Source organism: Homalodisca vitripennis, chromosome 1 (genome assembly GCF_021130785.1).
Source record: "Homalodisca vitripennis isolate AUS2020 chromosome 1, UT_GWSS_2.1, whole genome shotgun sequence".
Lineage (NCBI taxonomy): Eukaryota > Metazoa > Arthropoda > Insecta > Hemiptera > Cicadellidae > Homalodisca > Homalodisca vitripennis.
The window spans coordinates 54,328,986-54,473,164 of NC_060207.1; the positions used below are offsets into that span (position 1 = coordinate 54,328,986).

Sequence of the window (144,179 nt, forward strand, 5' to 3'; positions counted from 1 at the left end):
GCAGTCCATGGTATTCGCGATCAGATCTGGAATTTTTTTAATGTTACTTGATAGATACTATCTCGAGAAATGTCTAGTTTGTCAACATCAGTGAGGCAGATTTGGTCAAACCAAATATAGTCAAATGCTTAATCCATTGAAGATTGTAATTTAAAATGTATAAACCTAGAAAGAGCCATTCCATGCTGTTTGTACGATGATTCTTCACAAAATATATGAAAACAGGGAAATACCTTTCCGCTAAAAACAAAAAGACAAGTCTCTTATCTTTATTTTATAATATTTTTAAACGAATATTAAACCGGAGTTAATATTTACCATTAAAATGTATGTTTAATTGGTTAATAATTGCATATATTGTATGATTTAATTATTTACACTATTAGCGTTTTAAGGGAATTGAGTAATGTTTTATATTATATAAAAGTTTAATAATTATGAAACTGTAACTAAGGAAATTGGCATTCAACCAAGATATGGCATTCAAGATCTCGGGCATGACCGTTGTCATAACTATCATACATTTTCCCAGTTTACACCACATGTAAAGATAGATAACACAAATTAAATATATCAAAAATTGAATTGAATGAGTAATGATTCAACGCTGTGTAAAATGAAAAAAAATTATGGTTGCCTGTAAAGTCGGTTTTACGGGCGAAGATTTTACGTGACAACGTCTTTTTCTCGGTAGAATATTTATATGAATATTATTAAATTGCACAATAGGAACAAGGAATTGAATGAAAATAAGAATTGCACAAATATTAACTACTAGCTGTTTCCCGCGGCTTCGCACGCGTCTCTTAAGCTTTGACCGTATATTTCTTTGCCTTCAAATAGTGTTTGGATATTTTAATATACGTAACTACTGTGTTGTAATTGCAGTTTATAATGTGCAGGCGCTTTGATAACTTTTATATCTTGCAGTACAGCCTGGTGGTTAGTTACATCAATGGGCATTGCGTATAAACCTTCTACATAGAAAAATACAAATTTTCATAGTGATCGGTCCAATAGTTTCTGAGTCTATAAAGGACAAACACACAAACATTCATTTTTATATATTATGATTGCAGAAACAGTTTAAACAAAATTTGTCGTTTCTCTTAAGCTTACTCTATGCTTTAAAACTATAAGTGTAAAGAAATTGTATATATAAATATATTTTTTGTCGCATTATATATGTTTACAAAGAACAGCTGATTAAAAATTTGAAAAGACTCTTTCACTTAATAACATATGTTTGCTGCAATGCAATGCATTTCTTACGGGTATTTCTGTAACCAGTGGGGCGGAATCCTGAATCGGGAAAGGGATAAAAAGTATCCTATAACCTTCTACAGATCAAGACGAACAAATTAAAAAAAAAATTAGGCGAATCCGTCCAGCCGTTTGTGAGTGATGCTGTTACACACGAACAGTTTCATTTTTATATATATAGATAGAAATATATTTTGTTTACTAAAACATTGTACATAATTTGAAATTAATTAAAATTTGTTATTGTAAATGGTAAAGTTGAATAAAACATTTACTAAAATTGGAATTTGAAATTCTTGCTAAACACAGTTAAATTCTAACTCCGCGCGTGGTGATTGGTCGGTTTAGTTCGTTTGTTTGTTTGTCTCACTGTTATGACAGGTTAGAGGTTATAATTTGTTATTTTAAATGTTTGACTAGCAATACGCGCTGTTTCTTCTCAATCGACTGAATTACGATTGATTGCAGAGTGATTTAAACTAATAATTTACTTAACACTATCAACATTTGTCAATAGTATGACATAACCTATAAACTCAGTTTCTCAACTTTTGTGTCAATCTAACAATTAATCAATCAATCATAGTTTACGATAATGAAATATCAGTGTACAATTATTTACCTTTATTGTTGTAGTTGTTGTAAATGACGAATCTAAGCACTCCACATTTTCACGAATAAACATAGTTATCTGCTTTATCCCGTGCGGCGGACCCACAGTTATCTGCTTTATCCCGTGCGGCGGACGTACGGACGGGCATCGTAACGTTACCGGGCGTTACACTTTTTCATGAGTGACTCCGAGCCGCAACCTAATTTAAGACGTTGCCACGTCAAAAATTTAATTGATAAACGTTAGCATAAAATATTTAATTGAATTTATAAGTATCTGAAGTTTATTGTTATCGACAAAGCTTAAAACATAACGATTACGACAAACTGATCCCAACGTGCAGTAAAAAAAAAAAAAAAAAAAAAAAAAAAAAACACACACACTTGAGCTTAACTGAGTTGAGCACTGAAGCTTTATACTCTGATACGTATTGCGGCAATAATCACCAGCTGTTCGATGTGTCAACCATGTGTTACTCTGCAATTGGTACATACGCAAAGGACTAATTTGGTGGCACTGATATAGCCTTTAATTGAGGAGATCGAGGTAACTTCTCTTCTCTCGCGTCATAATAGATTCCAAAAATAGTATTGCACTACTGTATTGCATGTGAATTTAAAGGTGTGTAAATTACGCATAGCATAAAAAGTTACTTGTAGTGAAATTAACAATTGATTCTTTAGTGCCAACATCCGTTAACCGGACATTTTAAGAACGTTCAATAAATACCAAATACCGGACATTTTGATAAACACCTGGTCGAATGTCGATTTATAAACAAAAATAACCTCTTGAAATACCAACTCGCCTTCGTATTATATGTTTTTTCTTTTTTCTTGTGATTTAAAATATTCAAAAGTCTAGAATATTATCCTGTATATCTTGTATTGTACATAGTCAAGGGAAATTATCACTTTTTTCTGTTATAATTATTTACTACAACTGGCTTGAGGTCAGCATAAATGTGTGGCTGAGATAACAGCTCAAGCTCCTATGGTACTGTCCAAGTATCAACTGTCAACAGATAGTTTTTGGAATCGTGAACCACACAGGACCATGACCTTTGGCATGACTAACTAAGTTAGCAGCAGTTCTCAATCATAAGAAAAATAGCGTTCGTAAATGACACATAATTATGGCAACCGGCTCAGTACTGATACCTAATAGCCTCCCATTTGTTTTGCATGTTCTCATAGCGAGACAATAATATAATGAAACAAGAACAAACTGAACTCTGTAGTGTGGAAAAAGACCTTGGCAAACTCTGTAGTGTGGAAAAAGACCTTGGCATATCTTTTGATATCCGCAGCCACCACCGAACCGAAGTGTGAACATGCCAATCAAAAATCTCTAATATAGCCAGGGATTATATTTTTATAAGAGGAAGAAAGGAGAAATAAGTTAAAATCTTTGAAAAAATCTATTGTGCAACTTTAGCACATAATCTATTAATTTTGAACCTTGTATCTCTAGACCCTTTCAACCCTATCCACCGACGCCCACAGTGATGAAATATGGAATATAATGGCTTAGATTATAACTCTACCTAACCAGCCTTCTGTGTGCCCGGTACTCCCTCTAGTCGAACAGAAAATTTGCACCCTCGGTCACAAAAGAGGAAGAATAAGCATAGAAGTAAAAAGAAAATTGCAACCAGAAATGTATCTTCAGTTGTTTGTATGAACACTTACATCTATCTGTAAGACTGAATGGGATTTTAAGATATAGCTTAACCTCTTATTACTGTGGTTGGAGTCTGTACGTGGTGTCGATGCTCGTGCTGCGCTTGGCGGTACATTTATGAATATGAGGAATGCATTGTGTTTCTATTCTAATTTGCATTTCATTAGTGAGAATTTACATAAATGTTTTAAGTATTAAAAACGTTTAACTGATTTAAATAAATTTTGATAAATGTGTTTATCTCTGTTTTATGCTCGTATTGAAGTGGAATTTTTGTATTAGAAACTCGTTTTACAGCTCTACTGCTCACTTTCTTTCGTTCGAGGTATATTTCATTGTTTATTTGAGATCTTTAGGATGGTTATATAATTACGTATAATACAGTTACGCCCTAAAAATTAAGATAAAGTTCTGTTAAAATCTTAACTTAAAACGTAAGGTCAATTAGCGGCCATTTTCACAACTTACAGTAAGCGGTTCCGTATCGGTAACTCAAGAGGTTAATCAGTTAAAACTAAGTAAATTCAGATGTGCAATCGGATTTAGGTTGGAATTATTATTAGCTTAAATTTTGGTAACAGCCATTATTTAAAATACGTCTAAAGGCTGAAAATAGAAAAAAGTATTATTTTATCAAGGAGTGGTACGAATTTATAGCACAATTACGGTACATTTTAATCATGGCCAATCAAAAACTGTTGAAGAAAATATAAAAAACTTGTTTATGTTTTCAGTAGCATGTGTACATAAAAGTTGACTGGTGTAAATAACATGTTTTTATTTATACAAAAATTTTATTTCCTTGAAGACTATATTTTATTTTGTTGCAATTATATTACATTGAAATACGACTTACTTAAATCATAAATGAATAAAAACATGTCAAATGAATCATGAAGATACTGTAAAATGTTCACATTATAGGTAGAATTCATAGAAATATGGCTATTCCAATCGCCCTTGTGATGGAATTTACAGGAGATTTTAAATCTTTTATGATTATGACTCCCAGGTTGTGTTAGAGAGGGCTTCTTAGCCCTAACTTCACCTGGTAAAATAGGCCTTTACTTTTACTTTACTTTGCTTTACCGCCAGAATCGAAAACTATCATAATCCAAATATCTATTACAAACGCGCGCGCGCTTTTACAATATAACGCGAGCTTTTGAACACGAAACTGGCGTAGTTGTTAAAATATCCAGACTTAACTAAGTACAAAGGCAGTACATGCACATAGCTTGGATGAGTTAGTTAGCCAGTCTAACCCAATATTATATTTAAGATGTCAGTCATTCGCATTCAAGGAAATAGTGTAACTCAACTAATCTTTATATACATATTTCTTGAGTGCGTGTGTATGTCATAAACGGCTGGACCGATTTAAATGACATTTTTGTGTGCCCTCAGGTGAATTCAAGAATGGTAGATTGACAAATTACATTTAGAAGATAAAATTTTTCAAAGTTGCCTTCAAATACTGTTTGGCTATTTGTTATTCCTAACTGTCTCGTAATTGCTGTTTATAATGAGCAGGCGCTTTGAAAACTTTGATCTTTTATCTTCTAAATTTAATTTGTGTTTGCTTAAATTTTTAAATCTAAACCACACACACACACACACATATATTTCTTGTGTGTGTGTGCCACTGAACTCCTCCTAACAGGTGGACCGATTTTAATGTAACTTTTTGTGTGCCTTCAGGTGGATTCGAGAATGGTTTGTATTTACAAATTTAAGCAGTTACAAAGTTAGAATATAAAAAATAAAAGTTTTGAAAGCGTATACATGTAATAAATAGCCAAATAGTATTTGAAGTCACTAATTTGTTATGTATATTTGTCTTTGAAATAAATTTCTTGTTGAACTTAAAGCTTGGGTGTTAGACCACTTTATAATAAAGTACATGTATGGACCTTAGTTGGACATGCAGTGTCCTTAATTATGTGTAATTTTGTTATGGTTCGCAGGAAAACTAAGCCTTCAAAATATTTTAAATATCCATAATTCAATTTGTAAATATGAGCAGTACTGACCATCATGAAGTAGTTTTCATTTTATTAAACGTTACTTGAATTATTGTGCCTTGAATTTTTTGTCATGCCTTACATATTACAACTGTTGGGACAGATGATTATATTTTCAATGCAATTATTCAAAACTGTATCTACAAATCCCAATCCTAATAATATTACAAATGCGAAAGTGCCTTTGTTTGTTTAGCTTTTACGCATAAATTATTCAGCCAATTGCACTGAAATTTTACATTGATGTCCTAGGGTCCATGAGATGAATTTAGAAAATCCCTCCCGTCTACACTCAACTGGTCTTTAAAGTAGCAAACAAAATCCCACATTTGTCTCTGAAGTAGTGAAATATTAATTAAAAGAGCATTTCTAACAGTCATCTGTTCTGTGTAAACATTATTTATTATTTTCAATTTGTTTAAATTTATAGTGAGTACAAATATTTTAACACCGTTTTAGATTTCAGTGATTAGGTGAGTACTCATCTACCTTACAAAATGCCCCAACACTTAAAATGGTCAGAATTTAACACCGAAGACTCCCTTTAAAGCAGTAGGCAAGAATTTTTCTAGATGAAAGTAATGTTGGCTGGACTGTGCTTTTGAACGAATGTACTAATTTCAGCTCTAAATGTTCTAGAATACTGACAATATTTTTTGTTTTATAAAGAAGCAATTTCGTAGTGTAATTGTTAATGTACTTTTAGCTGTACATTTTTTTAAATCAAATATTAAGTATTACAACAAAGCTGTCAGGAGAATGGGTGTGATTATGGTTTATAGTCGCTCCATGGCCTTATCGTGCATGGGTTACCAATCTAGTCCTGCATGATGTCTTTATCGCTGCCATCACACATTTTGCCTCATCTATGCTTAGTAGCTCTTGTAAATCTAAATTCACTTCTTGGAATTAGACTCTAGGGTAGTTGTGCAAAACACAAGTTGGATCAGGTCTTCAGACTTCAAAAACGAGCCATGAGAGTGACTTTGAGTTTGAGTGCCAGAGAGTCATGCAGGGATGCTTTTAGGGAGCTGGGATTACTGATCTTGCCCTGTCTCTACATTCATGAGTTGATCCTTTACTCGAGATCAAAGTGCACTTTTGTTCAAGGCTGTACTGAATCTGGTGTACTGAATGTACACCATCATGGAAGTGGAAGGCAGGGACAACTTTCGAGTCAGACAAACAGAACAAATTCTCTCAGAAATTTGCCTTTTCAAGCTGATATCAGACTAATCAGCAGTCTCCCTTAAGGAATAAAAAACAAATCTAAGTTTAGTTTAAAACTATTTTGGTGTAAAAGGAATTTTACTCTGTTGACGATTTTATGAACTGCCGGGATAATTAAGAGCACAAACATTTACAAAATTGTTTGTTCACGGACCTGTGAACTGTATAAGAGAAGAGTCATGTATGTTTGGGTGGGTCATTGTCAGTGAAAATGGCTAGGTTAGATGTAGGATGATTGTGATACAATTTTATATTGTCTTTCCACAATAAACAATATTATTACTTACTGTAAGCATAAAATAGTAGTGATTTAAATAATATTTAGCATTTTTTCATAGCAAATAACTTTTTCTGGTAGATTCCATATTATGTTTTTTATACAACTGTTCTTTTTTTCATCAATATATTTAAAAATTAAATCCTTTACTCGTATAAAAACAAAAATTCTATGCAATAAAAAATTTGGCTGTTCATCAGCTACCATTATTTTTCAAAATTATTATAACATTGCAAATTTTTTTTAACTCTTTACGATCAAATTCATATGATTGTGCTCTCATACCGCCTGGTCCCAACAGTGGCTATGGGATATTCTCTGCTTCAGGTCGTTGATTTATGACCAAGTCTTGTACCTCAGCTCACCAGGCCCACTATATTGCCCAGTTATTAATATTAAATTCAATCCTTATCCAGTTGTGGCTGGAAAGTGCTGCAACCTCTCGGCCAAATAAAGAACTAAATTAATATTTCTCTGTTTGCAGCACATACCATATATATTATTCATTCAGAATTATTTTGAATCCGATTGTCAGTCACTGTAGCCTATGTATATCCTATCTACTTATTAAAATATTAGTGCATTTGGTGGAGACGAAACTATAGTATGGAAACGAGATAATATTATGTTAATACTGCCCCCATAAGTTAAAAGGCCCTAACTCCAAAATTTTTTAAATTGGCTTTTTTTGTTTGTTTTCGATTTACTGGGATAAAATACGTCTTTTTATGACATAAAAAGGCCCTAAATTCAACTCCATGGTTACTATTACTACAATTTATATTGGCCCTAACTCCGAAATGTCGTGGTTTTTGACATAGGATGGCCCTATGTAACAATTAAATGTTTAAAACACACCCTAAGTGCATAGGCAGTTGCAATTAGGGGCCTTTAGACTTATGGTTCAATAGTCCACCCAAGAGCATCAAGGAACTTGGGGCCTTCTCTCATAAGACTAAGTAGGAGATTTCCTGGAATTAGGGCCTTCTTTCATCAAACATAACAGCATGACTAGGCTAGAGTTTTTGTTGTTGCAGCTGTTCTCACTTAGTAACTCAACAAACCTATCAAGTTAATGTGTCATGAACGTGTGTTTTGGTTATAATTAGTTATTCGGTTACAGTGTTTTTAAATTATATTGTGTCAGATATATCCTGATTTTTTTTGTACTGCACTTCAGGTAATTTATTTTTTAAGTTGTAATTGTTGATTTGCAAAAATGGAACATGAAACACAGTGGAAAGGTCTATGATTTCCAGGACTTTGTTAAATGTGTTTGAAAAAGCTAATTTAGGAAAGGTAGACATCAAAGAACTTGGTGAAAGTGACTTGTATGAATGAAAAGACTGTTCTTCTAAACAAAAGCTTAAGTGTCGAGAAAATGTACCATATTTCAAAGATGTTGTGAAAGTATCTGCTGACAGAGGTAAAAACTACGCTTTTGTACTCTACGAAATATGAAGAATTTTCCATCAAAAGAGTTGAACTTTATTCAATCCAAGTATATCAAGAAGTTTCCTATGCCAGAAAAAATAAATAAAGTTCGGGGTTTTCAATAAAACCTAAAAAGAAAAACATTATTGAAAAACTGTGTCCCCTTATGCCATCCAACCGTCGGGGTTTTGGACAAGTCTTCCAGAGTCAGGAGAACGAGACTTGATTGACTGTGATGAGTAAAAACTAATTTCCAAAAGTTAAAGTAGATAGTGAATCAATTATATAAATGACAGAAGTGTTTTTGTTTTTCAGTTAATCTTATTATTATTACTGTTTAAAGTTAAGGTAAGTGGGGACTTATTTATCACCAGCATCTCTTAACTGTGTAATAGGTCTACAAGTTAAACTATTCTAATGACTTTGTGCCAGAACAAACTTTGTTTGTGCATAGATTACTTCTAATTCTTTTTATTTAAGTCATGTCTAAAACACAACTATGTATATTTAGTTTTTTCTAGTAGTAGGCAGCCTACAATTTAACACTTTTTCTCATTTTAAGTAACTTATTTTTACAAGTTTGTAAATTGTTGAAATATTTGTATGTACTTGTTAACTTTACTGTTTTTAAATTTATCAATGTCAACAAATATAACGAGATAGGTTTTCTTATTTCTAGTAATAAGCTTACAAATTAAAATTGATCCTTGATTAAAGGAATATATTGTTTTTTACAAGCTTTTAAATTTAAAAATAAACTTTTACTTGATAAATATTTTGTGTGTACTTGTTCAATTGTTTTTATTTGAGTAAAATCTAATAAAATAACATTACATGTTGGTTTTGTTTTCTTAAACTGAACTGCAGTTTTAAAACACTAAGGAACATTTAAAAATATATGATTATGCCAATTAGGTGTAGCAACTAAACAAGTCCATTTTGACGATGAAAAGCCCTAACTCCCATAGAAGGAGTTTAGGGCTTTTCAACGGTGCGCTTCAGGCCAAACAAACTGTGACATAAAATGCCCTAAACTCCCACTTTTTCTATTAAAAAAAATTAATCAATGAAATTTCACATCAACATAAATATTTTGTAGGTCTATCAATAACATTTTAGCATAAACCTTTTTTAAAAGTGCTAAAATGTTAATGCAGGTAAAAAAATTAGTAATCCTCATTTCCTGAACAGTTTTGTTTCTTGGAGTTAGGGTTTTTATTCTTATGGGGCAGAATACTAGAGACCTAATTGAGATTTCAGTAATTTAAAAAGCAGGTCAAATACTGCCATGTAATTTCAAGTAAAAGTGAAATGCAAGCGCTGCATGATGACTCAGAACACAGCTGGCCACTATAAGTGGCCCTGACAAGCTAAGTGGACAACCACCTGAGATAAAATTCACGCTAAGCGAGGAATAAGTTTAGGCCACATTTGGGGCCTCCTGATCGCAAAGGGTAAAATTATCATATATATATATATATATATACATACATCATTTCTCACATAAAATGATCAAAGATATTAGTCCAATTCCAAATAGACAACTATGGTACAACCATATAGTAACAACCAGCAAAGGTTTCTACTTGTTATTCATGCTATAGAGTTGTACTTAAAATACTATAATTATTTTACCACTTATTTTGTTTGAATTAATTAAATTAAGCTACCCTTTGATCTTTTTTAAATGAGTATAATCCATGCAAACATGTAAAAGAAGAAAACAGGATATTGAGGGTTATTTTATATTGTAGAGTGCAGTTGATTAGAAGGTTCAATTTATTCTGTACAAAAGTGCTAAATATTTTTACAATCTATACATCTGCACACTATCCTGAAGATCGCCGCCTGTTGTCATCCATGTAAGAGCGAAGAACTCTTAGCTCTTCTTCAAGCTGTCTTATCTAAAACATAAATGAAAACAATAAATTAAAGCACCACAGATAAAGGATTTATGACTCATTTTCTTTCTACACAGCAATACAGTTTTCTCACAGTAATGCGTATTCATCAAACTTTCATAAGTCTACTCTTCTACGTAAATGGTTACAAAACAACACAAAAACTTGCATATTAATGATATTCTCAATCATATCATTAAGCGAAATAACATCTCAAAATCTATACAGAGTTCACAAAAAACTAAGTAAATTTAATCAGATCTAAATTCCATTTCAAGATTTAAGTTTTTGCATTTTACACAATAAAGTATTAAAAAAATCTCTCTAAACAAAACTTACTAGACATGTGAAAAGATCACTTTACTAAAGTACTTTATCACTAATTTTTAAGTTGACGTGTCTTTGTATCCTCCTTATGTTAAATCCATCTCATAAGTAATACGAAGTCTGTCCAATAAGTATCCGACCGCCGACCAGTAGGCGACCGACTCGAACCGGTTATTAGACGGGAGGGGTGAGCCTACTCCTTCCCATATTAGGCATTGATACGATCCGGTCACTCAGTGAGTCACAGCGCTCTGTTCCGTACAGTACTGCCATGTGTGTGCGTCGCATTTCAATATGACTGAACATGTTGAGCGGCGCATTTGCATTAAATTTAGCCAAAAACTTGGCCATTCAGCATCAGAGACGATTACTATGATATGGAAAGTTTATCGTGACGTGTCTATGGGCGATACACAAATAAAAGGGTGGTATAGGCGGTTTAAAAATGGCCACATATCAGTGGAGAGTGATGACCGATCTGGCAGGCCTTCAACGGCCAGAAACGCTGAAAATGTTGAACGTGTTCGTGCAGCAATTAATGAAAACCGTCGATTGACTGTCCAAGAGCTGGAAGAAGATTTAGGAATACCAAAATCGTCAGTTTGTAACATTTTACACAAAGATTTAAAAATGAACCGTGTTTCGGCAAAATTTGTTCCTCGGCTGCTGACAGAAGATCAAAAGAACTGTCGACTTGAAATCGCACAGGACAATCTGGATTTGATAAAAAGTGACCCAGGGCTATTTAAAAAAGTTATTACTGGTGATGAGTCATGGGTTTATGGCTACGACCCTGAAACAAAGGCTCAATCTTCACACTGGAAAACTCACGAAGAGCAACGGCCGAAAACAGCAAGACAAAGTCAAAGCAATGTCAAGACAATGCTGACAGTTTTTTTTTACCAGGACGGCGTTGTTCATCACGAATATACTCGAAAAGGCCAGACAGTGAATAATGAGTATTATCTTGAGATCCTAAGGCGGCTACGAGATGCAGTGCGAAGGAAACGACCTGAACTGTGGACAAGCTGTGACTGGATCCTGCACCACGACAACGGGCCGTGTGCTCATTCATCAAATCTTATTCAGCGTTTTTTGGTCAAACACAACATTAATCAACTACGACAGTCTCCCTACAGTCCTGACATAGCTCTTTGTGACTTCTGGCTATTTCCGAAATTAAAAGTTCCTTTGAAAGGAAAAAGATTTGACGATGTTGAACAAATAAAACAAAATGCGATGAAGGAAGTACCTGTTGGCCATTCCGCAAAATGAATTTATAAGGAGTGTTTCCGGAAGTGGGAGGAGCGTTGGAATAAGGTAGTGGCTTGTGGAGGGAAGTACTTTGAAGGGGACCAGATTGCTGTTGCCGCCGAGTAACATCAGTTCATGCCGAACGTCAAGGTTGGATACTTTTTGGACACATCTCATATATTATACCTTATTAAAGTATGTAAAATTTATCAATGGAAGCCCATTATATATTTACTACTGTGTTATTGGTTGTATTATAAAATGATCATAATACATCTATAACCTTAAACTAGTTTCCATTGATCTTTAAAAGTACATGCGCTGTTTAATTTTCATTTCACAAAAATGTCATTATCTGATGCAATTTTTATAATAATAATAAACTAAATTAGTACATATCATCCCAAAAATTGTAGCTTACCATTTCAGAATGCCTGAGCTGAGTTTCCTTATCCACTTTCCTCTCATACCCTTTCTTTGTTGTTCTTTCAATCATCTTATCAAGGGTTTTTTTAATCTTTGTCTCTTTCTTTGTCAGCGTTCCTATATATTCGTCATACTGCTCTTGGCTTATATCCTAGAATAAAAACACATGGAACATGAATACGGATAGATACTAAAAAGGCATTTTTGTAAAATTACAATTTAAAGGAATCTTAGGAGTGGCACCTGTCACTAAAAGCAAATGTAGAGATACAGGCATGGGTAGGAAAGGTGGCTTGGTTGACTGGTCTGGTTAACCCTCTCTTGATTATAACATATTCTGTTCATTGTGATGTATAGACATCTTATATAACTCAATCATAGTATCAACAGTTATTCAATGATAATAGTGTTTGCAGAAGTGAACTGGCAACCTCGCTTCCCAAAATGACTGCAACACAAAGTAGACTGATTATTAGCATGCTCTGTACTGATTGATAAAGATTGCCGTGCAATACAACATTTCTGAATATGTTTTTAAACCCTAGATCTATACAAAGTTACATTTTCAAAATGGTCACCTCATTTTCAGCACTTTGCAAGCTTTTTATTAATCACCACATGTATAAGATTTGCTACAATTAATTATTAGACAAAAATTACTATATATAGATTCATCTTTCTAGTTAGCTCAGTTCATAAATGTTTTGAAGAATATCCAAAATGTACAAAACTTTCCCAATTTCATATAAAATATAGAGATATAAATAGTTTTGTAAATATGTGGAAGAAACTTTCCCTATGAATTATGCAAAGCGATACAATTTTAATGTGAAAAAACATTTCTTTGTTTTATTTTATTAACTACGAATATAATATTGCATCCAGACAAATGAAATCTCAGTATGTTATGTTATGAAATGTCCTTTTTCGATTAGTACCAAAATAAATGGACTTTCCATTCAGAAAATTGATAATACTTTCATCTTCCGCTATATATTTAGTAATTTTTTATTCTCTGAACTATATCTTACATTCTTGCGTTCTACACCACCTGCACACACTACAACAAATTAACTGGTTCAAATGGCTGTTTTTATTCTACCAATCAGATGTTGTTGTTTCTTATGTACAAGAATTACAAGCAGTATATTTTGGTGGAGTTATGAATGTGTTTTTGGCGAACTATTACAGTTTGTTATAACAATGAAATGTAACTTTTACAATCGAGCTATTACAGTTTATGACAATGGATTGTAACTTTCACGATCATTTTAGTGATATTCAAGAATACGAATGGTAAAGATCGTAATAGTGTCACTGTACAGAACTCCTGATGGAGACCTAAAAGTATTTTTTGGCAGCTTGGAGACTCTCTTATTGTTTTTAAGTAAGTGCTCCTTTAAAGTTTTGCTTTGTGGAGGCTTAAATATTGATACATTGAATAATAATGCTAGCACTGTGAAACTAAATAATTATCATCCTTTATGAGATAATTGCCAGCAAAATTAATTTAATTGGGTCCTTTTTAAGTAACAGAAGTCAGAGGGTTTCTGTTAATGGGGTTTTCTCAAGTGACACTGAAGTGGTTTATGGTGTTCCACAGGGATCGGTCCTTGGTCCATTTCTGTTTCTTGTCATAATCAATGATTTAAGTGGCTTTTAACTTTATTACGTTTGCTGATGATGTGTCTTTTTATTCAACTGACAGTTCCTTAGTTAATTTGACGAATGTCCTTAGTTCATGAGTAATGTTCTTGACAAATCAACTAGTTGGTATAATATTAATAAGTTTTTACTCAATACAGACAAGATTCAAATTATCAGCTTTACTCTCAAAACAGATATGGATTATTCTGTAGACAACGTCAAACTTTTAGGTATCACATTGGATAGTAAGTTAACGTGGTTACCCCATATTGACAACCTTTGTAATAAGTTAGCTCGTACTGTATATTTAACCCTTTTACTGCCTGACAATTTTGTTACTACATGCGCCTAACCTGCCAGGCTGTTTATCATGGGCATGTACCCAAACTGCCACGCCAATTTTGGACTTTTTGCAATGTATAAAATGCATAAAAATTCATAACTTTGCTATTTATAGTCATAGAAAGCTAAAATTTCTTTTTTTGTTTTTTCTCTTAAGAAATGTAGTATTTAATATAATACCAAAATGTACAATTCAGGAACTTATAACATTTTTGAAACAAAATATGTACTTACCTTTTATATAAAAATGTTTTTTTTTACTTTGACTTGAAATTCAAAATTATAAACTTCACTCAATATAAATTAAAGTGTTTTATTTTGAAATACAATACTATTGTAAGCAAATTAAAAAAGAAATTATGTAAATATCTTTGAAAGTATTGGTTTTATGAATGTTTTTATGACTTATTACAAACTCACAATATTTACAGCCAATCTGAAAAACTACACTGTAACAACTGCTTCACCAAGTTATTGTCTTATTCAACTATTCTAAACTGTTTTATTATTATTTTAAACTTAAAAAGAGTTCATAGAATATATTCATAGGCTATTTACAATTATTCTTGTCATATTTACAAAAGAATCCACGTTGGCAAATTTATATTTTTTCGGTCATCCTGGTACTGGTTCAGCATCTGGTCTGCACCATCAACTCCTCCCATATATGAGTTATATGCTCTTATAATGGAAGGATTTGTAGAAATATGTACTTTGTTACCTCTTCTCTTGGATGTTGTTACGGACTCAGCTTTGCCACTGGTTGATATTAGTAAAACCTGCTTTTTTTGGCTCTTTTTTGACGGTAACCCAGTAGAATCAGAGGATTTCTCCTCATGTACATAGTTTCTTTCGTGAGAGTGTCTACAACTGAAAACCCCAAATCTTTCCTGCTTATCAAACTCTTGTATTCACCTTCAGCTCTCTGGTAAACAAATAATGTAAAACAGTAGTGTGATGCTGCTTCGCACAGCATCCACAACTGCACACCCCAGTGATGGTGTTTCTTGGGCATGTATCGTAAAAGTTGTGAATGGGATTTTGTAGCAATCATACTCTCATCCACTGATATGTTTTGACTAGGTGTGAAGTGAAGTTTTGAAACATTATTCATGTGATTGACTAAAGGTTTGAACCTAGTACAGGGATCACATCCGTTTTCTTTGGTTTTGGCAGGTTTCTTGTGTCAACAAGGTGAAAAAATTGCAAAATTGCCTGAAAGCAGTTTCTGGTGAACATATGGGAGAACCAGGGAATTATTTGACTCTGAGAGGACCACCAATAGAACTCAATACTAGGCATGTTTTTAATTCCCATACTTATCAAAACGATAATAAATGCATATATTTCTGACGGAGTGACTGATCTCCAGACTGTGCCTTTTTAGCTTGTCACGGTTAGCTTCAATAAATTCTTTGGCATACTTATTAGTGTACTGAACTATTATGTCAATTAGAGAAGCCGTGAAAAACAGTTTGAAATAAGAGCATGGGGGTGTCTTTTTCAGGGCAATGTTTTGGGCCAGGAAGTTCATGAAAACTAAACATTTGGTCTGGCCTATGCAAATGATCATTAGCTTCCGTAACCTCAATTCATTCCATTTCATTCTCTGATTCACTAGAAGTGCTTACTTCTTCATTAGGGGGCATTTCTGACTCATTTAGGCCAATAGGATGAGCGGGTGGCTTAGGCCTAGATTGCATACGTTGCCTACTTCTAATTGGGACGTCATTGTCACTGCCATCAGAATCGGAATCAGAAATATACCAATTGAAATGATGGGTTAGCCCTAGTCCACAATTACCTGACGATGTTCCAGCTTCATTGGGATCGAAATCAGGGTCTACATCCGTATCATCAACATCAGAACTGCTGTCTGAAGAATGGCCGAGGTTGAAAATTTCACTGACAAAACTGTCACTCAAATCGTTTTCTTCAATAATATTTCTGATAGTTCCCTCACTCACGGGAGATCGAGACCTCTTAATATTCAATATATTATCACATACACTCGTAAACAACAAATAAACCACATTATTTCCTGTGATTCGAATGTAAACAAACACGATAACCAAAGCTTGCTTGGTGACCATGCGGTTTGGACTCAGTGCTACTAGCGGCACAAATGCCAACTACACCAGCTGACGTAAATCATCTGTTCATAGAATATTACTTTACAACATGTTGTACATATTCTGTGCTTCATTCTGAACACAGTAAACACAAGTAAAAAACAATCACGTGAACTTTTATATTTTTAATTAATTATTTTACGAACGTCCGGAAAAACGGATGCTGGCAGTTTAGGCGTAGATAACCGACGTCCAGTTTTATGGTCATTAGCAGTTTAGGTATAATTTTACAACGTCCGTAAAACAGGACGTTGGCAGTGAAAGGGTTAATTTGGGAGTACCAATGGCTGAGCGGTCTAAGTCGTTGGACTTTGGGTGTGAGTTAGAGATATCGCAGGATCAAATCCTGTCTGTAACAGTTGCACTTTTTATTAGTACCATCAACCTCGTGCTATATCGACTCTCCCCCTTATTCTGTTTGATAAGATCCTCGCACAAGCCAGTGGCCCACGAGGACGGACAGAATAAGGCTTAAAAGGGGATCGGCCTCTCCATTTAGTTAAAAAAAATTAGACATTTGAGATATTGTGTCCCTGCCAAGTACTTAAAAAAATGTGTACTATGCTTTTTTCCATAGTAACTTGTCTTATGGACTACTCTTTTGGGCCAATGCTCAGGGAATAGTTTTGTTACTGCAAAAAAAGTTATTAGAATCTTATCATTCTCAGCTTTAAATGACCATTGTAAGGCTTTGTTTAGAAAATTAAGAATCTTAACCCTCGAGCTGGTATGAAACGAATTTTCGTCGCCAAAGGCCCGTCCGATTTGGCAACGACGAATATTCGTCGCCAAAGTAGACATGTAAAGTTATTGAAATTTTAGGCAATTAAGGTCATATAAATTATTTTTATTTGATATATTCTGGAACAGCATTAACTATAGTACCGATTTACTGTTCTTACTTCGGTTATTGTCTTCTTTGTTTACCGTAAAACAGGGCTGCCCAACCTACGGCCCGTGGGCCGTATCCGGCCCGCGAGTTGGTTTTATATGGCCCGCCTAGTTACCAAAACAACCAAATTTGTTTACAAGCATTTGAAATATTAAATAAATACAAATTTTGAGAACCAAGCTGTCCAGCCGATTTCACGTAGAACGAGCCGTATTCATTTGGTGGAGTATGAGTGTTGAAAGAAGTAAAGTAGTTGCAGACAGATTTCACTGACTACGGTGGTGGCTGCCGGCTGGCGAATAGAGCGCGCGTAATGCACGGCACAGCGCGCGGTGCGGCGACGTAACCCTACCTAACTCAAGGTCACCACTCGCCACGTAATTTGTATGTCCTAGTATCCTAGTAGGATTAATTAAAATCAATGTATTCAATTTATTGGTGACTTTTTTATTGTTCCCTCAGAATTAGAGCATCCAAAAGTCTGGGTTTATATTTATTTCTACTAAAAGAACCTAAAAACATAATATATTATAAACCTTTACCTAACACCTAATAAATAATAAGAAATTACAATAATCAGGAAACAAGGGCCAAATAACCTTAAAACTCATATTTTGCACAAGATTTCTGGAACAAACCCCGGGCAATACGTTTTGTTTGGAGTTCCAAATCCCCTGGGATGTTGGCCCGCCTGGCCATAAAGGCTTTACAATGTGGCCCTTGGGTAAAAAAGGTTGGGCACCCCTGCCGTAAAACATCGTTCTCTATGGACAGCTGACATGAACGTAGTATGGGTCAACCACATTGTTGTGAAACTGTAAACAATTGCCGGGTTTTGTGTTTCAGGTTACGAATCCAATAGTATTTTTGGAAATTGTATTTTATAGTGTTTTAGTGTTGTTATTATTGTTTTTTTAGCTTTCTTAGGTTAGGTTTTTAGTTCTTTAGTTTTAGTATGGGTGAAAACTTTAGAGACCGATAAATCTAGTGACGCTAAGTGAAAAATGAAACTTTGTATATATTGTACATATTATGTAAATAAGGTAAGATTAAAATTTATTATTTTATTTTATTTTTGTTTTATCTGTCATACTTATATAAGTAAAATTTCAGTCATGAGATTATGTTTACCCATGAAAAATAATATTTATATAGAAATCTACGCATTTTTGAAAATAAGTAAATACACGTGATTTTTCATACAAAGCCCTGTAACACATACGTTTTGAGGTAAAAGTTACAATAAATATATATTTTTGGAATCAGGACAACATTTTGAATAAGTTATACATTTACAGTTTTGATGTAAAGCTTATTGCTAAACAGTTACACAATAGAATATTTACAAAAATAATGTCCAAAAAAATATTTTCTTACATTTAGTAAAAAAAACAAAAAATATGTTTTCATGGAAACAATAAGATATTATTATTATAATGCTCTCCATATAGTTGTGAATACATTGACATAATAATAGTTTATATTTGGACTAACAGTTATGAAATGTGATACATTATAAGAAACGTCTGCGAGGCTGTTAAAATAGAGCCGCCAGTACAGAGTGACACCATTGCCAGTTCTAGGGTTAACTATTGTAAACCAATATATGTATATATATATATATATATATATATATATATATATATATATATATATATATATTAAGTTATTAACTCCACTTATAGGGTTAGCTATATATATTAATGTAATGAAAGTAACTAAAACCCTTTAAAATAAAACTTTTTATTACATACACGTGTTTCGGTTTTTAACCATCATCAGTGTACATTAACCTCTAAATAAATAATAAACAATTAGATATACACATGTGGACCTTTTAAACATATGTTAAATTTAAATGACACAGTTGTAATTTTCTTATTAGTAATCTGTATTTAATATTTTAATTTTTTCAAAAATTGGATTTGTCTTATTTTTCAGATTACTATTTAAAATGTTATGAGGATCTTTATTATAATTTAGATAAATATGTAATTCTTTTTTTGTGTTCTTTTGTCTTATTTTTCAGATTACTATTTAAAATGTTATGAGGATCTTTATTATAATTTAGATAAATATGTAATTCTTTTTTTGTGTTTAATTTCTCTCCTTTCCTTTCAATATCTAAAATTTCCATGTACTTTTCAATATTTGTGTAGTTATGGTCAGTCTCCAATAAGTGTTCAGCAAAATTTGATTTTATTGTAGACATGTTATTTGTTTTTAAAGCTTGTATGTGTTCTTTAAACCTTTTATTAAAATTTCTTCCAGTTTGCCCAATATAATAGCTTTCACAGTCACTACAGTTAATTTTGTATACTCCAGATTGTTTGTATAATTCCTGTTTGTCATAATTTTGGTTCACTTTGTTTTCAATAAGTTTAAATGTATTATTTCTTGTTTGGTGACTGATGGAGAATTTTGAATTTTGAAAGGTTACAATACTAGAAATTCTCACTCAGTCTACCTAGAGTATAGTAGACTTAGCCAACCCTGCCCTCTTTTGAACATACTGGAATAACTTTATTTAATAAATTGCCTCTACAGGCTCATGAAGTAGACTATGATAGGATCAAAAAGGCACTTTATTTGTGGTTGACTAATAATCATTTCTATAACTTAAAAGAATTTTATCATAGCAACATTGGTAGCATTAAGTTTTAGCTATTGGCCATTGTGACGTACATAATTTTTATTTAATTATTTATTGTACTTACTGTAATCTGCTTATCTTGTTAGTTGTTTTAATGTCTTTGACATGATATATTGCCTGTTGAATGTGCTTAATGATTAAATAAATTTGAATTTGTAAAAAATTGAACTTATTTTTGTAGTAATATTTATGTTGTACTATAACTATAAGCTAAAAGTGAATTTTTTAATTGTTAGAAAACAGAATAATGAAAAGCAAACATTTTACATTTTTGGCAAACTGTGATTTGGACAATCTGTACTTATGTTTTTCTTTTATTTTACCATAATATGTAAAACCTATTTTAAACCTTTTATTCTTTTTGTTTTACCCCAAAATTAAATGCCTCATCTTTTATATATTTTGTGGTGACTATATTTAAAACACAAATATACTTACTATTTATATAAAAAGTGTTTTTTAATCATTCCTTGATAAAATGGTATTAATATAATACCTGCTGCTGTCATGATCAGTGGAATCGCACCGATTCATGTACATAAACACAAAACTTCAAGCAAATTATTCTTTATGAAACTACGATGATTTGTTAATTATATTATAAACAAAAACAAATTTTAGCAGTAATCAGTGATTTTTGTACTGCCGAACAGCTGTTGTCCGTGAAAATATGTATAGCAACTGGCAGCATTGTACAAATTCAAATTATAGAAAAAACTAACTGCGAGCAAAATATTATTTACAAAAGCATGTTATTAATCAATTAGGTATCTAGTTAAGGTTTTTAAAACACAATGTACGGTAATTTGTATACAGCAGATCAGCTGATAATTTATGACACAATGGTCCTCTTCAAATTGGATTGTTGAATCCGGCCAATTGATTCTCAAATCCATTCTTTCCTCTAGGATTCAGTGGATTCGAGATTTGGGATTCAGGTTCGACACATTACTAAGACTATCAAAATATTTATATTTCTTCTGCATGACTCATAATTTGTAGCTGATTAACATTTCTCTCATATTTTTTCTCACCGTTTCCAACATCTTTATTTAAATGGGTCACAATAATCTGTTCATCAGTAAGTGTGCTTAAACCTCAACCATTGGCTATTTCCAATTAATTCTAAATGTCATTAACACCAACAGGATAACACAGACAATACAGTCCGTGACATTAGTACACAAGAACGTAACTAGGCTATTTTTCCTCCGGGGCAAGAAATTGCTCTGGCGCTCTTCTCTCCTCTATCCCAAAAAAAGACACAACACAAAAAGAACTATATCATTACGGTTTTAAAATTGTATATATCTGAGATACTTATAAAAAACTACATATGTATTTGAATGGAATACAAATTTGACTAGCAACTTGTACACTGTACATTCCACAATGCTGTTACCTCCAAACTGATGTGTACCAGTGAGTGGTCACCCACAGTGTCAGTCAGTGTCTGCTTCCTTGCCAGTCCAGTTTTGTCGCTGACATGTACAGTACAGTTGGCCAGCAGCTCTATCACACCCATCATAGCTAACACTGGCTCTTTTCTAGCCGTCTCCACTTCCACTGTATACAGACAACACAGGTTTATTGTAAGACTATTGTTACTAAACTTGTGAACTGATATTGAAAACACCTTGTAATACATTACCTGGCACATGTTTCTTGTAGAAGCCATGGACACCTTTGAGGGTCCTGATGGCAGAGAGAATCTCTATCCCTGACTGTACTGTGGAGTTTATCTCAGGGTCTTGCCATTTCTGAAAAGACATAGAAGATAACATTTTACTTTGATGGTGTGATTTTCATAAGTATGTCTACAGAATCAAACTAATGGCTGAATCTAATAAATATAAATAAACTTATTTCTCAAACTCAACACTAAAAGGTAATAAAACTAAAATGTTATCAAAACAATTAATAAACTTAAAAAAGGCTAAAGCGATACAACAGAAATTTTTTGTATTTTTACAATTTTATAAAATGGTAATGTTTTTTACATTGGAAATTTACATTTATTTCTCCGGAAGAGGGGAATAAACAAGAATTACTCATTGCCATCCATAAAAATGTACAAGAAATAACTTATCCCATGACTGTATTTCTGACACACACAAAAAATAAAGAGCAAAGTATGAAAAGATAAGAAGACTGTTACAAGAATATAAAATGACGTTCCAAGGATTGAGATCTACCCCCTACCTCAGGGTCACAGAAACCCTAAAACACAAGGTTAAAAAATACACTAAAAACTGTGCCTTGGTTTTTTTGTAGTGATATTGATTGGGTTCACTTACCAGTCTGGTCTTATACACTTACTTTATTGATGTACAATATATTGTTGTCAAATTTTAGACTGTAGCATAATTAAACTTGAAAGTAATGTATTCAAAATAGTACGGATTGGTCATTTCCGATATTTGATACTTCGATACTTATCGGCGGTATCAAGATGTTGATGATTCTAGATATGGCCACTCTTTTCATTTGATTCCAATACCAATATTTTAAAGTTATTTTATTACAAAATAATGAATAAAATCAACAGAGGTACTTCAAATCTGCTTCGAAACTAACAATTTCACAATATCACAACCAGTGATGTGTAGAAGCTGAATTTTGAATCTACCAAATCTTCAAATAAGTCTATCTTGTAATTTGAGGTATTTGTTTTAAAATGTTTTCTATAAGAATATATTTATGTTTATATCTTAAAATCTCTTATCAGTGTCCGGGGAGGTCTGAAATTGTTGGCTGGCTGCTCCTACTGACCAGGATTGCAAAACATGGTAACAAAACAAAACCATTTAGAGTATTATATTCTTAGTTACAAATAATACAGGAATCATTGAATTCTGAATTGAGAATCAATAGTACAATTTAGGTATCAGAATGGGGATTACATATTTTTATATTGGCCCATTCCTACAAAGAAAGGGTTTATTTAGTGGCTTTCAATGTGTTTATGAGTGTATAAACTACGTTTTAGTAAGAAGTATTATTTCGGATCATTATATTAGACTGTACAAAATTTCAGAAAATTAATTTTCAATATTGCAAAGAAATAAATTTTAAGATAATTCAATGTTAATATCAAATTAAATAGTAAAATCAACATCAGAGATGAATTTCTTAATTCTATGTTACCACAATTTTGGATCACAGTAGAAAGTAACTGTGATTTCCCCAACAAATCTAAATAATGAATTAATATACCAACCGTAGCGTCTACAAGTGGTATACCTGAACATCAACAGCTGGAAACTGAGCCAACATGGTACTCTTGCCATGATTCCCTGGGGGACAATATAGCTGCTATAATAACTGTAATTAGCCAACCATAGCGTGTACTAGTATACCTGTACATCAGCAGCTGGGAACTGAGACAGCATGGCACTCTTGCCATGATTCCCTGGGAGATAATATAGCTGCGATAATAACTGTAATTAGCCAACCATAACATGTACGAGTATACCTGTACATCAGCAGCTGGGAACTGAGACAGCATGGCACTCTTGCCATGATTCCCTGGGAGATGTTTGTACAGCTGCTCGCTGATGAACGGCATGATGGGGGAAGCCAGACGCAGACTCACATCCAGACAGTACAGGAGAGTCTGGCAGGCATTGGCAGCCTCATCATCACTGCCATCTCGCAGAACAGGTTTGGTAGTCTCCTATGATAGTATTCAAAAGAATATTCATCAATACAAGGAAAGTTCTGGCATACAGCAAATCCTCATGTTATGACCTAGAGCAGCTCTCAACTTACTCGTCCTGTCAAGCATAATATATACCTTTGTAGCTTATACTGGTCAATAAAATTAATCATTTATTTATATAAATAATATATAAACATGTTACAACATTATGGGAGAAAAAAAGAAATGTAATGGTATATAAGGGATTACGTGATAACATACAATTTGGTAGATATTCAAATTGGTATATCATACTTTTTGGGTATTCTAATTCAAAAATTTGATATTTTGGAGCAAAAGACTGATATAAAACATTTTAATATTTACCCATCATAGTCTTGTCTTGTAGTTTGAGCTACAAATTAATTGTAGTTAAAGCTACAAATTAAAGACACTTCTATATAAATTTGAAAATTACCTTAACTTAAAAAAATGTAAATAGATGACAACCAGAGTATAAATATGCAACACTATTCTCAATATTTGTATAAAACTGAGATGTTTTTAATCATATTTAATGGGATATCAAATTAAAAATAGTTTTATGAGTGAAAAGTGAAAAATTTATTATTAAAGTAACTAAATTGATGATAAAAACAGACTACGATAACATGTATTTTAAACACAACAAATATTTATGTTCAAGTTGATAAATGCTCCAAATATTTAAAAAGAAACGTTGTAGATAACAGTGTCTAAAATGTAAAATATATTCCACAGTTCATTTTTTAATGTATACATTTTATTTGTAATTGAATCAGAGTCCTTCACTTTCTTTGCTTGAAGTTTGTTTTAGATAATAGAAGTAATGTGAAGAAAATTGAATTTTTCCAGACATTTGTCATCGTTTAATGATAAAATACAATCAGTAACACTACGTTTTTAGATCTGCAATTTGATCTCTTCTTCAGGCAAATGACTAAACTAATGCATGACTACAATCTAGGTTAAAGTGAACACAAAATACCAGAGCGTTGTGACACGCATAAGTCAGGAATCACAACAGCCATGTTGTGTGTCTATTCCAAGCACACCAACTCTAGAACGTGCACTTAATAAAAACTAAACAACAGAATACAGGTCACAATAGGTCTGCACTCACCGCCCAACCAAATAGACCTGACCAGAGGCCAATAGTAAATGACGATCGTCAGGGCAGAAACAAGATGGCAGAAAAAAAGGAGGGACGGGAATGGGCCATTTTTATTACTGGTTCATGCTAGATGAACTGTTCGAAAAACAACAAAACACAAACCTTATAAACAATTATTTTGAAACATTGCATGAATTTAATAAGTATTACTCCCTTATACAGGAAATAATATGGATTTTTACTAAGACCGTAATAAGCTTCTCAGTCCTCCCTATGTATGTGTATTTTCTGCATTGGGACAGCAAAAAATACTCAATATGGCACCGGAAATATCTCAGACCTTCTAGATATCTAGAAATATGTAGATATGAGAAGGGCTTGAAGTAAATTCTTTTTTGACCAAAATAGGTATCTGATACCTATGTATTTGTGTTTTCTTGATTGGAGCAACAAGGCAAACTCAGCTGTGGCATCAGAAATATAATTTATTACATGAACCAGAAATGCTCCTACACATGCAAATATGGTATAAGAGTCAGGTTAATCTGATCCTCTTAACTATTAACACTGCAATAATATGTTCCTGATGTACATGTATGTATATACCTACATACGTTTAAAACGTTTCATGACTCCATCAGACATAGGAACAGTAATAGAGACTTCAATTGTGAACATTGCGTGCAAAACCGTAGATAACATCTAGTTAGTTATAAATGTCAATTAGCCTACCACATAGACATCGCAGAACTTGGCATAGAGAAAATCCTTGAGGGCGGTGGTGGCCAAGCACAGGTCAGCAGATTGCAGTCCAGTAGTGACAGTGGTGGTGGCTTCCCCTAGCTGACTGAGCACCCAACGATCCATCAGTCCAGGACAAGGTGGTGGACCACATGTGGACACTCCTAATGCAGCAGACCAGTATAGGGCGAAGCGGCTAGCCTGCCACACCTTGTTACAGAAGTGGTGATTTGTTTCACACTCTCTTACATCGAAACTGATAAAGTGACCTGTAAAAAAACATAATAGCATCATAAATTATAATATTGTCTTAGCATAAGCTAATATGTTATGTGGTTTAATCATACGCTTTGAATTTTTTTTTTCATTTATAAGAAAAAGAATATACCATAAATAATCCTGACACATTATATCTGTAAGTTAATTACTGCACTGTCAATTAAACGTGATTACTTATTGAATTTTATTACAGTAAACTTACGTTAATCTGGCATAATCAGGATTTGAGGCATGCCAAATTATCAAATATACTAGATTATTATTGATATCAGAGAAATAATTTAGACATCATAAATAAACAAACAATCACAGTAAAACACATTTTTATTATTCAAATATAACCTTTAGGTAGTCCTCGTTATATGTGGATCTATGACAACCATTTTTTAAACAGTCTATTTACAGTGCATAGCCAACACATTACAATTGGGTAGAACACAGTCAAGGTCAAGTCGGGCACGTTCATCCCAGTAAATGATAGCCCTGGTTACTCAAGCTTCTTCACTACTATGTCAAGATTTTGTGTAAAAGTAAAAGGCAAGTGTTTTTTTTTTTTTTTAACATTAGGATCCATGTCACTAGTTAATTGCAATCCCATTACTCACAACCTTTTACAGCATTGTAACTTTACTGCAAAAGTTTATTAAAAAGTTATTACTAAAACTAAATAGCAGACTAAGTGCAAACGTATAACAAGACGACACAACGGCAACTGGTTACACAGGCTGACAACCGACGGCCATGGTTAGTTACACGACCCGAGTCTAATCTATATTACCCAAAGTCGGCCAAATATAACGCCTAGTCTCTTCTCCACACCTGCACAATGTCCACCACGAATGGAAAAAATCATTGTTGTGTATAATATATGATTGAAGTTTTGCGTTGTTCAGGAAAATACAGATATTCTGTATGAACTTTTCAATTAACGTTGTCATCGAGATATACGCAATTTTGTAAAATTAGGAAGATCTTTACTTTTTTGTTTATCAGTATTTATAACTGAAAATGTAATTACTTGAGTTTTAGTGACATTCAATTTTAACCCATTGGCAGTAAACCAAGCCTCCATTTCATTTATAACAACTGGCAGTTTTTCCAACCAATCTATTGCTGTTTTTTATTTTACAACTGTTGTATCATTGGCAAATAGAATAAGTTCATACCAATGGCTACTAGAATATCATTAATATATATTAAGAACAAGGGTGTTCCCAATATGGTCCTTGTGGTACGCCAAGTTTGTGTTTCTCCAACTAGAGACATGTTTGATATTATCAGTAATTATTACTGTTCTCTTTGCCTTCTAGAATAAAGGTATGATTCAATTAAACACAGGTACCTCTGAAACCATAATCAAACATCTTTAACAGTAATAGTGAGTGGTCCACGCAATCATAAGCCTTAGACAAGTCACAGAACACACCTGCAATAGCCTGCAACCTATTCAAGGCTTTAGTAATTTTATTTATAGACTGTATTAAGGAAGAAACTGTGTTTTTATTTTTAATCCATATTGTTTATTGTAAAAAAGGTAATGTCCTTCAACGTATTAATGTAACCTATAATTTATATTTCTTTCAAATATCTTTGAAAAATTACACAACACTGCCACTGGATGGTAGTAGTTTACATCTGTCTTCACACATTTTTAGAAAACTGATGAGATTTGAGAGTATTTAAGTTTGCCCGGGAAGAAAGTGTCTTTAAGACACTGATTGATTATAAGTGATAGAGATTCAGTAATCACAGTTTCAGCAGCATTAATATGGGATATTGGCACCTCATCCCAACCAACCGATGTTTTATTTTTTAAGGAAAGAATCACTTTAGACACTTCCCCGCACCTGTGGGCTCAAAGCTGGACAATGAGACACCTTTGTCTTGAGAAAATTTTTTAAATGAACAATGTACACCATTCACAGTACCCTTTGGTATACCAAGATTAATAACCGTACCAATAAAAAAATCATTAAAAGACTTTGCAACAGATTGAGGATCTTTTTTTGTATCATTGATTTCCAAAACAGGTCCCCCTCGACTTAAAGACTTTCTAATACCTAGTTCTTTATTTACCGTTTGCTAAGCAGCTTTGGATTTATTCTCAGCGTTGACCACCAGACTCCACTGTGTCCCCTCTGAAGTGTTTTCTTCTAGATACTTATTTTCACTATTACTTACTGGGAAAATTATAATATCTTTAGTTGATAGTTAATGAATGTCTTGAATAAGGCTAAAGTCATCTAAATACCTTACAGCGTGACATACAGATGGGTCCATATAACAAATTTTGCTGTTTCCAACCACATTTTTACTTGATAAAAATTGTGAATCATCAGTTAACCAAATTTTGTACAATATTCACTAAATGTTCAGCTTTTGCTAGCTTATTTTTAAACATTTTTACATCTTCAGAAAGTGTATTGTAATGTTTTACTTTATTTAAAGCTTCAGTAAGTTCTAGTTTCAGTTTGTAATTTTCCACTAATACACTATTATGGAGTTTTGTTTTGTCATTATAGTTTGTGCTACATGTTTTGTAGTTTTTGATGCTATCAGAAATTTAACATTTTTTATCAGATAGTTTAGAAGTGGTAGTTTTCTTTTGGCCTGTTGAGCTAATTTATTATTATTTTTCTTTACAATTTGTGATCCAGTCTTAACCCCAGGAGAGGAAGTTTGCTGCTGATGTTTAATAGGGGTTTCTTTGCTTTCAACCATATTTTAATATTAATTTTCAAATTTAAACATAACAGATGACAGGCGAAAAACTAGTCAAGACTATAAGCTGATTAGCAGACATCTATAATGTTTATATATAAATAAAACCTTTGTACAGTACGCGCGCTGAAGGTTCGGCCCTGTCGTTGCCCCTAACCAAATGAAAACATTATACTCTCCAATGACTTTCACGGACGGCAATGTTTAATTCTCGCTCGACAATCAATCAACTTATGGTTAGACCAACTTCCTGTACAAATAAAATTCTGAAACTTCGCAGATCTATTTTCCTGTGTATGCCAATGTTAATGGATGTATTAAGTTTCAATGTTTTATTACTTTTCTTCAATAAAATATATTTTAAAATTAACTGTGCCAAAATTGTGATACAAAAAAGTTTGTATGTGAGGATTTTTTTTATTATTTGGTCAGGAAACTTTCACCAGCGGGAAAGTTTTTCTGAATGAACTAAATTTAATTTTAGATTTAACTTTTTTCAGATACATAGTTTAGGTTAGCCGTAACTTAGTCTGAAGTGGAATGTATCACCGACACCGCTGCCCTACAGTTTACGGCCCATTCACGTAAATGCAACACGGCAATACCATTTGAAAGTTTAACATTGAATCACTTTGCAATAGTTTATTTCTGAAAAAAAAAAAAAAAACACTTTAGGCCATAGTGGTGATCTGTGATAAACTAAAAGTTTAAACTTTAATGAAATTATGTTGAATTTCATTGTATTATATTCGAATAGAAAGTGTTTTGGGGTGTATTGTTGTTTATACACTAATTTTATGACAGATGAATGAATACGAAACACTGATGTATAAAGAATCCTGAGAACAGGGACAATAAATATTCAGACTGCAGTGGGCCAAACATTGGCGGATGTCTGCAGAACAGTTGTTATATCGGGCAATCCACCCGTCCCCCGCCATAGTCTGCTCGGTTGACTCAGAGCCGAACCTTCAGCGCGTGTACTGTACTGAGCTATAAACTAGAGTTGCAATTAGACAATTCATTGCCAAATGATGACCTTTCATGTACCAGTTTGAAAGTATTATACAGTAGTACAAACTTTTACTAGAAAGTAATGTATATAGGCTATCTAAACCCTAACCAGTCAAAGGGTAACTTATCAGTTAGGCTTCAAGTCCTGAAAATAATAATATATCAACATTTTACCTGAAAACTTTCTCAGTTTTTTAACAACTGTCAATAAACTGTCACTTAACTTGAAGTTAGAATTATATAACTTCAAAGTTTGTAATTAGCTGTATAACTACATATAACAATTAAAACAGAATACTCATTTAAAACTAAATTATAACTGCAAAGCTTGAAGAACTCGTTACTGCTTTTTCATGTTTAACACATAGCTATCTTCATGAATAATTCATCATAACAAATTCACCAGTATTCCCAATATGGTAAAAACAGCCATCAACTCTGTATACAGATCTGATTGTGAGTATGCAGTAGGACTACAAAATCTTAAAAGAGAATTGATTAATAATAGTTACTTTTAGTGTTATGAGAGAGTAGTGTAAACCGGAGAGCATCAGTGCCACACTCAGGTATGCCAGAGGGAAACATCTTCTGTTGACCGTCCAATGCCAACTCCATCTCCTTGTAGGACAACAACCCGGTCTTGTGACTGTCTACCACTTGCTGCTGCAAATCCTGCAAATTTCATCATTTGGAACTTAACTCTTGAGTGGCATAGTTACTTTACTATATTACCCCCTTAACCCTTTGGCTGTTTGCCATTTTTTTAAATCTTGACATACAACTGTTAGGTTTTTAGCATGAGTCATACCCAGAACTGTTCAGCTCAAAATGGACTTTTTGCAGAGATTTTCTTAAAAATGTGTAACTTCTTTAAAAATCAAGATATTTGCTTGAAACTTGTTGTGTTCTGTAGAACATAAGGCCGTGCTTTAGAAAAAATACCCCATGTCAATTAAATTCAATAAATTTTTTAAAATATATATTATTTTTTTATTTATTTTGTTATTTTATTTTTAGTTTGGAACTATAAAACATATATTTGTTTTAAGGAGGGTGAATTGACAGTATAATATCCTAAAAGTACATTTAATTATGAATAAACCATGCAAATTTTAAGTAATTTGGATAAAAACTGTTCAAGTTGTAGTAAAAACAAGTAAATAGTTACTTACGTGAGTTTGATGTAATTTTCACCAGCTACTTATAAAGTCTCTTTGTCAATAATAAATAAAGTACATTACTGCAAGTGTACAAAAGCTCATTATATTTATAGAAAGCAAATTTTTAAAAGGACAAACAAATGTTTCACACTATTTACATTATTTACACTTCTTTACTTCTTAGTAAAAAAATAAGGCGGCCTTGGCCGCCCGCCAAGGCCACTCTAATCGCGGCAATGGTCTTGGATTCATTACAGCGGATATATGTAAAAAGAGCATAAACATTTATTTTATAGTATAGCATGTATTACTCTACTGATTGATATATAGTTACGCTAGTTTATTTAAAAAAATTACATTAAAACAAATTGATTGCGAAACAACAATATATCGTTCTGAAACAGTTTTCAGAAAAACTACCAACAACGATATATCGTTGTGAAACAGTTTTGGGTAAAACTACCAACAACGATATAACGTTGTAAAACAGTCAAAGGGTTAAATTGCCAGCCTGATTTTTGAATATGTACAAGCTTTTCATAAATATAATTGTTCAGTAACCATTTGACAGATTTTTATAATTATAATGGCCAAAAATGTAAATATGATACATATTTTCTCTGTTAATAATAAAGTACAATGTATCAACTTTTGAGTTTCATTTAAAATTGTCTATTTGTATTAATGTTTTAGATTTTTTGTTGTACCATGTGAAAGACCATGAAATTATAAACACAATTCATGTATAATACTATATTTTTATACAGTAAATTAATGTCAACAATAAATCATCAAAATATTATGCACTTGGCAGCAATACTGGAAACAATAAAACAAACAAAAGCTTGTTGCTATGGAAACATACAAGTATCAATATTGATATTACTACACTAATAAATGTAAATTTAATTGTACACTACTTTATGATTTGTCTTTACTTCAAACCAAAATGACAGAACAAAGAAAACAGTGTTACTAGCCAAACACATAATTCACATCTGAGAAGTCAACAGGATAAATCATTTCAACAAAGATTAAAATGTTAATCAATCAATGCCTATGTTAACTTTTTTGTACCAATCTAAACTTTCAATTTATTTCTGTTATTCATTTTCTTATCTGTTAACTTTATGAAAATGTTTACAATAATTTGTTATTTTCTAAAATTTACTTTTAAGTAAATGTATTTATGTATGCTACTTAGCTTTTTATTATTTTTCAAATTTATGTAAAACAAAAGATATATTTTATACCAACGTTTTTGGGGATGTTATACAAATTATTTGCTCCTCACAAAGTAAGATATATGTATTTTATCTCAAGGGCAACTAAGTAAATATTATTTTAGTTTCTCTATTAGCTTAGAAGAACAGTTCCCCTCCCCCCATAAACTTTTACAATGTTGAGTCATACATAAGACAGTCTTTTAGGTAAGGAAATCATGAAAACCTACCATCCAGAAAGATTCAAACTGTATATTTTTATTTTCAATTGTATCTACTAATATACTTTTACAATTGAAAACAGATCCTATCTGTATAACAGTCAAGGTAGACTGTAACAATATAGACATTATAGACTGTAACAATAACTCACATACAAAGAATATGAGATTATTTTAATTAATTTACAATAACATTTTGAGGATCAAAATAAACAGCTACACTAGTATACAAAGACTCACTTTTAGTGTTATTCCACAGATAACATCCTCAGGATTTATGACATTGCCTAAGCTCTTAGACATCTTCCTCCCATGAGCATCACAGATTATACCATGAAGAGATATTTTCTGAAAAAAGACATTTATTATATATTGAATAAAAGAAATGAATGATAATGGATTAATTTCATACATACTGAGTTCACATCTCATTTTTAGTGATAAAAGATTTGAATCATTTTCAGGTGCCATACTTCATTATTACGTACCAGAGTGAACTCTCAATTACATGGAAGCAGTTGAAACAGTGCTTAATATTGACATAAAAATATAAACAGAGGTAAAACTACTGAGAGTTATATAAAAAAGCACAGGCTTTTTAAAATAACGAACCATTATGGGTAAATTGTTAACTTTTCATTTTTACCCATCTCTCCTCAACTTACATAATTGCTAGCATGTTTATATTTTGTTTCAAACATAACATGTTTCTGTGTTTATTGTGAAAAATAACGTATAATATGATTAATTTGGAACATTGGTTGTAGTTGAAACTTAAGAACAATACATTAACGGGTGTCCTAAAACACTGTGTTACTACAATAAGTTTGCATACTACTTCTATGGTTAAAGTAAATGAACTCTTTTAGTGCAAACATCCATATATATATATATATATATATATATATATATATATATATATATATATATATATATATATGTTAGTTTAATAATTGTTGCGCTTGTGACAACCGAGAAAGCAATAATACACACCACGGATATGTTTGGTTATGGCTCTGTAGGAGACGCAGAAGTGACAAGCAGTTGGTCTGCCATTCTAATATATCCATCTACAGTGTGGGAAGGTTTAACAGTATCTAGGAAAAATCTATGTCTTTCTTTGAAAGAGTATTATTGTGTGCTCTCTGGCACTAAATGGTCATTTTTTTTAACAAAAATGTTTTTTGCATACCAATTAAATAAAAGTTTTTGGTTTATACCTTATTTATTTGGATAATACATTGAATAAAATAACCTAAACTTAGAGTGTTATACAAGAAAATAGCTCTATTTAATATTTAACCTATAGGTTACAACATCTGAAGGTTTACAGCAGTCATTTGTGCGATATTTGTGAGTAACACTATCTTCAAATCAACCATGGTTTGTGTCATTCATTATCATCATTTCTTTAACCCATTGGGGAGCTTGCCCGAGCGTCACTCGTAGCAGCCAAGTGGAACTGAATAATCTTGCCCGAGCAGCACTTGTGCTCTTTCTAGACGCTTTCACGTATTTGTTTGTTTTTTCCGCTAGATCACAGTTTTGTGCCTTTGTGCATTCTTATAAGCAATTATTCTGTTTCGATTTGTTATGCTTGCACACTGGAATCACAACTAATATCTTGTTTTGTTATTGTTTACATTTTGCCATATGCTCAATTTTGGTCTCTTCAATGTTTTACTTACATTCTATGTATCGTATTTTCAATATTTAGTGTTTAACTGTTCATAGTTGTTGAATGAGTTTTTTTTCTTCTGCTACTCCATGAAACAAGACAATATTTGCATATTTCAGAAGTAGACACATACTTGGACAGTGATAATGAAATATCAAAGATACTCAAAGGTTGACACAAAAGTGAATTATAAAAAGTAATTAATGGTCATTGTATTGTAATGTAAATAGTTTATTTTAATTGTCATTTTAATAATAAAACTGAATGTAACAAACAGTTTTATCTCATCTCCCAGACAACTAATTCAGAAGCTTGTCATAAAATTATAAAAAATGAAAAGATGTAAGCAAATTTTGATTGTTTTTTTTTAAATTATGCTTTGTAATTAAGTAATCCAATAAAAAATGGTTTGCCATGTAAAAATCATGTGCTGTTTTGAATAAAATATTATTAAAACAATAAACAAAAAAGTAATAAAATATTTACAGCTTTTTTGATTTTTTGTTTTTTTACTTAAAATATTTGTAAATGTATAGTAAAAAAATAATTTGGAGAAAGCAACAAACACTATTGTAGAGGAACCAAATAGATTTAAATGTCCTGAAAAATTGATTAATTTATCTGTATTCAAACTCATTCTATTAATATTTTAGTACACACATGCATTTTTTAGTACTTGCATTGCTTCCTTAAATGGGTTAAAATCAGATCACTGGAAAGTGAGTATAATAAGAAAGTAGATCTTCATAGCATGAAAACTCACCTTGAAAGGTAACTTTCCGGTAAGTTCTTCTCCCAGCATGACCATTCGAGCCACCCAGAAGAACAGAATATCATGTCCTGTCTCCATCAAATCCAAAGGGTAGTAATGTTGCATGTCATCTGTCTAGACACATAGCTTGTGAACAATGAAAACTATTGATTTTGATTACGAAATGAGTAAAACCATATATAATATGTGTTTAAATGATATTTCCATAACATGTACCTTATTAGGCCAGCCAAGAGCAGAAAGAGGATAGAGTGCAGATGAGAACCAGGTGTCAAGCACATCAGGGTCTTGACTAATAGAGTCAGGCTCAGAGCCGAGGAGGGAGGAAGCCTCTTTGATAGCCTGAGGTAGAGATGCAGCAGCAACCCAGATGGAGGAATTGTTCTTGGTGGCAAAGTACAGAGGTATTCGATGGCCCCACCATAGCTGTCGAGATATACACCAGTCCCTATAACAAGTTAGTTGTCCATATTTACCCATAAACTGCTGTGAGTTTATCACTTCCACTGCTGGAGTTTTGTGTAATACAGTTTCCACCATACTTAGAAAGGAAAGCCTCAGCTGATTTATAATACTTTACCTTCAATGAAGACCTACATGTGAATGAATACAAGCTCACTATAGCTCACTAATGGACAAGGTCTCAAAACATTTCACGGTGCAGTAATTTCGGTTTAGTTACAAATGACTAGAGTTGATGATTGATTATTCCTTTTGTCTCTCCAAAATACTTAAATGTTTTAGTATTATTAATTAGGTAATCTATAAAAGGAATAATCAATCATCAACTCTAGTCATTTGTAACTAAACCGAAATTACTGCACCGTGAAATGTTTTGAGACCTTGTCCATTAGTGAGCTATAGTGAGCTTGTATTCATTCACATGTATATATATATATATATATATATATATATATACATGTATATATATATATATATGTATATATATATACATGTGTGTATATATATATATATATATATATATATATATATATATATATATATATAAATGAATGTTTGTCTGTATATCTTATATAGAATCGTAAACTATGTGACCGATCATTGTGAAAATTTGTGTGTATATGTATTTTTCTACGGAGAAGGTTTATATGCTATGCCCATAGATGTAAGTTGCCACCAGGTGGCAATGCAAAAGATAAAGGTTTTTAATGCGCCTGCACATTATAAATTGCAATTACGAGACAGTTACATACATTAAATAGCCAGATACTATTTGAATGCACTAAGATAATGTATATTTGTCTTCAAAATAAGTTTCTGATTGATCTTAAAGCTTGAGTGTTAGAACATTTTATAATAAAGTACATGTTTCAGTACAATACACTTTTGACAGATTTTCTTGATTGTGACATCAAGGCAAACTCTACATCAGCGTTGGAAATATAATTCACTTGAACCAGAAGTGCTCATACATGGGCAAAGCTTATGAAAAGCGTGCGAACCTGCGAGAAACAGCTAGTTAGTATAATATACCTATTACTCACACAACACAAAGTACAAGAACAATGTAAGGCAATTACATCATCTTATGTTTAAGATATTCATTTTACTCAAAGATTGTGCCAGTGACGAATTAAAATCATCTAATGCATTAAATACTGTTTAAATACTGTTATAAAACTAACCTTAACCCTTTCAGTGCCAGACATTCTCCCTAGTGCGCGTAGAAGAAGAGCCAGGCTATAATTGCCAATTTTTCAGCAGTTTGCAAAAACTGTCACAGTTTTGTTATTTATTTATGAAAATTGTTACTTTTTGTTTTATTTTGCTCTAAACAATGTGCTTTAAATTAATACTGGAAAATAAATTTACTACAACGTGCATTAAAAATATAAAACTAGAAAAACTTTTACTTACATAAAATTTTATGATGAATTTTTCAGTTTGGTGTAAATATAAGGCCAGTAAAAAAATCCTTGCTCACTAAATTGAGTATGTATTTGAACCTCCACATACTTTTGAACACATACACAAAAAAGTTTTACATCTATCTTCAAAAATAAAGGTTTTATCATTGTTTTTAAAAAATAACGCGTATTTGGATTTTTCGCACATCTTGCGGTACTTTGGGATTATACCGTCCACACCAGTATGAAGAACACAAAAATAAAAATTTTAAGAAATAAACATTATAGAACGAAAAAACAACTCTTTAATTACAAAATTACAAACTTACAACGATTATCAATTGTTAATGGGGTCAGATTCCGTTATATGCCCCCAAAGCTTAAACGTTTTTCAATGAACTTATAAAACGATGTAATTAAGTAACAGAACTAATATTCCATTTATCAACAAGCATTTCCAGGTATTGTGATCGGTATTATTGTCGCTGTTATTTTATCTTTCTCAAGAATCCCGATTACGGCAGGTCGCTTATCTTTCTCGAGAATCCCGATTACGGCACGTTATCTACTAGACCGCTCGACTTTGACCCTGTCTGAGGATGGGGAGGGGTTTGCGATAAGACAATTCCTGTTTTATATTGACGAAATATTGTTCTAAGCTAATCTAGTAATCAGTAGAATCAAAATGTCAAATAACGATTCATGTTTGGGTGTGGTCGGTATAATCCCAAAGTACCCATCTTGCTAAACATTCTCCGTTTCACTATCACTCACAGCAACATTACTATCGTCTTCTAACACTCTCCGTACAGTGTTTTCACTAAGAGGTGATGCAATACGCTTCATTTTGTAAAAATGTTACAACAATAAACGAAACAACAAGTTAGCTCGGCGCAATCGGCGAAACTGCGTAGTTGGTTAGTAAACAACAGACGACAGCTGACTCAGACTAGCGACGTTCACAGCCACTTGATTTTGTTTTATTTATAACACTAATGTAATGGAAATACATTCAACTGAATGTTTTCTATTAGTTTATATCTTTATAAATACAATTATAACAACATTTGGATTGTTTAGATATTTTTTTGTATTTTTTACGAATATTTTAAAACACATCCGTGTAGTCGGACGCTGGCTCTTCTTGCACATTTTATGTACGTCCGTGTAGTCGGACGTTGGCACTGAAAGGGTTAATGAACAAAGTTATAAATGTTTTCACATAAGTTACTTTAAACTGGTGGGCTTGACATTATGATATTACATTTTAACAATGGCTAATGGAAAAACAGAGAAATGAATACTAACATGCCTCAACGATTCATTCTTTCCCTGGATACAGTCCAAAAAACAAATGTAAGGCAAAACTTTAATAACGATTATTTTGGAAAGTTGCAAAACCTTAACAAAAATTTCCCTCTTATACCGAAAGTACATAGTAAGTAGGTAGGACTCTCCCCTAGGTCGTAATAGGCTTTTCAGTCCTACTTATGTGTGTACTTTCTTCATCAGGACAAAGTAAACTCAACTATGTCAACACGATTTTGACCAAAGTAGATTTCCGAGAACTAGATAATCGAACGTATATCAAATTTGATCGAGGCAATATGGCAAGCTAAACTATGACATAGTAGATAAGTGAATTTAAATGATCTTAAGTAGGCACTATTTAACCGAAGTAGACATCTCGGTCCTACGTAAGTATGTATATATATATATATATATATATATATATCTTCTTCATCAGAACAACAAGGCAAACTCTACTATAGTACTGGAAAAATCTTAGACCTGAAATATATGACAAGGACTGGAAATATACGCTTTTTGGCCGAAGTAAGTTTCCGAGACATGTGTGATCTGAGATTTGTGTTTTCTTGATCGGGATGACAAGGCAGATTCAGCTGTGACGTTATGTATATAATTAATTAGAACCAGAAATGCTCCTACACATGCCAAACATGATATAATAATTAAGTTAAACTCTGATACTATTTACCACGAACTTAAATAATATCTAACTGATGTATGCCTACTTACGTTTTAAAATTTTTATAGGACTCACATCATAATTGCATTTACTAAGTAATATAAGGACTTCAGTTCTAAAGATCGCATGTGAAGCCGCGGGTAGCAGCTAGTATTTTAATACAAAGTAAATGCTTTCCCTTATTAGATCTCTTATTGGATTGAGCTGTTATGAAGTACACAAATAATAAGCCAATAGGAGAGCAGAATAACAACACTGTGACTTGACTCGCCTTATATTTTCTAACCAGTTGAACCAAGTACTGTGGAAACTGGTAGGCTCAATCTGTAGTCTGCCCTCCCTCACTGCGTCAGCCGCTCTCTCAGCCATCTTCTTACAGGAGATAAACCTGCCACAACAGTCAGTCTATCAGAGGATATACTGAAATTAATTTAAAACTGCAGTATTTTCATTTTAAACCTTTAGTTTTGTCTAATTATTAGAATTATAATAAGGATACCTCTGACAGTAAAATAGATCAATTTGTAGTACTCAAATTTACATATACAACAAATTTAAATCAAATTCACAATGCAAGAATCAAACTGTAGTAGCATTGGAACTCAATATTATATTTTCTATTTAAAATTAATTTTATTTTGACTAATTTTAAATTATTTTAAATTGTAATATACACTTTTATAGTTCATTTAAGAAATCCAAATAGAATCTGGATCCTCCATTTAAAATAGAAACCTTGATTGTTTCTTAAAACTTTCAACAAGAACAATTTAAAATCTAGTTCTTCCACTTTATTTCCATCTATGCAACATTCATTAGTTACAATAATAATTTAATAATAATATTACACTCTTATTATTATTCATTGTTACAAGCCACACAGCTAAACTCTGAGCTATAATGCCACACAGAGTTATGTAACAATATGATATCTAAACTATTGCCACATGTAATCAACATTAGGTTTATTCATATATTACTGATTTCCTGTCATGAGTAATTTTTAAACCTTACTGTAGGTTGTCAATAATTTAATATATTATATAATTAATTAATTATAATATATTAATTTGATCAACATCAGAGAAAATGTTGATTTAACAATTCCTCGCGCCTATCGTAAGAAACCTTGTGTTTACTTTATGAATCTGATAGTATTTGTTATACAACCGATAACAGACTAAAACTGTAGAATGTTAATTATTTCAATTCTATGACTGACCATTAAAATGTAATGAGAAGACATAATTAGCACCAACATTTTATTACTGTACTAGGAACTTTTTATTAACCAGCAATCAAAATCCCGGCATTCTTTTTCAGAGACCCTTGTATACACTATTAGTTTATAATGATCAGACTTATCTTGGCTTTTGTAAAGTTCCGGAAAGGAAAAAATGCCTACCATTTTCAAACATTTTTGTAGTGAGAGAACAAAGATCTTTAAAAAGTAATTTACAGATAGCCAAGTGAACACAGACAATTGTGGTGAATCATACACAAGGAAGAGATTGAATCTTGAACTGAGAATAAATCTAGTAAAGGTTTAGACTAAATACACATAACAGGAAAGTAAAAAACTTACCAGTCTAAAAGAAGGCTTAACACAAAAATTACAAAACTGGAAGATATAATACACACTTGGTTAAAAAAAATATTTCAAGAGGAAGTGTGCTCTTTTACCTTCCATTTCTGTAACTTCCTACTATTTGATCAAAAGACCCATAGAAAACAGTGATTCAGTGTGATTATAGAGCTGGGTTTGTTGGCTACAATTCATTATACTGGTTACCAATGGGTATGAAAACCAATCCAAGTCTGTAAATGCGTTTAAAAGAATGATAGTATAATTTTTACAATCTTGTAAAATTTGAATGGACTTTTTTATTATTTTTTAATATTTGTTTATTCTTAGAGGACATTGATTTATTATTTATTACATGGCTATGTTTGATGAAATAAATATTCAATTATATTAGTATATAATCCCAAATGTATCCCCTCATCATCATTAGGGGAGGGGGAGTATCTTTCTTTTTTAATATCTTATGACATAAAATTTTAAATATTTGCATAGTTTTGAACTGATAGCAAAAAGTCTTTTAAAGTTTTGGTTGTATTTTTGTTTACTACTGAGTGCTTTATACTTTTAACATTCACATACTTAAATAATCTCAAACAAATCCCTGTATTGGTTTGAATGAATGTTTTACACATTTGGTGAAATACTTATGCTACTAATCAAATACTTCAAGAATCTCATAATTCATCAATTTTATTACCAAATGAAAAAAGTGCCTGTAATTCTTGCATTACATTCTTACATACTTGTTTGGAAAAACTGGGGCTTCAGTTAAACGTGTTCCTGATCTTTCATGCAAAAGTAAAATGTATTTATTTATTTATTCAACTTCCCTCCCTTTTAAAATAGATATACACTTTCTACTTTAATCATCAAAGCATTCATGATCTTTAAGACTCAATACTGAGTTACAAATTACACTTAATCCACAACATAATCTTCAAAATCTAGCTAAATTTTATTCAAACTGTTCAATTTGCAGGAAGAGTTGATTAAAATAATTTGCGATAGATTATTAACTCTCTCCCGATTGAATTACTACAACACACTTCTGGCCCTACCAGGTTGAACAGATTCAGCTGCTCCGTCACAAGAGCATGCACTTGTGTTTTATTATTTAAGGAACTATATTCAAACAAAACCATTACATATTATACATTATTGTACATGTTATTAAATTATATATAGAATGGTGGTATTTGAAAAATTAATAAGCTTATAAACTAAATTTAAATTAATACTTATTTGTATATGAACTGTTTGTATTGTTATATTAAAATAAGACTACATGTCTTGTATAAAGAACTGTAAAAACAACGTAATATATCAATAAACAGTAGCTCCAGGAAGTTTTACAAATAGGTCTAATAATTCTATAACATAGCGAAAGAAGGAGGAACTTTAATAAAAATGTCTAAATCACTGTCAATGAAGAGATCCATGAAACATTTCACATATTACTACTAGATAGCATCACTAGACATAAAAACATGCAATGAATGAGGACAAAAGCACTGTCAATAGATATTTCCATTAGCATTTCTAAATGTATCTGTATGATGGCAGCACAAAGCAGAGAGCGATTGGAGACAAATTCCTAGGAGAGGTTACTCTTAAATATTTGACTCTCATTAAAGTGTTCAAACAGAATACAGGTAGTACACAAAATTATTAATACATGTACAGGACATACTGACCACTGATCCTTGAGCAGGTGTTCTACAATATCACCAGACCGACTGCACACTGGAACTTGCATAGAGTGTGGTTGAACGCCTTGCAGTAGCCCCAAGTTGGCTAGCTCATGTCTGACTGCATTCCTTGCTTCAAACCTCTTCATACCCTGAGAATAGCACAAACTCTGTGTACAGTTACTGTATTCTGATTTTACTGTGGATTCTCACTTTTTTATGTGTCACGTTATTATAAATAACAATATAATATTATGTCTTAACCTTATAAAACATTAAATACGATAAAAACTGGATGTCAAAAATTAAATTTATATCCACTTATTAGTGTTTTATAAAATCTTGAATGGACATGTTCTGATATGTTTTATATTTTTAATGTTCTATAATTTGAAGAGGAGTACTTAAATATATATAAATATATACTTAAATGACAGTTCAATGCATTTTTACAAACCTAATTCTTCAAGCTCTATTGTTTCCACAAAATATATAGCCCTGTCCATAAAAGTGTGCCAACTGCACAGTCATGATGCAATATACCTGTAAGATTAATGAACCACTTGTGAGTTTCTATTTAGAGTTAGGGATTGGCTTTTTTTAATGGTCAGTGTGGATGATTTATTTGGCATTATTATTATGTAATTTAGCAATTGACTAATTTATGTATTTCTGGCATATAAATATTTCTATTAATTTTATATCCTAAAATAATAAAATGCATTGTACCTCAATAATACAATGTGTATTCAAAAAATAAGTACTGTTTCACTGTACACCATGCAGCACTGTGGTTGGCATTCTGCACATGTGTACTAGTCTTCCATGTTCACTAGCTCTCAACTGACACCATTTCGGTGCTCTACAGTTGTGTATTCAGTTCACTATCCACATTTAAAAGGTTTAAGACAATTACTTATCCTGTCAAGTGTTAAATTTATGCTGTATTTCAATTTTTGAACAAATAATGTGAAACAGGCTAAATCTCTTTATCTAAGGAACAAGTCTATGACCCTAGACTTAGTCCAAAAAGAACCTTTAAATGTCCCTTACTTATATCTAACCCTCAAATCTAAGGCTTCTGCAAAGACCATTTAGATTTGCGAGCTCCTGTTCTATAATGTCCCTTGGACTGAAATTTATCACTTTAATTTACTATTAGTTAAAGATGTTTATGGTGAAAAATAATAAGAAAGTGAATGAAGGTCGAACAAATATCCACAATAGCTCAAAGTGGTTGGCCATCTGTTGTCAAAGATAATCTGTCAGTAAAGATTGAAAAAATCCATGAGAACAGATGATTTACAATGATGATCCTTTCAGGCAAATGTTCATAAGTTTCAAGTACAGTTTTGTACAAAGCTTATTACCTATTTCCTAAACATTAATTTTACAATACGCCTCATAAATATGAAGATATGACACCATACAAGTATAACCTATAAGAGTACCTAATTTGACAACCCAAATTGATAGTCAGGAAACATTTGTTATTACCTGAAACTTGCCAAACTGATGGTGAGGTATGATGCACCCTGATTCATCAATAACAGACACTAATGGCAGATTGTGACGCTGAGCCACCTCCCAGTCTACATGACTATGTCCAGGAGTTATTTTTACAGCACCTAGAACACATATTTTACTTCAATATAAAAACATTCATAGCTGTGACATATTACTATGTGTTACTGGCTTCTATAAACAATTGTAAAAGCTTGAGCTATTTCAACTGCTGCTGATGATGATAATTAACTTACAGACGCAAGACGCATCTAACTACACAGATATCTCCAGTCACATTTACAGAAGTACGTCTAAGATCTAGTAGTTTTACTAACTTAAACACCGTCCTTATGGTACTAAAACAATATGATTAACTATGCTAACCCAGATAGATTCAAAGTGACATGAGCCTGGTGACGTGGAAGCAATTCTGTGACAGAGTGGTGAAATAAGGTTGGAACAAAGCATGCGTGATGTGTTCAGTGGCAGTGACAGTCTCAGACTGCACAATGTGGCAACATTGGAATGCAACTTCAGCTACTCCCCTCCTGCTCAACCCAAGCCGTCCTCCCCTTCGGGTTTGCTCTGATTTTAATTCAACTATAGTAACTTAGATCCTTGACACAAGGCCACCTTTAATATGTCAACATGATCTGGAGTAAAAATTGCTGTTAGACAGGTGTAGCTTTTAAGTATCCTGTATAAACTGGAATGTTCCACACAGCTGATTAGAGCAGAGTTGCAAAAGGTTCTTTGTCTTCTTGCTCTTTCAGCTTGTCACACTGGGTCAGACTTGTTTCTCTATAAGAGTTCTGTATGGTCATCTTGAATAACCAGAAAATATAATCAGAGGATTGGTGATCTTTACAGGTAAAAATGTACCAACTAAAAAATGTTTAAATTTTAAATTTTTAGCACAAAGCATTTTTAGGAATAAGTGCTATGAGGGGTTTTTTCATATTCTTGTTCTAAGATACTCTATTTAATATCCGGGAATGTAAACCAATTAAAATTATCTCTAGTCCATTTTAATCCTAGTTAATAGTAAAAGCTGCCTAATTTCAAGAAATGAGTGGGTTTGTAATAATTTTTTCCTGGCAATTTTACTAACCAACAAAGTTAACTGGCCCTTAGGATGAATTATTACTTCATTATTTTAGTGTAATAGAATAAATGTGTAATAAGGTCTTTTTTAATTTCTTCTAGTGATGTTCTGAAAGGTCATCATTTCTGCTGATTTATGTATTGGCATTCCCAAAAATCATTACAACTTTATATTTTTATATTCTTCAAAGTCTATAATTTTGTAAGAAAAGCTCTAGTGTTTGTAAAAACCTGTGCCAAACTGCATGTCGACCATGGCATCACAGATGACAGGGATGGAAGTCTGGCGGAAGGGGTGCCACAGATATGTGTTGTGGAGGTGAGTATATCGTGCATCACTGGGATGGACTGCCACAGCCACATCGCCCAACATTGTCTCTGGTCTTGTTGTAGACACTACCAACTTCTCATCTGTAAAGTCAACATTACGAGTTTTTGTTTATGACACTCGTAAACAAAATAGAATTTTGGAGAGTGAGGTACTAACCACCACTGCCATGACAGGTGCAGACAATATTGCAACACTATCTTCTTGCAGGTTTTACAGACAAAACATTGAATATTTTTCAGATTTTTTTGTTATGAATTCCATTTAAATGTATGTATCTTATAAATAGAGATGAGATTAAGCCAGAAGACATTTGTAAAAGTTTAAGCACATAAGTATTACTGTACTATAGTTTAAAATGTCATTAGGTAATTATTTGTGAAATTCTCTTCTCTGTAGAATTTGAATAACATTTGTTTAAATTTAAAAATAGGTTTAAAAATCATTAAAATCCACACGGAAATAGAATAAAAATAAATATTTCCCAACAATTTTGAAATAGTATTGAAAAGCACATAAAAAATTTAAATGTCTCCTAATTTGTTTAAAAAAACTCGTAAACTGTAAAATATAGTTTTAATATTAAAAGTTTATAGGGACAATATTTTTCACTGATTTCAGTTGTAAAAAAAAAATAATTGTGAAAACTTCGAAATGAATCATGTTAACTTAGGTACATCAAATCAATAGCAGCCTTTATGTCCTTTGTTTAAATTGTATTACTGACAATAAATAAATCAAAAAGATAACAGGATTACGGTTATCATTTGATCACCAAATTATGTTGCCAAATACTGTGTCAGTATTACTTGCAGATCTACTAATAGTATTACTGTACTGACAGATCTATCAGAAAACTACATGATTTCTTTAGTTTTAGTACACAATTTTTAAGAAATCAAACATAAATACAGTTTAATGAGTATAACAACTTTTGTTCTAATGAGTATAACAACAAATTCTGTCAAAAACCTAGTAATTCTCCTTAATTAAAAAAAACATTATTGAACTGTATCGATTTTTCAATACTATAATTACTTAAAATACTGTGTGACAAATTTCAAAAATTAATTAATAAATTGTACTGAATACCTGATTTAGTGAACACAAGACAAAATACCTGAGTCGCACACTCTGTAGGCAAAGTTCGTAAGCTCCCCAAACACAACAGGTCCATCATAGCCAGGAACTGTAAGCTCAGTCGGACCTGACAACTCTAATCGGTCTACTTCAATATCCGAGATGGCTGAAGACAACTCACAGGACCAGTTTATCAGAGATTTTCTCCTGTAGACAAGTCCTGTGTTCCACAATCTAACCATTGCCTCCATCACAGCATCATTATGCCTCTAACACAGAACATTTATCAATAAACAACTGACTGACTTCCCTCTATTTAGATTTAAATCGACACCTACTGATAAACATCTTTCATTGATGTGAGTGTGAAGTGATTATAAAAGAACAGGAGGATATAGTAGTCACTATAACAATATCCTGAACAAAAGAAACAGCAAATTGACTTTTCATTAAAAACAGACAATTTTTAATCAAATTATATTTAGAACTGCTGTCTTGGTAATTTTATTGTAATTAATGAAAAGTGTATTAAGTTATTTAAATGACGGTTCAATCACTAAAACTATGAAATAATATATACATTATGAAGATAGAAATAAAGAAATTCCAACAAAACAAAGCAAAAACTATTTAAACAAATTTGAAGGTTATTTTAATTGTATGACTATTCGGGTTAACAATAGTTTTATTACTGCTTATTTTGTTATCTTTACCAATTAATTTGGAAAAGTTTTATATTTTTAACAAATTTAGTTTTTTTTAGATAAGTAAGTAGTTCACATTGTGCGCCAATATTTTTTTAACACATTTGCTCGGGTGACGACAATTGTCATGCAATACTGGCATGCCATGCAGATGACAACAATAGCAGACATCTGCTCACTTGGCCGCCATTGCCCGTAGCAGTTGCCATGGAACGTTGTGCCGTTTGCCACATGTGCCTGTTTCATACATTGTTTATTCGCAATCCGTTCGTGGTTCACTGGCTGTGCTGTATTGTTTATTGTGTGTAGTGTATGGTATAAGGTGACTGTGTATGTGTGTTTATTATTGTATGTCAATTTTTTGTTTATTGTGTGTAGTGTATGGTGTAAGGTGACTGTGCATGTGTGTTTATTATTGTATGTCAATTTTTTACACAAAACAATTTTTCAATATTTGTGCAGACAATGTTTTCTGTGAGTGACAGTGCCATTCGAGAGTAATAGACCCAGTGTCCTGCGGTACTGACTAAGCGGGAACCGGTGCCAGGTGCAGCTGACAACAATTGTTGTCACAGTTACGTATAATGTCACCAAATCTGGCAGTGAGGTTACCTGGAAAACCTTGTACAACCTTTTTGGCTGCTCTGACTTTATTTTGGGCAAGTTAAAAAAAATATATTTTCCCGCATTTACCATGACCTGTCAAATTTGTTGAACAGCGAATGTGTTAGAAATCTTGTTAATTGAGTAAAAAGAAATAAAGCTACAAAAACCTTATAAAGAGTAAGAAGCACATGCATAAACTGTACTATCTGTAACAGAATTTTAAAATTTGTTGACATCTTACTTACAGAATCCATTGTGAATATTTCCCTTGACCAATCTAGTGAAGCACCAAATCTTTTTAGTTGCTGTTTTATGATAATGCCTTTTTCATTCTTCCAATTAAGTACCTCCTCCAAAAACTGTTCTCTGCCGATTTCGTGTCGGGTTACATTCTTCTTTTGTCTCAACCAACGCTCAACTACTGTCTGAGTGGCAATCCCAGCATGGTCCAGCCCTGGGACCCACAGAACATCTCTTCCTTCCATCCTGTGCCTTAATTTAGTGTTAAAAAACAGATATAAGAATTTTTATGAATAAGATGATCCTGCATACACTATATTAACCTAAATGCCTAGGTTTAAGAATCTCCCAACAACTAAAAAGGGGTTTTTAATTATTTTTAGAAACCCACTATTTAATATGAACAGCAAACTATTTAACAAATACAGTTTGTTAATATTAAAACTTTATTGTACTGACTGAACTGGAATGATATTAAAAGTTTTCATCCTAGTGCAATATTGTATACGCCATTAAAAGAGAATTTCCCAATACAATTAACTATTCTGTCTCTTTCTAAAGTTAAATAATTTATTTAACAATATTAAGAAATTTTTAAACTCTCTGATTCTTCTATTCTGAAATTTTGGGTAATTATGTAAAGTTTCACTACCACAAACTTTTCAAAAGTTTCACTTTATGTACTGTACTATTTATGTTCATTGCAATCAGCCAGTTTTACACTGCATATTATATTGAGGTATTGTCATGTATTTTAACCCTCCAAGTGGTAATTAAATCACTTTAAAGTGCTGGGCTGTTTTGAAGCAAAAAACATAGTTTCTTAAAAGTCACTTTTTAAATACAAATATACATTCAAAGATGATGTGTTATATATCATTCTTTTCAGAAAAACATGCTTTAGGAAATAAAGATAATTCAAAACAATTACTACTTAGAAAAGTAGTAATTGTTGTAATGTGTAAAGTAGTACTTTTAGAGAACTAAAAAAAGTTTTGATGAATAGTAAATAATTTTTTTCTTTTTGTTTTTTTAGATGGTGAGGTTGTAAATGCGTTTTAAAACATGGTTATAAATATCTCAAAATATACAAAGTGTTTCAAATTTCATTGTGAACAATAAAGATGTCACTTCAAAGCCTTTTGAACAAAAACTACACACACAAAATATAAAAACTAAAAAAATTTTCCACACACCAAAATTTGCACAATGGACACATTCAAAGTAAACAATTCTCAAAAATATTGGTTTTGATGTACATATAACCTCACAAAAGCTAAATGTATGTTAGGCCTATAATAATTATGAATAGTAAAAAAATCTTATTATGGTCCTTTTGTTTATATACATATTTACATTTGACTAAAGAAACTTAGTCAGAGTCAGATTCTGAATAATAATATCTCCAATATCTGAATAATAATATCTGACAAAATCAGCTGACTGTTATTTTTCATTCTATTCAAAGGCTTACAAAATAGAGCCAGTGTGTAGAGAAATCTCTCCTACGTTGTACTATGAAAATTACGGAATAATCAAATAAACCGTTTTACGGTAATTTAACAAAAACAAATATATCGCACAGTGTGATAGTAGTGCTTGGAGGGTTAAATGTTCTTTGGATAACAGGATTTAAATATTAAGTATTTCAGGTTAATGTGTATTTACTAAATTTAATTAAAGTGTTGACAACACTTTAAAATTAGTTACTTTTTCTACATGAATCACTAACCCTTACCAACGAACTAAAGCATCTTGTATGGCAGCTGTTAGAGCATGGCCAAGATGTAATGTTCCAGTTACATTCGGTGGAGGTAAAACCAAAGAAAACTTAGGCTCTATATTCTTGGCTGAGAAGTAACCGTTTTCCTCCCAGTACTCGTAAACACCTCTCTCAACAGCAGCTGGCTTGTAGGCTTTCGGAAACACATTGTCCAGAGCAGTAAAAAATTCTCCTGTAGACATTTTTAAATTGCTAAGTTAAACAAATGTAAGGAATATAATACCTAGCAATTCAATTAAAAATAATTAATGTTTACCACTTTATTCAATAAGTTATATTAAAGCATATATATTGAAATATTTCTTTAACAGTTTCATTTTTATTGTATTTTGTAAGTAATTATCAGTAGAGCTGTATTACAACAAATTGTACATTAATTATCATCTTGTTATTATAATCTAATTCATTGAGTAAGTAAAGCTTTTAGAACACGCAATAAGAGAACTAGCATTATTAATAAATCATAAAATCGATTGAAATTCGACTGTAGTTGAAAGAAATCCCTGTAAGAAGAACACTGTCTATTTTTCAAGAAAAGTCATTCAGCCCAAACTTTAATATGTCATTTGTTCTAATCCAAAATACTCAAATTTTTTAGAAAGGTTTATTGAGGCTGAATCTCTGTAGTCACTGTGCTTAGATTGCATGAGCTTGATAGTTATTTCCTGTTACTTTCTACTATCTAGTGATATCTCTCATTAACTTTTCAGGTTTGTTTTGGTAAAATAATATGTCTTTCTCTATACCGTGTTCCGGCTCAAGACTTTTGCAATAGTTATAACATGGTGGAATCTCTACTTGTTTGATGCTGCCATATAGTTCTAGTATTATAATGAATAGAAATGTTTCTTTTAACTGCTCCTTCAGTTGACTCACCATGTTAGCAAGTAAATTGATTTGTTAATCAAAACTGCACATGCTAAACCTTGGCTGGATGAGTAATAAAAAATGTAATGATTTGAAATAAAAAAATTACTTCATTAAGATGTGAATATAGGACTACATAGTTCTAGTAGAGTAAGAATACAAACAGTTCAACAGCAAAAGTCATATTGAGTTTGTCTGCTTATATATAACATTTTACTTTTTTATTGTCCATTTTACTAATTTTGCTGACAGCTGACCTGCTTGCAGATCATCTCTGTATTTGTACAGAAGAGAAGTACGGTTTTCTAGAGAGCACGGCCGCCCACGGGGGGGAGCAATGGCGCAAGTTGCGCCATTGAAACAAAAATTGGGGGGGAATGAAAATTTTGGGGGGGAACTTTGAAAAGCGGGTTTCGGATACGTTATTTAAAAGTTAAAAAAATGTACAAGTTTGCAGTAGTTTTAACAAATTAAAGCCGTGAGAGGCAAAAAAAATAAATAAAAGCAAATTAAACTTCGCAATTCAAACGAGGCGAATGCAGTAGTTCTATTTTTAGACCAACAGACCCCCGCCCCCGCCTTGCCAAGGTCGTTGTCAAGGGGAAGTCCACACACCTCATCCCTTCCGCGCCGCCCAGTGCTCAGTCAGTCACGCATTGTCTTCAAGTGTAGTGTGTAGTGTGTAAACATAACCTCAACACAACACAATAATTAGTGTCTTTACGAACGTAGTGACCACTTGAATGTCGTGTGTGCGTTTCTGTTTCGTTTTGTTATACGAGTTTAGTATTAAGTAGCTACTGTATTTCTGTGCTGACTATAACTTTTTGTTTTATAGAATTAAATAATGCCTCGTAAATTAAAAAAGGCATTCAAATATAAGTGTTTGGAACTAATGTGCAATACGGTGCACCGCCATTACAAGTGGCTAGAACACTGTAAAAAGAAACACCTCTATAAGTTCAAAAACAATATTGATATAAAATATAAAATAACAGAGGAGAAAGAAGGTGATGGACCTTGGATACCCTACATGGGACGTGGAGAACGTTCTACTTTAACTATGGACGACGAACCTCAACCATCAACTTCTGCGCAATCATCGGCTATTGAAAGGTACCGCAATATTACAGTAACAAAATGTCCATATTTTAGTTTGTTCAATTTTATAAGCAGGGAGTAAACACATATAGGCTATGCTCTATTAATGACTCACTCCCAAAGCTTTCAAAACATTAAAACCTTTCTAAGTACCAATTAATTAAGGCATTGAAGGCCATAGAAAAGGACAAAGCTTATAAAAGAAGACTAACAAATGATAAAAAAACTTCAAAATGCAAGTAAATATTATACTGTATTAAAGAGATGAAGCCTGCCTAAAATGGTGAAAAGCTAAATATATGTAAATATTAGCATTTTACATTTACAAACATACTATCAGCCAAATATTAAAGTAGTATTGGTCCAATACGTTACAAGCAAAAGCATCTAATGAAATAAAAATTCAAATACAATTTAGTTTAATAATGTATAAGCCTATTGGTCCATAGAGTTTTTGTAATTAAAATATCAAGATCGTTTTTCTTGTTATTGTTACAGCTTACAGCTTTTGCTTTGTCCCTTCAAACCTATTAACACTCTTTGTATGTAGAAAGGAGTTGCTATCTTTAAAAAAAACATTTTGTCATAATATATTTTACCACTTTAGTATGATATTACCATTTTGAGGTGCCCTGAGACAAATGAGGTTTCTCTAAAAATATATGGCTTTATGTGTGTTCGTTTATCTCCTGTTCAGTGTAGCAGAATGTGGCATATTATTGATAATAAACTCAAAAACAGTTCTAATTAATCTGTACTTGAAAAAGGGTTAATAGATTTTACTAAATTTTGACTAGCAGATTATTGATATAAAAGTTTACAGTGAAGGCATTTGTCTATATTTAGATTGGTGATGCCTGGGCTAGAAGACAATCCACATTCTGGAACATCAGCTGTCCAAGACCGCAAAGACGAAGAACTTGAGCTGCAGTGTCACCAAAGAGGAGATGGATCTAAATATACGCCTCTAGTACTTGTTCATGATAAAGAAATTAAACTTCCAACGTCCTCCATGGAAACTAGCCTGCCAATGTCAACACCAGAAGAAGAAGACGAAGTTTTAGAAAATATAGAGGACAACATACCCACAGAGAAGATACCTGAACCTATTACTTTGACCGAACTTCAATTCTCTACAATCGATCCTACAGATCCAGCATTTTATGCAAACAAAAGACTCTCTGCTGAACTAATTAACGAAGCACTAAAGCTGGAATCACAAGACCTAAGTATAATAGATTTTCCTTCCTCATCCGGTAGAAAATTCAACCCAAAAGTTAAAAAAAGTCTTTTACCTAATGGAACAACCAAAGATAGGAAGTGGCTTGTTTACAGTAGACATTCTGATGCTGTATTTTGTTTGCATTGTTTGATATTTGCTTTGCCATCAGAAAGAACAATTTGGGGTACCACAGGTTATAGGGGTTGGACGGATCATAGAGGAGATCGAGATATTGAACTTCATGAAAAATCAAAACTCCATATTTCTTCTCAAATTGGTAGATTGCAATGGATATCCAAAAAAAGAGTTGATACTGATTTGACTGAGCTAAATGATAAATTAGTCAGTCATCACCGTGAGGTTCTATCGGTCGTTATAGACTGCTGTCGGTATCTGACCGAGGAGATGTTGGCTTTTCGAAATAAAGAGTCTCTAAACGGAAAACTAGTAAATTTATTTCGATTGCTTGCTAAGTATAACCCAGACGCAAGAGTTTATTTGGAGAAGCTTGATAAGTCAAAAGAAAATAAAACTAAACTTGGTTCTAATTTTCTGAGTTACAGAAACATTTATGATTTAATAAATCTCATGAATAGAATTGTTGTTTCAAGAATTGTGGATCATGTTAATGAAACTAATACGTATTCTATAATTCTTGACTCCACACAAGATGTTAGCAAGAAGGAATGCACAACAGTGCTAATTCGATATGTCGATCACAGAGATACATTCGGAGAAATCAAAGAGAATGTGAAGCCAGAAGAGCGGCTTGTTAACGTTTTTACAAGCGGAGACACAACTGGCAAAAACTTATCAATTGAGCTATTAAAAACTCTCCAGGAAATTGGATTTAATAAGAATGGTATGATTGGGCAGAGCATGGATGGTGCGGGAAACATGCGTGGTCCATTTAGTGGGGTCAAATCATTTGTCCTCAAGGAATGCCCTAAAGCATTCTACATTTGGTGTTGTTCGCATAGATTTGCCTTAGTTGTCTAAAAATCAATGGAATTGTGCCCACAAATAAGGGACATGTTCTCAACTCTGCAAGAACTGTACAATTTCATGTCTGGACATAAAAGACATCATATTTTCGTAGAGAAGTTAGAAAAAGGTCCATGTCAGGCTAGAAAAAAGCGTTTGAAAAGAGTCAATACGACAAGGTGGTCAAGCAAAAACGATGCCGTAAAAACCGTTATAACTTGCTATGATGTCCTAAGAGAAACCCTGGAAGACATATCTGATAACACTCAATCTGAAACGGACTCAAGAACATCAGCAAAAGGACTTCTGAAAGCACTATTTGATTATGAATCTGCTGCAGTTATGATCATTGCTGCCGAACTATTCAAAATTCTGTCACCAGTGATTGTTTGTTTACAGTCTAAAATTATTGACTATGGAATGATTCCGACAGTGGTGTCTGAAACTATTTCTAAACTCCAATCTATGAGAACCGACGAGGGATGGGACAAAATGGTGGGCAGTATTAGTCATTTTGCTCAAGAACACAATCTCCAGAAAACTTCAAACAAACGAATCCGAAAGAGAAAAAGATTCATGGACGAACTTGCCATTGATGAAATAATATTAGATCCTATGGCAAAACTGAGGACAGAAGTCTTCTTTAAAGTGCTTGATTCCGTGATCACACAACTACATGATCGTTTTCCTGAAAGGTCATTAAATTTTGTGCAGCAAATGACTCATTTTTCTCACGAAAAGCTTCTAAACACTGGGGACGACACCCTAAACCCAGACATTGTCAGTGACCTGTGTGGTTACTATGGATTGGATACCGAGAAACTTTGTGAGGAGTTTGATGTTTTCAGCCAGTTATACAAAGGCAGCTATCAAAATATTGACCTGTCAGATGTCCTTTCTTCAAAAGATGATAAATACAAAAATGCAAGACTAACCAATGAAGAAGTTGAAGTTGAAACCCAAGATTCTTCTGATGAAACATTGGATTGTACAAGTACAATTGCAAAGCAACGATATCTTGATCAATGGATCAAGAAGGGCTTTATAAGACCCTATCGCTGTTTATTGAACATATCTGGGTTTCCATATTTGACATCATTGTATCAGATAATTCTCGCCCTGCCAGCAACAAGTTGCTCAGCTGAAAGAGCAATGAGCAAACTTAAAATCGTTAAAAATAGATTGAGAAGCAGTATGGGTGATACCTGGTTGTCTGATATGTTGGTTTTGGCATCCGAAAAGGATATTTTACAATCAATTCCAAACAGTGAGATCATAGACAAATTTGGCATTTCAAGTGAGAACAGGAAAAAACTGCTGCTTTACAAAGGCCATCAAGGGTAATCAAGGGTTAAGTTCATCAAGTTAGTTACCTTTTTGAAACACTTCTAGCCATTTTGACTTTTAATTATAGTACTGTACATTGATTTATTATTTTGTATGGCATATGTGTTGTTTATACATTTTATTAAAAAAATTTGACAATAATTATACTGTATAATTTATACACCCCCATGAATGGTAAATGTTTTGGGGGGGAATGCGCCATAGCCTTTGGGGGGGATGGGCACCCCTGCTAGAGAGGATGTTTTCAATAACTTCTTAAGAGTGGTTAATTATTGCTACCAAGGAGAAAACATATAAATAGTTAGCATATTACGTATTTTTTATTATATTGTTATCATTTAGTTATTATTTATGACTTTTCCTATGTCCAGTTTTAATTAATCGTTTAATCATTGTAGCGGTAATTCTGAGCAATTACTTGGTCAACCTCCAACTTTTTCATATTTTACTATGGTCATAAGGATGTTCTCAGAAAGCAAGAAACATATAATTCAAGCCCCGCAAGACTGTCCTACAAGTTACCGAGCGATAATAAGGTTCAAAGTCCATGCGATAACAGTGGCTTGCGGGAGACACGCGGAAGGCCAGTTGTGACAGTACCGTTATGGCTAGTGGTTCCTCCGACTCCGATAATCCTTTTTAATGTGACGGGTGTGAGAACACGTTACTTAGTTTCACGGTTTCAAGTGAAGACCAGGAAAAGTTACAACTTTTTTTGTACGAACACGGCGTTTTGCAACGCACCAGAGTTTGTCCAACATGTGGCGGGTCGATGGCGTTAAATGAAGAAAAACACTCGTGTTGGAATACAATCAAGTCAGTGAATAATAATAAAAAAAGGTCAAAATTCAGTGTAAAAAGTACGTGTCGCAGTATAAAAATACGTGGTTTGATAATCATAATTTGTCACAGCAAACTATTTGTCGTTTTGTTGCCATCTGGGCTTTGTTGAAACCTCAACGTCATGAACTGTTATTAAATGAACTAAATTGTCAGATCATACTGTTGTTTACTGGAGCAACTCTCTCAGGGGAGTGTGTGTTGTTGCTCATGAGAGGGAGTCTGAAGTGTTAGGTGGTCCAGGTAAAATTGTTGAAATTGACGAGGCAAAATTTGGGAAGCGTAAATACAATTGTGGTCGTATTATTCAAGGTAACTGTGTGTTTGGGGGATTCGAACAAGATTCCAGGAAGTGTTTTTTAATACCTGTAGCAAGTAATACATGGTCACGCAGAATTGTTACCTATTATTAAGCGGTATTTGCTTCCCGGAACTACTTTAGTAAGTGACTGTTGGCCTATAACTGTTTACAGTTTGAAGGTTTTACACATTTGACTGTCAACCACACATACAATTTTGTTGACCCAGACATGGGAGCACACACTCAACATATTGAGCTTTGTGGAGAGAAGTGCAAGGAAACGTTTCGAGGTTTGGCAACACAAAACACCATTTTATTGGCCACCTTGCTGAGTTCATGTTCAAACGGAAACATAATGATTAAAAACAAAGACTACACCATTTGTTTCGGGCTATCGGTGAAGTTTACAACGGGGAACCATCGCAACAGAACACTGATCCAGTTGCCGCTGACTCGGATGAGGACGTCGAACCCAGCGATTACTGAGGTAATTCCTATTTGTATACAGCATATATTAACTTTCCGGGGCCTAAATTATGTTTTTTTAATTTCACATACATCTCTAGATTATCGTAGTAAAATATGAAAAAGTTTGGGGTTGACCAAGTAATTGCTCAGAATTACCGTTATACCTCTTTTATTATTTATGATATTGTCACTATGTATAGCCTATTATATTATTTATTTTCATTTCAAATATGATTCTTATTGTGAATATAAATATGTTGAGATATGATTAATAGATTCTATTCGATATATTAATATTAAGTATCGTTGATTATACTAATCGATATAAAAACCGGGCCCTCTTATTATACTCTATTCTTATTAAGAAACAATTTCCTGTAATTAAGCATACCATTTGTTAACATGGATAAAAACTAGGTCCCCTAAACATTCTCTAGCCAAAATGAATGCAGAATATAAATTCTTTATTTAGAAAACAAATTAGCCTAAATAGTTTGAAAAAATATTGACGGCTGCAGTATAGTGAAAATCCACTACTGCAATCATATCAGGGTACCAAATTATCAATTAGAAATAGTTAAACTATCAAATACAAAAACACTTTAATAACAGTTATTTATAATTAATGTTTATCAGCTTTTTTCAATATATTAAATAACAATATTGTTCCAAATTAATTCAAAGTAGACAAATACCTTTAGACACATACGGTATTTGAGTAAAGGCCGCTAGTATATATGTGTTGTGTCACTAGTTGTCACACACATTTATCCTTAAAAACAGTAAAAAGTAACTAAATGTTAAACTGTTTTGTTTTGTTACATTTTATAGACACACATAGTAGATAGTTTTTTATTCATCAATAAATTATTAATATTTTAGATTAAAAACAGAAAAATTATATTATTATAATTTAAAGTATCTACAACGTAATTTGTGTCAACATTTTTGACGTGACAACGTCTTAAATTAGGTTGCGGCTCGGAGTCACTCATGAAAAAGTGTAACGCCCGGTAACGTTACGATGCCCGTCCAGTGGGTCCGCCGCACGGGATCCGCACGGGATAAAGCAGATAACTGTCGGTCCGCCGCACGGGATAAAGCAGATAACTATGTTTATTCGTGAAAATGTGGAGTGCTTAGATTCGTCATTTACAACAACTACAACAATAAAGGTAAATAATTGTACACTGATATTTCATTATCGTAAACTATGATTGATTGATTAATTGTTAGATTGACACAAAAGTTGAGAAACTGAGTTTATAGGTTATGTCATACTATTGACAAATGTTGATAGTGTTAAGTAAATTATTAGTTTAAATCACTCTGCAATCAATCGTAATTCAGTCGATTGAGAAGAAACAGCGCGTATTGCTAGTCAAACATTTAAAATAACAAATTATAACCTCTAACCTGTCATAACAGTGCGACCAAACAAACGAACTAAACCGACCAATCACCACGCGCGGAGTTAGAATTTAACTGTGTTTAGCAAGAATTTCAAATTCCAATTTTAGTAAATGTTTTATTCAACTTTACCATTTACAATAACAAATTTTAATTAATTTCAAATTATGTACAATGTTTTAGTAAACAAAATATATTTCTATAGTTAAAATTTGTGCAATTCTTATTTTCATTCAATTCCTTGTTCCTATTGTGCAATTTAATAATATTCATATCAATAAATATTCTACCGAGAAAAAGACGTTGTCACGTAAAATCTTCGCCCGTAAAACCGACTTTACAGACAACCATAATTTTTTGTTTCTATAGTTAGATAATCATAAATATGATTCTATTGTGGTGTATTTTTCACTTGCCTTTTATTCTTCTGCTACACGATACATGTGTAGGGAAGTTTTTTACACACCTCAAATATTTAGTTAATTTCATCTTACAATAATATCAGTTCATTTGATAAATATTCAGTTTTTCTACTCAATGTTCTTGATTATGAGTAGAAACCCAGATGCGAACATTTTTAAATATAGTAACATCCTTTACCCATGATTTTTATGATACTGTAACCATAAATCACACAATAATAATGGAATATTATAACGTAATATCATATAAATTATATATAACTACATTTTATTTAACGGGCTTCAATAACTGAAACAGTTACGTTATCAGTAAAGCAGACAGTAAACGAAAATATTGGTTATGTTTACACCAAACAGGATTGTCGCCTGTATCAAACGTAAAATTCCCCTTAGCTGAGCTTAAACTACCCGCAAGGCGCAAACTATCCATTTCCATATTTTATTATAAAATATGACCAATAAAATAAAGCAATAAAAGTACTGCATTCAAACCAAAATTATTATTACGTTGAACAATTCATATGTTGTCTCAGTAAAGAGTAATATTTTAACAACAAACTTTCATTATTTCGAATACGAAATAAATAAAAGTTATACTAACCAATTTTGGTCATTTAGAATATGTATGGATTCTCAGTACCAATCATTCTTTTACCAGCAACGAAACACCATTAGTATTACAGGAACTATGCTACCTTTACTTTCCTTAATAATGGAATTCCTTTCCTTTCATCCACATGGGGATTGTGAGGCAGATACTTTGTTCGGTAAATCTAGTTCTGCTCTTTAAAACATAAACAGCGCTGCTATTCTAAATTTTGGTATAAATCTATTAACTATTGACACGGGTTTTTTGCATTTTCTGTAATTATAGTTCTCTGATTGTTTTGTTAAGTAGTATAAATTTATTTTTGTGAAAACTTTGTACTTATTATAAGTAGTATAATGATACGCATTGTAATATCTTGGTACCTTGATTTATGTAGCCAATTATTATAAACAACCTTGATTTTATTTATTACTTCTTGTGATCGTAATCCTGTACTATTTTTGCACATTGTAAAAGTCGATTTTCTGTTTGAGTACAATAAAAATATTATACTTGTCTTTAACATGACGGCTACATTCTCTAGAATCGTCCCTTTCCAATACGAATAAAAAAAACGCTCAAATAAGAAGTAACATTACAGACAAAAATTAAACATTATAGCATACATATTACTACACATTATTGTTAAACTAATGCTATTATAAAATAAAACTATAGACCTAACGTTGCATGTTTTTCTGTTCATAGAATGGTGTTAGCAAGTTGTTTCCAAAACCAATAATCGGTGTATCAACTACAAGTCAGTGCACAATGAGGTTGTATGATTGTAGTAATTAAACCTGCCCAGTAATTGGAAAAGTATTTTGTTTTGCTCCTTGCAGTTTTTGAATAACCTAACGAACCTCTTTGTACTTGTAGGTTATGTGTTTATAAGTATTCATTGTGAGATAATAAACTAGTAGGGTAGGGTATTTTATGGTAGGGTTAAAACTTTAGTGTCTGAAGTGAACGTTACTAGATATTAAATCCTGATTTTATTAGATAATACTGAATAAAAATATGTGTAACTTTCTAACAGGGTAGGATTGACATACACGGTTCAAAATCAGTCTGAGCTTATTTACAATACGATAGATAATACTTCTAATCGTTTGTACAGGATTGTCTGTAGAAAATGTCACTAGCAGAAGCATTGAAAATTCCAAAACATGGATCAAAACACCTTTCAATGATAGTAAATGCTGAAGGCAAAGTTGTGCAGGTAATGATTTCTCTTTACAGCATTCTTTACCCTCCAACTTTTATGTCCTGTGCCAATTACTGTTTCAGTCTAGTTGTAAAACATCGAAACTTCAGTAAACTTCATTACATAGACTAGTAAAACCAAGGTAGACTTACTAATTCTGGGCAGACTTTAATAAGCGGCCTACACTCTTTATTGGGTTTGTTTTTATCAAATGGTTCGATATTTTTTCTGAAGGAATAATTCGATATTACAATTTATTTAACTTAGCATTCTATGATTTCAACTTATTAGTTATATTAATTTTAATGTAGTCAATAAACAGCAAGAAGTAACTGGAAAATAGCGATGAATATGAGGAAAATATATGACATTTCTCACAAGTGATTTTAATAGTAAAATAATTGAAGTTGATATATCACGTAATACAAATAGTAGATGGGTGTAGAGATTTAAATTGTTTGCTTCATTTGATCTTTCCAACACCCGTTTTTGTCTCAAATGTAATTAAAAAAATGTTTACTTTGTAATATATTTCAATAGTAATAAAATTGAAGTTGATACAGTAGATTGGATAGAATTACCTTTTTTTCTGCCTGGAGTCCAGGGTGGTATCAAAGGCCAGATTAATAATCAGGGGCATTTGTGATTGGTACTGTCCCGGGCCAAATCATTCAATGTGATCTGAAGGAGAAACAACCAATCACAAATTCTGCTCGGTAACATCAGCGATGGCTTACCAATACTTATTTTGCATGTTTCTTACTTACCAAAGACTACCTACTACTAAAATATTAAACGAAATTGAAGCTAACCCAATAATTTCTGAGAACTACCCTCATGTAAACAAACAAAACTACCTGTAAATAAAATTAATTTTTATTGCTGTGTTAGATGTAGTCATTAAAAATGAACATTTGAAGCATTATTCTTTGAATAATGATTGCATTGTAATGTTCATTTTTTAAATCTATTATTTTTTATGTGGCATGAATTGCACTGAAACACTACTTATTACTCTTTGTCAATATTTATAAATGTCCATTTGTTCGTTGCCCATATCCTTGCTCTCAGATCAAAAAGTTTACCCCGGATACCCCGAGTTTGAAAGTTAACCACAACTAACCAGTAGAGGTACAATAATGTGATTTACATTAAAATTTGCCTTCTTTATTTCTGCATTTAGACCTATAAAGTGAATAATTTCTAATTTTATGTTGATAACAAAAAACCAGGTACCATATTTTGGCAATTACGACTGAATTGCAATTTGAAAATTCATGATTCAGAAACTTGTAATCCAATTTATGAGACCAAAATGTTGTACAAGAAGATTTAAGTTACAGGTGTACTGCTTTTTTTTGTATGTAATTTTAGAATTGTACAGGGTGATTACCGGGAAACGCATGTTTTTGACTTGTGTAGTATACAAGGAATATCGGTTGGCTACGGCCGGAAGTTGTTGTGCTGTGAAGGGGGGAGCATGCGATTTCAGTTGTAGCCGAGATGTGGAACCTTGAGCATCGTACGTTTGTCATGCGACGTTTTTACGCAAATGGTGAATTAGTCACTCAGACTCAGCGAGACTTTCGTGCACATTTTAACATTGCACGGCATGGAGCTATCCCTGATCGTAACACGATATTGCGTTGGATACATAATGTTAACACAACTGGATCTTTGCTTAAGAAGAAACCTCCTGGACCGGCAACGACAATTAGTACCCCTGAGACAGTTGAATGAGTGCGCCTTGCAACAGTTCAGAGTCCTAGCCGCTCAATTCGGAAGCGGGCATCTTCTCTCGGACTTCGCCCATCCACAGTGAGGAAGATTTTGGTCACATTTCTTAAATTTCATCCTTTCAAGCTGGCAGTATGTCATAAATTGAGTCAAGCAGATAAGAAACAACGTGTACATTTTTGTAACACAATGAGTGAAATTTTGGAAGAAAATGACGAAGCAGTTATCCGTATGAGTGATGAAGCGCATTTCCACTTGGATGGAGCAGTCAATAAACAGAATTTACGATTTTAGTATGCAGAAAATCCTCACAACGTAGCTGAGAGACCTATTCATAGTTTACGTGTGATTGTGTGGTGTGCGGTTAGTGAAAAGGGGATCATTGGTCCTTATTTTTTTTAAGACAATGATGGCAGGGCAGTGACAGTGAATGCACAATGGTACCTGGAAATGTTGGAAGAATATCTCTTGCCAGAACTGCGCCGTCAACGTATAGAGATACGTAATGTTTGGTTCCAACAAGATGGGGCAACAGCCCATACGGCTCGCATTAGTATGGAATTCCTTCGGCGAACATTCCCTACAAGAGTGATGTCACGTTTTGGTGATGTCACTTGGCCATCTCGCTTACCGGATCTTACAATTCCAGATTTCTTTCTGTGGGGATTTTTGAAATCTAGAGTTTACATAAACAAACCACAAACAATAGAGGAACTTAAAGAAGCTATTCGCCAGGAAATCAACGCCATTCCTAGAGATATGTTAGCAAAATCCGTAGCAAGTTTTAAAGAACGCATTCAACAATTCAACACTGTATCCAAGAAGAAGGCGGCCACCTTAGAGATGTAATTTTTAAACGCTAAATTGTAAGTAATTTTATTCTGAAATTGCATATTGTGTACACTGTTTTTCCACTCATAAATACATTTTTTGCTTTGAATTGCCTGAGTACTCATTATTTGAAAAACATGCGTTTCTCGGTAATCATCCTGTATGTAAACAAAGTTGTCACTAAATTACCATCTTAACTTTTATTTTTATTTGGTCATATATCAAATTATTATACATTTGTATTTTAGGATATAAAAAGTTAAAGATTCATTATACTACATTGTGAGATTTTTCGGTTAGCACTTGTTTTTTACAACTGAGACCATGCATAATCAGTAATTCCCAACACCCAAAAGCCAGGTACCTATCAGTGTTGAGTTTTTTTTAACATTTTTATTTAGTATCTGCAGTGAATTACATGTTACAAAATGATTAAAAATAACAATGTTAGAAAGAATAAATTACACAGTCAACAACCCTTCCTTGTTGCATCTGATATATTGCACTGAACCATGGAAATGTTTGCTTGTTCCCTCAATTGACACGGTTTGCCAGCTCACTGACATTTGAAATATAATTGCATTTGTCATGTGTTTTACAGTAAATGATTGTATTTCACAAGACTACAAAGTTAACATTACTTGATGTTGGACCTTTTCCTTTTTAGTTTAAATTATTTCTATTCCAAGTGTTAGGCTAATAAAAGTTCATTTTAAACACTGCATGAGCCACCAAGAGTAGATATTAACCCTTTTTTATTTTAAACTTGTAATAAAGAGATTATTGACTGTTGGATCCACATAGTGTTCTACTAGCTAAGTTAAGAAAAATTAGTCTCCCATATTGTATGTACTTGCTCCACCAGAACCCGGACAGCAAGTGAGATGTCCGAGAATTAATATAACTAGTAACAAATAGATTTGATCACATCTGGTCTTTTAAAGTCCTGATTTTAATTTTAGGTGTTAAAACTGCAGTTTTATAAATATATATATATATATATATATATATATATATATATCTTTAAAAAGTAAATAAATTGATAATAAATAAGTTTTTAGTGAATGTTTGTGAGTATAAAAGAATTCCATTTTTCAGGCTGAAAAACGAGAAGATGAAGAACAAGCTATTAAACAACAAGAAATTATTGATCTTCTTTTTGCAGCTGGATACTTTAGAGCAAGAATTAAAGGGCTTTCAGCGTTTGATAAGGTAACATTTGGAGGATTGAAGAAATTGATTGAAGTAGTTGAAGTGGATATAGGTCATACGGTTTTACACCTTTGGTGTTTGACCCATGGAGTATAAAATAGCATGGTATATTCTGTGGTTTAACTCTTTTCACTACCCTACCTACATTGTTACCAAGCAAATGAATTTTTCTGCTATATTATTAAGTTATGACCATTTAACTATTGTTGTTCTTATACTACATTGTGATAACACTAAAATAGGTGTAAAATTTGTTACAACAATTACACTATTTTTACTCAATCATGAAGTATGGATTTACATTGTGGGGCTGTGTAGAACTAGCAGAAAATTCTTTTTAAAAGGTTATACGAACAATGACATATTCAACCAGAAGAAGTTCTTGTAAAGAAAAATTAAAGAAATTGAAGGTCCGTACTGCCTATTTTGTGTTCATGTATGTATGAACTACTGAGTCAAGTTCATCACAATTTGAGCTGGTTTTCTTAAGAAAAAACAATACCAGAAATACTAATTTGTTAATATGATATTACATTATTTTAAAAATTGTTTATTATTTGGGCATTAAACTTTACAATAAATTACCTAGCAATATCGAACAAATGCCACAGGTCGAATTATTAGATAGAATAAAAAGTCTATTAGTCGAAAAGGCCTACTACAAGATTTCCGAATTTGTAATGATAAAAATGTAATATTCTAGTTATATAGATCAAGTGTTTTCTATTAAGAAATTTAATTTAATATAATAAGAAAATCAATGGTTAATCTCCATTTTGTTATTTAAATTTTGTTTATTGTTATTAATTTTATTGTTTTATTTGTTGATTGATTTAATTAATGATTATTATTATGGTATGGTGCAGTACACTTTTAACATTGTCTGACTCAGTAATGTTTAACAAAATAAATGTTTAATATAAGGAATTTTAATACTGTTACTTAGTTTATAGTTAATTTATTCACAGCTGAAGATTTTAAAATTGTTTATATTAGAGTTTATTTATTTGTTAGTAAATCATTTTGATTGGAACCTTGTTATTGTTAAATTGATTGATAGTAATATTATTACTAGTAACAATGGAAATGGAATTGTTTGACGGATATATTTTGTATTTATTTTGACAATATTAATAATGATACCAAGGTTTGACAACTTTCAGTTAGTGTTCAGCATATTAATGTCTGACATCTTCATATAGCTTTTATGTGCATCTTATTAACAGTGTTTAATTTTTAATATCACATAATATTAGGTTATATTACGTAGCAGTGACAATACTTATTATTGTTCTATTTCTGACTGTGTCATCTGTCTTACCAGTATAGTGTCTTGTAAGATGTAATATGACAATAAACATTCATTCATTGATAAAATAAAACAAAAACTGAAGAATCATAATAATTAAACTACTATAATGGAACCTGTATTACTGGGAAATTGTTCAATCAAAACTAATGATTGTAGTTTATATACAACCTGAATATAAAATAACCAAGTTAACGTATAATTTACAATAAGGCGCCAATTTTAATTCTGACTTGTGACAAACAGTTGCACACTGATATTCCACTAAACTGGCTCCTAGGCCAGTACAATGTTGAGACACATTTATTCTGGCTTCTGATAAAAAATGTCCTTACTTGTCTTTACTTGTTCACAACCAGCCTGATAAATGTTCTTTTATCTTGCTTCTAAGGTGCCTCAAAACTGATTTAACCATTGATAAGTGGCTTTGAATCAAAATATGACATAATTCAGGTACTTTTGGGAATTTGAAATATTGAGCTGTTTTTGTATGTTATTTATTTTCGTAATTATTATTATATTTTACTGGTAGATGTTTGTTAGGTTTTTTTAACACATTACATTGCAGTTGCAGCATAATCATACAGTCATATAGACATTTAGTGTCATTTTACTATCGCTGTATCACTATTGGCATGTAATGCCAAATATTGAAACTTACATGTAGGCACAAAGGCACATGGTTTGTATTCAGTACTGGTGTCTGGGTATTGGAAAAGCATTGCCAGGTGAAGACTGCACTGTGTTGGTCATAGTGTTTGTGGGTCAGGGGAGAGGATTGGTGTGTGTTTTGTGATCAAAAGCTGTATAATGATTAATTAATGAGTAGACTGTAAATAAGCAGTGTAAACAACTTCCTCATGTTTATGTAAAAAGGGATGGATGTAGGTACCTAAAGTTTTGTACAAATTATACTTTCACTTATTCTATTTGGCTGGAACACAGATGTTGCATTACTTTTCATCTGATCTCTTTATTTTCAGCATCTTCCTTCTCAGTTCAGTAGATAAAGCTCTCTTCTAAGTAAATAGAGCCCTACCATTAGATTTGTATTTTTAAATATTGCTTGGAGTAAACTAATGTGAAGTTGAATTATAGAGTTGATATCATTTTATTATAATAGATTCTTACTTTTCAGATTGTGGGAGGAATGACATGGTGTATTGATTCTTGTGATGTGGACATTGATGTTGATTTGCTTTTTCAAGAAAATCTTACTATTGGTCAGAGAATGTAAGTTATTTTTAGTTCATTTGTTGAAATACCTGTCAATATTTCTTTGTACCGTTGACAATGGTTGAGCTCAAGAAACAAGATTTCAGACATTTGCCTTTGTCGATTTATAAAAGAATAAAAGACTATGTTTCAAGGATTGGAATATATCCTGTTCTTTAGGTGTAAAAGATTTAATACATAGGGTTAAGCAAGCATAAATCAATATATGGTAATGAATTCGCCAATTGGCCAAGTCAAGACGATTTACATTAGTACAAATTGTGCATCAAGAATGTTCTGGCATGTGTCTTAGGTTCATAGCTGTATGGACTAGCAAAAACATGGATAGCACAATACAGATAACATGCTATCTGCACCACATAAGCTGAGATACTAACGGAAAAAAGTAGTTTTATTTTATATTAATTTTAATGTTGTTAATATTACGTAGTTAATACCTTATAAAATTTAAGTACAGTTCTGTTGAAAAATGCATTATCATAGTTTAATTAGAGATTACCATTAATTTGTTCATATGCAATCTGCTAGTATTCTAATACAGTTTGAAACAAAATATCCTACTGCTAGGATATCTGTTTTTCTCCTCAACTAATATATTCCAGTCACTGGACTCGACTCTTTATTATTATTGTGTATATTTCAATATGTCAATACTTTTTTATATTTGTTGTGGTTTTTTATCAAGTTTTAGTAATTTATCAATGCAGTATTTAATTATTGTAGATTATATTTAGACTTGGCATGTTTATATGTAAAATGCTTTGTTTTGACTTTGTCAGTGACTGTAAAATATGATTAATCTAAATACATTTTAGAGATGAGTTTTTGAATTCCTTTGCTAAACAAATCCTCCTTCATGTGCTACAGCTAAGTTTTAAGAATGTCCTCCACTTTGTCCTTGTTAGATGATGACTTTCCATTCAAATCCAGTTTCAGTTTGAGGAATGGTAATCACTATATCTTAAAATCAGGATTTGGAACTGGAGTCCAAAAACTAATAACCCTTTTTCTCAAAATGACAATTAGGGAACTTTTATTTGAAACTTTTATTCAATATTGAGCCATTAGTTTCAACAGAAATGTTCATTGTTATGACTTTCAGCTAACTAAAATGAAGCACACCCATTCCTAGGCTATTTTCCTTCCAGGCCAACTTTGGTTTTCAAAAATTTTGTTTCCTTACTTTCTGAACATTTTTTTATACTAAAACTATTTTGACGTTAATTTACACTAATGTTTTATTGAAGCAAAGACTTTATTTTTTTACAGAGCATTAACGGAAAAGATAGTGGCAGTTCTACCTAAAATGAAATGTCCCCATGGAATTGAACCTCATCAAATCCAAGGCTTGGATTTCATACACATTTATCCAGTAATACAGGTAGTGTTTACACACTGTAATTGGACCAATTTTAGAGGGTACAATGTTTTAAATTAGAAACAGTTTGTGTTGTGTTTTGCTAATTTTTTAAGCAGCTATAATTTAGTCAATACTAAGCTGTTTTGGATGTACACAGAAAAGGCTATTATAGTTAACCAAGATTATATCTTATAAATCACATGAACTGTTTTATTATTATTAGTTTATGTGCTTTTTAGTTATTGTATTGTTATTATTCCATCCTAACATTTTGTTAATAAAAAATAATGTGGAAATAGTAAATTTTACATTTGGCCAATCAGTCTTGAAAGAATTTGATGCAATTTCTTTTATTTTGGTTTAATTTAGAATTGTGAGGAACCAGTACTGGATATTCTGACACCATGATACTACTAATTTTTGTTTATAAATAGCAATTTCTTCTCCATTTATCTAACCATGGACATTTAATAATTTACCAAAAGTAAATACACATAAAATTATCTACATTTTCATTTCTTTGTCATTGCATTTTCATTGCATAGTCTTTTTTCACGGACTGAAAAAACTTGTACCAGGACAAACATGAACTTCAAAAGTAAAATCAAATATTCAACAGTACAGATAATCTTGGCTTATCATAAGTACAAAGGAAATAATGAAAACAGAATGAGAACTGAGAGAGAGAGTGAAGAAGGCAGAAACCAACCTAATACTTTGTTAACCCATTGACCACTTATCATGGTACCGTCTCGTGACAGCCAACGTGGTACCAAAACACAGATCACGAGACGGTACTGTGATGACGACATACGTTATTGAATATTTGTTTAAACAATAGTATGGGCTCAAATAATAAAGTTTATATATATATATATATATATATATATTAAAATTAAACTAAAGAACATGTACTATACTTATAAATATATATTAATTCCATAAAAATATCACAGTGATCGGCATTTGGTACCGCGTCTGCCGTTACGAAACAGTACCGTAATGACGACATATGTTATTAAATATTTGTTTCAGCAATAGTATGGGCTCAAATAATAAAGTTTATATATTAAAATGAAATTAAAGAACGTATAATACACATATAAATATATATTAACCCCAGAAAAAGCATGTGAATCAAGGTATAATACTATACCCTTGCGCTTTTTTCGTGTTTGCTAGGATTTGTGTAAGAACAAAAATATCGCATCTTACTAAAATCTATGTAAAATTTGAAAAAATTAAGATTATTCAATGAAGTACAATGTTCCACGTAAAGAATTAAATTTCCTATATAATTACACCAAACATCATAGATTATAACTGTATTTTGTACTAAAAAAAATGTCTTGCTTTCAAAATTTACAAAAAAAATAAAATATTTCAAAAGTATTCTTGAAATTAAAAAAAATCTTATATACTTTAGTGTTTATAAATTACAGTATATTATAGCCTGTTTCATTAGCTAAAAAACAATGGCTTAGTCAACCAAATAGCAATAAAATTTAATGTTTTGTGAGAGTTTTACTAAACCCTTGCATTTTTTGTATATTTAATAGGTATCATGTTATTGGCATCATAATATTGGTATCTATTGGTATCATGTTATTATGGCTTCCAGGTTTAAAAAAGAATTACCAAAATATCTACAATTAAAATTGAAGACTTTTACCAATACAATTCTAACACAAATGAAGACCTTGATATTAACAAGACATAAGATTTAAAATTAAGGCCGAAGGTGTCCATCTACTTTCCACTCTCTCAATCCTGTCTTGTGTATTAACAGCTCTCATTCTGTACTGCCAAACTGGATACACTTACAAGTCAGTCAGGTCTGAGACATTGTTGAATAAACAAGTGGGTGGAATTGAAGTGAAAAATATTGTATTTAGATCTGAAAAAATTGAATCCACATTGTCCTTTTTTTATACTTACATTTTATTACTTGCTATGCATTATATTATGTTTTTGTTTTATTCTTATTAAAACATAATTTAGTAAAACGTAATTTAATATTGCTTTATTTATAACAAGAAAGTTGGAGATATGTGTACTTTAATTAAAAGCACAAATTACAGTAGAAGTAAATATAATGAAAATTAATATGAGGAAGCTAAGTGGAAACAGAATACAAAGTAAAATTATAGAGTTATGGATCCTGAAAAGTCTTAAAAAAGAAATTAACTAATGTACAATTTGGCAAAGAAACAAGATTAGCTTTCCCTCTCTTTAGCACAGAAAGTGAATTGGACGATTTTGATGGTTATTCTCACCCCTATAAATCAAATAACATGTTAAAGAAACTTGTAACTTTATTTTCTAACTGTCATGATATTCAAGGTATAGTGGAGATCCTGAGAGTTGTCAGTCCTGTATCTGTTGTATAGAATTACATTCCAGATGCCATATTAAATGTTATCACCTAGATGTAAGTAATGAATTCTGTAAATTGTGATGTAGTAAATCGTATACTTTAATGTATCTTTCTATAATGTATCGTATCTTTTGGTATGTTGCTAAATAAAATACTTGTATTTTAAATATGAATAACTAGACTATTCTTTGTTATAGTGGTTGGTAAAACATTCAATGGAGAAACGCAAAGAAATGGATGAATATTTCCGAGCCTACGCAGTAAAGCAGTTTGACAAAATGCATCCCTTACCAGAGATAGAAGCTGCTGCTGTTTTCCGTCAGAGAGCTGGGGCCAATATCAGAAATGTTCAGGTTAGTTATAAATTCTAAAGCCACAAAAGCAGTCAACTCATATAAAAGAGCTTATGACCACAGATAACAAAAACTATTATTTATTTTCTAATAAAAATGCTTATAATATGTGTTACAAACTACCTATATAAATCAATACAGAATTCAGACCTATTTTTTATAATAATACAAGAGCTACTGTTTCTTGGTTTGAGAATTTGAGTATTTTACTCATATACGAGACAGATTGTTTGTCATTGTCACTGCTAGTGATCAATTCTGCATTAGGACCTGTTAGTGATGAGGAGGTACTTCTCTTGGATCATAAGTATAGAAAGTTTCACGTTAACCAAAAACTAAATAGTAAAGCTACAATAACAGGTTACATTAAAATGTAACTTACTTATTTTTGCATTTAGGCATATAAAACAAATTATATACAAAAAATAACTTGCAGTTTTTATGTCGGTAAAAACAGAAAACAGTACCTGTTTTTGGTGCATTTCACCCAAATTGCAGTATTACTGTGGAAAACACCAAACCTATCTAAAAGTAGCCAAGGGCATTCTAGCAGAAATGTCAAGAAATACAATGGTTATTACTAAACACAGAACTAAGGACATAACACGTGTGCCTTTTGGTTTCCGGTCTTCTGAGCGGTATGACACACTCACTGTACTTTTCGTCTGCATTGGGTTAATGTGTAAGTCAGGAAATTTATAAGGTTCTTTCAATGAAATTATGTGCCTTCTCAGCAAGTTCCAAGAAACTTATGACAAATCAAAATTCAAGATTCTTTAAACGTTATACATATATGTAACTGCAATTGACATTGTCAAACAATTCCTAATATTATTATAACTAGGCAATACCAAATTTCTCAATTTCATTTATACAAAATTGTTCAATTAGCCTATAAGAAAATAAATAAAAGATAAAAACTAATGTACAACTACAATAAATAAGTTCATAACATAATAACAACAACAAATAGCAACAGAGAATCAAATAAATAACAAATAACAACTCAATAAATTTATAACAATGGCCTCAAAATGGACATAGGACAAGTGCTCATCAATTCAAAACACTTGGAAAAATACCTTGCTGAAAAAAAATTAAAAATTAAATAATACCTTGACACATCATATAAGATAGAAACACATCTAATTATTAGATTAAAGAAAAATAATATAGGGAAAAATATTATTATGCATTATATCGTATACCACATTTTATGACATACAATGATTTCACATGTACTTAATTATAGAACTGAATATTGTTATGCCTCATAAACAATTATTGGTTCAGTGAAATTTGTGCAGAGGACTGAATATGAAAGTTAAAAAGAATGCTTTTGCAGGAGAAATTTCGACCTCAAAGAGTTTTTCGAAGAACAGGGCTCCCTCCCACTGACATCCAAGCCCGTGTGGAAAGTACTCTCTTTGAGTATGGATACGTCCCTTCTGTTTCTGTAAGTATGTTGAACTATATTTATAAGTGCTGTATTTTTCTTTCATCCAGTTCATACCAAGATGGGTAATGCAATTTACAATAAACATTAACAGGAACAAAATTCAAACTAAAAGATTTATTCAATATAACAATGTAACTATAAAACCATTTATCTCCATTAAGACGATTTCTTTTATTTTAATTGGTTCCAGAAGGAAACATATTTAAATAGGGATTATAACTATTTATTATATAAATTAGACCTCAACATATTGACCTTTATTGATAATGTATTATCCTAGTCTTTGTGAATATTCTCTAAGACACTGTACACAGTTTAGTCATGACTTGATGAAGAACCTGTAGGTTATGAAAGGTTAATAGGATTTCAGACATTTGCCATCGTTATATGATACAGAATATATAACACTACATTTTCCCTCTTCCTCAGGTGTAAAAGACTTGATACACACTCATGCATTTATAACATACAATGTGCGGCAATGAACTGCCACTTGAAAAGTGGCAATATGTATCATACCTGACTTATACACAAGCGGTGGCAAATGTCCAAAATCCTATTTTTCTTTTTAGACCATCCATCATCAATAACAAAACAAAGGACGGTTGGTCACCTTGTCCAGTCCACTTTGCTATGAATTTTAACTCAATCATTCTCTTACAATTAGCGCATTAAAGTGGCTTTGCCCCATATTGGGGAAAGGTAATGCAAATTTAATAATAAATACAAATTGACCCCAAAAACCTTTAAAATTGTTACGAATAATTGCTACTACTAACACAATGCTTTAATATATTTTGTTTACTTTCACATAGTCCACTTTGCTAAAAAATTTTAACTCAATCACTCTTACAATTAGCGCATAAAGTGGCTTTGCCCCATATTTTGTAAAGGTAATACAAATTGACCTCAAAAACCTTTAAAATTGTTACGAATAATTGCTACTACTAACACAATGCTTTAATATATTTTGTTTACTTTCACATAGTTTGTAGTTAATTATGTGTTAGAATTGTCATCTTCTTGAGAAAATCAGATTGCAGATCTCAAAACTAGGTGATACTGATTTTGTTTCATCCCAAATGTCTGACAAAACCCTGTTGTCTTCACAAACTCTCCATAAAAAAACTCAACAAAGTATTACAAAGTAACTAAAATTAAATAAAGTCCAATCAATGCAGTGTAGCTAAATTCAGATACTGCCTAAAAATATAATATAATGGAAGACTATTAAGAGAAGCTGAGATAATACATTTGAAAGTATAAATTTACACACTAAAAAATAAAAATTCCAAAGTTGGTTTATTTTGAAAACTACACAAATTAAATATTTATTATTCATACATATCCAAATTAAAATATAGTCTATGTAATGATTATTCTCAAATGTGTTTCAGGTTCCAAGTGAATTTGATGGTCAGGCAGAAACTCGCCAGGTTGACCAGGTATAGACAAATTAACTTAGCTATTACATTTTTAAAGTGATTTGGTTTTAAATTGCAATTCTGTTGTGTGTGAATGTGCTTTTTAAAATAGGTGATAAGTACAGTTTGACTTTATTTTACTCAAAAGATTAACATCTAGTAAAATAATAGTCTAATTTTTTTAATTAATTTATATGTTAATGTGATATTATTTTATTTTGCTGTGTTGTGCAGTTATTTGGTAATTAAGCTTACAATATTTCAAATGCTTATTAACACTTCTATACTTGTTTGAGAGCCATAAGAAGTTTATTTTAAAAATCCCAATGGCTGTTGATATAAAAACTACAGGTAAAACATTAAGCTATTTTTGATAACATAACTGTATGACACTGTATATATTATAAATAAATTCATTTAATGATCAATGTTTAAATAGTTATTTAATGTTGTATGATACACTTTGTTGCTTTATTCTATTATTAATTAGCTTTGTTAAGCACAAATTTAAAGCTTTAATCTGTTTTCCCAACAGAATTTTCAGTATGTGATGATTGATGCCTTTTGTGTTTTGTGAATAATATTGAATAAAGTCAAAAGCTATATTTGTTATAAAAACAATTATTTGCATGTTTATAAGTAAGTAATATGCTACACTAAATAGGCCTATATTAATTATCCTACTATATTTCTTTGTAAAATTTATATCTACCCTGCCAAAAGCATTTTGTTAGAGCTCATCATAGATGTAGCTGACTGGAATCTGTCATATCTCTTGTAACTACGAAATCACATTTACAAGCATTATGGAAGATTTGAATATTCATATTAGTTTTTACTGTGGTCATTCCAGTTTGTACAATAAGGATTATTGTCTGAACTGAACACACACAACGGACTGACATTAACCATTCAATATGAATTTAGAGGTAGCAGAGGAATTTCCATCGTTTTTAAAGTGTAAACAGATAAACATACAGGCAGAAATGTCAATTGTACCAGATAATATAAATTAGCAATTCTGGAATATTGCTTTATGCAAATGTCATATTAAACAGTATTCTTTATTCTAAAGATATCGCTTAGACAAATAATGGTTTATGAGAATTATTATATTTTTGCGCAGCATACGGATATAATCGTACCATCGAAATCACTCTAATTATGGCATATGGAAATATCCGTATTTGTTCATTATATAAGTTACAATTTAAAAAACAGCTGTGTATTGATTTATGACCATCAGGAAGGAAACTGAATGCGTGTCATGCCGAAAATAAATTGTTAACCCGTGCTTATTATCTCTATACTTTTTTTCGTTTGGTGATGCACAGTGTGGCATGCAGTTATAGCCTTACAGCACCTATGGCTTTCATATACTTGTACGTATACTGCCACACAAAATGGCGGGGCATTTTCTAAAAATATTTCCTTTTTTATTTTTTATCTTCCAAAAAAATCAAATAAATTTAACTTTGCCAAAAATGAAAATTTAAAATTGTTCTATATCCACAATAACTATATCCAGGTCAAATTTTCTTGACTGCTCTAAGGGTTATTATTTCATAAATATCTGAAATTGGCAGTTTTAAGTACAATTCTAAAATTTATATAAAATAGTTTTTAAATATTGGGGCCATATAATTGTATATATATTTGTGTTTTTATTGCAAAATAAGTTTAATTTCTGAACAGTAGGTTACAAATTCGAATACATGATGAAATGTGCAAGTTGTGTCCCATTTCTGTTGAATGAGGAGATTGTGAGTGACTGACTGATTCATTTGGAATGATCCAATATTGAAGTAAAAAATAATCCTTTTTGTACAATTTAACAAAGAAATCTGGTAGTGGTATGTTGACCTTATTATGATAATTGCAGTAGTTTAACATTCTTTTGCTGTAGATGTTTTTGTGTTTTTGCATGTTTTTTAGCTTTTAGTATCTGTGCAGGTTCGATCACGTCAGCTAATGAATACTATGGCCTCAATGCCTGAACAAGAGGTGAGATTTTTCTGTTAACTCAAAGGTTTATTAAGTGTAACATTTGCGTAATTGTATAATTTAAAATGACCTAATATGTTTATATTCTTTATTTAATTAAATAGTCTATTTTTTAAAGATAATTAATTAATTATTGATTAATAGAAACTATTGTCACAAATATCTTTCTTCGTCATATCATAAATAAGTAAATTATAAACATATATTAGAATCTCGTGATAAGTTGAAAATCTTTTTGTGGAGGAAACCATAAAGCAAACGTCCTTTAGTCTAGAGACTTTGAAGCTTAACATAACATCATATACATTTTTTCAAGATATAACATGACACAGACCTTATTCTCATAAACGACAATAAGATTATATCTCTGTGGGGAAACAATTTTTGTTTTGAAACTAGATGTGGTTGGCCTCTGAGATACCTAGGAGCATCGGTCCACCCAATATATAGTGTGCATTTTATTTCACAAGCTAAAAAATTTGTTATAATGTAGAGTTACAAGAAACTAAAATAGATTTATCATGTAATCCCAACAAATCATATTTCAATATATGATTCTCTTTGCATGGTTCTTTTACTAGTTTATATTATCATTAGTAAAAGATAAGATAAGATTAAGTGTTTAAGAAATAAGATACAATTTGTATCTTAGATGTAGATACAATCAAAACTTCTATTTGTATTGTATAAGAATACAGGTTTCTATGAAACCCATAGAGAAATTTTCTCTAATAAAGAAATTGACTGGCAGTCATGCTATTGTTGGTGGCAGTAATCAAAACCAAATATCTGATACTTAAATAATAGTTATATCGGCATCAGCTAACACATAAAGAGAATGAAAATGACCTAAAAGTCACATTTTTAGTTTATTAATGTATTTTCTATAAAGATCTATAGATAATAATGTGTGTAGATAAATAGTTAATATATTTATAAAAATATTTTTTCTTACTTTTACCCTTAAAACCAGTTTCCTGACTTTGAATGTTTAACTTCTAATTTAACTGTATGAATTACAATATGCAAAGTCTTCTTTGATTAGCTAGTTACTGTGTATCAAAATGCATCTTTCGTCATGTTAGGTATCTTCTTGCAATTCTTTACTTGTAAAATTTCAGACTTATGCAAAAAATATACATATCTAACAGTATCTAATATCTGTTATTTACTGAACACAAACAAGTTAACCCAAATATATTCTAATTTTAACAGTGATAAAAATTTTGTTTGATCATTTGTGGATAGCTTAAATAATTATATTGCACAAGATCCTGAGGCATAAATAGATGACCACACTTGAGTGTTATGAAATATTCAAGATAATAAAACTGAGTCTGATAATGTCAGAGTCAACAAATCAATAAACTCGATTTTTGTTTTACCTTGAACATTTGGACTGTCACAGGAGGAGGGTGGCAGGCATGTGCAGGTAAACAGTAATAAAAGCCTTAACACTACCAATCCAGTAGCAGCTACTTGGTTGATTCAAGCAAATATGTAAAAATATTAATTTGTTCTTGTTTTAATTTTTTTATGCATGTGAAAAAAATTTGAACATAATTACTTTAACAAAATACATCTGGTTTTTCAGATCATTGTCGGTTTTTGGAAAAAATATTGTGTAGGGCTTATGTGTACAATTTATGATGATCCTTCATTTTCGTATTATTAATCAAAGTGGCATGTGGTTGGCAGAATCGCCTGGCTGCTGGGGTGGTTGGCAGCATTGTCAGCTTACAGGCTGAAGAGATAGCGAAGGCTGTGGAACATTATTCTGAACTTCAAGCCCAGACTGAGGTAATTAAATACTGTTTTGTGAAAAGTTCTTTACACATTAGAGAATATCTGCATGGTGTTGTCTTGTCAGGTGAAATTATAAGTAGTTTTATGTTTCTTTGCTAGCATTCAGTTCTTGTCAATTGTGTTTTAATTATATTGATTTACTCTGTGAAATCTTGCTATATGTTTGTGCAACAGCTGGGTCTAGATGAGCTAAGGCCTAAGTCTAAGCCTTTAGTGACTTGAATTGCCTAGTTTTGAATAACTTTATCACAAGTGATCTTATTTTCTTAAAACTGTACACAAATTTACTTTTATATAAAAATTAATTACAGTGTTTATACAAGGCCAAAAGTGTAATAAACAAAAAGTGTAGTAAAAAGAAATTATTAGGCTTAGTTATCAATTACTGTAAAAGAGTTATTCATCGTATTTACTTTAAATTTGCTTGGTATATTGAAAACAGTTTTATGAAAGCACCAACAAAATAGGATTGATGGTATTTTTTTAATCACTGCAAAGTTGCTGCCATTGAATAGTCATAAGCTGCTTCAGATAATATATTACCTCAACAAATTTTAAGAATTTCAACTTAGAAGCTTTTAAAAATATAATTAGGAATTTTCTTCTACTGACTGCACCCTACACATTAGAAGACTTTTTAACATGTTAAACAGCTGTAATTTAGCATAATTTTCTGGATTTTGACATAGCATATTGCTTGTACTAGCTTAATAGCAATAAACAATTTGATTTGAAAGTTCTCTGAAAAGCTGGATTTCCTGGAAGTGTTCAGTGGGCTAAACCCGCTTTCAGTTGGTTAACAAACTCGTGCAATGTATGAGGTGTGTGTTTATAAGTAAGGACTGTTTTGATATAAAAAAAGTAAACTTTTGTAACAATTTTATCTTTATATAAAAAAATCCACACTCTGTAATTTTATACAATCGTCATTAATATCAGACAATAGACAAATATTTATTGTACAATACGTTTTTGTTATCACAATGTAATAAAAGAACTGGTACATAGTCAATTATTAAAACTACACAACAAGCTTATTCTAAAACATTACTTTTGGTACACATTTTATTGATATAAAAACATTATAAAACATAAAAAGCATTGATTTTATTATGGCACTTATCATATCGAAAAACAACATTTTGTACACCAGTGTCATAGAAGATTGCCACCTTATTTAATAGCGACTGCAACATGATTGTTTTAACGTTAATGTCATTATTGTGGTGCTGACACTTCGAGATGCTTTTTCTGTTGAAAAAACCATGCTAGTCATTGGGCACTAATTTGGGGCTGTTTGGAGGATTATCAAATTGTTCTCAGTAAAATATAATGATGATGACAACTTGAGTTTGTTTTGCCTATGTAGACGAACATTGCCATAAAGCAAATTGAACATTTTTTTACGCAATACAAGCTCGCTCTTACCCATTAGCGTGCCATCCTATCACACATAATGTTTTGGCCGTACACATAATTATGACAGTGAATTTCAATTACTTTCTCATTTTTAGCCCCAATAAAACAAAAAAACAGTGTGTATTTCACAGTCAGCAGGATTTTTAATTGACAAAGGCATTTTAAATACACATAAAAGATGTAAAAATGATTTATTTTTGGCTTAATATTTTCTCTGGTTTGTCTACCTAATGGATGAAAGACATTTTCCGTAGTTATAGTATATGTTAAAATCTGGTACAATTTGAGAACTAATATTGGCTCCCTTATTTAAATTTCTAACTTAAAAATATACACTATAACCCAATGGCCAACTTTGACAGAACATTTCCATTACACGATCATACACACCATAAATCCTTGATAGAATCACAAGGGAAATAATAAGGTGAAGAATCATAAGTGAGCTATCTGTACAACCAAGACATCAAGTCACAATGGCTGTGTGGTGTAAGTTGCTACTTATGGATTCGATTCCCATGCCTGATGTTATGGATTTTCCTGTCTGGTATCCTCTTATATGAAAGTCACTGGTTTATTGTAAAGTTGGCGGGTGGGCCTACCTTAAATTAACGATGCTTGGCTTGGTGGAAGTTGATGTTCTTAGTGTATTCTTGTAATTATTGTACCAGATCCAAAACACAGATTTGTACTTTTTTGTCTTTACAGTAAAACCTCCATTAACTAAAACCTTTTTACTCGAAATATCGTTTAACCGAAACAGCTGATGAAATTTCAATTTTTAGTGTAAATTTGTATTGCAAAACAGAAACAATTCAATGTTATTTTATCAACATTGCCTTCATACAATTACGCAATTAAATATACAACAGATGTTTTTTTATTACTGTAGTTATTTAATATAAGGGTTTGTACGTAGTATGTTAAAAAAAAGTATTAAAAACGCTTTGTCACTGGCCAGCGTGAACTCCCTGAACCATGTTGTTTGTTCACTTTGCGGTATCAATGATCACTGTTACGACACATTTGGCAAGCAATAGGTCCAAACCTGTACTGGACTTACTTTTAGTGTCTGGAATTCTGGCTTTAACTGTCAGATTTAATGTATCTCTTGATTCAGCCCTAGTCAAATATTTCAAGTTACTTTGTAATTTACCCTATTCTGTTATGAATTGTTAGACTGTAGAAATCATGTAATATTTATTATTACAATTTACCATGTCATCAATTAAGATCAGTGAAGCGACCCAGCTGCAGCGTCTAAAGGAAAAAGAGGCAGCTCAAATGAGACAGAAGCAGGTGTTGGAGCAGAGGTTGTCAGAGGAGACAGAACAGCTGGAGAAACTACAGGGAGCTGCCAATCAGGAATCACCATCTCATATGCTCACTGAAGCAGAACAAGGGTCAGTCAGTTGTTATAATGCAGAGTAGAATATGAATCGTCAAATTCTTTATTTTATATTCAAAAACTATTTTGTTTTTTATTATTCTGTGGTTTATTTTTTGTCTCATAGTCTTGTCATTCATTGAAGAAATACAAGTCAAAGTGTAAACAACAAATTAGTCTTGGCCACCGTAGGAACCTTTTTGTGAAAAGTGTTTGTTTCTTGTAAACTGTTATCATATAGAGACAGACATCTTTACGAGGAACAGATGAGCCACCTAGACATTCCCTTAGGCCTTACCTGAGCCCATCTTATACCATCCTTGTCTCATTACAAGTTTCAACACAATAAACAATGACTGGCAAGGTGAAGACAAAAGCTATCGTACTACTGGGTTCACTGTAGTGAGACAATAGGTAGTAAGATTATTACCAGGATAATTTTATTCCAGGATATACAATTTTTTTTCTAATAACATGGTTTTGTGAACTGGAAAATTGTGATCTCCTGCTTGTCTGGTAAAGTGGATATGCATATTATTTTGCCTTGGAAGGTTCTTAGCTATGCAATGCCTTATTGCCTCTAGGATGTAAAAAGATATAATTTACTGTCAATAGTGGTAGAGTTAAGTGCTATACACTGACTGGGATGTTACTCGAAGCTCTTGATCTTCAACTGAGTACACTGTTGGCTTTCCTGGATAAGACGATCTGATAAACTACATCATGTCTATCTCCTCATGGATACCGACAGTAATTTAAAGTGTTTGAAAAAGGTTTTGCGATCTGTCTAGGTTTTATTCCAGCCTTAATTTTTAATGCTTTTTCTGCATAAGCATAACATGAGACAAATTTGTACGTGAAGAACCAGCCCATACTGTTTTGCCGTAACATAGATAAAATTTAAATAGCACATGGGATGCTGCACTTGTGCAATGCTAGTTATCTTTACTAAACAAGAGATTATATTATATTTGGATAGAGATTATATTTGGATAACCCAAATCTAAGTCAGATAGTATCAGACACCCAATATAATTTATATATATATATATATATATATATATATATATATATATATATATATATATATATATATAATTGTATATACAATTTTACATATATATATTACCTATATATATATATATATATATATATATATACACGTAAAATTGTATAAATGGCAATAGCCTTATTTAATTTCAATAAACATTGAATCACAAAAAGTACTTGCTCCGCCGGGAGTCGAACCCGGATCTCTCACTTACCGGGTGAATGTGCTACCATTACACCACAGAGCACTTACTTTTTCCGATTCAATTATTTTGTATTTGGCCGTATCTGTCACATATGCGTTTAAATAGGCAAACTAACATATGATCAAAAGACCAAATACCTGTCAAACGACTTTTATTTACGTTAAATTGTATAAATGGCAATAGCCTTATTTAATTTCAATAAACATTGAATCACAAAAAGTACTTGCTCCGCCGGAAGTCAAACTCGGATCTCTCACTTGCCGGGTGAATGTGCTACCATTATATATGTATATATATATATATATACATAGCAATTTATATAATCACTATTATTAATAAAACAAATAATTAAATACAGCTCTGTTCATCTCATTATGGATCAGCTCAATCTATAAAATAAATATAGTGTCTTATTTAATTTGATTGACCTAAGAATTTTGACTTGCTTTGTTTTATGCAGAATATTGAAGAAACTACAACATCTTGTGACAATCAATGAAACTCTAAAACAACAAGAACAAGATTTTCGAGAACAGTGTAAGACAGAACTGGCAAACCTACAACAGTTAATAAAGTAAGTCGTGCCAGCTTATTTTTTACATGCCTTAATTATATATTACTCTGCTTATTGCCTATTTTAAATCTAACTGATAATTGCATTACTCTTTCATGGTGGCTATCTGACCAGGAATAAGCCAGGAGTCTTCATGTAGAACTGGGAAAATCTCCAAAAACAGTTTTTCTGTTTCTAAGAGCTTATGAAGTGAAGAAATAATTTGACAGCTCCTTGAATCTGAACTCGATTAATTTCTAAACACTGTATTTCTTACTACATAATACGTGAAACTGTGAATGAAGATCGACATATGTTCACAAGCCCCATCTGACGTCGATTGATCCAAGGTTGTCTCCATTACTGTAGTGGAATTTATTGTGGTTACTCTTGTGTCACGGCGATCCCCTCCACTTAACAATCCATTGGACAATTAAAGTCGACCTGTCCCAGGCCTTGGCTACTATACCAGCGGCTACTATAGTTTCTTTCAGTCACTGAAATGGGGTGTTAAATTTTTATTAGACCTGATAAAACACGTTTTGGAGTAGAAAGTGGTGGATTTACGAACACAAGTAAAGCTGATAAGGGAGGGGGGTGTTTGAGTCGGACATGATGCACAGGAATGACAGTGAGCTGAGGGCTGAGCACTAGGAGAAAAATTTCGTTCTCAGCAGATCAGCGGCACTGTGTGCTACTACCCTGCCGCTCATATCTGCCAGTGTCGAGCGTTCCCCCTATGTACAATACAAACATTAAAATTGTCGCCGCTCTAGTGCTCATTGCTTACCACTCATATTTTGTACAAGGCCTCGATTTGGTCGTGCTCCTCACATATGATTCAATTAGTTGTTAGATTACATAAGGTAAACAAAAAGAATGATGGTATCATGTCCACATCTAAACCAGCTGCATGTACACTATACAAAAAGTTGTACAAGTTTTGTGTCCAACAGTGAAAATCGATAGTGTAAAAAGGGTGCAAGAACTCTCACAAGCGCTACCACAACCAGAGTCTGACATGTAGTTGCAAGAACTGTAGAGCAGTGTGAGCCATTAAAATTTAAATTATAAACATTGCTAGTACTAGCAACAATTCTCGTGAGTAAAATTCCTTGTCTTGTTCACATTTTGTGACAGTAGTTAGGTAAATTCTCTCTTAACTTTACTTGCCAGTGTAAACGCAACTTAATATTGTCACCAGTCTGCAGACGGCCAGCCGACCGAATCTACCATGCATATTAGTTTCCATTTTCAGAGCTGCATTAACTGGATGACTATGAATGACTAGTGGAAATCCCATGAGTTATCCGATCAATTCATTCATATTAACAAATTCCCCGCACATTTGACGATCAGTCGAACAATTCGAACTTTTCAAACCAAATAGTCCAATGTGTATAGGGAGCCTTAGGCCAAGTGTTTCACTATTATCTAAAGAACCCGTTGTGACTTGAACCACAGCATTTAATGTGTTCATTTAGTTTGTAGTTGTGTTGTCTTGATAGGGGGATTCTATTCTTGCATTATCTTAATGGTAAACAAAATATTTAAGAGTTAGTAATTGATAATTTTAATTTTGCTTTTATTCTGTGCAACTATGGAAGGTACTGTTCTGTTTTGGTGTTTACTTATTATATAGATTGTAAATTAACCGCATTTCGGTAACTTTCTTAGCAGATAACTTCCTTATGATTGATATATTGGATGGCAGTGGGATATATTTGGAGGCATAATATTTGTTTAGCACTGTACCAGGGCTCCCACCAATGATGAGAATCTGGAAAACATAGATTATGCATGAATTTCGGGCTCCAGGAAAACATGCGTGGATTATGCATCAGTACTAACAAGAGTGCTTAAAATACATTTGGAAAATTACGATTTCATAATATTACAACTAGTGATGAGTGAATCTCGAATCCGAATTAATCTATTCTCTGATCGGAAGTAGGCTACGCAAAGTTCCAATGACTAAAACGTGTAGTTCTTTGTGTATAAAAACTGTTTAAAAACACACAGTAACAAAATAACATAATATATAAATCATATTTTTATTGAAATTCAGATTTTCTATGTCTATATTTTGTCAACATCAGCATGTCTGCTTGTTCTATATGCAGAGGTTAGTTGATCGGCGGTGATCTGACAATCACTACGCTAACTTCCGATTACTAAAACGTTTAGTTCTTTGTATATAAAAACTGTTTAAAAACACACAGTAACAAAATAACATAATATATAAGTCATATTTTTATTGAAATTCAGATTTTCTATGTCTATATTTGTCAACATCAGCATGTCTGCTTGTTCTATATGCAGAGGTTAGTTGATCGGCGGTGATCTGACAATCACTAATTCTTATTTATTCTATACATCATACTGTGTGTTTACATAAATATATTCTCTATACATCCATACATTTTTACAGAAATGGAATATATTCTGAAAGCTCATTTTATAAGCTACTATTTGTATTTAAAAGCATAAGGTATATGATATGACTTGCATACCATCAAAATCACGGTCTCATACCGAAAATTCATGTACCACAGACATTTGACCCACAATGATGGTCTACAACCTGTCTCACGGTATCCTATTTATTTTTTCCAATAGGATACATGTATTTTCCAAACATCACATCACAGAAAGTAAACTTAGATACACGATGTTATGTCGACACAGAAATAAAAACTAAGGAGCTAATAATAGCTGGTAGCAGTACATTGGCATAGAATTTCTTATAAATCATTAGTGATGAAATTTGCTAGACCACTGCAGCTATATGGCATTTCCCATACAGCATACGGGAACCCCCTCGGCGTAAAGGTTAAATACAGTATTACAGTTGTTTATTTGGTTTGAAAATGACTAAAGAACCAGGAAAAAACCGGAAATTTGAAAAGAGGTATTGAGTGGCCACCATGTCTTTGTAGTGAGCCACTAAACAAAATACGTGGTTGCTGTCCTTCAAGAATTAAAACTCTTTTAGTGACGTGCCATTTTCACAAGTCACATGCATAAATTGCAGGGTTTTGCTCCAAAAGTGTATGTTTTCAGGAAAAAGAATAGAGTTTTTAATACTCAAGATTTTGATATTATTATTTTTCATTACTAAGTAAATAAACCAATTCCTGTAAATAAAAAAATTTTGGAAATTTTTTTCCAATTGGCTGTTTTATTTAGTGTCATGCAAATTAATTGTTTCTTATATTTTTCAATAATTTATTATTGAATGATAAATAATAGTACAATATAAACATCAAATTCTGCTGCAATGAATAAAAATAATCTGTTTTAGTTAAATATCACATCCTGAATTCACCTTTTAAAAATCACCAGTAAAAATTACTGAGTTTTCATCACATACTACAACTAACAATAATGGTCTTGTAAATAATAGAATTACACGATTTACCTACACATTTTCTTAACAAATAAACAACATAATGTTTGGAAGCCACTGACTTATAAAAGTAAGGCATGAAAATGGTAAATGTTAAATTTAAAGCTTGCTTAAATTCATTATTGTAAATAAGATATGAAAACTTACATTTAAAGATTGATCATTATAAAATGTTCCTAGTTTTTTTATGCAAAAAGAACACTTGAGTTTTAATATTATTTCAAGTTTATCTGGGTGGTTTCAGACAACTCATTTATAAAATGAAGAAAGAACCACCATATATTAAATCTGTTTTGTAAAGGAGATGTATGTGGTGTGTGATTAGAGAAGCTGAGGAGAGTGAAGTACTGGAGGGAGACTCAGAGGAGAGTGGACGTGTCCTGGAACAGTTGACACAGAGTGTGGCAGCGACACGACTGGCATTGGGTCGTCGTACTAGGGCAGTGGCAAGCCTGCAGCGCCAACTGGATTTGGTGCCTTCCCGCGCCGAGTTGGCACAGTACCAACGCCGCTTCATGGAACTCTACAGTCAAGGTTGCAACATACACTAGGATTGTAAAATCTGATTACTTTGTAAATTTTAGTTAAGTAAATATTGATAGGACTACTAATTGTTTATTGCCCCGTTATACAATATATGAACCGCTAACTGCAGAAAGGCATCAAGTCCAAATTTAACGGGTTTTCCGTTTTTCCTTCAAAGTTGTTGTTAGGTTTAAGACTCGTCGTTTACAGCAGAAAGGAAACATGTCCGCGCATTGCTATTGCAATGGCGACGTCTCGAATAACCTATTTACTGCAGAAAGGGAAACTAGTCCTGGACTTGTTCCCCTTCTGCAGTAACCAGCTGGCTGTCAGCGCTCGCGTGGCAGACGCGATAACTAACGTTCAGTCAGCTGAGTCGCGTCAAACAACGATCATAGTGCTTTGTTTATTCATAACATTATTTAGTGCGGGTTCACTGATTACTTAATGCCCTCATCATTGAAATAAAATGAGTAGTTCAGAAGAAGAAGGACAGTCGAATAAAAGAAGGAAGGGTGTAAAGAATGAAGAAAAAGTACAGAAGAAATGTGATTAAAAAGTCTAAGGTAGAGGGCAAAAGAGCATGTAAACTGGAAAGGCAAAAACTGTACCTGCAAAAAATCCAGGCTCCAATGTTTGGCAGGTAAATATAGTTTTGTTCAATAGTTTATTTTTGCATACAATGTTTGGTTGATACATCTCTTCACTTCTAGTTTTATTTTAAATTAGCCTAGTGGTCTTGAACGATAACCTAATCATTACATCAAATTGGCCCGACGGTAACATAACCTCAAAATATGGTAGGCCTAGGCCTATTATATTTTTTGACACATTCATCATAATATTATATACTCTTGTTATTAAGCCTGTTATTGTTTCAGCTGCAAGTCAACTGCCTTCAAAGCTTTTTCGGAGGGAGATATGATAGAAATATTTTCAAAAACTACATAATATGACAACCAAAGTAGAACAGGACATTTTCATCCAATCTCTAATGGAAGTTAGTCCTGTTGAAAGAGAAAGATCCAGGCCTGGGGTCATCATCTGAAAAGCCGAAAGCTTTTAGTGTAAGCTATTCCATTCTACACAATGGCAAACGCACCAAGGTATGTAAAAATGGATTTATGACAACTTATGGATACACTCCTAAACAGTGTTACCGTTTATCTCATTTGTTGCAAGTAAATGAAATCCCAAACTGACAACAGAGGAAAGAACGTTTCAGGAAATGCAATACCCGGGTCTGTCCTGACTCGATTAAGGGCCCATGTTGAAATCATTCCCAACAAAAACCCATCACTATACAGGCAAAGATAAACAGTACTTCTCAGCAAACTTGAATTTGAAAATTATGTATGATATGTTCATAAAAAAAAACCAAAACTTTCTTACAACAAACTTTGGGAAGTGAAAAAAAAGGCTCTCATACAAGTTCTTTTGGACTAATTTTAATGAAAACTACCCTGACATTGGTTTTGACCGACCAGTTAAAGATGCTTGTGTAACTTGCGAGGAACTAACCTTGAAAAATAAAAAGTCCTTTTTTAAACGAGAATGCCAAGCGAGTAGCTGTCGCCGAGTTATATGGTACACAAACGTAGAGCTAAAAAATTTTATGCCTCGTTGCAAGAAACAACGGAAAAGTGCAAAAAATGAGTTGACTAGTGTTGGGATCTGTATTGATTTTATGGGCTAACGTATCTCTACCTTGCATTCCTGTACAAGACACCTATTACTTCCGGCAGCTCACTGTTAACGTCTTTGGTGTGCATAATCTTTCAACAGGTGAATGTACAACTGGTTATCTATCACGAGGGTAATGGAGGTAAGGGAGCTAACGAAGTTTGTACAATATTGGACTGGTACATCAAACACAAAAATTGATAATGATGTAAAAAAAACTTTATTTGTTTGGGGACAACTGTTCAGGACAGAACAAAAACCACACCCTGGTAAGAATGATGATGTATTTATGTGAAATTAAAACGGTTTGATGAAGTAAAACTAGTGTTTCCAGTCCGAGGCCACTCGTTTATGCCGAATGATAGAGATTTTGGGATAGTAAGAAGAAAATTGGGGAAGAGAAGAAAGATACTATGATTTAGCTGAAGTCGAAGCTCTTATTCTTGGTTCATCGAAAATCGCTGGTAAATTCTCTGTCATCAAAATGAACTTTGACGATTTTATTGACTTCACTGCATGGTGGCCAGAGTTTTACAAAAAGACCAGCTTAAGTGGACGATTCCTATGGTAGAGATGTACCGAAAAGAGACAAAAAATAACATTTTCAATATCAAAATACAGGGTAATGTCTTTTTCATCTGAGACGCCTCACACGGTGCAGTGTGACATGAACATTACCGGCTTGGCAACGGATTCCTTCAGATTGAGGAATGCAGAGATGCCGATCAGGGCTCCAACAAAAAAAAGCCTATGCTAATACGGTACTTCCGATCAACATTAAAAAAATGGAAGATCTGAAAAAAACAAAAAAATACATTCCAGAAGAAAAATTTGACTTTTGGGACCAAATCCTGTCATGGCCTACCACATCAACCGCTGACGATGACTTAAAATATTGTAGTGTAAAAATATTTTCTTTGTTATACAACGTGTTCCTAGATATAAGATATTTTTTATCATTAAAATAAATGTATCTAACAAAATGATTTGTATAATGATTTTTTCCCCATGATTTGTAAAATTGTAAAATAGTTTACCGCAGAAAGGAAACATGTCCTATGTAAAAAAAAATTAATAATCAGCTCTTTAAAAATATTTGATTGACTCAATTTCAAAATATGATCTTCAAAAGGTCAGTCATATAGAATAAAAAATAAATATTTAAATATATGTATGTACATATGGATTTATAAGGTTTTTTGTCGCTCCTGAAAAGTTGGTTAATTTGGACTTGATGCCTTTCTGCAGTTAGCGGTTCATATATTGGTTTTAGTGTACACATTATTCCTAAGCAATCTACCGATGGCAGTCGGAACTATTTCAAGCATTTAATTGTCTCACTAGGTAGGGACAAATCATTCTTTCTTTTTGTAATAGTGAGTGACCTATTGCAATATTTTACCTAACGTATTCAGCTGGGGATTTTTAACCAAGCAGATGATTTATATCAGGTGATAGTTTCAAGGTTATACATCACATTGTTTGCTGCTGTTTAGAATGGTTCAGATTTACATTGCTTTTCCTAACGTATTCAGCTGGGGATTTTTAACCAAGCAGATGATTTATATCAGGTGATAGTTTCAAGTTTATACATCACATTGTTTGCTGCTGTTTAGAATGGTTCAGATTTACATTGCTTTTCCTAACGTATTCAGCTGGGGATTTTTAACCAAGCAGATGATTTATATCAGGTGATAGTTTCAAGTTTATACATCACATTGTTTGCTGCTGTTTAGAATGGTTCAGATTTACATTGCTTTTCCTAACGTATTCAGCTGGGGATTTTTAACCAAGCAGATGATTTATATCAGGTGATAGTTTCAAGTTTATACATCACATTGTTTGCTGCTGTTTAGAATGGTTCAGATTTACATTGCTTTTCCTAACGTATTCAGCTGGGGATTTTTAACCAAGCAGATGATTTATATCAGGTGATAGTTTCAAGTTTATACATCACATTGTTTGCTGCTGTTTAGAATGGTTCAGATTTACATTGCTTTTCATTACCTTGCCAGAAGTCGAATAGGTATTGTAAGCCCACTCTAATTATGAAAACTTTGTTTTTATTTTATATAATGTAAACAGGTATAACACAACAATTACGGAATAAGTGTTCTTATCATTGAGGACTTTTTTTATTTAATTTAAAAAATTAACCTCATGAAATAGCAAGTAACAATGTCTGGGCGCCTGAAACAAAATGACAGTGCCGAGAGACAAAATAACTCCTTCAACTGGCAGTAGGCAGGCTGGTGAAAACTCCTACATTAAAGAGTTAACTTCAGTAATGTTTGTCAGTTGATAAGATATATTTTAAAATAAAATTAGTTATATGAACATTAAAAACAAGGGTTTAGCCAATTCAATAAGGAATGCTTTGTTTTGACGAACTTTAAAGTGTTTCTGAGCAGATCAGTGTGCTGTAGATATGCCTCAATGTGTTGTATATATTTGTTCTAGTGGCAGCCAAACACAGAGAGACCAAACAGTTTTTCACCCTTTACAACACACTCAACGATACTCATATGTACCTGAACAAGGAGTTGGGTCTCCTAGCCTCCATATCTGATAACTACCATGCGTGAGTACATCAGACATACAGGCATCACACATTAGACAAATATTTTATAACTATTTTTAAAGTTTTGTAATTTCTATGCTGCTGATAATGCTACCATACTATGGCAATGACAGTACTTAAAAGATGTTGGAACTATATCATTTATTTTGTTAAACAGTAGCTGAAATAGATTGATTGTTGAGTCACAATAAAGTTGTAGTGTTGTGATCTGTCAGGTTATTTTATGTTAACCCTCTTATAAGTTAACATTAGTTAATTGTTTGTGGATGATCTTCTAATAGGAAATATTCAATGTTGGGGTGTATTCTTTAGAATCTAATCGTTGTGGTTATTTAGAAGTGTCATAACGGATTATTAATTTCTTTTATTACAGAGCAATGTCATCCCAAACAAGCAAAGAACAGTATGTACAACAACTGCAAGAGATACTGCGTGGAATTGAGACCAACAAGACTAAGGTAATGATCATCTAAGTGTTTAAATCATTGCATAAAAGAAAGAGTGAATTGGAAAAGTGCTTAATTTTAAAACTTAGAGGAACAATTTGTAAATCAATACAACTTAATACTCAATTATTACATCTCTTTACACAATATTTTTGAATGGTCAGTACCAAAAAAATTCAAATTATTTTAATAGTGTTATAATACTTACGGTTTTATTAATTTTACTACACTAAGGCCCCGACATTGATTAAAAAAAATTTACTTCTAAATATATTACAAGGCTAAAAACTGTATAACAGTGAAGCCAATAAAATACATTTATAGAATCAGCCATTACATGAAAGGTTTCCTCTGGCATTGATGCATAAGGAGTCTTTAAGTAAATATTGCAAAACAATTATATTTAAAATAATTTATTATGAAATTATATATGAGCCCCACTTATTGTGTATAATTTATGTATGGAAATGATTAAGTGTAAATGAATTCTAGACAAAGCTTTTGTATTTAACAAAATTTCAAGATGATTATAAAAAATTGTGTGAATTGAGAGATATGTATATACAGGGTGATTCAAAACTAAACGGCAATCTCTCGAGAGCTTATTCTATAGCTAAAAACAAGTAAAAAAGTTCATATAACCATATGCCCGGAAACGCTTCGTTAGCGAGTTACGCCTAGCGAAAGATTTCGCCCGGATTTCAGAACCCTTGGTGAAGTCAGGCCGTATAAAAATTGTAAAGGTAGTTACAAAGATACAAATACGATTGTTTTTTATGTTTTTATATCTGACAAATTTATTAAAATTCGTCCCAGAGCTGTAAATGCAATACTTTCAGAGATATCTTACGTAAAACACAAGAATTGGTGCAAAGAAATAACACATTTTTGTGTTTAACGTAAGATTACTTCCATAAATGTTAAATAAAGGTCATTTTTTTCTTAAACAGATTTGTAGAACATTTAATTCTGAAAAGATTCATGTGAATTACTTAGGAAAAAAATTAATAATAGGTATTGAAATTTAGCTTTATTTAAAAATAAAACAGACGCACAAAAATGCATATTCTTATCTGCATAAAATATTAACTAATGTTTAGGTTGTGAGTAACAGCTGATCATTTATTCAACACTTTTTATCGTCATATTTTCTTTGCAAAGGTTGGCAATATCAGCTAATCAACAATTAAGTTCATGAAGTAATATTTGAATAACCTTTATGGAGGTTTTTGTATTGTGGCGTGTGAAGATTGTATTTTGTGAGATCCTGTGATTATTTGGAAATATTTTATACAAGTGTATAAAATATTTTATTAAATATTTATTTTTAAAATATTTTATTAAATATTTTTATAAAAGTGTATGTAATTATCTTAGTAAATAATGGCAGATAATGTAAATGGTATGTATTCGTTTGAAGAGTATACGGACATGATACTGATTTACGGCAAAGTTAACAAGAATGGTTTAGCTGCAGTTCAGGAATATCGTGATACTTTTCCACATCGAAGAACACCTGATCGCAAAACATTTGTAGCTGTGGAGAGACGACTTAGAGAAACTGGTAGCTTTAAACCGAAGCGAATAGATACTGGTCGTCAACGTAGCGCAAGGAACTATAATAATGAACAAGCAATAATAAATGCTGTAGAATTATCACCAACCACAAGCATCAGACGATTATCACATCAGTTAAATATTTGCCAGTCAAGCGTATGGCGGACACTTCATGAAGCACAGTTGTACCCATTCCATATAACACATGTTCAAGACTTATTACCGCAAGATCTTAATAAACGGAAGATGTTCTGCCGCTGGTTAAGAAGAAATTGTTTACGACATCAGTATTTTCTTCGGCGTATTCTCGTTACTGATGAATCCTGTTTTACTAGAAATGGAATTGTAAATTTTCGTAATACCCATACTTGGGCGTACGACAACCCACATGAAACTGCGACGAGGCATTTTCAACATACATTTTCAGTCAATGTATGGCTTGGTGTTCTGGGTGATAATTTGATTGGTCCATTTTTCCTCCCTAATCGACTTACTGGAATAGCGTACTTAAATTTTTTAAGAACAAACCTGCCTACCCTCTTGGAAGATATTCCTGTTCAAAACAGAATAAATGCATGGTTTATGCACGACGGAGCACCTCCACATTTTTCTAATGATGTGAAAAACTATTTAAATGATACATACGGTAGACAATGGATTGGTCGAAATGGACCAGTAAAATGGCCACCACGTTCTCCTGACCTCACGCCAGCAGACTTTTTCTTATGGGGTTGGATGAAGTCAAGTGTTTATTCAAAACGGATTAACACCATAGAGGAGTTACGTAATCGCATTACAGAGGCGGCAGAAACTATCAAGAATGCTCCAAACGTTATGAAACGCGCTAGAAAAGAGTGGATTCGTCGTGCGAAAACGTGCATTGCTAACAACGGAGGACACTTTGAGCAACTATTATAGGTGATTATTACAGTTTTATAAAGGTAAATACATTTTATGTTAATGTTCAGTCTAGAATAAATGATCAGCTGTTACTCACAACCTAAACATTAGTTAATATTTTATGCAGATAAGAATATGCATTTTTGTGCGTCTGTTTTATTTTTAAATAAAGCTAAATTTCAATACCTATTATTAATTTTTTTCCTAAGTAATTCACATGAATCTTTTCAGAATTAAATGTTCTACAAATCTGTTTAAGAAAAAAATGACCTTTATTTAACATTTATGGAAGTAATCTTACGTTAAACACAAAAATGTGTTATTTCTTTGCACCAATTCTTGTGTTTTACGTAAGATATCTCTGAAAGTATTGCATTTACAGCTCTGGGACGAATTTTAATAAATTTGTCAGATATAAAAACATAAAAAACAATCGTATTTGTATCTTTGTAACTACCTTTACAATTTTTATACGGCCTGACTTCACCAAGGGTTCTGAAATCCGGGCGAAATCTTTCGCTAGGCGTAACTCGCTAACGAAGCGTTTCCGGGCATATGGTTATATGAACTTTTTTACTTGTTTTTAGCTATAGAATAAGCTCCCGAGAGATTGCCGTTTAGTTTTGAATCACCCTGTATACGCAATTAGATTTGTTTATTTTAACCACGATTTTAGTTATGTGTTGGGTTAGTTATTCACCTGAGGAAGAGATCAGATTGTGAGTCTGGAACATAGTGGTTCCTTCACAACCCTTCTATTGGTAAAACCAAACTTTAAACAAAGAACTGATTGTTAATATGTTTTAGCTGGTTCTCTTATCTTGTGATTAGGTGAAGAACAAGCTGGAGGAGGAGCGCCGTCAGAGAGATAAGCTGAGTGGAGAACGGTTGGAGCTGGTGGAGCAGGGCAGGCAGTATGTGGTGGCATACCGGCAGGTTGGCATCGAGGCCACTAATAACGAGAATTTACTGAATCGATTGCGTAATATCTCCACAATTCCTCCAGCTTAAATGATACAGGAGCGTACTCTTACAACAACATGCAAATATTGTTGTGTGAAATGTTAAGCTTATCTTTAACTTTTTTCACTAAAATGTATTCTGGCAACAAATATTAACTCATTAAATGTCACCAAGTTTGGTGATTCAAGGTCCAAAATTGCATTACAAATTGTTTTAACATCTAATGTGAGATGTTTCTGTAAGTACACTTTACAGGAATTATTATTATTATTATTATTGATCAATTTATCTGTGATAGTATTTTATTTTTATTTGCATCATCATACAATGTTGTTACTACTTCAGTGTAACTAGAGAAATGTGAAGCATTTTTATGTAATACTTAGGGAATATGTTAAGAAAAAACAAGTCTAATATTGTTTAAACAGTGTATTGTTATTATTATATTTATATATCCTCTGTTATGTATAAACCATTCCATAAAATGTTTTGTAAATTATTTTTAAAAGTATTTCGTCATTCATTCCATTCTCCTGTAAAAGTTAAGTCTCCTGACCACCATTTTGTGACTTCTCATTGAGTATATATGTAAAGTACTGAAACCGTACATCGCCGCTCGCACACCCACAGCAAACCATCAGGGAAGCACGCGCCCCCCATGGTGGCGAACGGGATGCCGGATCAAAACTAAACTAGGTAAAAAAAAAAGGACACCGTGGTCAGCATACTCAGGTTCATTTACTAAGACACAATATAGGCCTATCTAGTCAATATAAATATATAAGTATATATACTATAAATAAAAAAAAAATAAAAAGTGCCTGCAGTAGTATATACCTCAAACAATCCTTTATCAGGTGCACCTGCATACAAAAATTAGAAACGCCATAATTTGAAACAAGAAATGCCAATTCCACCCGGTATCCTTCGGGCTAAGGGCGGGGCTCCTAATGAAATCCAAGAAATAACTAAATAATATCTAAAACTAACTTAAAATTAAATAACAAAATATAAACTATATAAATGGCAACAATAACAATAACAAATAAATAAAGAATATGAGCAGGGTATCACAGATGTTGACTAGTAGCAATGTCCATCATGGTGGCCGTCTTCAGCAGAGCGCAACAAAAAGCGAAGGTTCTCTGCGACCACGCCATGATGGAGAGATGACAGCAGAAAATCAACTCATCTCCTGGACCTCATCAGTGAGGGGCCGTTAAACTTAGCCGCACATGTCAGAAGGAGAACAGCTCCGCAAAACTAACAAACACTTAATTAAACTAAATTTTAACTTGGAGCTACTCCTAACTTGTACACCACGGCTCGGAGTCTTTGCCACTCTCCCGGAAAGGCCAAAACGCCTTCAAATGGTCAGTGGCCTCTGCAGCCAATAAACCACACACACATACACTATATAAAACACACATGAGCCGGGGAGATATAGGTATTGAACCGGCTCAGACTCCCCCCCCAAAAGGAGGAACTCCCCTCTGTTAATTTCTTCAAAATGAAGAACCAAACGAAATGCCTCTCCCCCAATGGTTGAAGAATTATAAACCGGAAAACCCTGAAGTCTGCAGAAGGTAAAACCAAGAAAATCCAGTTGGAGGCAAGAAATCCCTCCAAGAGTTGCGTGGGTACAAAGAAGAAAACAGGAACCTTGATCAGGAAGAAGGAGCAGAGGTGATCAGGCCTCTGGACCTAAAACCCTCCCGCACAGACTAAAGAGAAATCACGGATGACTCCGGCAAGGCTTCAGATGGGATATGTGGCCTTCCTGAAAATCTTCCCGGACTGAGGATCTCCCAGTCGGGCAGTCACCGGAGTCAGAAACTTCAAGATGCGGTGGGGGACCAGTCCCCACCTGTAGCAAAGTTTAGCAGCTCTTTTATCCACAGCCGAACTGACTGGGTGAGCCGTGCAGTAAACTAGATCCCCCACCTGGAAGGGATTGGCAATACGACCTCGGTTGTACTTCCTCCTCCTTACTAACTCCCTAGCCCGAATGAGATTCCGCCTGGCTGCCTCCAAGTGGCTTTCACATTGGAGTACCAGGAGGTGGCAGAAGATCGCTAATTTTCCAAAGGTTCGCCAAAGGGTTGTTTGGCGGAAAGCCAAAATAATAACTCGAAAGGTACCGCCTTGTGACTTTCATGCTGGGGCCGTATTAAAGGCAAATTGGATCCAAGGTAGTTGTTGATCCCAGGTGGTCTGATTTTCCGCATGAAAGGCAATGAGAGCAGATCGAAGATTGCGATTAAACCGTTCGGCGTGAGAAGGCTGAGGATAGAAAGGGGAAGTAGTCACATGGCGGATTCCGTGCCCAAAGCACATTCTTTTAAAGATATTGGAGACAAACTGTGAACCATTATCGGAAACTAAGGTGGCGGGGATTCCAAAGTGTTGAAAAAATGGTTACGAAGTGCTTGCACCGTGAGCTGCGCGGGTAGCACTCCGCAATGGGAACAACCAAACAAACTTGGAGAAGGCATCCACAACAAACAAGTAGGAACTTATTCCGGGACTTGCTACGCGGGAGAGGCCCAACATAGTCAATGAAAACCTTCTCCAAAGGTTTTTCCGCCACCTCAGATGACAAAAGACCCAAACTTGGTATTTTGAGCGGGTTTGCTTAGCGAGCACAGTTCACAAGAACGTACTCGAGCTGCAATATCCCGGTACATACCTTTCCAGATGAACTGATCCCTAATCTTCGCGATGGTCTTATGAATTCCTAGATGTCCGCCCACAGGAGAAGAATGAAAATACTGAAAGACCATCGGTACAAAGAAAGCTTGGCAGCACTAACTTAGGTTTTCTCCGCTGCTTGTCACGGCAGCATAGAGCACCTCGGTACAGAAAAATAAGGAGGGTGGGCACCTCCGTTTTTAAGCTCATTGATGATAGCAGTCAGCCTCGGGATCCTTAAGTTGGTGTGGAACAATGTCCGAAAATGCCAGAGGAAAGTCTAGGAGCACGCCACAACCATGGCGGCTCTGATAAATTCTGGTGGTCGTTGGGTAAGTGATACATGCGTGACAGAGTGTCCGCTATGATATTTTGGGTGCCTCGCACGTGCTGCACTGTGAACTTAAGGGCAGAAATTTGGACTACCCAGCGACCAATCTTCCCGAGCTGACGGGGGTGGGCAAGGAGCCAAGAAAGTGCTGGTTGTCGGTTTCCAACAAAAAATTCTTTAATGTTCTAGGTAACGCCTAAACTTATTAATTCCAAACACGACAGCCAAACATTCCAGCTCATAAACAGAACAACTCTTCTTCTCACAAGGGGTTAACGTGCGTGAAGCATAAGCTATGGGCTGCCGGATACCATCTACTTCTTGCGATAAAAACAGCAGCAACGGCTAAGGAGGAAGCATCAGTTTGCAAGACGAACTTACGACTGAAATCAGGCATAGCCAAGACTGGAGGCTGCATCACTGCCTCTTTCAGCTGCTCAAAAGCAGTCTGTTGCGCTTCACCCCACTCAAACTTGGCACCCTTTTTCCTAACGAGAGTTCTCAGAGGGGCCGCCACTTCAGCAACATTGGGGATGAAACGACGATAAAAAATTTTATCATTCCCACAAAACGGGCAATCCCCCTTGGCATCCTTAGGAGGAGGAAACTCCTGATTGCCTGGGTTCTCTCTGGATCAATACAAACACCTCGAGAAGAGACAAGATGACCCCAGAAACGATATTTCAGGCTGAGCAAAACTCACCTTTTCAGGATTGACGGTAAGGCCAGACTCTCGCAGCCATAGTTAGAACTTCCTCTAGATGAGTCAAGGTGCTCCTCATAACTCTCACTGTACACAAGCAGGTCATCCAGATAGTTGAACACGAACTTAAATTTGACATCATGAAAGATAGAATCCAGGAGTCTGGTGAGTGTCTGGGCCCCCACAGCCAAGCCCATTGGCACTCGGGTGAACTGGTACAAATTCCAAGGCACACAAAAGGCAGTGAGAGGTCGAGACTCGTGTTTTAGAGGAATCTGATGATATGCCTGATTAAGATAAAAAATGGAGAAATACTTGGCCTTACCAAACCAGTCGAAAGCAGAATGCAAATCGGGGAGAAGGCACGGAGTCAATTTCTATCTGAGCATTGAGCTTTCGATAATCCAGGACCAATCTGGACTTCCCATTAGGTTTCGGCACTAGAAAACGCTGGACTGGAAAAATTTGAGCAAGACGGCTCGATTACCCCCACTCTTAAGTAAATCATCAATCATATTTCTCAGAATTTCCATCTTGGGCGGAGCAAGCTTATATGGATGGGAACGTACAGGACGGGTGTCTGTAAGACGAATCTCGTATTCCAAGAGATTGGTCGTGCCCAGTTTGTCAGTTAGGACTTCAGGAAAACTGGAAACAAATCTGCCTTATGTCCTCAGCCTCTTTCGGCGTAAGATGTCCTAGTTGGTCAGGAGGAGTCAAGCTCTTATCTTCCATCTCTAAGGCAGCAGTCCCACGAGACTCGACATCTGAAAAGGGAACGAGCACACCGCCTGGTGAAAAGCACAAAGAAAACATGACTGGAGGCCAAATCCAAAATCATGCCAGTTTTTCCGATAAAATTTGCTCCCAAGATGAAAGGAAAAGTCAGGTCCTTAGCACCAAAAAAAGCTCCAATCCCAAGAGAAATAATTAATTTTGATGTGAATCTGGGCACTACAGATAATAGGTAAAGGTGTGCGTGAAGCAGTCCAGCAGATAAGTGAACTAGGCTCAACCTGCCGTATTAGCCCAGAGATTTTAGATCTTCAAAAAACGACAAAGAAATCAGGCCTGCGTGCTGACCCAGAATCAACCAGGGCCTTCTGCACCACATTCCCCACAAGTACATCCAGTTGTGGGCAGGTTGAGCGGGCAGCCCTTACTCCCTGCGCAGCCAGAGCAGCAACCTCCCCTCTCGGCCAACGATGATAACTGTCCCCAAGTCTATTTCTTTCTGTTTTCTTTTCTGTTCTGCATTAAACCAGCTACCCCTTTACCATCAAAATCAGGTACATATTTGCCCTCAAAATTACCTTTTACGGCACGAGTCGGGCTTACTCGTCCGCAAGCTTACTAGTTTTTTTTTATTAAGTGGACAAAACGGTCTAATATGTCCCCACTTGCTTGCAGCCATAACAGGTAGGAGGCTGCCTACGGGAAGGAGCAGCTGCTGGCTCAGACTGCACCGGAGCATGGACCGGCCCCGGAGGCAAGTGAGGAAGATGCCTCGACATGGCCTCCCTTTGATCATCCGCATCCTGAACCCCTCTAGAGATGATGGAGAGGCGGTCCAAATCCGCAAAAGATGCGGGACGGCTACAAAAAAATCAAACGGGGAGCGTTCTTCAGGTTTTAATGCCCTCCAAAATAAGGCTCACCAACTCCGTTTCGCTCAAGCTCAAGCGCAACACCCGGGCTACATCTCGTATCTCCCCGACAAAACGGCTCAACGTCTCGTCTGGTGCCTGAGGGACGATAAACGCGTTCCACCCGCAAGCGCTCCCTACACCCGAGCAGGTACAAAGAACTCCAAGATCTCGGCGTGGAACTGGTCAAAGGTGGCACCTCTCTTAAGGCAGTCTAGAAGGCGATCAAAAAGCGGCCTTAAGGAAAACTGCGCTAAAATCTGCATAAGCATGGCATCTGTCCATACCAGGAAATTCTCTTAGCTTAAAAACTTCCAGAAGGAAATGGATAAGTAAATTAGTGTCAAGCCCATCAACTCTGGGGAAGTGTTGTAAAACACTCCCCAAAGGATGGGGCAGTTTGCCAAAGCTAGAAAAGGAAGGCACAAATATAGATGATGCCTCACCAGCCGCTTCAGGAGGGTCACTACCCATCGGAGACATAGTAACTCTGGGAGGCTCGAAAGAAAGAGCCGGAGGATGGTTAGCAAAGTAATGGTAGTGGGAACCTCCGTTGGAGTGACAGCGGTAAATAGTACCCCTTCTCTTTCACCGAGCGCACCTCACTCAAACCATCTAAGGCTTGTTTTTAATTTGTTACTGGCCGAAAAAAGCCCAACTTTTTAATATCAGAGTCTAAACTAGGAGCTGACATAAGTAAAACTATTCTGTCACGCCAATGTAAAAGCTGAGATGCCAATCTAGCCTTTGCTGACCCGGACATGGAAGTGACTCAAAATTAATATCGTCTTCTAATTCCTCCATTCGGGTTTTACAAAACTCAAATTCTGTGTTAATTTGGAACTCTGCATTCCAGCTGCGGTTCCAACGCTATACAAGCCCGTAATTGAGCCCTTAATGCCCTCACATCTCCCTCGGGCTTCTGTCCTCTCGCCAGGACCTCAAAAACCAAACTCGGGCTTGCGTAGATGTTCAGGCACCAGGAAAAAACGCCATTACCAAACAATTAAGACAAATAAATACAACAATAAACAACAAAGCGTACGCAACAATTACTTAGTAACCTAAGTGGACTCAACTCACAAAAGGCTTACACTGACGAGGTCCAAGTGAAGAACTTAATACCTGCTACCTAATAGAAGGATACCCTGCAAATATACACTAACCACAACCTACAAACACAGAAGCAAATAAATATAACAAAACAACACATTGATAGGGGAGAAGTAGAGTACAGTTAGATAAATTTAGCGGTTAAGCAATTTAGAGTCCCTTGCTCCCTGCAAAGGGTAAGTCTGCAGGAAGCAATGTACCTCTAACCTTCCCCCTACCTAACACTAACCTACACCAACAAACAAAAACCAGAACTGAGAGACAGCTGAGAGAGCAGCTAACCACGCTTCTGCTACCATTGAAAACCGTACATCGCCGCTCGCACACCCACAGCAAACCATCAGGGAAGCGCGCGCCCATGGTGGCGAACGGGATGCCGGATCAAAACTAAACTAGGTAAAAAAAAGGACACCGTGGTCAGCATACTCAGGTTCATTTACTAAGACACAATATAGGCCTATCTAGTCAATATAAATATATAAGTAATATATTACTATAAATAAAAAAAAATAAAAAGTGCCTGCAGTAGTATATACCTCAAACAATCCTTATCAGGTGCACCTGCATACAAAAAAATTAGAAACGCCATAATTTGAAACAAGAAATGCCAATTCCACCCGGTTATCCTTCGGCTAAGGGCGGGCTCCTAATGAAATCCAAGAAATAACTAAATAATATCTAAAAACTAACTTAAAATTAAATAACAAAATATAAACTATATAAATGGCAACAATAACAATAACAAATAAATAAAGAATATGAGCAGTGGTATCACAGATGTTGACTAGTAGCAATGTCCATCATGGTGGCCGTCCTTCAGCAGAGCGCAAAAGCGAAGGTTCTCTGCGACCACGCATGATGGAGAGATGACAGCAGAAAATCAACTCATCTCCTGGACCTCATCAGTGAGGGGCCGTAAACTTAGCCGCACATGTCAGAAGGAGAACAGCTCCGCAAAACTAACAAACACTTAATTAAACTAAATTTTAACTTGGAGCTACTCCTAACTTGTACACCACGGCTCGGAGTCTTTGCCACTCTCCCGGAAAGGCCAAAACGCCTTCAAATGGTCAGTGGCCTCTGCAGCCAATAAACCACACACACATACACTATATAAAACACACATGAGCCGGGGGATATAGGTATTGAACCGGCTCAGTACAGAATAGATATAAAATAGCTAATTCCTCTCAACTATTTTCATAAAAATAAAATCAAGATATTTAGTGGATGATTACTCAAACTGTTTTCACACTTTATAAAAAAAATTGAGTATTGGAAATTCCATTTCAAATTTCTCTCACCTCTGCCCCCCCATCTTTGTTTAAACCTCCAAGCAAAATACATGGTTTCTTAAAAGCCACTTTTTAGATACAAATATACATTCAAAGATCATGTGTTACATATCATTCTTTTCAGAAAAACGTGCTTAAGGAAATAAAGATAATTCAAAACAATTACCACTTTTCTCTAAAAAAAGTCTTGATGAATAGTAAAAATGTTGTTTCTTTTTGTTTTTTTTTTTAGATCATGAGGTTGTAAATGCGTTTTAAAACATGGTTATAAATATTTCAAAATATAAAAATTGTTTCAAATTTCATTGTGAACAATAAAAATGTCACTTCAAAGCCTTTTGAACAAAATCTATACACACAAAATATAAAAACTAAAAAAATGTTCCGCACACCAAAATTTGCACAATATGGTCCTTTTGTTTATATACATATTTACATTTGACTAAAGAAACTTAGTCAGATTCTGATTGCTGTGTTACCCTCTTTCTTCTGCCTCCCCATACGGGCCTCCTGAAGTGCTCTAAAACACTGTAGCAACTCATAATAAAATAGAAAATACACAATCTTTTATAAGAAGCAAGAATCTATCGCACAGTGAATAATAACACAAATCAAAACAATACGTCGCGGGCCGAACGATAACTAACCTGGACGAAACCTACAACAAAGTACTGCGCGGCTACAGCTGACAAAATCAGCTGACTGTTATTTTTCATTCTATTCAAAGGCTTACAAAGTAGAGCCAGTGCGTACAGAAATCTCTCCTACGTTGTACTATGAAAATCACTGAATAATTAAATAAACCGTTTTACGGCAACTTAACAAAAACTAACCTATCGCACAGTGCGATAGTAGCACTTGGAGGGTTTAACAGGCAAAAATATAAAATAATTAAAATCAAACCAGTGAGTAAAGGCTCCTTCATGCTTTTAATTTTATGTTTATTGAATTAAAAGGAGTGTTACCGTATTTCTTTTATTTTTTTAAATAATAATTGTCTTTCTTAGCTAGACATTTGTTTTTTTTTAATAAATAATATAGCATAAAATTACTAATTTACATTATAAAGTGCATTAATATCATCACATTTATTGTTTAACCATAAACTAGTCTAAATATATGGTATGTTTATGTTAGGTTGTAGAGAGGTCTATACACTCCTAAATTCACATTTTCATAAGAACCATTTTCGTTTTATATCAATACAGGCAAATAAGGAATAGTTATATCTGCTAACCCTTCTAAGAAGTAACAACCTCATTATCAGATTTAACTTCTGAAAAAAATGTTTTCTTTCCTTCTATATAGTGGAAGTTCAATATCAGTTCTCTTTAATTACAACCCAGATAGTAGCCTTACAAATCTGATAGATTATGACACAACTGAGATCGTCTTATGTTGATATAAATTTACATGTTTATTTAAATTATAGTAAAACCAACTTGTAACCTTCAAACATGTTTTTACTAAGAAAAGAAGTAATGAAATTCTAAAATATGTACTTGAAATTGATTAACAAATTAGTGAAATTAATTAAACAAAAAATTGAAAAAAATATCTGTAATATGAAAATTGTAATCTATCAATTTTAATAAATTCCAAAAGTTTATATAAATTCTTATTAATCAATAAAATGAAAAAAAAAAAAATGAAAACGTGTTATTTTAACCTTGAATCATGGGTCGGCTCTTAGGTAGAAAATCCCATATTTAACTTTGAAGATTGAAAATTATATAAAAAATTGTTAAATTTTGAAGAATCAATAAAATACTATTATTAGCAAAGGGATGAACTCACAGAGATTAATGATGAGATAAACATGCTTGAAGTCAGACGATGATTAGTTATAGTTCTTTAAATGATAATGTTCAAGGGGATGTGACGTGGGAAGTCTATTGAATTAGACATATATGAGGTGAGATGCCAAGAGTTACAAGTAATATTTTTGTCCATAAGTTGTCTGAACTGTATTTATTATATGAAGTTATATCATATTTAGGTAGGTTTTTATAATAAGAGCTAAACATACTGGTATGATCATTTTAATCAATATAATTACAATTTAAATATTGTATATTCGTTCCTTTCTATACAAATGACATCAAAAGAGTGTAACTGTACAATTTCAAGTTACAAGTCTCGGAGTGGATAATACTGTTGTAACTTGGCTCGAAGCTGATCTGCCAACTCGTTGGTAGCAGCACACAGAACTCTCCGACTCATCAGGTCAAACGGGCCACCTTGCAAATATTTAATTAGTTAACATTACCAGTTACCTATAAGTTAATCCTTTCAAATCACTTGAAATTATTGTTAATTAATGTTAAATTAATGTCATAGAAGTGCAAAAAGTGAATAATTTAAAAGTTTTTAAATCTAAAATTGTGGATGATATGAACCTGCTTTCTTGATATTTGTATAGAGTTAAAATAGGGTGTTTAATTTTTTTTGGAAAATTCAAATTATTTGTATCTATTAAACATTATTTTCTGAGCTTAGTAAGTAAACGAGGCAACAACATAAAAACGCATTGTCTTATAATGTACTTGATTCGTTCTAGCTGTATGTATGGCTGCAATGGCTGTTGCCATGGTGACAGAGTATATGAGTCACTTCTAGCCACGCATGTTTGATTTCTACAAATTAAGCAATGTGGGTCGTCTGAACTTCAGCACTGTCAGGGTCTGTGTCTCATCCTCCTACTCATCCAACACATAATTCCTTAACAATACAACTGTTAATGTGAATACATACAAGTCACGTGTAATGATTTTCTTATTGCATAAATGTTACATTTTGTTTATTTTGTGTTACAGCAAATAATACAATACATTAAAATAAACAGTAAAAGAAGTATGTATTGTTTTGCAGTTATATTTTTTAACAAGTATTATGGAGTTACATTTTTCTTTAACTCTTTCATATTTATAATTTTTTTGTATTAAAGTCTTTCTTGGAGTTAAAATGATCCACTTTCCATTGTCCGACATATTAAATTTAAGTAAACTATTATGTAAATTTTATTAAGTTAAAACAAATCAAGTTCAATAAATAATATTTGTGTTGGAAAAGGATAAATGCAGAATATTCAATCACACATTGGCATTAAATGGGTTAACAACAATTTGGCTATTTTGTACTGAACATCTGGTTTGATAGTGCTATACTAGGGATGGGTAGACAACAGGAATGGATTAAATTACTTTTGATTGGTCACTTACTTTCATAACCTACCTCCAAAAGACACCAGAAAAAGTTTGACTTTGGCTAAATTTTACTAGCAAAATATGTTGGTTATGGAGATGGTTCATCATCTATGGGAGCAACTTATGCCAAATTCAGAAATCAGAAATTCTTTATTGTCAGACAGTAGAACACTGCAAAATAGCGTCAACAATATTATGTAATAGTTAATTACATTAAGTTATTTTCAGAATAGCCCAATAAAATTAATATAAAAACGTCAGATTAATTTAAACAGCACTAAAGTTTTTGTCAATGCTAAAATAAATCAAACTAAAGCTTACATAGGTGGCTGGTCTTAACATAAAGCTTAACATAAGCTAGTCTGACCAGAGCACTCGACAAAGTCCCTGACACTGTAGTAAGCCCGCTGTACCAAATGCCGCTTGACCTCCCTCTCAAAAGAAGGACTTGTTTTTGTTTTCATAGAGTCTGTGAGTGCATTATATAGTTTAATGCCGCTGGTTAATAAATGTCTTTCAAAAAAACTTGTTCTATGGGCAGGAATGGTAATCATATTGGAGTGACGTAGATTGTGACGATGTAGGGGATTTTGAGATTTGAAAAGGTGGAGGTTTTTGTGAACAAATGTCACGCAGTACAAGATATAAATCGATGGGAATGTTAGAACCTTTGCCTCCCTAAAAAGCGACCTACAAGAAGCTCTACACGGTTTCCCAAAAACCGCTCTCAACGCCCTTTTCTGGAGTTTAAAAAACGAATTTTGTACGTACACTTTCACATCCCCAAATGACTACAGCATATGTGAGAAAGGGGTAGATAAGCCCATAGTAAGCAGCCAAGGTCACTCTGGTATCAGCAAACTTTGACAAATTCTTACGTAAATGACCTTTGGTATACTCTGGTATGGAATATTGTAATCATGTTTGGCTAAACAGTATGAATATAACATAAATAGATGACTAAAGGGCCAAATGGTGATCAGTGGCATTCTCTTCTCTTCAATGCAATGGATCCCAGACCTGTGCAATAATCTGACAATATTTCATGGACAAATATATTGGATTTATTTAAGAATGAATAGTCATTTGATAATGAAGTAAAATACGTTAAAACACATAGATAATTCTTTTGGTGGGGATGGTATTTATTTAACCACTTCTGTATTAGCATTAGCCAATACCTCTACTGGAACTCAAAATAAAAAATTACCAAAATAAACATAACCTAAGATGAAATTGTGGAGTTATACCATAAAGTGCCCTTTGCAATTGTTTTCAAAAGGAATTTAGGGTTTCAAAGGAGTGTAGGCAAACTAAACACTATCAATTCAAGTTTATGAGAAGAAAAAAGTGTTGTTATTTATTTTTATGTAGCTATGACACTAAGTAACAGTCTTGGTGTAAAAAGCCTATTTGTATTTTTTGAGTACACAATCTGATTTTTTTATAACGATAGAGGAATTTCCTCTAAAATAAATTGTCAGCTAGTTTTTATGGAAGTTGAAATTGAAGAGTAAAATAGTAGTATGTAATAGTAAAGATTTTCTCAGATGATATTTCTCTTAGCTTGACATTCAAAACCAACTGTCATACATGTAAATAAATATTAAATCGGTTTCATATAACCAACTACAGATTGATTACTTGGCTGATGAAAGTAGTGATTTCAGTGTATTTAGTTGTTTGATAGCAATATAAATACTAAATACATAGTTAAAACAATGTGATTAAAGAATAAAATATCGTTCAATACTTATAACCTTTATGACATCCTTCCGTCTCAACCTCCACTAAAACTAGTGCACCAGATGATCAATGTCTTCCTCAAAAGAAATTTCTCTTATTAGTTTCAAGAAAAACTGGATTTTGTGCTTATACATATAATGCAAATTGGCTCTCAGCTCCTTTGGCTATTAATTTTATATAAAAATACTATACCTGAAGGATCCATGATAACTCCACCAGCCTCCCTGATCAGGAGGTCCCCTGCAGCCATGTCCCAGGCATGAAGACCAAACTCATAAAATGCGTCAGTTCCTCCCAGTGCAACCAGAGCCATGTCCATTGCGCTTGCTCCTACTGATCGGACTCTGGAATAAGGAGATCAACATCAGGATGGCTCTGATTATTCTGGTTATATCCCTATTTTATTTATATCTCCATGTTGATTTAAACGGTCATTAACATTTCTGGTGAACATATAAACAGTTTCTATTCTACTGTAAGATATACTTTAAAATAAATGTTCCTTTTCTACAATTGATAACTATTAATAATTATAATTAACTATTATTAATTAACTATTATTAATTAACTATTAATAATAATGGGCTGCTTATTGCCCTCATCAGTTCAAATATGCAATAACAATATTAGCATACTGTAATAATCTCACATGCGTTACTATTGAGACACCCTTCATCATGTTGAAATTTTAAATATTAATCTTAATTTTTAATTTATCTTAGAAGAGCTTGTACAAAAGATATCATGCATTGAGTTATAATTGGTATGTATATAGTACCAAATAATTAAAAAATATATCACATTTTAATATCGTTCACCAACTAAACGTATTATTCTAAATTGTTCATTTATGGTAATGTCTGTTGGGCTCGGACAAATTTTCTATAAAAAGAGTACTCATTCTTATAGACACTGCAATCCAAGTGACCATATAGATACAAAACGAAGAAGGAATAAAATAATAATAAGATCGAATACGGGCAATCTGAATATTTGTATGAATCACTGGCACTTTGATCCTGTTTCAAGGAAATCATTACTTAGTTAAATTATGCCTATTCCTTCCTCCTCCCTCCACTTACCCTTGAACTAGAGGGATGATAGTTTTCAAATTCTCTGTAACAACTCGTAACTTTTCTTCTTCTCTACTCAGTCCAATCTCAGTTGATACTACTGCTTCAGACAACTCTGAAATGTTAATTTAAAGACTTAAGTTAAGTTTCAATATGTGTATAATGCAAAATATATATTTTATGAAACTTGTACCACCAAACATAGAATATAAATTTCATATGAACATTTTTACTTACATACATGTTTAGGTACACTGTTAAAACATGATGAAATCTACAATGAGAGCAGCTAGGAGACTCTGGAGCTACTTCTAAGTACTGTACTCACTTTCCCAGCTTGATTTCCACCAGTAACACACCTACCAAAGGATTGGACTGGGTATATACATGGGCCTTGCAGCGGAATGTTAGGACTGGGGAGGAAATTTTTCTTTGTAAATAAAATAGGCTATTCTACCCTTGAAACTCTGAAGATCTCCTGGGAAGGATGGTATTTTCCCAGCTTTAATGCACTCCTATAGTAACAAAAATGTACAGAGCTAGTCAAGCTTTGGGCTGTATTCCCAGGAAGTGGAGAAAAGTATATATCGTCTTTATACCCAAAACAGGAAAGCGTTCTAGCAATCTACCAAACTTAGACTCGGAGACCAATCAAACTTAGTTTCTTCGTGTTCATTGGTTGTGCATGGAAAAGGTAATAGACCAATTTATGAGAAGTGAATTCAAATCAAAATCACTGCTTCACAAGTATTAATCTGTCTATCTAAGGAAAGTCTACAACCACAGCCCTACAAAACCTAGACAAAAGAAATTGCTCACAAGCCATTTGTAGGCAATGTGGGTGCATTTGATAACACCTCCTACTGAGTGCATAAAGAGAGTAGTACAGGGGTATGAAGATGACCTGGTAATCATGGTAAAAGGAAGGCATGAGGAGGTAATTTTCAGCATCATTCTAAACACCTTGAACCATGTCTGGAGTTGGTGCAACAGCATGAGGCTCAATATAAATCCAGGAAAAACTGTAATCGTACCATTCACCAGAAGAACGAAAGTGGTTCTTACAGCCCCAAAGCTGAATAACTTTCATAATTATTTCAAAAGAAGTCAAATATTATGCCTCATTGGTATGGTGGCTCAAAACAAATGAAAAGAGCACAGACTACACTTAACAATACTGGTGCAATGTACACATGTCCGACTGCAGCCTTGGAGGCAATGCTGGATCTGCTACCACTTCATCTTCATGTGAGGAAGGAAGCAAAAGGCTGTCAAACGCCCACATTTCTTCCAAGGGTGAAATACAGTTACAGACATCATACCCGTCTGCTATAACTTAAAGCATCCATATATGGTAATCTTACCAGAACACCAAGAGTGGGTTGCAGGTGCGATCAAAACAAAGCCTGGATCACTCACCTGGTGTATGGATGCATCTAAAATGAATGACAAAGCTGGAATGGGCTTTACAGGAACTAAATGTGAGGTTGCAAAATCCATAGGTATGCATGCCATGGTCTTCCAAGAGAAAGTCTTATGTAATACAGGAATGTGCCTCAATTAATAATACTAAAAGAGATGAAGGAAGCCACAATCAATATTATATCAGACAGCCAAGCAGCACTAAAATCTGTAAGTTATTGTACCTGTAGAAGATGGTGGTGGAATGCAAAAACATACTGAAAACGCTGACAAGGTACGATCATGTAAACATTGCATGGGTCTCCAGGTCATATTGGTATAGAAGGGAACGTGAAGGCTGATAAGCTGGAGCTTCCTCCAATTTTTGGGCCCAGAGATATTTCTGGTATATATAAAAGTCAGCTAATGATGGAAATCAGACAGTGGGAAAATAATAATAAGAACAACGTCTAGAAAAATATACCAGGCAACAGAAAAGCAAAACTGTTCATCAGGTACAAAATCACTCAAAAGAACCAAGCAAGGAGGACCTAAGGTGCCTAAAAGCCTCTTCACTGGATATTGTGGCCACAGGTATTATCAAGATACCAGTAAGATAGGAAAAGCTGAGAGCATCATATGCCTCCTCTGTGAGGAGGGTCAGAGACGGGGTAGCACATATTCTTTGCTCATGTGAAGCAAGCCTCTAGTAAAAGGTTCAGCCACTTTGGTAAGGTTACCATACAACCTAAAGAATTGGCAAGTGTGAACCTAAAAGTATCTTGCTCTTTTTCGAGAGTCTAAAACTCTTTTAGCAAAATTAGCAGGGCCAAAAATTTGTAGCAGTGCCTAATGACCCCTCTTTATGATATTAAATACATACAATATGTTCTGAAATTAAAGTCTGGGTAACATTTTCACCATGTGTTATTGAAAACATTGATTTAGCATGATGAACGCATAATCCTTCATCCAATAATAATGTTGAAGTAAGTCAAAATTAAATAATTGCATACATGTGATGAAGCCAAATGTATGATGTGAGTGAAGGAAGCCAAAATTACAGGGCAAAATATTGAAGTAAACAAGATGTTGACATTCTTGAAGAATCAGAATAGAAAGACAAATATAAACAAGAAATGATGCCATACTGTCAGCGGCATCACAACAAAGAACATTTTTGCATAGGAAGCCATGGAAATTGTAGGCTTTTCTCACTGAAGGGAACAAATAACGTATGTCTCTCTCGTACTTTTGTAATTATTATTTCAAATAAAAGGAAGAATATTTTGCCCTATAACAACAGCAGATCTGCATTTCTTAACATATAAGTGATTTATGCACAGTCACCAGGGACTGAATTTTCCAATCAACAATTCCCTCCAGTTCATTACTAATGTCAATACTCTGGAGGAGAACAGATTATCATGCTTTCATGGAGTTCAGTAATTATAGTGAGGGTAGGAGCCGAGATATGTTCAGTATTGCTTGTATGCTGAGTGGGCTCTTCTAACCATGTTAAGGTGCCTTGTTTTTGAGGTCTCTTGATTAGATTCAATAAAGAAGACATTGGCGTACAGGGTAATGCATTTGATCTTGTAATTATGTTAAAGAGGTATGCTTGAAGTTATATTATTTGAAATCATGCTGAATTTTGTGTGGGGTTGGTGTGCAGAGGATGGACTGAGTATAGACCGCTCCAAAACCACTATGGTTGCATCCTAGTGGAGGAAGCTTAACCTTTAGTCTCAGTATCTTGGGAAAACCTATGTTGTCATCTATAGCAGCTGAATATCTGGGCACTGTACTTGATATAAGGCTGACCTGGAATCTTCATATGAAGTTGCTACTGAGTAGTGTAGTGCTCTTCACACTAGTAGAAAGTTCTGTAGCCTAACTTAAGGTGTGTGACATAAGACAATTTCCTGGCTTTACAAAACCATCGTTACGACAGTGTTCACCTATGGTTACATTGTTTGGTGGCCCAAGATGGAACAAAAGCCAGCAATGATGAGACTTTAGTGTTTAGTGTCTAGTTTGCCTTTGTATCAGTGCGGCCATATGCTTAGTCCCACAGAAGCTCTCCCTTGCCTTTTAAGGGCTATCTCCTTATCACTTACACGTGAAAGGAAAGGTGGCTCTTGGTAACATGAGACTGCTTCAAGGGATGAACCCAAAGAACAAGATAGGAACAAAATACAAAGCTGTTAGACAGCCACTTTGGTCAGATATGTGTAAAACTGGATGGAACATGAATACAAGAAGAGGTAAACTATTAACTTGACCTACTTCGCCACTGGCCCTTGTTAATAATTGTAAAGGTTATATATTCAAATTTAGAAAAACTGGATGTTCCTTAGAGAACTTTGAATGAGAATTATGACAGTATTAAAAATTCTTTTTTTCTTCAGAGGGAAAAAGGAGAGCTCCATACTACCACAATAGTAGTCTATGAAAATCTAAAGTAACACTTTTAAATAATAGTACTGAAGTAATACAGAAAAATATCAAGATTGGGATGGGGATTGATACCTGGGTTGGCGGTTATCTTTTTTTGAAAGAGAGTCCTACTCATGGTCTTTAAAAATAAATAAGGAAATGCAAAAGTCATAATATTAAGTAGTAAATATCTGCAGTAATATTTGTTTTTCTTCTAAAATTTCCTCCTATTTTCAGTGAGGATTGTGAGGAAACAAAATTTATACAAAATATTCAAACACAGTAGTCTTAAAAAGGCAAATGTGCTCTTCTATGCATTTGCACTACAAACTTAGACTTAAAAATCCTTAAAAATGTATTATATCATTATATATATATATATATATATATATATATATATATATATATATGTATATAATATATATATATATGTATATATATATATATATATATACATATATATATATATAATTTTTCAATAAACATTGAATCGCAAAAAGCACTTGCTCCGCCAGGAGTCGAACCCGGATCTCTCACTTGCCGGTTGAATGTGCTACCATTACACCACAGAGCCCTTACTTTTTACAATTCAATTATATTGTATTTGGCCATATCTGTTACATATGCATTTAAATAACTAAACTAACATATGATCGGAAGACCAAAAACCTGTCAAATGACTTTTGTTTACAATCAAATTTGTATAAAGTGGCAATAGCCTTATTTAATTTTTCAATATATATATAGTAACTGAATTAATCCATTTCTACCTTTGATAGCAGAAACTGTCATGGGTTTGTTGTTGTAAAAAGCTCCCTGGCCTTTGCGTGCAGTGAAGAGTTGGTCTAGGACTGGGTTATAGATAATTCCAATCTGCGTCTCCTTGTTCACAAAGAGGGCGACAGAAATACAGACATAAGGGTAACCATGGACGAAGTTCATAGTTCCATCTATTGGATCAATGATCCATGTTGGGGCGTCTGTAAACTCCATCTTCTGGCCACTATCAGTGGCCTCTTCTCCTATAAACCTAAATACAGTTACAGAATGGTTTTAAATATTTGATTAATTTCATGGCTCTTAAGAAATACAAAACTATCTATAGGCTCATTTAGTTGATTAGTTCATTGGTGACAATGTGTAAACATGTCTTTTGGTATGTGCCAAGTTCCAAGTTATGTGCATAGACGGCATGTATCCTACATGCACAACTGCTTTCCTTCATCTGGTAGCTTAGCTAACAAGTATATTGGTAGTCATAGGTCACGTGAGCAAAGGTTATAGATTAACTTATTTGAAAGTCAGTTTCGTTTTTCATCTATGTGATTTTAAGTTTTAAGAGTTACCAGGCCTAGAAAATACATTATATGTATAGTGTAAATATTTGTGTTGAATTTATTTACTACTTGTCTAATACTGTGTAATTCAGAGATGTAAATATATGGTGAATGAAAAAAATATAACTTGCACTATTCCACAATTATCAAATGTTATATGTAACTAATAGAGGGTTGACACGTGACTTCAGCAAAACACTACCTAACATATGATGCTACTGTATTTGCTAAAAACGGACTTACGAGTCCTTTTTTAGTGTTTTAAGTTGATTTTATATTTTTTAGATAACTTAACTGAGCATGAACCCCAGAGCTCAAAACCACTCCTCATTCATAGTATCCCCATTCATAGTACAAATATAACTGATCTCTTGGCTTTGTTTGTTGGCCAGCTTAGCAAGCCATTTCGTTTCAATATGGCGGCCGTTTAAACATTTGTTAAATTCTAAACTCCGTTATTTATGAACCTATAAAGAAAATGTTCTGGAATGCTTATAAGATTTACTAAAACTGTTGTAATAAGCAATATTTTGGTATCCTAAACAGTTTTCAAGATATTGATTACATGTAAATCCCATAAGAATTTTTTATCACCAGTAACAGGTGATAGGAGTGCTGAAAAAGTTCAAATTTGGAACAAAAATTTATCTTTAAATACCTGGACCAAGTTCGTTGACCAGCTTGATACATTTTTTCCATTATGGTGGCCGTTTATACTTTTTTTAATTCACAAATCTATTACTTATAATTCTAGAGAAAAAGCTAAAAATGTCATGTAATGCTTATAACATTTCCTGAACTTTTTGTTTTAAACCTATTTTGTGTATCTTGAACGGTTTTTGAAATATTGATTACATGTGAGAACAGTTGGTCAGCAAAGAATGTGCCAATATTATTTTAAAATATACATTTCCTACCAATTAGTTTTTTCAGAGATTTTATTTGTTTCAAAATAATGCGAAAACAGACAGAAGGTTAGTATTTTAAGACGATTATAAGTCTCAGAAGTTTATCTTATCTAGAAAAATGAGATGGTTACAAGGGTCACTGATCGAAATTACACCAACAAAGATCACATGTATAACTGGGCATATTTGAACCACATAATCAGTAGTGTACCCAGGAAAAACATAATGTGGTTTTATCCCTCTCCTCTTAAAATACTGTATATGGTTTATATTTTATGGGTGAAATTTTAATTAGTAACATAACAATTTAAATGTTATGCCAACCAAAAATAATATTTAACACAAAATTGTATCTGAGAATAAAATAAATATAGATTTTATATGAAATCTTGTTTCCTACCCAGATTATTAATGTGAAAACTCGACCATAATATATAAATATAAGAAAGAATCTTGTTTGCTGATATGGTAATATCCCTTCAAACATAACTGTGGTAAAATAATTATAGGCTTCGTCTCAAATTCACGGCCAGTGCCAGTTCTTAGGCAGAAAAGCATCCCAAAAGGTAATAATAGGAAAAATGGAAGTAATAATCAATAATTTTGTGAATTCAAAAACATAAATCAGTTGAAATTTAATTACTGTTACTCTAGAATGTATAATGCGCAGATATCAGTACTTGTATATATTGTTTTAAACCTGACAACTTTGATTGTACTAGTTACACAGGAGGTAAATCATTCATAGTTTTTTGGTGTATGATTATTTCAGTTAGTTCTGAGGTCCGACACTAGGGTTGCACCAAGTAACTTTGATTGTACTAGTTACACAGGAGGTAAATCATTCATAGTTTTTGGTGTACGATTATTTCAGTTAGTTCTGAGGTACGAAACTAGGGTTGCACCAAGTAACTTTGATTGTACTAGTTACACAGGAGGTAAATCATTCATAGTTTTTGGTGTACGATTATTTCAGTTAGTTCTGAGGTACGAAACTAGGGTTGCACCAAGTAACTTTGATTGTTATGCTGTTAAATTATTTGTTACTATAGTGGAGCACTTACTTTTGTCACGCTTTTGCTGTACCTATTCAGTTTATAGTATTGCATGAGTTACTTCTTGTGTAACTAATACAATCAAAGCTAAACAAATTCAAAGTCGGGCTCAGATAGATTTGTTAGACTGTAGGGAAATAACAATTATTACCTTGTACTGACATCTTGAAACGTTTGTATGTAAATGTTAATCTCTTAAAGAATATATAATGACATGCACCCATCCTTTATAAATATTAAATTAGCATACACTTTCAATCAAGAAAGAGATCTTACTGTAATTGCCGAGATTGACGCACTGCAGTACTTGCATTATAGCCGCTTGGGATATAAGTTGCAATTTTTAAGTTTCAAAAAGAAACATATAAATATATTGGGACTTTAAAAATATGCCTAATTTATTCTCATTATTGTTTTTGGGGAGACAATAGTTTTCTCCATCATATTATGTAAACACAAAGAAAGATACGGTATGTATAAAAAATACCAAACAAATACTACTGCATGTAGCTCACGAGTGGAGTAGAGGGAGGAGTGCGCCCTCTACCTGTCAAGGCTCCCTGTCAATCACTTTTCATGCATTTCTAAAAACATTTGCGCATGCTATACTATGAATAATCTACTTACGTTTTTATTAAAATAACATTAAGTATTTAATTTGTAATTGAAATAAATGATCATAAATTTACTAGCCTATATATTTTCTTAAATTAGAACAATTTTGTGTTTGCTTAGTATTATTAACAATATTGTTTCTGTCGTTGTTCTTTTATTTTTGTCCATTACACTGTTTTCATTGGTTAGTAATTCTATTGTTGGTAATTAATGTAATATGACTGTAACATTGTTAAGTATTGGTAATGCTTTTGTAGTTATCAATTTATTTCATACGTTTAAACTACATATAATAAAAAGTATTGATAACACAAATACAAAAGAGTCAGCCGCCTTGTAATTGTTACCATAAATTAAGAAATTTCGTTAAATAATAAGTATATATATATATATATATATATATATATATATATATATATATATATATATATGCACTATACGTATGTCAAATGTACAATAATTATCAATAAATTTTCGATAGTTCCTAAATTACAAATACTTATTACATAATGCACAGGATGAACTACACTGTTAACAACGACTAAAATAATTATACTCTTAAGTTTAGTGGTACACCCAAACATCTTCTCTGAGAGGAGTGTCCGGAACTCCAAGGAGTCGGGATGTGGAAACCCCTCCAGTTTAATAAAGGGGGGGGGGTTCGGGGGCCCTGCCCTCCCCCGGGAAATGTTAGAAATATTATAAATAAGAGAATAATTTCTTTACACAATAGAACACAAAGGCATTCTGTGCAAGTCAAAACTAAGACTGCATAAATAACAAAATTGAAGTAAAGAGCCCCATTTGTTTACACTTTATTTCCTTTTTCTGTATACTTTATTTATATTTGTTCTATAATATCTCACCAATTGAAATGACTATAGAAAGTAATTATACGAAAGCACTCGTACAGAACTGTTTACAACAGATTATACAGTCTTAATGTAAAGCAGATAACACTCTTGTAAAAGTTTTACAATACTATTAAAATTATTCCTACTACAAAACACTATCAGTCTCGCCAAAACATGGGTATCACGAAATCACTGTGAAGACTGTAAAAGCCTTACCGATCAAGTAAGCCTTTAAATACTTTTTAAAACTGTTTACATTTGTTTGCATTCTGATTACTTTTGGAAGTTAATAAAATTATAGAATTTAGTGTTAAAATATGAAATTGAGTTTTTGAAAAGGTTGTGTCTGAATCGGTCTGAAATTAGGCAATTTCTGTGCCATACGTATTATGTTCATGAACTAAATGTGGAAAAAGATTTTTATTTTCCAAAACAAACATTTTCGAATGAAAAATGACAAGGAAGGGCAAGGTTAGGATATCGCTAGTTCGGAAACTCTCTCTACAGCTTTAATCTGGCCTCATTCCCAAGACGACCATCAATGCTCTTTTTTGAAGAGTAAATACTCTATTAAAGTTGATAATACCAGAAAATCCCCAAAATATCAATCCGTATCTCAGCTTTGACTCAAATAAGCCTAAGTAATCCCGTTTATGAACTTCTTCGGAGGAAAATGTAAAAAGAAATCTTAGGCAAATGTAGCTGAATTTAGCTGCTTCGTCAATAAATATTCCATTTTGGCTAAAGTCAAGATAAACCCCTAAGAAACATAGAGAAAAGTGCTATTTATTGGATTGCCACTAAATGTATAAATATGAGGAACGTTTTGGGAGGTTTGGGAATACAATTTCACAGTATTCATCTTAGAAAAGTTGAAGAACAGCCTATTGGTTCAGAACTATTCAGCAATCAAAGATGATATGGCTGTGTACTGTTCTAACAGGGTACTAAAGAGACATTTATTTAGAATAAAGCTAGTGTCTACCGCAGCAGCAAACATTTTGTCTTTTGATAGCCATCAGCTGTTTTACATAGGCTATAAAACTTTTACGAGATACTAACTATTTAGCAATTCCAACGGTACTTTTTTTCAATGAAATCCGTCAACGCATAAGCAAGCACGACCATTTTAAGGTTGTCTGTGTGACTGTTATGCAAACTCTGATCGATTGCACCACCTTAAAGTACGCTTACACAAGCCAGAGCGCCAAACATGTCACAATTGGTATTTATCAGTTGTTACTCATGGCTTGTGCAAGCGTAACTTTAAAATGGTCGTGCTCGCTTGCGCACTGACGGATTTCGTGGCAAAACGTAGAGTTGGAATTGTTATAAAAATTAATTGTAAAATAGTTAGTATCTTGTAAATGTTTTATAACTGATGTAATACAGCTGATATCTATCAAAAGACCAAATGTTTGCTGGTCCCGGCTCGTCCAAGCCTAACTTTAAAGTGGTGGTGCTTGCATAGGCATTACCGGATTTCGATGAAACAAGTACCGCTTACCCTTGAAATTCTAATGAATTTTTCAAATAGTTGGTGTTTAGTAATTTTTTTATAACTATACTGGTGTTTTTGTTATTTGACTTTAAATATTGTTAACAGACGCCATTTTGTTAATATAAAAGAAAATAACATAATGTTTATTTAATTTCATCTTATCTCTTCAAACCTACGTGCCAAATTTGGTTTCTTTAACTTTACTAGCTTTAGAGATAAGTTAAAATAGCTTTTTTATAAAAAGTACAAAATGAAGGCTAGCGGCTAAACGAGACATATATTTCTAGACGTATGTTTATATGACATATTTTGTTTAAATGGTGAGTACTATCACCCACATAAGTTTGTGACACCCTTTTGTGAACAATCAATATATATATATATATATATATATATATATATATATATATATAAAATACTTACTTGTGATCTGCGAATTTCGAAGAAATTTCGCTTTTCATCTTTTCTTCAATTTCTTTATCAGTCTCTGTCACAAAATCCACAACACTATGTTTGGTCTTGACATTCTTCACTTCCCAAATCTTTTGCTTTATAATCTGTAAATGAAACATTTAGATAACAGACAAATCGCATTAATATTACATAATATACATTGCTAAATCTTCTATACATGATAAATTTGCCTTTCTACTTGAGCAGTTCTTATAAGCAAATATAAAAACACACACACACACACACACACACACACACACACACACACACACACACACACCCACACACACGTTTGCTTGAGTTCACGGACCAGATATTTCAAGTGAACGCATCTCGCGTTCGACCAGAGCGCCCGCGCTTCCGCGACGGTGGACTGCGGTGTCCAGTGCGAACCGTCACCCACTGCTGCGGACTTCGGTTACGCAGTGCGACCTATCGGAACAGTCCTGTCGCGTGTGCGCGATGTGCCGGAAACACTGAGATTATTCGCTGCATGAAAACGACCATAAGAAGTTCTAGAAGCAGAAAATCAGTGCTTAAAACATCAGCAAAACTTCGTGCAAGGTTTCGAATTTTAAATCTGAACAGAAATGGACCAAAGTTAAAATTAGAAATATAAACAACAAAAGTAATAAACAAACGTTTTCCAATACCTATACATAATAAATTCCAAATCCTATCACATGAAAAACAAATACCACCGAATCACCAATCCAACAACACATCTCAAAATGTAAAAACAGATCATTTTACATCAGTAAATTATCAGAGGTGACAGCCACGCCCGTCACATCGCTGGACTGAGTGTGAGTGACTTGATCGCCCCTGGAACCTCAGTTGATGGCGTGTGCCTGCCAGGCGCAAAGCTGCTCGACATTCTAAACTCGGACCAAACATCCCCTCGACCCGGAAACGCGCTGCGAGGTGTTGATCGCTGGCACCAATGACCTGGCAGTGGGCAAGCAGCAAAATATCTACCGTCACTTAGAGACATACATCACGTCCCGATCAAAAGACACCGAGATCGTTCTAACCTCCCTTCCACACCGTTACGATCTGAAACCGAACCACCCTATCCACGATGAGACCGTGCTCGTGAATGCCTACATTGAAGAACTGGCAATTCGACACAACGTCCGTGTCATAAACTTCAATGACATCGGCCGTAGGTATTTCACGAGACACGGTCAGCATCTTTCAATGCGTGGCAAGAGACTACTGGCGAGGATGATCGTGGGCGGCCTCGTACTCTCGGGTTCTGCCGGTACAAGACTTGAGACGCGCTCACCACCACCACTCCTAGTGACTGCCCCAGTAGTAACCGTCTCACCCCCCATCTTGCCGACGTCTGCTGCTACCCACGGTGAATTAAGTTTTGCCCCTCGGCGATCATCTGGTCTCCAGCTACTCACGTACGCGGAGGTGGTCAGAGTACCTTCTACACCCGGGAGGTCCGGGCCAGCCTGCGCCTCCACAAACACAACTGCATGATGCAAACATTAATAGTATTTCACATCAAACTGTTTTTTTAGGAACTCCACTTGCCAACAACAGACTAAATTGACAGCCACCTCTCCATCACAACAAACAACCACCACAAAATTTCTCAATCAAAACAATTCAGTCCGACTGCTTCACCAAAACGCCCAATCAGCGAGAAACAAACTGGATGAACTGCAACTCATTTGTGAGGACGAAAAAAACAGATATCCTAGTTGTGACCGAAAACGGTTTCAACGACAGGAACATTGCCCTCTGCAAAATTCCAAATTTCACTTTGGCCAACGCATTTTGTAGACAACTCTCCAAAGGAGGGGGGGTGTCGCCATTTTTATGAAGGAAAATTTTAAGTTCAAACCTTTTTCCAGTCAAGGAAACAATTGAAAAAGATTTTGAAGCAGTTGGAGTCAAAATTTACACCAAAAGTCAAAATTAATCGTCTTTGGCGTTTATAGGTCTCCCAACGGGAACGAAGATGTTTTCATGTCAAAAATTTGAAGCTTTGCTGACGGAATTGACTACCCAGCAACTGAACTTCGTTCTGATGGGTGATTTTAACATCGATGCGATGAACCAAACTCATCCGTCGACTAAACGCTTTGTCGATATGCTACAATGCTTTGGCTTGGAGTTGCTGGTCAAAACTCCAACGAGAGTGACGCCGGCAACACAATCTGCTATCGACAATGTCATTTCAAATCTCCCAAATGTCGAAGTGTGTCCGTGATCAACACAGCAATCGCGGATCATTATGGCCAAGAGGCTATAATTACAGGACAACAAATCGAGAGGGAGCCCAAAATTAATTAAAACAATAAGAGACATAAGGCCTAGCAACATTGCTCTCCTAAACGCCTCTCTTTTGAAGAACAATGGCACTTTCTAAATTCAAGCCAAACAGTAGAACAGCAATGAAGGAGGAGGAGCTCTTCTTATTGGAATATAAATTTTCTATATATTTCACAAAGAAAACTCACAATAATTGTGAGTTTTCTTTTGATAATAGAAAAGTAGAACAGCAGTTTCCAGGCATTCAATAATTGCCTAAATTTTCATCTAAATCTATGCTGTCCTACAAAAACAATTAAAATATGCCAAAAAAAGACAAGAAATACTTGGATCACGAAAGGAATATTGGTTTCAAGAGATAAACTAAAATTCCTTTCCGAAATTTATAGATCAGATTCAAATGAAAATTTCAAAATTTATTACCGAAACTACAAAAGAAATTTACCGAAAAGTGATCTAAGCCGCGAAATCATATGATGTCTCAAAAAAAATTCTTTCTTCTAAAAATGTTTCTAAAACTGTTTGGGACATTATTAACAATAAAAATAAAGCTCACAAACAGATCAAAATTAAAATTGGAGATACCTTGGTGCAGGGATGAAGCTGGGATCGCCCATGAGTTTAATAGATTTTTTGCGTCTGTTGCTTGTGGGCGAGGTCCACGACCGTCAGAGCCCCAGGTTAATCACGCGCGGAAGACGTAGTCCAGTAGAATCAATGATACTGGCACCTGTACTTGAGGAAGAATTGGAAAAAATTATTCAGCAGCTCCCGGCCAAAAAATCAAACCGATCTAAATTTATTGTCCTTGTGGATCTTGAAAAAAAGTGCCAAGCATATTGTGAGCCCTCTGACTCAATTGGTAAATCTGTCTTTTCAAACAGGAGTTTTCCCCTCCCTCCTGAAAAATTATAAAGTACACCCAATTTTCAAAAAAAGATGACCCATGCTCCCTTAACAATTATCGGCCTGTCTCTATTTTGCCAACTGTGAGCAAGATTTTCGAAAAAACTATTTTTGACAAGAATGCTTTGTTTTCTTAGCAAAACACAACCAGCTCTCTGAAGACCAATTTGGCTTCAGAACGGGAAAATCGACGGTAGACGCTGTGGTGAGTCTGGTCGAAATGGTTGTAGAGGGGTTAGAGTGTCGGAATCCCCACCATAAGTGTGTTTTCTCCGACTTATCCAAAGCATTCGACTGTGTTGACCATAATACACTTCTTGACAACACTTGAATCTCATGGCATTCGAGGTGTGCCCCTGCTGTGGATTAAATCATTCTAAGCCATAGAACACAGACTGTCCAAATTACAAATCACCTTTCAAGTCCATTGAATTTGAGATATGGAGTTCCCCAAGGCTCCATCCTCAGTCCAATCCTTTTTCAGGTCTATGTCAATGACATCGAGTCATCACTTCTGTACGGGAATCTCGTGCAGTATGCTGATGACACGACTCTCTGTTTTAAACGATAAATCAAAAGAAGATTTGGAAACAAAAAGCTTTTGTTAACCTTAACAATTGCGTCCAACACCTACTTGAGGCTACTGAGATAGCCTCAATCTCACAAACAAATTCCACAAAATCTAATTTTCTGAATTTCGCCCTGCGACCAATGGACGTTGGGTGTGGGCCTTCCGTCATGCTGGGAGACTCCACATTAGAAGAAGTTTACTCCTCCAAATTCCTTGGTTATATACCTTGATCGAGGTTTGACATGGAATGTTCACATTGATTCAGTTTGTTCAAAATTAGCATCTGGCGTTTATGTTTTAAGATCTTTAGCCAAATACTGCCCAAGTCAGGTTCTGATGGCGGCGTATTACGGCCTGATTTACCCCACATCTTTCCTACGGAGTGATTTTGTGGGGAGCTTGTTCAAACAATCAAATTTTGAGAGTTTTCAGGCTTCAAAAGAAAGCGATTAGAACAATCGCCAACATGAACTTCAGAGAGTCGTGTAGACCAGCTTTCAAAAAATTGCAGCTGTTGACCCTGCCATGTCTCTATATCTTGGAGGCAGTTTTATTCTGTAAGTCAAAATGTGCCCTGACTAGGGGCCGTGACGTGCATGAATATGGAAAACGAGAGCAGAGACAACTACCGTACTGGGCGACACAGAACGGTGGTTTTATGAACACCTGCCCCTCGCAGGCAGAGTGTTCCCGTTTCATCAACAGTTTGCCGGATTCCATGAAAAACGTACAAACGCCCAAGGCGTTAAAAACTCGTCTGAAGCGCTTTTTAGCGTCTAAAGCATTCTATAGCGTCGACGAGTTTTTGAATTATAGTTGGGAGACCTCCAATCTAGAAGACTGACACTGGCGTTGGCAGTGGAGAGAAATTGGCGAGTAAGTGGTATGGATGAATGTAACGATTGTATGTCTGAATGTGGTATTGTGAACGAATGTAAAAATTATAGATTTATTCGGTATGACTTTTGCCACATAATTGTAATATTATCAACGGCAAATAAAAGACTTGACTTTGACACACACGCACGCACGCACGCACGCACGCACCCACACCACACACACACACACACACACACACACACACACACACACACACACACACACACACACTACACTACACTATACTATACTATTGTATATTTTAGACTAGATATTACCCGCGGTTTCGCAAGTAATGCCAGTAAAATAGGAACGTCATAGGCATATATCCTTCTTAAATGGCATTCATAGCACTTATGGGATTAATTATGGTCTTTGGAAGATTTTTCCATCTCCTGGCCCACTTATAATAATTGTTTCAGAGGGTGGACAGTTTGTATAAGCACAATTAACTAGAATTTATGTGCAACATTCCCTGGTCTTTGATGGAATAGCTCCAGATTTCAATAGCAATTTAACTATTTTAGGCTAGTAGGGAGGAATCCTAAATCGGAGTAAGCAGTTTCCATAGTGAAAGCACTTACGATGCAACAAGATGGATCTGATAATTTTGAAACGGAGGTAGGCATATTTTAGGTAAATATTAATTTAGTGTTGAACAATATTTCAACACCTTCTTACGTGATAGTTTTTGCGTGACAGACAGACAAACCTCAAAACTACATACCTGTTGTATTCCTATTAGTGTGGGGCAAAGGAACTTGCTTACTTAAAAATTAAATTAAAAAGAAAGTAATGAAGACATATATACTGTATTTAATTCTTGTTATATCGCCAAATACAGAATGTAAAGTTTAGTTTTAAAGATGACATCAGGCATATGACGCCTATTGTTGTAAATAATAATGCAGTGAGCGGATCGCACTCTGAGGTTTAGTTCAACATTTTGCAGTAAATCGACTGGTATGTTGGCAATAGCTTGACAAATTTTGTTTTTTATTTGAGCCCATGCTTTTGACGATCAGTATAGACCACTGATTTGAAATAGCCCTATAAAAATAATCGCACGGAGCTAAATCAGGCGATTGTGCTGGCCAATGGAGGTAGCTCCTTTTGGAGATAAGGCGTCTTGAGAAGTGTTGACACAAAACTGCCATTAACACTCTCGCTATGGCACTGTCCTACTGGAACCACACATCCATATCATTGAGTGTTGACAAGCAAAACTCCATAACGGATGTAACGGTCAGAATTCATTGAAACTGTCTGTTCATTTTCTTAAAAAAAACATGGACCAATGATCCCAATTCTCGATAGAGCACACCAAACAGTGATACGTTGTGTATGTAGATGTCTCTGATTAAGTTGCCTGTGGTTAGCAGGGCTCTAGTAGCGTATGTTCTGTTTATTTACACATCCTGGCATATGGAAATAAGCTTCGTCAATAAAGAAAACAAGAGAGCCTTGTGGCATGTCAAGAAGTGCCTAAACATGCGTTTTCTAGAGCAACAAAATTACATATATTGTGTTTTTGCGCAACAGCTAGTTTGTAAGGATGAAACTTTAGTTCTTCGTGAAGGATTCGCATCACAGAACGAGTAAATAACCTTACATCAGCTGTGTTTTACGGACAGAGCGCTTACGGAATTACAAAACAGATAGACTTACCATGTGAATGTTTTGAGGTGATCTTGCTGCCCCTGGAAGTCTAGGTTTTCTTTTTTTGACATCACCAGTTTCCCTGAAGTTGTTTACCCATAAAACAATAGAGTGACTTCCAGGAACACAACCACAGGTTGGGATATTAAAGCGGAAACGGAATGCACGTTGCGTGATAATGATTAAGAGTCCGTTTGAAAAGTACACTTAACAGCGTACCCACGCTTACAAATTCATCCTCCCCATGATACAGACTAAACTGAGTGGATAAACAACTTTACGACTCTCCCTCTCGAATGCGTCTACCGCCACCCTTCTTGGAATTAGTCGTCGCTTCACGACGCCCAATTCAAATAAGCAAGTTCTTCTACCCCACCCTATTTTATCTTTGATATCCCTCTAAAGGACACAACTGCTTGCTTCACGGGCCACTCCGCTCGCTGTCCTCATTATTTTTGTAACCTTAGTTTTATTTGTTGGAAAGTATGAATATATGTAAACTTGATCAAATACAGTGTTTTTCAGTCCAACAATGTCAATTGAACAAGAAAATACAATCTTTTACTTATAGAGACAACGATGAAGTGTTATAAATGTTTACACGTTTAGATTTATTATATGGAAATGTTATACCAATGTTTAAGTAGTATCAAGATTGCACAGAAAATTATTAAAAATAAACCCAGAATATACATGGTTTGAATTCGTCATTGACGTCATGTAGTAAAAGGTTGGGTAATACTATTGTCTTTGTTGTTTGCAGTACACAAATACATCTCTAAAAGCTCAGAATTTTCCGTCTCCGTGGGAACTGAGAAATATATTATATAAAATTTCCAAGTTTTATTTTATAAAACACTATTTTGGATTATTAAGAACATTTTACAACAAAGAAATAGCCAAATCGTCCAGCTACTCTAGAGTGATGCGCTTACAAACAAACATTGTCTCGATTATACTTCTATAGTTGAACAATTTCACATGTAAACAAAATAAATTATTTTATATACATTGAAAAAATAGAAGTAGTATTATTATCAATCGGATTTCCGCTTTCAAATACCTAAAATTACATATAATTAGAAAGTCATACCGTAATAAAGAGAGTATTAATCCTATTTTAACAAAAGAAACTTATATAAATGTAAACATAAATACGAATTTATGTAAACATTTACGATTATTGCAGCTTACACTATAATTGATTCAAAGAGTATTTTCAAATGTGTAGTTACCTCTCCAGCTTCCTTTGTGATGTTTAAGACTGTTTCAAAATAATCATCAAAATCGTGAGCTAAGGACGTAGTAGACAACAGTAAAAGAAAAAGGAGTGAAAAGCCCGTATGCATCTTTAGGTTATGTTACCACAGACGTTAATCGCAGTGGGTATTGCACGATTAGTCACACAGTTTGGTACCGACTTCCCAGACAACTTGCCTAGCAGTGACCACTATGAACAGTTGAAAACGATATGCGCCGATGAACCTTGCAACAGTGCCCACGCAACCAATTTAATCACATGGGCGTACCCGAACACAATCGGAGAGGGATTGTACAGTAGGATGGTTCATAAAAAATCCAAGCGAGTCAATTTTATTGTTTCTATAGCGCGAAAATACAAAAGTTCTTGCATCCGCTGATAATTAAAAATCACAATTTTTCGGATGTTCTTTATCAGTTGCCGATTGCACATGATCTTGTAATCTTTGTAGAGCAGTCATATTTTATGTAGTTAGGCATAATGTAATAATAAAAAGTTGCTATTTTTAAAGTCACGCAGAATACCACAATACTAGATGAATGCAAGTTTTATCATATTTTATCATCTAGATGTTTAGTACCCAATTAAAGGTTGCAATAAAAAGCTGAGAATTTTAAACTACGGTACTTCATTACATTGTTTCTTATTATATATCTCGTGTTTAGTCAAGAGATCGTCACAAAATAGTATATTGTACTGTAGGCTACATTAAAACAGATATAGGCTACAAATTGACAGACATACAAAATTGTATCTTCTAATTATTTATTGCCCTTTAAGTTAGGATTTAAATTACTAGTAGATTGTTTGTCTAATTATCGTACAAGTGTCGTTTAACTAGGGATATGTTCATGCTTTAAAGTTGTCTACCTACAACAATAATATCTTTAAGACAATTAATTTTGTTATTTTGACGTTGTGCACTGCTTGCAGATTAATTCAATGTTGGTTATCTAATCCATGCTGGTTGACCTGTTTCATGTTCGATTACAGGTTAACTTGCTGTATTATCAGCACTCCATTTTCCGCTCTCATATCCTCGATCTGCGAAGTTGTGCGTGATTGTTAAAACGTGAATTGAGTAATTTAATTAAATGATTTCAAACTATTTGTATTATGTTGTTATATTATCAGAATTTAAGAAAGTATTATAAAAGCTAATACAAATCTCTCATTGTAGTATATTGACATTTTTATAACTTTATAAATATTTTGACTGAAACTTAAATATGTAGGCCATATAATAGGTATACTGTAAACAATAGTAATGATATTTTATACTGTAACATCCAGCATACACGAAATTCTTGATACGTCCCTGACGAATCTCTGTCCACTTAATGCTGTCAAAAGACGCCCGTCCTTGGGAGAATAATTTAACTACGATCAAGTCTCGTCATCTGCTTCAACTTGCTTAGTGGACAACATTCCAATGTAAATCATGCTTTCCGAAGTTTAAAATTACCATTGTTTTGCTTAGTTAATGGTTTTTAATATTGATGCAATTTTAAATTATTCTTATTTAGTATTAATATAAACTGAGAATTTCTGTTTGATTACTTAAAATGTTTTTTTTTTCAAAAACAAAACCCACGCACTCACAATCAAATCATATTTCAGAGTAGCCTGTAGATGACAACAAAAGCTACAAGCTTTTCGTAATCCTCAATTGTTCTTATTCTATCATACAATGTTTAATTCTTCCTTAAAATTACCAAATATATTTGTTATTTATTTGTCCAAATCCGTTTACGCTTAATCGGAAAAGTGTAAATAATGAAACAAAGTTTATATAAACACTAGCTGACCCTATAAATTCTTATTACTATGTACGAATGTGGCGTATGAGTGGAAGAAGCGTAGAGCGCTGTAAACGATGACAGAATATAAAAATTACAAAACCTTAAACATTCATATTTTCTCATTTAATATAATTTATTCTGTATAGATAATTATCTCAACAGATGTTAATTACAAACAGTAATGTAAATGTATATGCAAAATATTTCTACTGAGTGCTTAAATCTATTGTCAACACAATTTAAGACTTTATTATGGATTCAGAAGTATCCTATACAGACACTTCCACACACCACACCTGCAGTCTAAAGGGTGAATTTACTAGCTTCTCTTAAAAATTAATATTTGTTATTGATAATTTCATGAAATTTTAAATTGTCCAATACAATCAAAGTAATTGTTACCAAAAGTCTTATTACTTAGTGGTCTCTCCAAGAAAATTAATTCATAGATATGTAGAAAGCCTCTTGCAGCCTTACTTAAAACAGAGGTTATGTTATAATAAGGCAATTAAGATATTCATCTATGTTTTGATATGCAGTTGTTCGATGTTTTGTCTGCTGTTAGTAGCACAATACCATTAGCATACATTATCATTTTGTTCTAATTCTTCCAGTTATTCAAGACAGAAATTAATAATAGAAACCAAAACAAAACTTTTATCCAAACTTAACATGGTATTCTACTGTTTCTTGATAGAAGTTCAAATCTTCCAGTGATTGTTTCATCTTATTTTGTTTAATTTACTCTTATTATTTGGCTTTGGCCTTTTAGACATTTCAGCTTGATTTGTTGGATTCTTAGATTTTTTAGTTTAAAAGATCATGTCCCAAATAGTTAAAAGCCTTTCTAAGGTCAAAGTATATTTATTGTATGGGGTAGTGATGGTGTTCCCAACATTTCATTTAAAATTTTTAGTGAAATACTCAGCAAAGTCAATAATCCAGTCAAAGAGCATATGTGATTTTCCATTCAAAAACCCATCCTGGGTGTTGTCTGTTTTGACTGGATGTTCCTGGAATCTAATTTGAACAATCTTTTCAATAAATTTAGATACGTTGGAAGTAGTAAGATGGGTCTATAGTTAGAAATGCTTCATTATTTTATTTTTTTATATGTAGGTCAACTATAAAACACGTTTTGATAAGCATCTAATTTTGTTTGTCTTACACTATTTTGATTGAAACGATACCAGAAAATATAACAATAACAGCAAGTTAAACTTAATCACTCTTAAGAAATAAAATATTTCTATATAGCAAAATCAACAAACTAGTACTTTCATTTTATTTTAGTTACTACTATCACTATCAGTATTCATTAATAACACAAGTCACTAATACATGCCAACAACAAAAAAGCGATGATAACTACGTTAAGACTATTACAAATAGCCTTTCAAAGAGATGACCAGTAGGTGCTCATGGCCATTACTCGCTGTCTTTCACTCAAAGCAAGGGAAATGTGGAAGCAACAGTGTCTGTATTATATTTGACAACCCCTTTGAATTGCAGATGGATTCGTAATTCGGAAAATTTACAAATAAAAGCATGAGTCTTGTGTTTTACTATATATCAGATGTTATAGTTAAAATATCAAAACAAATAAAAACAAAACTGAATTATGATACATTATTCAAATACAAACATACTTTCAGTTTAACGTATGTTAACCCTTTGAGTGCCAAGTATTTTTATTGAGTGGGTATACTGAAAATTGCCAGGTATTTTTCTAGTGGGTGTACCTAAAAGTGGCAGCCCTTTTGCAGGCATTTTGCAAGGTTTTAGTAAAAAATTCACAGTTAGATTATTTAATAAGCTATCAACATGATTCTTTTTTTATTTTTCTCTGAAGACTCTGTTTAATCAACATAAAATAACAAAGTTACCATAACACTAAATTTAGAAATACCAGAACTATTTTTTTTTTTTACCTAAAAAAATTCAAAATTTTTTTAAATTTAATTTTTCAACCAAATCACTGGAAAGTGTATGCAATTGTCTGTAAATCTTGAAAAATGTATATAATTATCTTCAATAATGAGTGTTATACAACTTTTAAGAAACTATTGTCACATTGTTTCCGGTAGCTATGTCAACCAAAAATGTTTATATGTGAGTTTCATAATTTTAAAGTTTGATCGGAAGTGTACTATAACATTTTATTTTGAAAAGAACGATTCTTTACAAACATTTCAATATGATATTGTTTAAAAATATTAAAGATTAAAATTTTTAGTGACTTTTTCCCGAATGTCCGGTAAATTCGGACGTTGGCACTTTTCGGCCAACTTTTGTCATTTGGTAAAATCGGACGTTGGCACTTTTCAGACACCTTTTGTCGTCCGGTAAAATCGGATGTTGGCACTCAAAGGGTTAAAATATAGGTTGAATATTAGTATCAATGGGGCGGGAGGGGTATTACAACCCTCAAACCTTCTCCCTGTATATGCCTATGAAAGTGTCCTATATGGCTTTGGATTTGTAATTAGTTTGATCAATACGCAGAGCACTTGTAATCTACCTTGCCTGTATAAATCTAAGGTTACATGTTTATTTTTTTATTATCAGTGGATTTTATTTATATGTATGATCAAATTATGTAAACAAATTATAATGAGTAAGTTATACAACTTTTAAGAAACTATTGTCACATTGTTTCCGGTAGCTATGTCAACCAAAAATGTTTATATGTGAGTTTCATAATTTTAAAGTTTGATCGGAAGTGTACTATAACATTTTATTTTGAAAAGAACGATTCTTTACAAACATTTCAATATGATATTGTTTAAAAATATTAAAGATTAAAATTTTTAGTGACTTTTTCCCGAATGTCCGGTAAATTCGGACGTTGGCACTTTTTTGGCCAACTTTTGTCATTTGGTAAAATCGGACGTTGGCACTCCAAGGGTTAAAATATAGGTTGAATATTAGTATCAATGGGGCGGGAGGGGTATTACAACCCTCAAACCTTCTCCCTGTATATGCCTATATGGCTGGAAAGTGTCCTATATGGCTTTAGATTTGTAATTAGTTTGATCAATACGCAGAGCACTTGTAATCTACCTTGCCTGTATAAATCTAAGGTTACATGTTTATTTTTTTATTATCAGTGGATTTTATTTATATGTATGATCAAATTATGTAAACAAACTATTAAATCTGCAATACTGCATATTATAATGATTTTATTATTTACTATTCACATAAAATACCTATGGAGCCCCTTATACTGACCCAACAATGCTCTTTTTGTTGGCTATTTCAACACCATGCTAAGTTTAAACACTAGACGTTTAATATAATAAATAAAGGAAATATAATGAAATAAACAATAAAGCAACAGTAATAATTCTTTAATATCTTTGGTCTAAGTACAGTGTCAGTCAGTCTAAATTCGGTAATTCTGGAATGATACAATACAGAATATTACATCACGAAAGGTACATTTCACACCAAGGTAACTGAGAGCAGTACATTACAAACCGAGGTAACTGAGAGCGATGCATTATACACTGAGGCAACTGAGAGTTCAATACACTGTGATATTGCAACAGGCTAATGTTAAAGGTCACGAGGAGGAGTATACTGTTGTAGGGAGGCACTCAGCTCCTCTGCCAACTCCTTTGTAGAAGCACATAGGATCTTCCCGCTCATTAGGTCGAAAGGACCACCTAACGGAAATAATACTTGGTTAATGAATACACCAGAAGTAAATTAAAAGTGTTTAAGCATTATAATAGCAATTTAAAATAATTACTACATTAATTTTTAAAATTGTCACCACCAATGTAGTTTTGTTTGAGGCATGAAATTACTTTTAGTACCATTGATGCCATTATGACTTCATAGTACTTTTTATGCAAATACATTTTCTTCATAAAATGTACTATATTCAGCAATTTAAAAACATAATTGTACTAAATAAATACAATTTATTAAAAAAAGGTATGTTACACTCTTACATTAAGCTGGACAAACACATAATGTAAGGATCAATAATACTGTCGAAAGTATCAGATTTCTACTAAAAAATAATAGAGTGTGTACAGTATAACTTTGTTTATGTAAACCTTATTTTCCGGATTGGTTTTATAAAGTGGAAGAAGTTCGGTTTTTTAAGGATATTACATTTTTATTGCATTGTAAGCATAATATTTTTATAAAAACATATTTGGCATTTATAATAATGCGTAACAAATAGATTCCTTATTATCTGTAATCTATTGTGTTTTTACAAAATTCCCTATTTATCTGAATTCTTACTTGTCCGGATGACTTCCGTTACCAATTTATTTGGATAAGCAAAGTTGTACTATACATAATATGTTCTTAAAAGTACAAATAAAATATAACAACATAGTAAAGTGTGAACATACAGAACTATTATATATCAAATTAAGTGCATACAAAAGGAATAATACAAAATCAAAGAAGGGAGGATATTTACTAAAACATTTACAAGATGACAGAAAATGTACATAACAAATATAAATAGCTAAAAAAAACAAGAGAGAATCAAACAAGTTTATATTACCTGTTGGGTCAATAACAACACCACCAGCTTCTCTGACTATAATTTCCCCAGCAGCCATGTCCCATGCATGAATACCAAACTCACAATAGGCATCCGCTCCACCCATTGCAACACTGGCTATGTCCATGGCAGCAGAGCCCAGTGACCGCATACTGGAATCAATAAAAATACTTGTACCTGTATTTTTCAACATTCAAAATTATATTGACAAAGAGAAATTATCTCTTTTATGGATGTAAGATGGGAAATAAAAGAAAATGAATTTGACTTAGAATTTATTACCTACACAGTTTGTTCAATCAATTTTAAAACTAAAATCAAAATTCAAACCTGGCTCAACCTTTACCTGGTGCATAGCTTTTAAGATTAGAATTGCAATGTACACATCAACCAGACTTTTAACCGCAAGAGGGTTTATTTCTAGCTGGTTACAGCAAAAACTCAGGTTAGACTGTGTAAAGAAAAAAACTGATGTGTCACTAAATCTGAGCAACCCTATAGATGTCCAGGAACTGCACACCACTAACTGCAAATGTCGAGATATTAGGGTAAAAGAGTAGATCGATAGGTCTAGTCTACTGCAGGGAATGACTGATTAAGTTGGTGGTGCTCCGTAAGTGTTAAAGGCAGTTGCTAGCCTGGACAAAAGGGTTTGCCACCCCCTGCTCGCTTTGACTGGAGAGGCTGGTTTAGAGCTGGCTCCCCTCTCCTTCCAAGGAGACATGACTGAGATTAATGTCCAAAATCCTTCCTCAACTTGACATGGGGCTCCTACCCACAACCTTACCCCGTGATGTCTTGTTATAACGCTACAATCAGTGACCCAGGTGGTTTGGTTCTCACTGTATAAATTGTTACATTGTATTATTAAAGTTAAACTATGTAGTGTCTAAAGGAGAATTGGTATTGTTTGTTGTATTTGTGAAACTAACATTTCATCTTCAAAAATGAAATTTTTATGAGTTTAATTAAAAAATTGGGACTTTTAGAGACCTACCTAAAAATATAGATTTCAGGGAAAAAAATAAGAACCTGCAAGGCTCTTTGCAATTCTGAGCATGTTCTCTGTGCTAGTTGTGTATAACATATACTTTAGTTATGTTATCAATAGGTTTGGGCAATAACAAATAAATGGGATTCACTGCATATTTTTAAAATAGTTATGGAATTGACCAAATTGAACTGGATAATGTGAGATTGAAATGGTTTATAACCTTGGAAAATAATATATAGTATTACTCTGTGGGTATGTAGAAAAACAAATCTGTTACAGTATAAAGGTATCTTTCTTTTTTCATTTTTTTTTCTGTACCCCTATTATACAATTTACAAATCACTCACTCTTGAAATTTTTATTTTTAAATAATCCAACTTTCTCCCAAGTCCATGAAGACAGGATATTAAAGCTACAATGGGATTTCATGTTTAGTGGTAAAAATAATATTTTAAATGTTGTAATACTAAAATTTCTTAATTGTTACAAATTGTTCTATTTTTATGATTGGTTTCATCGTCAATCTGAGAAACATTGGCTTTTTTCTGTTTATTTTCTTACACTTATAAAGTGAATTTCTTTTAGTATTTTTAGATTATTAGTATGAAAATTGTAAAGAAACATTTTCCATAAATTTTTAAACGTAATACCTATTATTGTCACTAAACTCGATTTTCTGATCACTTAAACTTATGATCCACTACACTTCAAAATATTTAAAAAAAAACCATAGATATGTTTAAACGTTTAATGTATTATACCTTCATATATAAAAGAACTACAACTGATGAGTTCAAGACAAAATTAACTAAATTTCCAATCATGACTGCTCTTCCCTTATCCTATATTCAAGTAGGTAATATAATGTAGGTAGTTTTTACATTATCTTATATTATATGTTGCTTATTTTACTGTGTTGACGACTACTATTGCTGTTATACCTTTATGTTAATAAATGATTTGATTTGAAGAAAAACCAAAAAAATTACTGATATTACTAGATATTGAGGATACAGAAATACTGTATTTGGATTTGATATTATCAATAAACCAATATAAAAGTAATAGTAATGAATATCGCAACAACTCTATTCAAATTTATATTATAGTTAATATTCATATTCAAATTTGTACCGGGTTTTATTTAAATTACAATGAAATGAAACACTGTAATTATGCTGAAAAAATGTATTTATAGTACAAGAAAATTGTAACTTACCCGTGAACCAAGGGATAAAGTTTTCTTACATTGTGAAGCACAACTTCCATTTTTTCTGGATTTCTACTCGTCCCAAATTCTATTGCTAAAAGGGCTTCTGACATTTCTGTAACACAATAAGGAAATCTCTGTTACATAAACGGAAGACCCTTGAACACGTTTTAAATTTCTTTTAACTAAAATCAAGTTTACTAAAAATTTGTTTTTCTATAGCATGCAAAATTATTAATACTTCAGCTACTGAACGGTGCAATATCCAGAATTGTGAGTGTCACAAGAGACTGAAACTGACAATTTTGGTTGTACCTGTAAATGTATTAAAACAAAAAATTTAATCTTAAAAAAGTAGTTTTTCTCTTAGAATATTAATAACTTTTTATTGTTACGCATTTTTGAAATAGTAAATCAAGTGCCTTAATTGGCACTAATTTGATTTTAGCGTTAAAAATGCATTCAACAATGTGACCAAAGATATATAAGACGGTAGTGCCTGGAAATGAGTTATGCATGTCCACACTGGCGTTGGGTTTTGGTATTTGTATTGGTCCGGTGTCTTGTATTTTACTAGGTTCATTGATTTGTTATAAAACTGAAGGAAAAGAATAAAGTTAGTAAAATTGGCATTTTCTAACAAGTCTCAAAAGGGTTATAATTATTTGTATACAGTTTTAATAAATAATAACTTTACTTCTCTAGTAAAATAATTAATTCTTATAATAAATATACTTGGTAAATTTACCTTTTTTATCTGAGACTTTAATCGGTCTATCGTTGTAAAATGCTCCTTGTCCTCTTCGAGCTGTAAATAATTGTTCTAACACTGGATTGTAAATAATGCCAATCTCAGCCACTTTATTGATCAGCAAGCCGATAGAAATACACACATTCGGATTGCCATGTACGAAATTCATCGTGCCATCGATAGGATCAATGATCCAAGTAGGAGAGTCTGTGAATTCAATTTGCTTGCCCTCTGCTGTTGATTCCTCACCAATAAACCTATAACCAACAGATGTTTTTAAGTTAACTATTCATATACATTAATTATGAAAATAAAATATTTGTCTATGTGTTGTATCTTTCATTGTGGTTATGTTGAATGTGAAGAAAATTAATATGGTCATTCACTTGTATTTTGTCAGATACGAAAGGTTTATTTGAAATCATTTGTATTTGAAAATTTGGTGCTCCAGGATAGTAAAGTTCGGAATATCAAAATTGTTTGGTATATCTACATAGTAAAGATAATCCAAACTTAGGCTTTCCACTGAGGTTAGTACTACAACCAGTCTACTGAATTCGCTAATATTGTAATGTTGCACTATTGTGCAGCATAGGAAGGTGCTTTGAAATGTGTACCCAACAGACTTCTGTGTTTTCGATTCTCTATGCAACATAGTTTTATGAAGTTTGAAATAGTCTATTAGTTTTTACTTCAAAACATATGTTTAATCAAAACCTAAACTTCCATGACAATTATTTGACATGACACAATTACAAAATAGAACTTACCCTACAAAATAAATCATAAAACAAACAAAAATTGTCATGGTTTATAGTTTTATCAAATATATTGAGGTTGCATATGATTTTAATACAATTGTAGGTTAAAGAAAAGATGAAAAAAATTATATTATTTTTATTGTGATCAGGTCACTTTAGTATGATATCTGAATTATTATTTTCACATAAAATATTCTACATTAATACCTTCAACTGAGAATATAACATTTTTTATAATTGGCATAGTTTACTTTGAACCTACACATACAGTCTTCAACCACGAGAGCTGTCAAGTATATAACTAACGTTTTGATATATTGTGATAGTGGACAGGGGTTAGAGCTGCCATCTTGGTGTCAAACATTCCTACACTCAATATGCAATCACTTGTGGTAGCTTGTGGACTGTACAACTACTTTGCTCTCTGTGGTATGTTAAATGTGTGCTGCAATAGAAATTCCTGCCACTTATGAGGGGCATGCATTTTGTGATTAGGCTTTGGTGACAATACTACACAAACCAACTGACATTTTATCACTAACTTTATGATGTGCACGGAAAAGGAATAATAACTGAGGTAATGATTTTAAAAATGGCTGTACCAATATTCATGTTAAAAACTAAAGTTGGGAGTCTAGAATTGTAACTAATGAACTGGTGACAAAACAAATGACTAAATTTTTGAAAATCTTTGTACACAATTACAAAACATTTCACAATTTCCACAAAGTTTATTACAGGAAATTGTAGTAGAAATGTTTCATTTATGCTTGGAAGGCTCAAAAAACTCCCAATGGACACCACAAAATAACAGAGAATATCTGCAGAACTAACCATCTTAAAAGTTACAGTAGAAATGATAAAGTTTTAAAGAATGATAATTCCATTGTAACTTGAGTTAGACCAGGAGTCAAGAGCTCTTCTTTTGCATTGTATGAGCACTTATTTTACATTATTTTGCTAGAGAAATACACCCATAAAAGACTATATCTCACAATCTCTGGTACATGCAACATGTGTTATAACATGTTATAAACATGTGTTATAATTCTGTGCAGCAACATTGTTTGGGTTCATTCTGATCAGTATGTAATTACAAATATATGCTTGGATTTTTCATTGTACACAATGTTCAGTTGTCAAATTAGAATATACTGAGTTACTTGCCACATACTGATTCATTTAAAACTTGTGTTGTATATCCTAACCTAAAGGTCATGTTTTTATATATGAAGAAGAGGATGGTTTCCAATCTTTGAAACACAGTATTGTATTTTTTTTCTAACCAATAACAATGACAAATGTTCAAAATTCTATTAGCCTTTTAACACTCAAATATTAAAAAAACACAATTTCTTTAGTTTTAATTAAATCTGAATCCAGAAATACAATACATAAAAAAGTATGTTCATATGTAATATGAGAAATCTAAACTCTTGCACCAAATTATATGGCAATACTGAACTTGGGATATAACTGGGAACTAATTGATCCTAACTTATTGACACAATGCATTGATTCAATGACTTAAAATTGTAAAGTGACTTTCAACAATTTGGTCACAAATGCCTAAGACAGATTTTGTAAATCGAATTCATAAAAATAGGTGTCCAAGATGATGTTCTGTGATACAATGCTGGTGAGTACAAGAATAATGAGTACTTGAAGACTTTTGTGAAAAGGCAGAAGCTAACTGTATAATAAATAGGTTTAGAAAGCAAAATTTAGAAAGGATGCATAAAGTCTTTCAGGAAATAAACAACATTAGCTAGAAAATGTGCTAAAGAGACGACTGGAAGAAGCAGATGAAGACGAAGAATTGAGTTATTGGGAAGTTATTTTCTGAAAATATACCATATTTTTACACAGTAAAGCTTTACTTCTTACACATTTCTATAAATGTATAAAATAATTGTATTTAAACCAATTGTATCTCTGGTTCCTATTATTTTGCTTCAGTATACGCCAAGGTAAGGTGTTAAAAGTTTCAAAATTGGAAAAACATATTTATGCGTACAAGAAAATTGTTAATTTAAGATTGAAATAATGAGGCATGCTATCTTATATTAAAATGTTTGAGCTGTCACAAATTCTCAATCTGAAATATTTAAAGGGTGTGATTTATTTGAAAAATCATCAAATACATCACTATTAGACTCATCAGACATTACTAAACATGTGACACTATGTTACTGAAATCTTAGTGATATAAGAGACTGAAAGAATATAAATCATGTCAAAATATTATAAGCTTAAAAAAAAAATCAGCAAATCACCATTTAATATTGAAACCATTTTTAGTCAGTACTTTTAAATATAGTATATATATATATATATATATAAAAATCTTGAGTCACGATGTATGTTGCCAATAAACTCCAAAACGACTGAACCAATTTCAATCAAATTTCACATGTATCCGTAATTTAGTCTAACTTAGAAGATAGGATAGTTATTATCTGAATTATTCGCTTATGTCGTGAATATAAACGAATAAAATTAAGAAAAGTTTTCAAAGCGCCTGCACATTATAACCTGCAATTACGAGATAGATACGTATATTAAACAGTGAAACACTATTTGAAGGCGCTAAGTTATGATGTATAATTGTCTAAACTAAATTTTTGGTTGAACTTAAAGGTTGAGTGGTAGACCACTTTGTAATAAAATACATTATGCATGTACAATACATTTTTGACATATTTCCTTCATCGTGACATCAAGGTAAAATCTACATCGGGGTTGGAAATATAATTTACTTCAACCAGAAATGCTCATACGCGGGCAAAACTTACGAAAAGCGTGCGAAGCCGCGGGAAACAGCTAGTATATATATATATATATTACAAGGTTGTGGAAAGACGTTTTGGAAAGTATAAGTTTTAACCAATTGATATTTTATAACACTAAAGTCTTCAAAAGCTGATAGTGGATAAGGACTGCTAGAAGAGGTAATGATATCATAAGATAAGATATTTTATTATCTCTGAACCACAAAGTCCATTGTTGGCACTTCAGCCAGACAGTGGTAATTTTCCTCATTGAATGGAATTAACCAATGGAAAAATTCACATATTTACTTTTATATGTATGTAGTTGAAACTCTAACTATATGTATGTGTACAAAAACTCTAAAAGACCTCATGTTATACTGAATCATTTTAAGAAATTGTCCTAATATAAGCATTGTATAAGTAGAATGAAAAGAAAATTAACAAGATTTTCATATAAATGTTGCTAAAGGAACCAAAATTATAAATTTTTATCATACAATAAGCCCTATTCTGATGTTAACAATACAAAATTCATCATTTATTATACCTGATGTGGTGGTAATTGTCCTAAACTAATAAGCGTAGAGAAACACAATTTTCAATGATTACTTCTGTATGTATGACATTGTGCAACTGAATATTTCGTTAATGCTTTCTACATTCTTTTGTAATAAGAAGGGTGTAAATCTCATAAAAGCCCATGTTATCAAGAATCAAGAATCAGGTATTGTTAGAAGATAGTCCCAAAACATAATATTTGTACACAAAACTATAAAGATTGGCAAGATTAAATTACCTTATTGAAAAGTGGACCAAGATTATATATGTTTACCACCCAGGAGCTCCTACAACTGCAAAAGATATAAAAATGCTAAATTTATATTTATTTGCCACATGGCTGTCATTCTCTTACACAACATGTAATGGTACAATACATTTCTTAAGATATGCATGTAGGCCCACTTGACTAATATTGCTCATTCATGTCTGTTTTATCTTTTTGTAGAAGGAAGAGGGTAAACCCACCAAGAGTTAAATTAAGTTTTGTTTAGGAAATCACTCCAAAAATTGCACTTGGTACATAAAAGCATGAACCTTGCTAAGATTACAACTAAAATTGAAATTTAAATCCCGTTAAACTGCTAATTATTAAATTACCAACAATGTAATAAGTTTGTTAATATGTATCTATAAAATGTGCAATGGTGTATTTATAACATTTATTGGAAAGAAATAACTTTAATCATCGATAAAAAAAATAATTTTCAATATTTAGAATGTAAATGATAGTGAACATAATCAAGTTTGTAATTTCAACTGTTGGAATGTGAGTTTGGAATCCAGTTTGAACAATTTCAATTCAATTATAGTAAAATATGGAGGTCATATTAATGGTCAAGCTGTAGTGCATATTTATATACATGAATAATTAATTAAACTATAATTTCAGAAGCCTTACATGGATATTAAGAATTTAAATTAACTATTAAAATTTATATTAATTTATACTCTCTGATTAGTAATATGATTTACTGTTTTAATTAACCCTAGATTACATATGTAGTTTTTGTTACACAATCACTTATGTGTAGTAAATTTTACAACTCAACTGTTTTTTTTTACCTCAACTAAAATTATTTTGGTGTATTTATTTTATCTTAACTTTGTTTTAAAACTCTCTGATTTTTGAAAAAAAATTTCAAACTTAGAAACCCAGTACAAAAAACAAAATAAAAAAATATATAGGCACTATTTTTTAAAAAAAACCATGGAAACAGGCAAAAAGTCATGTCTACTGCTCCTTTTGTAGCATTGTAACCATGAATGATTTCTGGTTTCTTTGTATCAGGATTCAAATTTATCCCATGTCAGGAAGGAGTCAAAAAGGAACATGGAAGATCAGCAGCAGGCTGTCCTTGTGTTGGATTTTACTTTCCTTAGTAAGGTGTTCCATCAACCATAAAATATGTAGTGGTATCGCAGCACAGAACAATTTCTATGCCATATTTGGCTGGTTTATTAGGAATGTACATCCTAAACAGGTATTTTCCCCTGAAGGCTAAGAGCTGCTCGTCCACTGTAACTTAACTGTTAGGTTTGTATTTTGTTCAGTAGTTTTCCACAAATGCTTCCCATAGCTCTCTAATTGGAACAAAAGGGCCTGTCCTTTTGCGGTCCTCACTCGTGGCTCTGTAGTCATAATGAAGTAAAAGTCAAATAAACTCAATACAATCACAGGTCATGGTACATTTATACAGAGAACCACTCCATACAGAGTCAAACATTTCTCAAGCAGCTAAATGGTTATTATGACTCCATACAAAGTTTACCAAATTACCAAGAGAAGTTTTAATCTCTTGTACTTCTAAAGGTTGTATTGTGTTTTACTGCCGGATTTCTATAATTAGTTCTCAGTCAATTCATTTCCTCATGGTTTCATCAAATATTTCGAGAAAGCATGACAGAGTTAGAACAGATTCAAGGGCGGTTGCCAAAACTTCACATCTTGAAAGCACAATGTTTCTAACTGGTGTACGAGAAGTAGTAGTCCGTGGTTTAGTGTGCCATACATGCTGGTTCTTGGCTCTAATTATTTTAGCTTTAGGAATGAAAATATTAGGAACATGTATAAGTTGTGCTGAGTTGGACTCTGCCAAGACTTTAGGTGCAGTATCAGGCAACAGGTTATTGTCAGTGAAACCAGTGGAACTATCCTCATTAGTTATATGGTCAACAGTAGGCTGTGCTGGAAGGTAAATGCTAGACCTATATACTTGTGGTGCGGTACATGTAGATGGAAGCTCAATATTAGAGAGTTGGTTGTTCTGATGTAGGTCAACACTATTGAGGTTTATTTTGAAAAGAGTTAGTTTTCTTATTCTGACGTGGTTTGGATACTACTTAAGGTTGAGGTAAATAATCACGAGACGAGACTTATGCACTGTCTTTTTCTTGTGTTTGACCTCAATATCACTGTCTGACTATTCACACTCATAAACACTTGGGCCTTTTCGCTGGTGGAAAATAAGATTCATCAGCATCTGTATCGTCCACGTCTGTGTCCTCTACTTGATCGATTTCATAAAGATCTCCTTGTTCACTCTCACTGTCATTAGAAGCACGATGGATTTCATCATCACTAGACTCATCTAAATATTGTCTTATTTGATTGATCATACTGTCATAGTCTTCATCCATTGTGAGAAAATAAAAAATACACACACTAAGAATTAAAGTCACACTATTACTTATATGTCATCAAAATTACAATGCAAGTTCTAACTAATACAGAAGCAAGTGACCTGGAGGAGGGCTACTCAGTGACTGAGCTAGTCTATTGGAGTGGGGAAGGTACTGAAGGGGAGGGGCTGCAGAGCCGACTCTGTTAGGGGGTGTAGCATTATTGCAAATGGTGTGTCGTCAATTTTACGAAGCATAAGTAATCTAGGGTTAATACATACAATTGTTAGTGTACAAGTAGTATCATCTATTTCAATTAACTATTTATTTCTTGACATATACTAACTTGGGCAATATTAGATGCTAATGTTGGTAGGTATTTAATACTTACTTATGGTCAGGGAAATGCGATGAAATCTCATCAATAAGCATTTTCTCTACTTGCTGATCAGTCTCAGTGACAAAATCAACAGCACAAGCCTTGGTTTTGACTGTCTTCACGTCCCATATTTTCTGCCTAACAAGCTACAACAAATAAAAAACATGCTTACATCAGTTTCATCTATTAAAAATGTTTAAATTAATAATCTATTAAGAATCAAATGAGTTATAAACTATCACAGTCAAAATATTTAAAACTAGTAATAGTTACTTGGAAAGAAATTATTATTGGCTGTACTGAGAGGTGAGGTTAGGACAGTACACTCTCTCCCTCTGCACTCATTATACATGATGTAAAACATCTGAAAAACCAAGGTAAAGTACCTATATACTACGGACAAAGCTGGTTGTAACAAGCTTTCAAGCAATACAATTAGACCTTTAAAACTGCCAAAAATTGAAGCAAGGTGGAAGTGGAGTAATGACTGAAGCCCATCTCCATCTAATGTTTCTAAAGAGGACAGTTACCTACTAGCATTCCAAGTAGTATCTTTGTTACCGTACCTATATTGATTAATATAACCAACATTTAGAATAAGGATACACAAAAACTTTTTATATACTGAGATTTGATACTAAACTCTCTTGATACTAAAGAGGATTATGAATAATCCTTCTAGTACACATTACAATTGCCATGACTTTTGCTTGGACTACAATTGCTTGTTTTTTATGTGTCAATCTAACTTCTGACCCACACACTCCAAAACTACCCTTGAACTGTCATGTGAAACATCTAAATACCTTTTGTGTAGTAGGCCAACTTAGTATGGTATTTATGGAGACAAAGTTTGATCAAAGAAATATTTCCTTACTAGAAACATTCAGTTACAACTTCACCATCATGAAATTCCTTTCTTATTATCATATATTATAATTCTGATACGGTAAGATGTATCACTTTTCCACTCAAACGCTTTATTGTACTTAGTCCAGCTGTCCTCTTCCTCTTCTGCCTTAAAGATGTACATACCAGAAGATTTTCCAATGCCACAAATGGACAAATCATTGACACAGTATGGTCTGAACACTCTATAACTTCTTTGCTTCTGTTTTCAGTCTCTACACAAGAAATATGTATGTGACCATTGATTTTATTACGGCTTCATAAATCCAATACATCATCTTGGATCTCTCTTTTTATATTCAAAAAGCCTTTTACAGGGCCCTAAAACTTTAGCTGCTAGATTTCTCTATATAAGCATTCAATGTTTGTCTGTTATCTACAATTATTCCTTTATACTTGGCTACACTAAAATGCATTATTCTAATATCTTCCAGAATGGGTTCATCTTCCTCAATGTTATTTTTCATAGTTAGAATTAACCTATTAAAAGGGATTGCCTATAGAGCCTCTTTTATCTATTACTATGAAAAATGTGTAAGAAACCAAGGGTAACAGCTGGTAACTAATTTGGAATTAGCTCCCTGAGGGGCAATCACATCTAGTGCTTCTAACTCTTAATAGTTATTTGAGCATTCTGAGGTCAGTACTGCATCAACTACTGTTTTGTGTACTATTATGGCTTGTGGATAACCATTTCATCCATTGGTCATACTGTGACATGTTCTACTGTGACTTGGGGATAAACGTTGCATTCATTAGTCAATTACCGTTTCATCTACTACTGTAACTTGTGGATAGTCATGGCACCCATTAGTCAACTACCATCTTGTGTACTACTGTAACTTGTGGTTAATCGTTGTATCCATTAGTGAACGTCCGCCAGTTCAACTCTAATACTGTCAATTAGTTTAGAAAATTACTTATATATTTTAGTGTTAATTACAAGAGCACTTTTAAGATTTAAAAAAAATTAATTTATTGATTTCTTTCATTGAACAATGTGTTTTTCAAAGTGAGAGTGTGAGTACATCTTGTGGTTGTATGTTGTATTTAAATCCGGAAGCTGATAATTAATTACAGTGAGATCATAAATTACCAGGTGGTTTGTAAATAGGTTTTACCTACATACAATTAAGTAACGGTTAGGTTACTTTTGCTCATTTAATAAATTAATGAAAACTATGGTTATGTTTATAAAATTTACATTATTAATTATAGTTGTATAA

The 144,179-nt window shown here is 33.2% G+C and overlaps 4 protein-coding genes and 1 non-coding gene across 5 annotated transcripts in view; 1 reads left to right on the forward strand and 4 right to left on the reverse strand.

The window, feature by feature from the left end:
* Positions 1-10,285: 10,285 nt before the first annotated feature.
* On the reverse strand, positions 10,286-58,480 carry LOC124361429 (valine--tRNA ligase-like). Its single transcript, XM_046815481.1, has 18 exons — positions 58,139-58,480; positions 49,138-49,354; positions 47,405-47,651; positions 45,890-46,118; positions 44,673-44,852; positions 43,329-43,459; positions 41,838-41,983; positions 38,830-38,946; positions 34,917-35,148; positions 34,692-34,814; positions 32,491-32,598; positions 30,159-30,318; positions 25,624-25,901; positions 23,574-23,774; positions 21,750-21,858; positions 21,501-21,664; positions 12,428-12,583; positions 10,286-10,428 (listed from the first exon to the last, which is right to left on the reverse strand). Exons 1-18 carry the CDS (start codon positions 58,209-58,211, stop codon positions 10,354-10,356), a joined length of 2,946 nt encoding a protein of 981 aa, XP_046671437.1. The 5' UTR covers positions 58,212-58,480; the 3' UTR covers positions 10,286-10,353.
* Positions 58,481-59,611: 1,131 nt separating this feature from the next.
* Positions 59,612-94,235, forward strand: LOC124361436 (coiled-coil domain-containing protein 93). The gene is made up of 16 exons (XM_046815489.1): positions 59,612-59,705; positions 59,846-59,955; positions 63,607-63,720; positions 66,168-66,262; positions 67,535-67,646; positions 70,200-70,355; positions 71,701-71,811; positions 73,212-73,259; positions 75,192-75,242; positions 76,941-77,042; positions 79,701-79,870; positions 81,571-81,684; positions 85,398-85,606; positions 89,741-89,861; positions 90,235-90,319; positions 93,596-94,235. The coding sequence occupies exons 2-16, from the start codon at positions 59,869-59,871 to the stop codon at positions 93,773-93,775; spliced, it is 1,755 nt and encodes a 584-aa protein (XP_046671445.1). The 5' UTR covers positions 59,612-59,705; positions 59,846-59,868; the 3' UTR covers positions 93,776-94,235.
* Positions 81,082-81,152, reverse strand: Trnat-ggu. Its single transcript has one exon. It is a non-coding gene; the product is annotated as a tRNA-Thr (tRNA).
* Positions 94,236-103,532: 9,297 nt separating the features above from the next.
* Positions 103,533-125,885, reverse strand: LOC124361445 (inositol monophosphatase 1-like). Its single transcript, XM_046815499.1, has 6 exons — positions 125,634-125,885; positions 118,065-118,198; positions 112,142-112,401; positions 107,541-107,646; positions 106,651-106,802; positions 103,533-103,746 (listed from the first exon to the last, which is right to left on the reverse strand). The coding sequence occupies exons 1-6, from the start codon at positions 125,745-125,747 to the stop codon at positions 103,637-103,639; spliced, it is 876 nt and encodes a 291-aa protein (XP_046671455.1). The 5' UTR covers positions 125,748-125,885; the 3' UTR covers positions 103,533-103,636.
* A 4,912-nt stretch (positions 125,886-130,797) lies between these two features.
* The window catches only part of LOC124361455 (inositol monophosphatase 1-like), a 16,893-nt gene continuing 3,511 nt past the window's right edge, over positions 130,798-144,179 (reverse strand). The window contains exons 2-6 of the mRNA XM_046815509.1: positions 142,057-142,190; positions 134,948-135,207; positions 134,209-134,314; positions 131,996-132,147; positions 130,798-131,132 (exon numbers count right to left, since the gene is read on the reverse strand). Of these exons, the coding sequence (XP_046671465.1) occupies positions 131,023-131,132; positions 131,996-132,147; positions 134,209-134,314; positions 134,948-135,207; positions 142,057-142,190 (762 nt within the window). The 3' untranslated portion in view covers positions 130,798-131,022. The remainder of the gene's footprint in view (positions 131,133-131,995; positions 132,148-134,208; positions 134,315-134,947; positions 135,208-142,056; positions 142,191-144,179) is intronic.

What these genes read in the sequence shown, in the direction of transcription:
- LOC124361429 (XM_046815481.1), bottom strand. Translation starts at nt 58,211, where the DNA reads ATGAAATTAACTAAATATTTGAGGTGTGTAAAAAACTTCCCTACACAT. An exon ending in CGACATGCAGTTTGGCACAG is followed by an intron (nt 43,460 to 44,672) that starts GTTTTTACAAAC and finishes TATGTGTTCTAG; the next exon opens with GTGCTGTAAAAATAACTCCT. An exon ending in CCGGAAAGTTACCTTTCAAG is followed by an intron (nt 32,599 to 34,691) that starts GTGAGTTTTCAT and finishes GTCTTTTTTCAG; the next exon opens with AAAATATCTCTTCATGGTAT.
- LOC124361436 (XM_046815489.1), top strand. Translation starts at nt 59,869, where the DNA reads ATGTCACTAGCAGAAGCATTGAAAATTCCAAAACATGGATCAAAACAC. An exon ending in AAACTCGCCAGGTTGACCAG is followed by an intron (nt 73,260 to 75,191) that starts GTATAGACAAAT and finishes GTATCTGTGCAG; the next exon opens with GTTCGATCACGTCAGCTAAT. An exon ending in TTGAGACCAACAAGACTAAG is followed by an intron (nt 90,320 to 93,595) that starts GTAATGATCATC and finishes TCTTGTGATTAG; the next exon opens with GTGAAGAACAAGCTGGAGGA.
- LOC124361445 (XM_046815499.1), bottom strand. Translation starts at nt 125,747, where the DNA reads ATGCATACGGGCTTTTCACTCCTTTTTCTTTTACTGTTGTCTACTACG. An exon ending in TCACAAAGGAAGCTGGAGAG is followed by an intron (nt 118,199 to 125,633) that starts GTAACTACACAT and finishes TTTCATTTACAG; the next exon opens with ATTATAAAGCAAAAGATTTG. An exon ending in ATCATCCCTCTAGTTCAAGG is followed by an intron (nt 106,803 to 107,540) that starts GTAAGTGGAGGG and finishes TCCTTATTCCAG; the next exon opens with AGTCCGATCAGTAGGAGCAA.